The sequence below is a fragment of the Mustela nivalis genome (genome assembly GCF_964662115.1).
Source record: "Mustela nivalis genome assembly, chromosome: 11".
Classification (NCBI taxonomy): domain Eukaryota; kingdom Metazoa; phylum Chordata; class Mammalia; order Carnivora; family Mustelidae; genus Mustela; species Mustela nivalis.
This window is the reverse complement of record NC_139030.1, coordinates 114,042,968-114,187,146: the sequence shown is the minus strand read 5'-3', so window position 1 is coordinate 114,187,146 and position 144,179 is coordinate 114,042,968. Positions and strand designations below refer to the sequence as shown.

At 43.2% G+C, this 144,179-nt stretch overlaps 1 protein-coding gene across 1 annotated transcript; it reads left to right on the top strand.

Moving 5' to 3' along the window:
- The first annotated feature begins 77,529 nt into the window (after nt 1-77,529).
- On the top strand, nt 77,530-142,976 carry FAM171B (family with sequence similarity 171 member B). Its single transcript, XM_082691082.1, has 8 exons — nt 77,530-77,889; nt 116,036-116,269; nt 122,123-122,215; nt 124,480-124,638; nt 129,198-129,368; nt 133,230-133,346; nt 138,065-138,188; nt 138,437-142,976. The coding sequence occupies exons 1-8, from the start codon at nt 77,682-77,684 to the stop codon at nt 139,773-139,775; spliced, it is 2,445 nt and encodes an 814-aa protein (XP_082547208.1). The 5' UTR covers nt 77,530-77,681; the 3' UTR covers nt 139,776-142,976.
- Nucleotides 142,977-144,179: the final 1,203 nt, after the last annotated feature.

Below are 144,179 nucleotides of genomic sequence, written 5' to 3'. Positions count from 1 at the left end.
CCTGCACCGGCCCCAGACCCAGGTCCTAACCCTGTTCCTGCCCTTTCCCTTGCCCCTTCCTGTGCCCCTGCCTGGAAGGCCTCCACTTTCCCTGCCAGTGCCCCTGTTACTGCCCCAGACCCAGCTCCTGCCCTTGACCCTGCACCAGTCATTACCAAGGCACTTGCCTCAGTTCCTGCTCCTGCTCCTGCCCCTTCCCCTGCCCCTGCGCCTGCCCCTGCCCCTGTCCTTTCTCTTTTCCCTGCCAGGGCCACTGACCCTGCACTTGCCCCAGACCCAGGTCCTACCCCTGTTCTTGCCCCTGGCCCTGCCCCTGCCCCTGCATCTGCCCCTGCCCCTGCGCCTGCCAGGAAGGCCTCCAATTTCCCTGCCAGTGCCCCTGTTCCTGCCCCAGACCCAGGCCCTGTCCCTGTGTCTTCCCCTTCATCTGCGACCATCCTTTCGCCTGGCCCTGCCAGGAACACTCCCCCTTCCCCTAGCCCTCCCTAGGCCCCTGTTCCCGCCCCGGACCCAGCTCCTGCCCTTGACCTGGCCCAGGCCATCACCCCTGCCCTGGCCCCAGCTTCTGCCCGTGCCCATTCCCCTGCTCCTATCCCTTCTCCTTTCCCTGACAGGGTCAAGGCTCCTGCCCCTGCCCCTGCACCTGCCCCAGACCCAGGTCGTGCCCTTCCACCTACCCCAGACACAGGTCCTTCCCCTGTTCCTGCCCCTTGCCTTGCCCCTTCCCGCACCCCTGCCAGGACAGCCTCCCCTTCCCCTGCCTGTGCCCCTGTTCCTGCCCAATGCCCCGCTCTTGCCCTTGACCCTGCACCGGCCATCACCCCTGCACTTGCCTCAGCTCCTGCCGGTGCCCCTTCCCCTGCTCCTAACCCTTCTTTCCCTGACAGGGCCACTGCCCCTGCACCTGCCCCGGCTCGTGCCCCAGACCCAGGTCCTGCCCCTGCACCTGCCCCTACACCTGCCCCAGACCCAAATCCTAACCCTGTTCTTGCCCCTGCCCCTGCCCCTGCCCCTGTCCCTGCCCCTGCCCCTGCCAGGAAGGCCTCCACTTTCCCTGCCAGTGCCCCTGTTCCTGCCCCAGACCCAGCTCCTGCCCTTGACCCTGCACCAGTCATCACCAAGGCTCTTGCCTCAGTTCCTGCTCCTGCTCCTGCTGCTGCTCCTGCTCCTTCTCCTGCCCCTTCCCCTGCCCCTGGGCCTGCCCCTGCCCCTGTCCTTTCTCTTTTCCCTGCCAGGGCTACGGCTCCTGCACCTGCAACTGACCCAAACCCAGGTCCTATCCCTGGTCTTGCCCCTGGCCCTGCCCCTGCCCCTGCATCTGCCCCTGCCCCTGCACCTGTCCCTGCCAGGAAGGCCTCCACTGTCCCTGCCTGTGCCCCTGTTCCTGCCCAATGCCCCGCTCTTGCCCTTGACCCTGCACCGGCCATCACCCCTGCACTTGCCCCAGCTCCTGCCCGTGCCCCTTCCCCTGCTCCTAACCCTTCTTTCCCTGACAGGGTCACTGCCCCTGCACCTGCCCCGGCTCGTGCCCCAGACCCAGGTCCTGCCCCTGCACCTGCCCCTACACCTGCCCCAGACCCAAATCCTAACCCTGTTCTTGCCCCTGCCCCTGCCTGGAAGGCCTCCACTTTCCCTGCCAGTGCCCCTTTTCCTGCCCCAGACCCAGCTCCTGCCCTTGACCCTGCACCAGTCATCACCAAGGCACTTGCCTCAGTTCCTGCTCCTGCTGCTGCTCCTGCTCCTTCTCCTGCCCTTTCCCCTGCCCCTGCCCCTGTCCTTTCTCCTTTCCCTGCCAGGGCCATTGCCCCTGCACCTGCCCCAGACCCAGGTCCTACCCTTGGACTTGCCGCTGGCCCTGCCCCGGCCCCTGGCCCTGCCAAGATGGCCTCCACTTTCTCTGCCTGGACCCCTCTTCCTGCCCCAGACCCAGCTCCTGCCCATACTTCTTCCCCTTCAACTGCCGCCATCCCTTTTCCTGGCCCTGCCAGGACCACTGCCCTTTCCCCTGGCCCTGCCTAGGCCCCTGTTCCCGCCCCTGACCCAATCCTTCTCATTTGCTCCTGCTCCTTTCTCTGACCTTGCCTGGGCTCCTGTTCCTGCCTCTGACCCAGCTCCTGCTCTGGATCCTGCACCGGCCCCTACTGCTGACCCTGTCCCCGCCTCTAGCCCAACCCCTGGCCCTACACCTTCTCCTGCGGGACTCCCAGACCCGCATCCAGAGCCCACAACTCTGCGGGGAGATCTCCCCAGAAAAATGCCGTCAGTTCCATCCCCTGACCCCGACATCCCCCCAGAATGTTTCATCCCCCCTCCTTGTGCTCTTCCTCTCCTGTATGGAGTCACCGTTCTCATCGCCGTCCATCTCCTCTATGCTGTGTATTATTTATTTTAAATAAAAGTTCTTGTTTTCCCTGGAACACGTCATGAGCATCAAGAGCATTCCCAACGCTGTGCCACCACGCCCCAGAACATCGTTGCAGGCTATCTCCTTCCCCAAAGGAGGAGACCCTGAGCCCAAGCCCTCCTGACCATTGTTCCCCCCAGCCTGGCCCCTCGCAAGCCCTAAGCTGTTCCTGCACGTGTTCTGGAGGTTTCTGGAAGTGGAATCCCTCAATAGGTGCCTTTGTGTCTGCACCTATTTTCAAAGGGCCCTTGTTTGGGGTTTGGTTTGGTTTGGTTTGGTTTGGTTTGGTTTGGTTTTTGTTTCTTCTCTCTGTTTGACATAGAATTTCCCCTCTTGGTTGTTGAGACGCCCAATGGACTACAGAGGAGATGTCATCCTAGGGACCCCTTTAGGAATTCTGGGCACAATCTCGGGGCCAAGGCCCCTGTTCCTGCTGGGACACCACAGTCGGTCCCCAGACAGGACAAGGCTGTTTCCTCCTGTGGCCCACACAGAAACCAGGGAAATGCAGAAAGCTGGAAGACACACCGCGGAGGGCAAAAGCATCGCTCACAACCCTAGGCCAGAGAAAGGTCTTCCATGGGTCTGCTCCACTCCATGCTCCAAGTCACTGGGTCCCACAGGGACAGAGACTAGACACGTGCAAGTTCAAGGGGGAGGAGAGGCACACAGGCACTATGTGTCAGGAGATGCAGGAGCTCCCGGGGAAGGACTCAGGCAAAGGAAACCCTGGGGAGGCAGTGCTGGTCACCCTCAGACTGGCAGGTGTCTGGTCTGGGGACCAGCAGCCCTGGGGAGAACGTGAGAAAGCAGAGGTCCGATGCAGGGCCCCTGGAGAGAAGGTGGACAGGCACCCCTTTCTGAGACAACCGTGAGCGGCACCCATCCCAGGCCACAGGTCCACCTATCACCTAGTAGGGCTCAGCCTGGGACTCACCCCCAGAAACTCTGGCTCGATTGGCCACGGATGTGTTTTCAGTAGGATTGGGCACAGCAGTGGTGAGACAGCAGGGAATGGAACAGTGTTCATGCCCAAGGAGTTGGAGGGGATCCTCATCCCCGTCCTCCTGACACAATGTCCTGGGGCTCCTTTCTCAGTGTTGTCTGAGGCACAGGATCGAGGCAGCCCCTCTGAGACCCCACTCCTGCCACCCCGCTCCTGGGGACATTCATAATAGTTTAAGGAGGACGTAGAGAGGATCCAGGATGACAGAGGGCCAAGGGGAAGGAAGGTCAGCACTGGGAGGACAGATGGACCAGCCCCAAGCCACCATGCAGAGCCTAATCCTAACCCGAACCAGAACCCTAATACTAAGCCGAATCTGAACCGGAACCCGAACGCTAAACCATAACTCTAACACCGAACCTCAACGCGAACCCAAACCCTAACCTCAAAACCTAAACCTGAATCCGAACCTGAACCCTAACCCTAACCCAAATAGGAACGCCTAACCCTGACCAAGACCCAGACTGTGAGCCTGACCCTAAACCTAACCATACCATGAAGCTGACCCTGACCCTAACACTGACCCTGACCCTGACGTGAACCCGACCCTAACCCTGACCGTAACACAAATGACGCTGACCCTAAACCTAACCCTAACCCTGACCCTAAGACGGACCCTGACCCTAAGACGGACCCTGACCCTAAACCTAACCCTGATTCTAAACCTAACCCTAACCCCTACACTAGCCCTAACCCTGACCCTAACCCTGTCCTACCCTACCCTAACCCCAACCTAACACTAACCTCAATCCTAACCACAAGCCCTAACCCGGACCCTAACCCTAACCCTGAACCTAACCCTAACTCCTAACCCTGACCATGACCCTGACTGTGAGCCGGACCCTAACCCTAACCATACACTGAAGCTGACCGTGACCCTAACCAAAAAACAAACCCTGACCCTAACACTGACCCTGACCCTGACGGTGGGCCGGACATAACCCTGACCGTAACACTGATGACGCTGACCCTAAACCTAACCCTGACCCTGACCCTAACAAGGACCCTGACCCTAAACCTAAACCTGATTCTAAACCTAACACAAACCCCTACACTAGCCCTAACCCTGACCCTAAAACTGTCTAACCCTAACCTAACCCCAACCCTAACACTAACCCTAACCCTAACCCTAACCTAACCCCAACCCTAACACTAACCCTAACCCTAACCCTAACCCTAACCCTAACCCTATCCCTAACCCTAACCCCTAACCCTAACCCTAACCCTAACCCTAAACCCTAACCCTAACCCTAACCCTAACCCTAACCCTAAACCCTAACCCTAACCCTAACCCTAACCCTAACCCTAACCTTAAACCCTAACCCTAACCCTAACCCTAACCCTAACCCTAAACCCTAACCCTAACCCTAACCATAACCCTTACCCTAACCCTAAACCCTAACCCTAACCCTAACCCTAACCCTAAACCCTAACCCTAACCCTAACCCTAACCCTAACCCTAAACCCTAACCCTAACCCTAACCCTAACCCTAACCCTAACCCTAACCCCTAACCCTAACCCTAACCCTAACCCTAACCCTAACCCCTAACCCTAACCCTAACCCTAACCCTAACCCTAACCCTAACTCCTAACCCTGACCATGACCCTGACCGTGAGCCGGACCCTAACCCTAACCATACACTGAAGCTGACCGTGACCCTAACCAAAAAACAAACCCTGACCCTAACACTGACCCTGACCCTGACGGTGGGCCGGACATAACCCTGACCGTAACACTGATGACGCTGACCCTAAACCTAACCCTGACCCTGACCCTAACAAGGACCCTGACCCTAAACCTAAACCTGATTCTAAACCTAACACAAACCCCTACACTAGCCCTAACCCTGACCCTAACACTGTCTAACCCTAACCTAACCCCAACCCTAACACTAACCCTAAGCCTAACCCTAACCTAACCCCAACCCTAACACTAACCCTAACCCTAACCCCAAGCCCTAACCCTGACCCTAACCCTGACCCTGAACCTAACCCTAAACCAGACCTGACCCTATACTGGAACCTAACTAAACCCTGACTCTGACCCTAAGCTTGACCCTGACCGTGACCGTGACCCTGACCCTGACACTGACCCTAACACTAACCCTAAATCCTAACCCTAACTGTAACCCTAACCCTAACGCCTAACCCTGACCCGGACCCTGACTGTGAGCCTGAGCCTAACCCTAACCATACCCTGAAGCTGACCCTGACCGTAACTAAGAAACAAACCCTCTCCTTAAAACTGACCCTGACCCTGACGGTGAGCCTGACCCTAACCCTGTCGGTAACACCGATGACGCTGACCCTAAACCTAACGCTGACCCTGACCCTAACACGGACCCTGACCCTAAACCTAACCCTGATTCTAAACCTAACCCTAACACCTACACTCACCCTATCCCAGACCCTAACCCTGTCTAACCCTACCCTAACGCCACCCCTAACACTAACCCTAACCCTAACCCCAAGCCCTAACCCTGACCCTAAGCCTGACCCTGAACCTAAAACTAACCCTGACCCTAAGATGGAACCTACACTGAACCCTGACTCTGACCAAAAACCTAACCCTGGCCCTGACCAGAACACTGACCCTGACCATGACACTGTCCCTAAACCTAAGCCTGAGCCAAAACCTAACCCCGGTCCTAACCCTGACCCTGACCCTAACCCTAAAACGTACCATAACCCTGACCTTGGCCCTGACCCTAACACTAAACCTAACCTTAACCCTAACCCTAAAACTTACCCTAACCTTGAAACTGGCCCAGACGCTAACACTAACACTGACCCTCACACTTACCCTGACCGTAACACAGACCACGACTCTGACCCTAACCCTAACCCTAAACCTGACCCTGACCCTAACAAGGTCCCTGACCCTAAACCTAACGCTGATTCTAACCCTAACCCCATCCCCTAACCCTAACCCTAAGCCTGACCCTAAACCTGTCTAACCCTATCCTAACCACAATCTTAACACTAACCCTAACCCTAACCCCAAACCCTAACCCTGACCCTACTCTGACCCTGAACCTAACCCTAACCCTGACCTTACCCTAAACTGGCACCTAAACTGAACCCTGACTTTGACCCTTACCCTAACCCTGGCCCTGACCTGAACCCTGACCCTGACCCTGAACTTGAGCCCGTCCCTAAAGCTAACCCTGACCCTATCCCTAACCCTGGCCCTGACCCTGACCCTAACTCTGACCGTAACCCTAAAACTTACCCTGACCCTGACCCTGAGCCTGACTCTGAACCTGACCCTAACCCTAACCCTAACTTATAACCCTCACCCTAACCCAAAACCCTAACTCAACCCCGAACTTTCCCTGTCCTCCTTCCCACCCACCGACTCAAGCCAGGGCTCTATCCAAGGACAGGCTGGAACTCTGTCCCAGGGAACAACCAGGAAGACCAAGCAGAGGGAGAGAGAAGTGGAAGGGGCCCACTGATCTCCCTGCCCTGACTTGGCCTCCACTGATGACTCCAAGTCCTCTGGCCCAAGCCCTCATTGAGCAGGACCCTGGGATGGATTCTGAATTCCAGGCCAGCTGGGTGGGGGACATCCCCAGATGTCCAACCCGCCTGGCCTTGCACCCTGAGCCTTGCTTCCCAGGATAGGCACGGTTCCGGTGCTCAGCAGACTTTGGGGCCACAGAGTACTTGGCAGTGGTGAGGGAACATGGGGGACCAGTCAGGGACAGCGCCATGGTGGGTCCGCATCCACCACAAGGCTGGGTCATGGGACAGGTGCTGTGTGCAGGTCTCCTGGGCACACCTGGCCCTCTCGGAATGGAGGTCTGTGTGCCTGGTGCACCTTTCCTCCACCTACCCCTGGAGGATCGGCCAGGTTCAAGCATTTCCATGTCCAACCCTCAGGGACAGTTGGGAACCTGGGCTCAAGAGAGGCAGCGACTGGCCCAGGACAAAAATCGGGTACAGAGTCCAAGGAGCAGAGCTTCCCTCCAGTCCTGGGCAATTCCTGACCCTCCCATGAGGTTTGCTTTGAGGGTGAGAGCTCCTCAGATCCTTGGGGAGAGCTACCCACCCCATCCCATAAGGGGACATGACCTCGGGCATCCCCAGACAGCTAGAGGCATATGTGTTTGAGCGTACACACACACACACACACACACACACACACACACACACACATACACATACACCACTCTGCCCAGCTAGGGGTCAGAGGGGGAGACACCCTGGGAAAATGGTGGGTAACTAGGGGGAAAGAAGAAAGAGGTTGGAGACAGCTGGGCCATGGGGTCAGGGGCATCAGGACTCCTGGCAAGGGCCGAGATCCAAAGCATGGGGAGAGGAGACAGGACAGGCTGATGGTCAAGGGGTCCCCAAGGGGCCCAGGGGCTTTGCCAGGGCACTGGGTGGGGACAGGGTCTGGGGCCTGGTGTCCATCACCACCCTGGACTACTGGAAGTAGAAAGAGGTACCCCCCAGTGTGGACAGGGCTACAGCACCGAAGGCCTCCCCTTCCTCTTCTATCAGTGGGGCCATAGAGACAGGGTGTCCCTAGTCTCCCACAGGCTTGTAGAAGAGCCTGTTGGCCTTGAATCTCTCTCCCTGACCCACTGTGCTCCCAGTCTTGGGAAAATGCTTTGGACTCCCTCGAGGTCCTTCTGAGCAGAAGACAACCTGGGGGCTCGGGGGGCTGACCTTGTGGGCTTGAAGCATGTGGCAGAGCACTGGACCCCTGGTCTGGGGACCCAGGGCAGGACCCTCCTTGTTGCAGCCTCAGGGTCCCCACTGGGAAGAGGTTCCAGAGTCAGAGCTCTGCTCGGGGTGAGAAGGCTTTACTTAGCAAGGAACCAAGCACCAGCCCAGGAGAGGGAAACAGGGACAAGGGAGACTTTGGAGGTTTCTCCCCTCAGCCCTGGAGCCCCCAGATCCGGCTCCTGGGAGACACCCACGAACAGAGACAGACGCAGGCACAGAGACAAAGACAGAGACAGACACAGACACTGAACCCAGGAGAGAGGGAACCAGGAGAAGTCCCAGACTTTCCTCCATCGGCTGGGAAAGGACAGCCACACATTGTGTCCCCTTCTCAGTCCCACGGGCCATCCACCCTGGGAGGACGGATTCGGGAATGCCCGGGGTCCCCTGTGGGGGCTGGCCAGCACATGGGCGCAGACGAGGCCCTTGGACCTCCACCTAATGGGAGCCCCGGGAAGTCTGTGTCACCAAGGACAGAAGCCATGCACTGCAACCTTGCCACGGGGGATGGGACACAGGCAGGAGGACGGTGGCTTTGCCTGGATCCCAGAGCAGATCCAGGCCCCTCTGGGCCGTGTTCCATGCCCCCGCCCAGCCCCGGGCTCACCCGTGCCCGGCCAAGTGTGTGCACCAGCCTCCTGGGAGAGCGGGGATGGAACGTATGCAGGGGTCCTACCCCTGATGGCATCCCTAGCAGGAGAAGCCAGGACACCCCCAGTGTGCAGACGGGGAGACTGGGGAGGCCCTGAGAGCCACAGGGTATGTGCGGGCACACAGTCCTGGGCAGGAGGAGCAGGAGCCCCGTCTGAACCCAGCTCTGGGCCCTCCCAGCGGGGACAACTGCTGCACCCAGGCCTCCTGCTGCACACAGGCTGTGGGGAGGCTGTGTGGGGGTCACTGGATGGACAGGGCATGGGGTGGGGGGGGAGCCTTGAGCAGCTGGGGGAGGGGCGCCCTCAGGGAGCTCTGGTGGGAGCAGGAAGTCGGGTAAGGAGCCCCCAGGCAGTGGTGACCTCACTTCCCTGACGACACAGCCCAACGGAATTGGAACCCACGTATCCAGGCACCCACATTCCAGACAAAACCCCCCGGCCCAGCTCATTTCTGGGCAGATCCTGAAGGAAGCGACATGTTCTGCTGCTGCCTACCGAAGCCCAGAGGATGCAGGCAGAGGAGAGCTCGCCCGCCAAACACGTCCCCCCACTGGGCAGGTCGTGTCAGGTTTCCCCGACGACTCTGGCCCTTTGGCAAAAAGAATCAAAAGGTGACACCGGGAGGCTCAGAGTCAGACAGCCCCACACGACCCGTGTAGGCCTAGGTCTCCTCCCCGTGTGTCTGTGTGTGTGTGTGTGTGTGTGTGTGTGCGCGCGCGCGTGTGTGTAAAGAGAGCTCATGGGGGGTGGAGACGCCCCGAGCAGGAGCAGGCTGATGAGGGGTCAGATGCCTGGTGGGCAGGTCATGTTCACACCCCAGGTGAAGGCTGGCTAGGTGGGAAGGAGTGTGGGGGCTGCACCCTTCTGCCCAGGGTTGATCCTGAGACCCTGCAGGGACGGGTCACTGACCCAGGTGCGGGGCTGTGCACGCACAGGTCTGCGTGGGATCTGGGAGAAGCAGGGGCACTGGGCAGGAGCACAGTGGGTATGGCCGGGCAGGGCTCTGACGCCTCTTGCACACTCCCCGTCTCTGCCTTGGCAGGCCACGGATGAACTAGGAAGGAGGCGGGAAGACACGCACCCGTCCCCGACCCCGGAGTCCCCGGTCCTGGGAAGGCCCTCGCTACCTCCCAGACCACTGCCCGCGGTACTCCACTGCACTGCGGTCCTGGACACGGAGCCCACGGAGGCCAAGTCCGAGGGTGAGAAGGCTGGGGTGGGGTGCCTGTGGCTGTGTGGGGAGGAGTCGGTGCTGGGCCCCACAGGGAGAAGCCCCCACAGGCCGGTGTGGGGCCAGGAGCCTCGACTTGGCTCGGAGCACCCAGAGGGTGGACTGCAGTCGGGGAGACGTCCCGGGGAGGGTTCCTTCGTGGCTGCGGCTTCTGCGGGAGGCCCCGGGCTGGGCTCTGTCTCTGCAAAGCCACAGGGAGAGGCAGGCCCGCGGGTGACCTTCTCTCCTCTCCCAGCTTCTCCAGCCAAGGAGCTAGACCCACTCCCAACTTCAGCCACTCCGGAGGGGCACATGGTGTCTGGAGTCCCTTCGGCGGGAGACCGGGAGCCCACAAGTGCCGGGGCGCCTGCCCACGAAGATGCTGATGCTGTCCGGGGAGAGCTGGCTCCTGCTCCTGCCCCCACCCCTGCTCCTGCTGCTCCCCCTGCCCCTGCCCCTGCCCCTGCCAGAGCGACTCCCACTTCCCCTGCCCCTGCCTGTGCTCCTGTTCTGGCCCTTGACCCAGATCCTCCCTTGGTCCCACCCCTTCCCCGACCCCTCCGTGGGCCGCTGTTCCTGCCCCAGACCCAGCTCCTGCCCTTGACCTCGCCCAGGCCATCACCCCTGCCCTTGCCCCAGCTCCTGCCCCTGCCACTTCCCCCGCCCCTATCCCTTCACCTTTCCCTGCCAGGGCCACTGTCCAGGCACCTGCCCCTGCACCGACCCCAGACCCAGGTCCTAACCCTGTTCCTGCCCTTTCCCTTGCTCCTTCCTGTGCCCCTGCCTGGAAGGCCTCCACTTTCCCTGCCAGTGCCCCTGTTCCTGCCCCAGACCCAGCTCCTGCCCTTGACCCTGCACCAGTCATTACCAAGGCACTTGCCTCAGTTTCTGCTCCTGCTCCTGCCCCTTCCCCTGCCCCTGCGCCTGCCCCTGCCCCTGTCCTTTCTCTTTTCCCTGCCAGGGCCACTGCCCCTGCACTTGCCCCAGACCCAGGTCCTACCCCTGTTCTTGCCCCTGGCCTTGCCCCTGCCCCTGCATCTGCCCCTGCCCCTGTGCCTGCCAGGAAGGCCTCCACTTTCCCTGCCAGTGCCCCTGTTCCTGCCCCAGACCCAGGCCCTGTCCCTGCGTCTTCCCCTTCAACTGCCACCATCCCTTCCCCTGGCCCTGCCAGGAACACTCCCCCTTCCCCTAGCCCTGCCTAGGCCCCTGTTCCCGCCCCAGACCCAGCTCCTGCCCTTGACCTGGCCCAGGCCCTCACCCCTGCCCTTGCCCCAGCTCCTGCCCGTGCCCATTCCCCTGCTCCTATCACTTCTCCTTTCCCTGACAGGGCCAAGGCCCCTGCCCCTGCCCCTGCACCTGCCCCAGACCCAGGTCGTACCCTTCCACCTGACCCAGACACAGGTCCTTCGCCTGTTCCTGCCCCTTGCCTTGCCCCTTCCCGTGCCCCTGCCAGGACAGCCTCCCCTTCCCCTGCCTGTGCCCCTGTTCCTGCCCAATGCCCCGCTCTTGCCCTTGACCCTGCACCGGCCATCACCCCTGCACTTGCCCCAGCTCCTGCCCGTGCCCCTTCCCCTGCTCCTAACCCTTCTTTCCCTGACAGGGTCACTGCCCCTGCACCTGCCCCGGCTCGTGCCCCAGACCCAGGTCCTGCCCCTGCACCTGCCCCTACACCTGCCCCAGACCCAAATCCTAACCTTGTTCTTGCCCCTGCCCCTGCCAGGAAGGCCTCCACTTTCCCTGCCAGTGCCCCTGTTCCTGCCCCAGACCCAGCTCCTGCCCTTGACCCTGCACCAGTCATCACCAAGGCACTTGCCTCAGTTCCTGCTCCTGCTCCTACTCCTTCTCCTGCCCTTTCCACTGCCCCTGCCCCTGTCCTTTCTCCTTTCCCTGCCAGGGCCACTGCCCCTGCACCTGCCCCAGACACAGGTCCTACCCCTGGACTTGCCGCTGGCCCTGCCCCTGCCCCTGGCCCTGCCATGGTGGCCTCCACTTTCCCTGCCTGGACCCCTGTTCCTGCCCCAGACCCAGCTCCTGCCCCTGCTTCTTCCCCTTCAACTGCCGCCATCCCTTCCCCGGGCCTGCCAGGACCACTGCCCCTTCCCCTGGCCCTGCCTAGGCCCCTGTTCCCGCCTCTGACCCAGTCCTTCTCATTTGCTCCTGCTCCTTTCCCTGACCTTGCCTGGGCTCCTGTTCCTGCCTCTGACCCAGCTCCTGTTCTGGATCCTGCACCGGCCCCTACTGCTGACCCTGTCCCCGCCTCTAGCCCAACCCCTGGCCCTACACCTTCTCCTGCGGGACTCCCAGACCCGCATCCAGAGCCCACAACTCTGCGGGGAGATCTCCCCAGAAAAACACCGTCAGTTCCATCCCCTGACGCCGACATCCCCCCAGAATGTTTCATCCCCCCTCCTTGTGTTCTTCCTCTCCTGTATGGAGTCACCGTTCTCGTCGCCGTCCATCTCCTCTATGCTGTGTATTATTTATTTTAAATAAAAGTTCTTGTTTTCCCTTGAACACGTCATGAGCATCAAGAGCATTCCAACGCTGTGCCACCATGCCCCAGAACATCGTTGCAGGCTATCTCCTTCCCCAAAGGAGGAGACCCTGAGCCCAAGCCCTCCTGACCATTGTTCCCCCCAGCCTGGCCCCTCGCAAGCCCTAAGCTGTTCCTGCATGTGTTCTGGAGGTTTCTGGAAGTGGAATCCCTCAATAGGTGCCTTTGGGTCTGCACCTATTTTCAAAGGGCCCTTGTTTGGGGTTTGGTTTGGTTTGGTTTGGTTTGGTTTGGTTTTTGTTTCTTCTCTCTGTTTGACATAGAATTTCCCCTCTTGGTTGTTGAGACGCCCAATGGATTACAGAGGAGATGTCATCCTAGGGACCCCTTTAGGAATTCTAGGCACAATCTCGGGGCCAAGGCCCCTGTTCCTGCTGGGACACCACAGTCAGTCCCCAGACAGGACACAGCTGTTTCCTCCTGTGGCCCACACAGAAACCAGGGAAATGCAGAAAGCTGGAAGACACACCGCGGAGCGCAAAAGCATCGCTCAAAACCCTAGGCCAGAGAAAGGTCTCCCATGGGTCTGCTCCACTCCATGCTCCAAGTTACTGGGTCCCACAGGGACAGAGACTAGACACGTGCAAGTTCAAGGGGGAGGAGAGGCACACAGGGAGTATGAGTCAGGAGATGCAGGAGCTCCCGGGGAAGGACTCAGGCAAAGGAAACCCTGGGGAGGCAGTGCTGGTCACCCTCAGACTGGCAGGTGTCTGGTCTGGGGACCAGCAGCCCTGGGGAGAACGTGAGGAAGCAGAGGTCCGATGCAGGGCCCCTGGAGAGAAGGTGGACAGGCACCCCTTTCTGAGACAACCGTGAGCGGCACCCATCCCAGGCCACAGGTCCACCTATCACCTAGGAGGGCTCAGCCTGGGACTCACCCCCAGAAACTCTGGCTCGATTGGCCACAGATGTGTTTTCAGTAGGATTGGGCACAGCAGTGGTGAGACAGCAGGGAATGGAACAGTGTTCATGCCCAAGGAGTTGGAGGGGATCCTCATCCCTGTCCTCCTGACACAATGTCCTGGGGCTCCTTTCTCAGTGTTGTCTGGGGCACAGGATCGCGGCAGGCCCTCCTGAACCCCACTCCTGCCACCCCGCTCCTGGGGACATTCATAATAGTTTAAGGAGGACGTAGAGAGGATCCAGGATGACAGAGGGCCAAGGACAAGGAAGGTCAGCACTGGGAGGACCAATCCACCTGCACCAAGCTACCATCCAGGGCCTGAGCTGCGATTTCTTGAGACCCCACCTAAAATAATGGCTCCTGATGTGTGGACCTGTTTCTGCAGTTTCATTCCCAACCCCCCTACTTCATCTATTCGCTCTGTCGTTCATTCCCCGACTCCTTCCCTGTGTCCCTCTCTCCCCTCCCTGACTCCCTCCCATCACCCTTCTCCCCTCACTCTCATCCTCCCTCCCTCCCATCCCCCCCTCTCTCCCCTCCCCCTCCCCCTCCTCCCTTCCCCTGTTTTCCCCTCACTCCCATCCTCCCTCATGCCCCCCTCATTCAGCGGAGGACCTGGGGTCCCTGCTCTGTCCTGAGCACTGGGGCTTCATCAGTGCACCCCCCTCACCCATGGGGTCACATCCACTGTGGGAGGGGACAGGGTCGTCCTCGGGACTCGCAGTGGTGATGAGCACCAGGAATCCACTCCTGAAAACAGAGTCCCATTTCACCAATAAATTTTGGAAATACACATGCTTAGCATTTCCTCAAGAAAAATCTAGTCCTGAGAAATGATGAAAAGTAAATATCCTAGACTTCATGCAGTGTGAGTTCTACTGGCTCATACACACCAATTCCTAGAAGCCACAAGGAGTAACTCGTACAATGTTGACTTGGGGTTTGTGGCACAACTTTTCCGACCAAATGACAGCATTTCAGTCAACATCTCCAGGGCCTCTGAGTTTACCCAAAGGTCTCTGTGAGCCTCTGAGTCTTCCCATTGACCTCCGGGGAAGCTCGGTCCTGTTGCCTTCCTTGTCTCCTGCCTCTTCTGGGACACTTTCGTGAACTCCTACCCCTTGCCAGGGCCTCCCCCACCAGGACTCCCCTTGCCCTGTGGCCTGGCACCCAGATCCTGTGCTGGGTCCCTTGAGCCTGGTGCTTTGTGCAAGGCCTGGGTGCTCCCTTTGGGGTCACTTGGCATCTCCCATGCAGTGGCCTGCATCTTCCTGCACTGGGTCTCCTCTGACGAGTCTGTGAGGCCAGCCTATGCCCATGTCATGGGCATGGAAGCACGAGTCCAGAAGGTCCAGATGACCTGCTCCCAATCCCAGTGTGTGGAGCCTGGGCCAAGAATGGTCCCTGAGCAGGGGATGGCTTGGGCCTAAGGAGCCTAAGGGAAGACATAGTCCACTAAGCCACAGGAGAGTGAGCACCTTGGGGGCCTGGCGCTCAAACCAGCTGGAAGACCACACCCCACCCGCACTGGCTCTGTCCCCAGGGCTGGAGGTCATCGGGGTATCTACCCTCCCATGCTGCAGGCTGGCAGTGACTGGCAGGAGAGGAGCCACCATTGGAGTAAGAGAGAGCCCTCCGCAGAGAGGAGGGGGCCGGGGCTCTCCCAGCAGCAGGTGCACTGTGTTGGACTGAGGGGGCATCAGGAGACAGCAGTGTCTGCAGCTAGGGTCTCCACACAGACCCCCTCCTCAGGCTCCACAAGCTTGTCTGGATGGCCTTCATGCCCCAAACAAAGTCTGACTTAGGACCTCCCCTCAAGCTCCCACTCCCAATCCTTTGTATTCAGCTCAAGTGACAAGAAAGGGCCAATAGTTTAGGTGGTGTTGGGTGCAGAGACATGTGATTTTCTGGCCCACACTGTAACACTGCTGGCATTTTAAAGATCTCAGGGCTTTGATGCAAAAACGGTAGGATGCCTGGGACCATGGAAAGCTTTCTGAAACGTGCCTCTGTGCCTGCAGCCCTCCCAGCCCACCAGCTCTGCTTAAATCCCTCCAGGCCACAGACCCACAGTCTTGGGTCCTCAGAGAGACCTGACAATGTGTCTTCAAAATGGTGGGGCAACAGGACACACTGCAAATCCCCCTCCCAGAAAGTGAGGGTACTGCTGGATGAACTATCAGAAAACAGCCAGGTCAGGGTTCCAGGAAGACACCAGAGGCACAGGAGTAACTGAGGAGCATCTGAAGGAAGCCACCTCACTACTGGGAGAGTTGGTGGCAAGCGAGAAGTCACAGAGGACTCCAAAGGTTTGGACTTGGTGTTTCCCTCTCCTGAGATGGGGACACCTGTGGGAGGAGCAGGTGGCCAGCTGGTGGGGAGTGCAGGCGCCTGACATGGACAGATGGGGTAAGTGAGGCCCAAGCCCCCCGGGGGATGTTCCTGGCATCTGGACTGAACAGGTCTTCAAAGCTGCAGATCGGTTGGGATCATTTTCAGGCTGAGAAGGAAGATGAGGGGGACAGAGGGGACTGAGGAGGCTCGGCGTAGACAGGAAAGGGCTGAGCCACTCCTTTGGGGGAAAAGTGGATCAGCTCCAGGCTCATGGGGACAGGCCTTGAGGCCATTATGCTACAGGAAATAAGCCAGTCCCCAAAGGACTGATACTGAAGGACCCCACTTGTGAGGGACGGAGAGCACCAATTCATAGAGATGGAAGGAGCTAGTGGGTGCCAGGGCGGGGGAGGGGAGATGGAGGGTTAGGGTGAGGGTGAGTCGAGTTCAGTTTGGGGTGAGGACAAAGTTGTGGCAGTGGATGGAGGTGGCAGGTCCAGAAGAGCGAATGTACTTATTGTCACTGAGCTGACCCTGAAATGTGCTTAACAGAGTCGGTTACATGTCTGGTACGCCACAGTAGGAAAGAAGTGAGTCAGGAGTTCAGGGCCATCGTGAGTCCCAGGAGGGCCCTGGAGCAGGGATCCTGTATCTTAGTTCTCGCTCTCACGCTCTGACCCTTGTTGGTGACTGAGCTCACAGCAGGCACCCAGTGAATGCTTGCTAAGACACAGTGCAGGCAGATGGGGGCACAAGTGCAAAACCACGGGTGGGCACTGAGGATTCCCAACAGGACCTGCATCCAGACGGAGCCAGTGCTTGGGACACCTGGGTGGCTCAGTTGGTTAAGCCACTGCCTTCGGCTCAGGTCATGATCCCAGGGTCCTGGGATCGAGTCCCACATCGGGGTCGTTACTCAGTGGGGAGCCTGCTTTTCTCTCTGCCTCTGCCTGCCACTCTGCCTGCTTGTGCTCTCTCTCTCTCTCTCTCTTTCTTTGACAAATAAATAAATAAAATCTTAAAAAAAAAAAAAAAGAATAGATGGAGCCAGTGCCCATGTTTTACAAACACCAGCACAGAAACAGCCATTTAAAACCAAGGCAGGAACCACATATAACCCAGAGGGTTCCATTCTCCTGGAGTCTGAGCTAGCGGCCACAGCCAAGGCCTCTGGCAGTCAGGGGACTGGGGGTTTGGCAGGTGGCTTGGCACACCCTTGACCCTGAAGCCCCATGGGACTGGGAGGGAAGACCCAGCCAGGCCCATTCTGACTCTGCAGCGGCTGCAGGGCCACTCCCAGCCCCACCAAGATGTGTCTGTTTAGAACCAAGAAGGAAACCTTTTCTCTCGACTGTTCTTTTTAAAGATGATTGCTCAGCACTGACACAGAAAAGCATCTGACATAAAACTGGAGCTGTTCACAACTGCCAATGACCCAGAAGTAATCAAAATGTAGTGACCACAAAGAGAAAAACTTGTGTCCCCAGGCTGACCTCCCACATGCAAGTGCAGCCCCAGATGTTCAGGGGTCCTGGATATCTGGGCCTCACAGTCTCCCTCAAGGGGACAGAAGAAGGAAACTGCTCTGATGGCTCCACTGGCAGCATCCCCTGATGGAATTGGGGGCAGCCCCTCATGTGTTCCTGGTGTCCTGGTGATTCTTGGGCACAGCCATGTCTCTCAGCTTCTTCATGATGGGGGAGGGGGTGGTGGGTAACCCAGCAGCTGTGGATCCCACAGAACCTCTAGGGACAGCCCAGCATCCACGGGTCCCACAGGTCCTCCAGGGGACAGCACAGCAGTCACAGGTCCCACAGGTCCTCTAAGGGACAGCCCAGCAGTTATGGGAACCACAGGTCCTCCAGGGCACAGCCTAGCCACTGCACGTCCCACGGGTCTTCTGGGGGTGGCATCTTGGTGAGCTTGTGGTCCAGCAGGTACCTGCTCAGGTGACTCATGTCATGCCACATGGCCTCCATCCCATTAGCCAGGTTGACCCCCATCGCATGGCGACAGTCCAAGGTCAGTCAGTGAATCTCTACCACCAATACCCCAAAAAGACCCCCATGTAGTTAGTGAATGTTGCCCTGATCCCTTGCGATGTGGGCCTAGGACTACGGCTGGCACTCATAGCTGAAGTCCTTGCAGGCTGCCCAGTAGAAACTGGGGTACAGGGTGCCAAAGAAGGGGGACAGGATCTCCACACCATGTGGTCACAGAACTTCAGGTCTACGCCTGCACACCAAGCCGTCCAACTCGAGGAGGAAGTGCTGCTTGCAGAAGCAGCTGACCATCACCATGTGCTGCATGGACACATCCTGCCAGTGTGGGGCACCACAGACCTCGAGGACCACCCCCCTCCAGCCCTCCCTGGGGGAGGAGGGGCACAAGGGCCCAGCAACCAGCTGGCCGGTGAAGACATAGCAGGTGACCCTGTATCCCACCATGAGGACTACTATCTTTCAGCCATCCTAGAGGGGCACATGGGCCTAGTAGCCGGCTCTTCGGTGAAGATGTAGCGGGTGAACCTGTGTTGCACCATGAGAGGCTTCTCCAATGCCTCCAAGAACAGGTCCAGGAAGCTATAGGGACAGGGGACAGGGTGTAAGGAGGTTCACTGCCAGAGGCTGGCAGCAGGACCCCAGAGCTGGGGGCCGTGAACATGTACATCTTCCTCAAGGGGGCAGGCTCTGGGCTGTTTTAAGTGACAGTCACTCTCCCAGCCTGTTCTGAGTGAGTCTGCCCCTGGGGCCTCCCTGCCTCCTGCTCCCAGAGATGGGGGCCATCAGCACCCCATCTTACAAAGGGGACTCTAAGGCTTAGAAGGTTGGAAACCCATGCAGCCCTACATTTAAGTGGGGGAAAGCACACACACACCCAGGAGGCATGAGGCAGGTCATCAGGGGGCAAATTGAGTCTCAGCCAATGGGGAAACAAGCCAGATGTGAAGCAGGAGGAGAGAATGGTGCTCCTGGCAGAGGGACAGCATATGCAAAGGCTTGGATTCCAGCCTGAGGGACTTGTGGGAAACCACACTGTTGGTTGCCCACAGAAGGGAGGGTCCCAGCAGAAGAGGTGAGACTGGGGGATGGGGGAGAGGGGAGCAAACCACAGAGAGGCCCAAAGATTTTGTTGCAAAAGGATCATTCTGGTTACTGGAGGAGAATGGGCTCTGTACGGGCATGGACAGGGAGACCCTAATGCTGACGTCCTGGGACAAGTGGCATGACTGACTCAGATGCTGATTTCCAAACTTCAGGTCTCATGGAGCCAGAGCGAAGAAGGTGCAGATAAGTAAGCGCCTCCCACCTAAAGCCTGCACACCTGCTCCGATTCCTGGAAGAAGGAGAGACACATGCTTGTTTCCTAAATGGTCATTCACTTCCGTATTAAGCCGGCCAATGTCCTTGTCCTTTTTGGAAAAGCAATTAAAGTCTTCCAAACACTCAACTCCTTGGTTCCAAAGGCACCATGGGTCAAGTTTGGTTCCCCCAGCCCCAGACCCCTACCAGGAGGACCCTCCTGAGCCATCCTGACAGCACATTTCCAACCAACCTGGGGCAACGGGGCACAATGCTGAGTGGGGGTCCAGCTCCAGCAGTTGTCACCACCACTCTTGAGCCTGGGGAAACAGAGAGTCTTCAGTTCAACACTCTGTCCTGTAAAAACCAGCTGCAGTGCATGCAACTTATGGTTAGGGTTATGGTCTAGGGGCATGGCAGACCCTATCTGCTGGCACTGATGTGGGCTCCCCTCAGGGCTGAGTTGAGGGAATGCATGCAGCAGTGGGGGAGAACTGAGGTTTGTGGCCAGGGGGACTGTTGATGGTGGGGGTGGCTTTTGGGAGGCATGCAGGTTTCTTCCCCTCTGAGGGTTCTGCACAGCTCCAAATGGCATGGTTCCCTTCCATATGATGGGTACAGTCCTAGGGTTTCACTGAGGTGTCCTTAATCTGTGGGCCTTGGGGGTCATGGCTTTTGGGATGGAAGCCAGAAAACCCAAACTAGTGCTAGGGTTAGGGCCTATGGGCATGGCAGGTCTGATATGCTGATGCTGAGGCAGGATCCCCAGGGGGCTGAGTGGAGGGTGGTGCTGGGGGACTGCCAATAGTGGGGGTGTCCTCACAGCAGGTTGCAGGTTTCTCCCTCTCTGAGGGTTTTGTGAAGCTCCAAATGGCACTCTTAGCTCCTGGATTTCAAGCATAGTCCTCTGGTGTGGCTCAGAGGTCCCCAGTCTGGAGGGTTTGGGGACCAGGTCTCTGGAGATGGTATCCTGAAAACCCAATCTAAGTTAGGGTAAGGCCTAGGGGCATGACAAGTCCGACTTCCCATTGCTGAAGGGTGTGAGTGGAGGTCAGTGGTCAGACTGGGCTTCAGGCTTGGTTGTGTGGCCCTTGGGGCCACCAATTTTGAGGGTGTCCTCAGGGGTACATGCAGGTTTCTATTACTTTGAGGGTTCTGGGCAGCTTCAAAGGGCATGGTTTCTTCCTAGGTAGTAGGCAGACTCCAGGGATGTGGCTCAGGTGACCCCAATCTGGAGGCCTTGGGGACAAGGCTTCTAGGGATGGAAGCCTGAAAACACAACCTAGGGTTAGGGTTAGGACCTAGATACATGCCGGGCCTGATCTGTCCCCGCTGAAGCAGGGTCCTTGGGGGTCTCAGTGGAAGGCAGGGGTCAGATGGTGCAACAGGCTCCAGGTTTGTGGCCAAAGTGGCCACCAAAGGTGGGTTGTCTTCAGGGGGCATGCAGGTTTCTCTCTCGCTGAGAGTTCTGCTAAACTCCAAATGGCACAATTTCATCCTGGATGGCAGGCCGAGTCCTGGGGTGTGGCTCAGGGGCCCCCAATCTGGAGGCTTGGGGCCAGGCCTCTGGGGATTGAAGACTGAAAACCCAGCCTTGGGTTAGGTTTAGGTCCTAGGGGCATGTCAGGCCCAATCTGCCAGTGCTGAGGCGTGATCCACGGGTGGCTGAGTAGAGGGCAAGGTTCAGATGGTGTGTCAGGCTCTGGATTTGTGGCCGGGAGGGTGCCAACAGTGGGCCAGCTTTAGGGGTCATGCAGGATTCTTCAACTCTTAGGGTTCTGCATAGCTCCAAACAGCTTGGTTTCTTCCCAGATGTCAGACAGAATCCTGGGGTGTGTCTCAGAGGTCCCCAATCTGGAGGCATGGGGTTCACGCCCATCATTTCCTCCTGTTAGCTCCATTAGTCAAAATTTAGAAGCTTTGATAACTTCCCTTTTTTTGATTTGTCAACTCATTCCTCACTGCCATTCATCATTAAACTGTCATCTATCTTAGTTTTGTTTTGCATGTTGCCTTATCTTTAGAACTTTTCTTTATACATTTATTTCCAACCAGGCTGTTCTGTCTGTGATGGCCACAGTCTCCTGTAGTGGGGAAAAGGACATTCGTTCACTCTCCATGTAATCCTGTAATAAATCCAAAAACATTTGTACTGTATGTACTTCAAAAGCAAAGCCACTGGCAAGTCATCAATTGAGATGTGAGACAAGAACTAAGCCATTCCAGGAGGAGGAGTCAAGATGGCGAAGGAATAGCAGGCTGAGTTGACATCAGGTAGCAGGAGATCAGCTAGATAGTTTACCAAACCATTCTGAATACCTATAAATCCAACAGGAGATCGAAGAGAAGAGCAGCAATTCTAGAAACCCCATCACCTAATAGTAAAATTTACAAGTCTTAGTGACAAAGAGAAAATCCTGAAAGCATCTCAGGACAAGAAGTCTGTAACATACAGTGGTAAAAATATTAGATTGGCAGCAGACATATCCACAGAGACCTAGCGGGCTAGAAAGAACTGGCATGATATATTCAGAGCACTAAAGGAGAAAAACATGCAGCCAAGAATACTAGATTCATCTAGGCTATCATTGGAAATAAAAAGAGAGATAAAAAGCTCCAGGACAAAAACTGAAAGAATTTGTAAACACCAAGGCAGCTCTATATGAAATATTGAAAGGGTCCTCTAGGCAAAGAGAGAGTCTAAAAGTAGTAGACCAGAAAGGAACAGAGACAATAGTCACCTTACAGGCAATACAATGAAACTAAATTCATATCCCTCAATAGTTAACCTGAATGTAAATGGGCTAAATGCCCCAATCAAAAGACAGAGTTATCAAAATGGATTTAAAAAAAAATCAATATGCTGTCTACAAGAAACCAAAGTTCATAGAATCCCAAAGACACCTCCAGATTTAAAGTGAGGGGGTAAAAAACAATTTACCATGATGGACATCAAAATAAACCTGGGGTGGCAATCCTTATAATAGAGAAATTAGATTTTAAGCCAAAGACTATAATAAGAAATGAGGAAGGACACTATATCACAATCAAAGGGTCTGTCCAATGAGAGGATCTAACAATTTTAAATATCTATGCCCCTAACGTGGGAGCAGCCAACTGTATAAACCAATTAATAGCAAAATCAAAGAAAGACATCAACAAGAATACAATAATAGTAGAGGACTTTAACACTCCCCTCACTGAAATGGGCAGATCATCCAAGCAAAAGATCAACAAGGAAATAAAGGCCTTAAATGACACACTGGATCAGAGGGACATCACAGATATTCCACCCCAAAGCAACAGAATACATATTCTTCTCTAATACGCATGGCACATTCTCCAGGATAGATCACATCCTGGCTCACAAATGAGGTCTCAATTGGTACCAAAAGATTGGGATCATTCCTTGCATATTTTCAGACAACAATACTCTGAAGCTAGAACTCAATCAAAAGAGGAAATTTGGAAAGAACCCAAATATATGGAGACTAAAGAGCATACTTCTAAAGAATGAATGGGTCAACCTGGAAATTAAAGAAGAATTTAAAAAGTTCATGGAAACAAATGATAATGAAAACAAAGTGGTTCAAAATCTGTGGGACACAGCAAAGGCAGTCCTGAGAGGAAAATATGTAGCAATACAAGCCTTTCTCAAGAAACAATAAAGGTCTCAAATACACAACCTAACCCTGCACCTAAAGGAGCTGGAGATAGAACAACAAATAATGCCTAAACCAAGCAGGAGAAGAGAATAAAGATCAGAACAGAAATCAATGAAATAGAAACAAAACAAAACAAAAAAATAGAACAAATCAACAAAACTAGGAGCTAGATCTTTGAAAGAATTAATAAGATTGATAAACTCCTGGCCAGACTTATCAAAAAGAAAAGAGAAAGGACCCGAATTAATAAAATCATGAATGAAAGAGAAGAGATCACAACTAGTACCAAAGAAACACAAACAATTATAAGAACATATTATAAGCAAGTATATGCCAGCAAATTTGACAATCTGGAAGAAATAGATGCATTCCTAGAGACATATAAACTACCACAACTCAACCAGGATGAAATAGAAAACCTGAACAGACCCATAACTAGTGAGAAGATTGAAGCAGTCATCAAAAATCTCCCCAAAAAACGAAAGCCCAGTATCAGATGGATTCCCTGGGGAATTCTACCAAACTTTCAAAAAAGAAATATTACCTATTCTCCTGAAGCTGTTTCAAAAAATTGAAGCAGAAGGAAAATTTCCAGACTCTTTTTATGAAGCCAGCATTACCCTGATCCCCAAATCAGGCAAAAACCACACCAAAAAGGAGAATTACAGACCAATATCACTGATGAATATGGATGCTAAGATTCTCAACAAGATCCTAGCAAACAGGATCCAACAGCACAGTAAAAAGATTATCCACCATGATCAGGTGGGATTCATCCCTGGGCTACAAGGATGGTTCAACATTCGCAAGTCAATCAATGTGATACAACAAATTAATATGAGAAGAGAGAAGAACCACATGGTCCTCTCAATGGATGCAGAAAAAGCATTTGACAAAATCCAGCATCCGTTCCTGATTAAAACGCTTCAAAGTATAGGGATAGAGGGAACATTCCTGAACCTCATCAAATCTATGAAAGACCCACAGCAAAAATCATCCTCAATGGGAAAAAGCTTGCAGCCTTCCCATTGAGATCAGGAATACAACAAGGATGCCCACTCTCACCACTCTTGTTCAACATAGTATTAGAAGTCCTATGGGTGCCTGGGTGGCTCAGTGGGTTAAGCCGCTGCCTTTGGCTCGGGTCATGATCTCAGGGTCCTGGAATCGAGTTCCGCATCGGGCTCTCTGCTCATCAGGGAGCCTGTTTCCTCCTCTCTCTCTCTCTGCCTGCCTCTCTGCCTACTTGTGATTTCTCTCTGTCAAATAAATAAATAAAATCTTAAAAAAAAAAAAAAAAGAAGTCCTAGCAAGGGCAATCAGACAACAAAGAGAAATAAAAGATATCCAAATTGGCAATGAAGAAGTCAAACTCTCTCTCTTCACAGATGACATGATTCTTTATATGGAAAACCCAAAAGACTCCAGCCCCAAACTACTAGAACTCATACAGTAATTCAGCAGCGTGGTAGGATACAAAGTCAATGTACAGAAATCAGTGGCTTTCTTATACACTAACAATGAAAATACAGAAAGGGAATTTAGAGAATCGATTCCATTTACTATAGCACCAAGAACCATAGGATACCTGGGAATAAACCTAACCAAAGAGGTAAAGGAACTGTACTCAAGGAACTACAGAACACTCATGAAAGAAATTGAAGACACAAAAGATGGAAGACCATTCCATGCTCTTGGATCAGAAGAATAAACATTGTTAAAATGTCTATACTGCCTAGAGCAATCTATACTTTTAATGCCATTCCGATCAAAATTCCACTGGCATTTTTCAAAGAGCTGGAGCAAAAAATCCTAAAATTTGTAGGGAATCAGAAGAGACCCTGAATCGCTAAGGAAATGTTGAAAAACAAAAATAAAACTGGGGCATCATGTTACCTGATTTCAAGCTTTACTACAAATGTGTGATCACCAAGACAGCATGGTACTGGCATAAAAACAGACATATAGACCAGTGGAACAGAGTATAGAGCCCAGATATGGACCCTCAAATCTATAGTCAACTAATCTTTGACAAAATAGGAAAAAATATACAGTGGAAAAAAGACAGTCTCTTCAAAAAATGTTGCTGGGAAAATTGGACAGCTATGTGTAGAAGAATGAAACTTGACCGTTCTCTTACACCGTACACAAAGATAATCTTGAAATGGATAAAAGACCTCAACGTGAGACAGGAATCCATCAGAATCCTAGAGAAGAACATAGGCAGTAACCTCTTCAATATCAGCCACAGCAACTTTTTTCAAGATATGTCTCCAAAGGCAAAGGAAACAAAAGTGAAGATGAAATTTTGGAACTTCATCAAGATCAAAAGCTCTGCACAGCAAAGGAAGCAGTCAACAAAACAAAGAGGCAACCCACGTAATGGGAGAAGATATTTGCAAATGATAATACAGACAAAAGGTTGATATCCAGGATCTATAAAGAACTCCCCAAACTCAACACACACAAAACAGACAATCATATTAAAAAATGGGCAGAAGATATAAACAGACACTTCTCCAATGAAGACATAAAAATGACTATCAGACATATGAAAAAATGTTCATCATCACTAGCTATCAGGGAGATTCAAATTAAAACCACATTGAGATACCACCTTATACCAGTTAGAATGGCCAAAATTAGCAAGACAGGAAACAGCATGTGTTGGAGAGGATGTGGAGAAAGGGGAACCCTCTTCCACTGTTGGTGGGAATGCAAGTTGCTGCAGCCTCTTTGGAGAACAGTGTGGAGATTCCTCAAGAAATTAAAAATAGAGCTTCCCTATGACTCTGTAATTGAACTCTTCGGCATTTACCCCAAAGATACAGATGTAGTGAAAAGAAGGGCCATCTGTCCCCCAATGTTTATAGCAGCAATGGCCATGGTCACCAAACTGTGGAAAGAACCAAGATGCCCTTCAATGGATGAATGGATAAGGAAGATGTGGTCCATATACACTATGGAGTATTATGCCTCCATCAGAAAGGATGAATATCCAACTTTTGTAGCAACATGGACGGGACTGGAAGAGATGATGCTGAGTGAAATAAGTCAATCAGAGTCAATTACCATATGGTTTCAATTATTTGTGGAGCATAACAAACAACATGGAGGACAAGGGGAGATGGAGAGGAGAAGGGAGTTGAGGGAAATTGGAAGGGGAGGTGAACCATGAGAAACTATGAACTCTGAAAAACAGCCCGAGGGTTTTGAAGGGGCGGGGGTGTGGGAAGTTGGGGGAACAAGGTAGTGGGTATTAGGGAGGGCACGGATTGCATGGAGCACTGGGTGTGGTGCAAAAACAATGAATACTGTTATGCTGAAAAGAAATAAAAAATTTAAAAAAAATGTCTGCACTTTTATCCACTTTGAAGAAACTACTTAAAGAACTGAATTGTAGCAGGAAGTCACCCCAGTAACAGTGCATCAGATGACTGGTTTCACACTTGTTTTAAGATTGTTCTTGATCCAGTCAGCTTTGGCTACCCGCTTCTGAGGGACATATTTGTGTGACAGTCTGATATGGAAGTAGTAGTTGCAGATCATAAAAACTGTTTATTCATAGTGTCTAATAAAATGGCATCAGTACATATTACTAAATATTTCTTAATCGCAGTAGCAAGAAATTGCTGCTACTCATATTAATGATGGAAGTCTCAGTTCACATACATTTTATGCTCTGAATTTCTTCCTCTTGGCTTAAATTAAAAGAAAAAATTCCTTTTCATCTGATTTTTTTTTTTACTACTATCATTATCTGTTATGTAGATTAATATATAGCATTACTTTGGGGGTCATTGGATTGATTACTCTTAAATATATATTCAAAATGGATTTGTCAGAGTCTCACTACATTATATGACATTTTTAGTGAATTACAAGGAAATTAATTCTTAAGAAAAAAAATCTCTGTTTACATGACAATTCTAGGTATCTAGGACAGATAGGTGTCCATAAAGATTACGTTAGTTGTAAATCCTTTGGTTTGTATAGACTTCCAGGTGGAGCTGCTTTTGGATAAGCTCAAGAAAAAAGAACCAATTCGACGAGCTCTCTTTCTCCATAACCGGTCGCCAGGTCACTCTAAGAACATGACCGTATCCAGGCAGGGACAGATGCAGTGTGAGGAAATAATAGCATACCTGTGGTTAAGAGATACGTTTCTGCTTCATTATCTTTTAGTTTTTACTAATTCTTTTAATCTAAGTGATTTTCACTTTGTATAAAGTTTTTGGTATTAAATCAAAAAGGAAACACTGAAGAATACACTTGAGAAAATTTGGATTTAAAGTATCGAGACTGAGTAATGGATTTTTGCTGCTGGCAAACTGGATATTCCAAACAACTGTTCTACAAAAATGCTGCTGAATAAATTATAACAAACATATTTCTTAAATATTATATTCTCAAAATATAAATCTCCAGTGTCCAAAAAAAATAAGCACTCAGTTAAAAAAGAACATTGACAAAATTTGACTTGTTGTATGTGAATATGTGAGCCAGAGTGGCTGAGGAAAGGATAAGCAGTAATTGCCCCAGATGAAATAAATTTTAAACCTGCAAAAGCTTAAGAAGTTGGAATTATCAGTTGCAAAATATGAATTTTTATAAAATGTTTAAAGAAAGAATAAAACTTAAAAAAATACAGAAACATCAGTGAAGATTTAGAAGACAACATAATTAACAACCTCAATTTAACAGGCCTATATAGAATACAAAAATTGACCATATATGGGTCACAAAGGAAGTCTAAACAAATTTCAAAAAGTTGGAATCATAGAAAATACACTGATCATGGGATATTTTTAGAAAGCAATAACAAAAGATAAATTGGGAATTAGGAATTGTGATTTTAAATAACTTATGGATCAAAAAGATCATTATGGAAATTCACTTTAAAATAATGAAAATTCTGCTTATCAAAAGGTGTGGGATGTCACAGAAGCAGAAAATAAAGGAAATGTATAGCCTTAAATGCAATTTAATTTAAATGAAATATTAATCAAGAAATAATTGAAGGAAACCAAACCAAAAAATCTAACTCCACAAAATAAGGAATTTAAAAGGGACATAGCTACATGCAAAGAAGAGATTATGGTGATAGAATATTATAATAACCTGTGCTTAGACATAAAAAAAAAACTGAAATAAAACAAGTATATTCTTAGAAAATCATAACACAACTGCCAAAAGGAGAAATAGAAAACTTGTATAATCCATTTAAACTTATAAAACATTCTAAATATTAAGTTGACAGTTAAAAATCTTTACACAAAGGAAACACAAATCCCAGATGGTTTTATAGGTGATATCTACCAAACCACAAAGAGCGAGACATTCTAATATTAAGCTCTTTGAAGGAATAGAAGAATAGAAAACACATCCAACTTAATTCTATGAAGCCAGTATAATTGATACCCAGAATGGTGGAAGATAGTTCCAGCAAGAATTTCATGCCAGTCTTTCAGAAAGACATTGATGTAAAATTACTACATTAAATATAAGCACACTAAATGCTAACAGTTTATTTTAAAAAAATAAAACAACTAGGCCAATTTTGATTTGTTCTAGGGTGAGTTAACTTAAAAATATAGAAATGTAACTTAACACATGAATAGACTGAAGAAAAACAAATTTAATGTCTTAAATTTGGAAAAGCTTTTGATTAAATTAAATAACTTCATTATTTAAACAAGCTTCAAGTTGGAGGTTTTCCAAGATGGTGGAGGAGTAGGAGACCTGAATTTTGTCTGTTCCCGGGAATTCAGCTAGATTGCTGTGAAATCATTCTGAATACCTGTGACTTCAACCAGAGATCTAAGAAAAGAGTAGTTACAACTCTACAAGTAGAAAAACAACCACTTTCTGCAAGGTTGGAGGTGCATAGAAGTGATTCCAAGGTGATATATGGGAAGATGAAATGTGTGGGGGCACAGTGGGGGAGCCTCTGTAAACCAGCACCGGTAAGTGATATAGCAGTGGAGCCCCAAATCAAAACTTTTAAAAGTCTGCTCCAGTGAGAGACATCCCTACCTTAAAGGAGCTCAGGTGCTGAAGCAGGGCAGAATCTTAGATGGGACATCCTAGGCAGAATCCGCTGGACCCCTGGAATCACAGGAAGAACACAGGTGCCTGAATGCAGCAGACTTCGCAGGCATCAGAGGAGGGAAGCTGGCTGCAATCATCATGTCCAACAGTGGGGTTATGGGATTACCATAAACCATGAACTATAGCATGGTTGGGCAACCACTCTGTGAGCAGGGGCCCAGCAAGCAGCAGAACCCCAGAAGAGCCCCCTCCCTCCTTCAGGAAGAGCAGGAGGCATGGTACAAGTGGATACCACAGGAGTCTGCAGGGTTTGGAGACTCCAAACAGAGTCACATGCTTGAGACAGAAATGCTCAGTAACAGGCTAGATGAGCACGGAGTGTGGACAGAGATCACGGAGAGAGGAGTAATTGCCTACTTTTCCTGGAGGGTGCACTGAGTAGTTGGGGGTACAAGCTTTCAGCCCTGGAGCAGAGATTGGAAAGCTGCACTTTCATTTTCATACTCTAAAGTGAGGTGGAAAACCTTTGGGGAACTAAAGCCACATAGAGCAACCTGGAGCCACTTACTTAGCTTGGTTCCTTGGCAATGGTGGTGTACTTCTGTCCCAGGAAAAAACACCTGAGAATCAGAACAACATGTCCCTCCCCCAGAAGATCAGCAAAACATCCAGCTAAGAACAGGTTTACACAGATCACACAGAACTGCAAAACTCCAGCACTAAAAGAAAAGAGTTTATAGAATTCACTGTTTTTTTCCTCATGATGTTGTAGTCTTTCCATTTCCATTTTTTTCTCTTTCCTTTCCAACCAATGTCTTATTTTGTCAGGTTTTCCTTGTTTTTTTTTTTTTTTTTTTTTTTTTACATATAATGTATTATTTGTTTCAGGGGAACAAGTCTGTGAATCATCAGTCTTACACAATTCATAGTACTCACCATAGCATATAACCTCCCCAGTGTCCATCACCCAGATACCCCATCCCTCCCACCCACCTCCCCTTCAGCAACCCTCACTTTGTTTCCTGAGATTAAAAGTCTCTTATGGCTTGTCTCTGTCTCTGGTTTCTTCTTCTTTCATTTTTCCCTCCCTTCCTCTATGATCCTCTGTCTTCTTTCTCAAATTCCTCATATCACTGAGATCTTATAATAATTGTCTTTCTCTGAGTAACTTATTAGGCTTAACATAGCACATTCCAGTTCCATCTACATCATTGCAAATGGCAAGATTTTGTTTTTTAAGTCTTTTTTAAACTCTCATTTTTACATTTACATTCTATCCACTGTATTTAATTTTACTTTTGCATATATATAAGTTATTCCTTTTTTATAATCTTGGGATCTAGTTTTCTAACAAATGGACCAAAATACATATAGGATCCAGTGTATTATTCTGTTCTGTTCACCTGTTTGTTTATATTTTCTCTTTCTTTATTTTTTTTTAATTTTTTTTTTCAGTTCTGGGTCTCTTCTTATTTGATCAGTGTATATTTCTCTGGGACCATTGTTGCCATTTTAATATTTTGTTCTTCTTTTCATCTATTCTTCTCTGGACAGAATGACAAGAAGGAAAACCCACCAAAAGGAAGAAAGAAAGAAAGAAAGAAAGAAAGAAAGAAAGAAAGAAAGAAAGAAAGAAAGAAAGTGTACTGACTGCAGGGATCTAATCAGTATGGATATATAAGTAAGATGTTGGACCTGGAGTTCAGAATACCAATTATAAATATATTAGCTGGGCTTGAAAAAGCATAAAAAACACTAGAGAATCCCTTTCTGGAGAAATAAAATAACTAAAATCGAATAAAGTTAAATACAAAGGCCACTGAGATGCAATAAAAAAATGGAGGCTCTAACTATTAAGATAAATGAGACAAAAGAGAGAATTAGTGATGTAGAAGACAAAATGATGGAGAGTAAAGAAGCTGAGAGAAAGAGAGATAAACAACTATTGGATCACGAGAAGAGAATTTGAGAGATAAGTGATATCATAAAGTGAAACAATGTTAGAATAATTGGAATCCCAGAAGAAGAGGGAAGGAGAGAGAGGCATAAGGTATTTGGGAGTAAATTCTAGCTGAAAACTTGTCTAATCTGGGGAAGGAAACAGGCATTCAAGTCCAGGAGGCAAAATCAATAAAAATAGGTCAACACCTTGATATATAATGGTGAAACTTGCAAATCTCAGAGACAAATAGAAAATCCTGAAAGCAGCTCAGGACAACCTTAACCCCAACCTACGATGGTAGAAACATTAGATTGGTAGCAGACCTATCCAAAAGACCTGGCAGGCCAGAAAGGACTGGCATGATATATTCAGAATGCTAAATGAGAAAAAGATGCAGCCAAGAATACTTTATCCAGAAAGGATGTAATTCAAAATAGGAGAAAAAAAAAAAACTTCCAGGACTTTGTAATCACTAAACAAGCCCTTCAATAAATATTGAAAGGGGTCCTCTAAGTGAAGAGAGAGCCCAAAGTAACATCGACCAGAAAGGAACAGAGATAATATACAGAAACAGTGACTTTACAAGGAATACAATGGCTCTAAATTCCTATCTGTCAATAGTTACTCTGAATGTACATAGGCCAAATGCCCCCATCAAAAGACACAGGGTATCAGATTGGATAAATAAGCAACACCCATCCATATGTTGTCTGCAAAAGATGGATTTTAGACCCAAAGCACCTCCAGAATGATAGTGAGGGGGTGGAGAACCATTTATCATGCTAATGGACACCAAGAAAGCTAGGGTATCAATCTTTATATCGACAAATTAGATTTTGAACCAAGATTGTAATAAGAGATGAGAAAAACACTATATTATAATTAAAGGGTCTATCCAACAAGAGAATCTAAGAATTATAAATATTGATGTCCCTAACATGGGAGTAGCAAATTATATAAACCAATTAATAACAAAATTAAAGAAACACAATAATATTACAATAATAGTAGGGGATCTTAATACCCCACTCACTGCAAAGGAAAAATCATCTAATCAGAAGATCAACAAGGAAACAGGGGCTTTGAATGACACACACTGGACGAGGTGGACTTCACAGATATACTCAGAGCATTCCATCCTAAAGCAACAGAATACACATTCTCCTTGAGTACACATGGAACATTCTCCAGAAAATGGGGCACAACTGGTACCAAAAGATTGGGTTCATTCCCTGTGTATTTTCAAACCACAGTGCTTTGAAACTTGAACTCATTCACAAGCAGGGAATTTGGAAAGAATTCAAACAGAAGGAGGCTAAAGAGCATCTTATTAAAGAATGAATGGGTATACTAGGAAATTAAAGAAGAATTTTAAAAATTATGGAATTAAAAAAATGGAAGCAAATGAAAATGAAAACAAAAACTGTTCAAAATGAAACACAACAGTTCTAAATCTTTGTGATGCAGCAAAAGCAGTCGTAAGAGGCAAGTACATTGCAATACAAGCCTTTATCAAGAAACAAGAAAGGTCTCAAATATACACCCTAACCTTACACCTAAAGGAGCTGGAGAAAGAGCAGTACATTAAGCCTAAATCCAGCAGAAGAAGAGAATTGATAAAGGTTAGAGCAAAAATCAATGAAATAGAAACCAAAAGAATAGTAGAACAGATCCACAAAACTAGGAGCTGGTTCTTTGAAAGAATAAATAAGATCAATAAACCCTTGGCCAGACTTATCAAAATGAAAAGAGAAAGGACCCAAATAAAATCATGAATGAAGGAGGAGAGATCACAACCAACACCAAAGAAATAAAAGAATTATAAGAACATATCATGAGCAACCATATACCAACAAATTAGGCAATCTGAAAGAAATGGATGCATTTCCAGAAACATGTAAACGACCAAAACTGAAACAGAAAGAAATGGAAAACCTGAACAGATGCTTAGTCAGGAATGAAATTGAAGCAGTAATCAAAAATCTCCTCTGACAAACCAGAGTCCAGGACCAGATGGCTTCCTAGGGGAATTCTACCAAACATTTAAAGATAAATTAATACCTATTCTTCTGAAGCTTTTTCAAAAAATAGAAATGGAAGGAAAACAAACTCTTTCTGTGAGGCCAGCATTACCTTGATCCTTAAACCAGACCCCACCAAAAAGGAGAATTACAGACCAATATCCTTGATGAAAATGAGTACAAAAATTCTCACCAAGATACTAGCCAATAGGATCCAACAGCACATTAAAAGGATCATTCACCACAACCAAGTGGGATTTATTGCTGGACTGCATGGTGGTTTAGCATCCACAAATAAATCAACATGATACACTGCATAAATACAAGAAAGGACAAGAACCATAGGATTTTCTCAATAGATACACCTGATCAAAACTCTTCACAGTGTAGTGATAGAAAGAACATACCTCAATACCATAAAAGCCATATACAAAAAGCCCACAGAGAATATCATTCTCAATGGAGAAAAACTGACCACTTTTACCCTAAGGTCAGGAACATGGCAGAAAGGTCCACTTTCACCATTGTTGTTCAACATAGTACTAGAAGTCCAAGCCTCAACAATCAGACAATAAAAAGAAATGAAATAAAAGGCATTCAAATGGCACAGAAGAAGTCAAACTCTCAGTCTTTGCAGATAACATGATAGCCTATATGGAAAACCCAAAAGACTCCACTCCAAAACTGCTAGAACTCATATAGGAATTCAGCAAAGTGTCAGGATATAAAATCAATGCCCAGAAATCAGTTGCATGTCTATACACTAACAATGAGCCAGAAGAAAGTGAATTTAAGGAGTCAATCCCATTTACAGATAGACCAGAAACTGTAAGATACCTGAGAATAAACCTACCCAAAGAGGCAAAGGATCTGTACTCAGAAAAATATAGGACACTCATGAAAGAAATTGAGGAAGACAAAAAGAAATGGAAAAACGTTCCATGATTATGAAGTGGAAGAACAGATATTGTTAAAATGTCTATGCTATGCTACCTAGAGCGATCTATACATTCAGTGGAATTGCTATCAAAATATAATCAAGTTTTTTCACAGAGCTGGAATAATAATGCTAAAATTTGTATGGAACCAGAAAAGAGCCTGAGTAGCCAAAAGAATGTTGAAAAAGAAAACCAAAGCTGGTAGCATCATAATCCTGGACTTCAAGCTCTGTTACAAAGGTATAAGCATTAAGGCATTGTGGTACTGGCACAAAAACAGACACATAGATCAATGGAACAGAATAGAGAGCTCAGAAATGGACCTTCAACTCTATGGTCAACTAATCTTCAACCAAGCAGGAAAGAATGTCCAATGGAGAACGGACAGTCTCCAACAAATGGTGTTGGAAAAATTGAACAGCCTCATGCAGAAGAATGAAACTGGACCATTTCCTTACACCACACACAAAAATAGACTCAAAATGGATGAAAGACCTCAATGTGAGACAGGAATCCATCAAAATCCTGGAGAACACAGGTAGTGACCTCTGTGACCTTGGCCCAGCAATTTCTTGCTAGGCATGACTCCAAAGGCAAGAGAAACAAAGGCAAATATCAACTATTGGGACTTCATTAAGATAAAAAGCTTTTGCACAGCAAACGAACCAGTCAACAAATCCAAAAGACAACTGACGGAATGGGAGAAGATATTTGCAAATGTCTTATCAGATAAAGGGCTAGTGTCCAGAATTGATAAAGGACTTAGTCAAAATCAGCACCCAAAGAACAAATAATCTGATCAAGAAATGGGCAGAAAGGAACACTGGGTGTGGTGCAAAAACAATGAATACCCTTACGTTGAATATAAATTTTAAAAAAAATTCTAAAAAAAAAAAAAACTCAAAATGGATTAAAAACTTAAAAAAAAAGAAAGAAAGAAATGGGCAGAAAGGGGCGCCTGGTGGGGCTCAGTAGGTTAAAGCCTCTGCCTTTGGCTCAGGTCATGATCTCAGGGTCCTGGGATCAAGCCCCCCCATCGGGCCCTCTGCTCAGTGGGGAGCCTGCTTCCCTTCCTCTCTCTCTGCCTGTCTCTCTGCCTACTTGTGACCTCTCTCTCTCTGTCAAGTAATTAATTTTAAAAAATCTTTTGAAAAATGGACAGAAGCCATGAACTGACATTTCTGTAAAGAAGACATCCAAATGGCCAACCGACACATGAGAAAGTGCTTCATATCATTCGGCATCAGGGAAATACAAATCAAAACCACAGTTAAATACCACCTCACACCAGTCAGAATGGCTAGAATGAACAAGTCAGGAAATGACACGCTGGCGAGGATGCCAGAAAAGGGAACCCTCCTCCACTGTTGGTGGGAATGCAAGCTCTGGGAAACAGCATGGAGGTTCCTCAAGAAGTTGAAAATAGAGCTGTCCTGTGACGCAGCAATAGCTCTAGGAGGTATCTAGCCCAAAGATACAGATGTAGTGATCTGAAGAGCTACCAGCTCTCTGTCGTTTTATAGCAGCGGTGCTGTCCATAGCCAAACTGTGGAAAGAGCCCCAACGCTAATCAGCAGACGCATGGATAAAGATGTGGTATATATATACAACAGAATACTACTCAGGCATCAAAAAAAAAAAAAGAAAGAAAGAAAGAAAGAAAAGAAAAGAAAGAAATCTTGCCATTTGCAACCTAAGTGTATGCTAAGAGAAATAAGTCAATCAGAGAAGACAGTTATCATATGATCTCACTGATACGCAGAATTTAAGAAATAAAACAGAGGATCATAGGAGAAGGAGGGAAAAATAAAACAAGATGAAGTCAGAGAGGGAGACAAACCATAAGATAGTTTTAATCATAGGAAGCAAACAGGTTTTCTGGATGGGGGAGGGTAACTGGCTGGTGGACGTTAAGAAGGGGATATAAGATTCATGAATCACCAAACTCTACCTCCGAGACTAATAGTATACTCTGTGTTAATTAGTTTAGATTAAAAAAATGTAAAATAAAAAACAAAATTAAATAAAGGTCAAGTGGAAAGTATGAACAAATACCATCATCTTACATTCAGAGTATGCCAGCACCTGTTTATCGGTCACTGTGTGAGTTAATGGAATTCTTACTGCTGAGAGCAGTGTAAGTTATGAAGATGGGAAAATAATATGGAGTGATTTTCTAAAGCTCAGAAATCTACTTGCCACTATGTAGAATTATTTCTTTGTTTCTGTTTTTTTTTTTCTGTAACAGCAAAAAAAAAATTAAAAGCCCAAAACAATCCAAATAACCTTTGACAGGAGAATGAATAAATATATTATGAGTTTAATATATGATAAGATACTACTCAACAGTGAAAATTAACCTTACAGATTTCTCTAGATAGTTTGATGTCATAGATTGATGTTATCATTAATTAGAAGCTTTTCTGTTTCTAGGATGAACCCAAATTTAGAGACAAACTCACTCCAATTACTGTTTTTATGGAATATCGGCTAGATCACAGAACAGCTGCTGATACGAGTCTTACACCCAGTCTTAATAAGTTCACTCCAGCCAACACTTGCTGATGGTATTACACTATCTCCACTTATCACTAATTTTATATTTTAATTTTTTTAAGTTTTATATTTCATTTTTTTAATTATCATGTGGGATTGCTTTTTAAATGTTGAGTTTCTAGTCAAAGAAGCCAGGGGAAAGAATCGGAATTTTCAGGTCACAGATATTTGAAGCCACTCAGAATTTGCAGAGAAAGACAGGGTCATATTTCATACATGTTATGTAGTAAAATAGTTCAAGGAGAACAAAGTGCCAGTCTATTTACTGTTTTTGCTAAACAAGTTTTATGTCTATGTTTTCTTTAATTTACATTTTAATTATAAAAATAATGTATGTGTACACATATGCAACCTCTTACATCTATGTCATTAAATTAATTCACATATATTGTTGCTTCATTGCAGTTAAATTGACAGCTAAGATATGCATCGTGTAATTTTATTCTGTGTAGCTGCATATCCCTTGTGACTTGGAAGAGGAAACCTTTCATTATTTTCCCCCTTTAAATCATTCTCTCTCTCTCTCCCTTTGTCTTTTTTTTTTTTTTTTTTTTTTTGTCTGTCCCTGGGCTTGAAGCTTTTTGAATATTAATAGACCAAGAATGGCTTCCTCTTTTTCTTCTTTCTTCTTTAAAAAATTTTTAGATTCTTTCTTTCACATTTTGCCCAACCTCTTCTGCTGCTTCCCACTGTTTCTCTTTTTGCATTTTCCATACTGATCTAGCCTCCAGATCTGAAGGGAGAAAATTCAGGCTTTTTGCTTATTTCACCCATCCTGGATTGGTAAACTTCAGTGCTTTTAGTCCCTTTTCCTTCCTCTCCTTCCAAATAGCCATGCATATGCTGGACTCATTTTGTCCAGTTTCCATTCCCTTTGGTATGCCTGTTGGAATTGCTTCCACGTGCCCATAGCTTCTTATTCTTTTACACTCTGAGGCCATATTTCCATGATGTCGGCAGAGGCATAGTCTGCAACAAGAAATTCTAAAAGGGTGGGCGCCTGCGGGGCTCAGTGGATTAAGCCTCTGCCTTCAGCTCAGGTCAGGATCCCAGGGTCCTGGGATCGAGCCCCGCATCAGGCTCTCTGCTCGGCTGGGAGCCTGCTTCCTCCTCTCTCTCTGCCTGCTTGTGATCTCTGTCTGTCAAGTAAATAAATAAAATAAATCTTTAAAAAAAAAAAAGAAATTCTAAAAGGGAAACTTGTTTCTCCCAAGATAACTCAACTTAGCTAGCAGCAGCAGGTTCATGCTGATTCCTCATTTCTTTTCTTCTTCTTTTTTAAATCTTCATTTCTTGACTGTACTTTCTCTTCTACATGACACTTCATTCCAGAATCGTAACAACAAACATTTGAGATAGAACTAAAATGTTCCAGCTAATTTTATTATATGCTGTGATTGTTTTTCTTCCTTTTCATTCTTGACTAGCTACACTGATCTATTTAAAAATAAGCAGCCATGGGGCTCCTGGGCGGCTCAGTCATTTGAGCATCCGACTCTTGATTTCAGCTCAAGTCATGATCTCAGAGTCCTGGGATCGAGCCCTGTGTTGGGCTCTGTGCTCAGGGGGAAGTCTGCTTGAGGATTCTTTCTCTGTCTCTCCCTCGGCCCCTCCCCTCACTCCCGCATGTGCACACGCCTGGGCCTGCTCTCTCTGTCCCTAAAATAAATACATCTTTTTAAAAAAAGCAGCCATGATACTTTTTACTTCCAGGTATGCAAACAAGTTGATGAGTGTATCTAAATATATGTGTGTTTATGTATATTCACATATACCTACATATACATTGACTTATATTGATTTACAGTGCATATGTGTCCTACCTTGGTATTTTTTTCATGTAGAAACAATAAAATGCTTTTTTCTAGGTCCATATTCTGCTTGACTGTGGTAAAGACAATGTCTGCAAACCCAAATTAGAAGTTTCTGTAGATAGGTAAGTTTTGCTCGAAACAATGAACAGTATAACAAGAAATTTACATGGAAGAAGACACTTTTCTGTTCAAAACAATAGTATATTTTAATGTGAACTAGTTATAAAGGAGGATAATTCATAATTTTCTGGAATCGTAAGACTATCAATATTGAACTTTAAGGAAATAAGTACTGTTTTCACTACTTGCCTAGGTTGGCAAATCTATTTCCATGCAGGATGAATAGTGTTACAAAATAATATCTCTTTTTTTTGTCATATTTATTTATTTTAAATTTTTTCAATTTATTTATTTTCAGAAAAACTGTATTCATTATTTTTTCACCACACCCAGTGCTCCATGCAATCCGTGCCCTCTATAATACCCACCACCTGGTACCCCAACCTCCCACTTCAATCCCCTCAGATTGTTTTTCAGAGTCCATAGTCTCTGATGATCAGAGACAAAGTAATATCTCTTTTTTTTTTTAAGATTTTATTTATTTATTTGACAGACAGAGATCACAAGTAGGCAGAGAGGCAGGCAGAGAGAGAGGAGGAAGCAGAGAGCCCGATGTGGGGCTTGATCCCAGGACCCTGGGATCATGACCTGAGCCAAAGACAGAGGCTTTAACCCACTGAGCCACCCAGGCACCCCAAAGTAATATCTCTTAAAGATATGTTTCATTATAGATACCCAGTAAGCTATCAGAATCTTATTAATATTTTATGATATATGAATTTTAAAGAATATTTTGAGAATCATGACAGTGATTAATTCAGCTTTTAGAAGAAAAAAAATCAGGGAATTAATTAGTACCTACAAAGAGATACAAAATTACTTCAGCAACAGACATGACTGGTAGTGATGTATTAGTAGCATTAATTCTGTTTTTTCCTGAGAGAAGCATGGGATTTGCACTCAGTGTGCTATTTCCAGTTTTCTGTTGAGCTGTGAAATAGGCTTAAAATATCGCCAGACTCTGTTGAACATGTCAGTGCTATATATTTCCTTTGTTTCTTTGAACAACCCTGCTCTCCCCCTGCAGTTTTTTTTTTCCATTGTCTAGATTTGTATTAACTTGTAGTAATCAAAAGAAGATCTATACTGGGGACGTCAACCCCCAGTATTCTGAGCCAAACTGTCAAGGCTCAGAATCAAGGAGAAGGCGCCCATGAAACTGAGCTCTTGGTTTCCCTCCCTCCGCGGGCTGATTTCATCGGGGTTGTCCGCAATAGTGAAGTAAGCAAACTGCCTCTTTAAAAATCGAAATGCACTCATAGATCTCATTAACATTAATGAGTTACCCCTCTCTTTAGTGTAGTACAAGCTTAGGCATTCTACTTAAGGCTAAATTGCTAGGTAGTAGAGTGCCTGTCTTATATAATTCCTTTCAAGCCTGATACTTTTCATAATGCATTGATAGGACATTTTTAGAATTGCTAGCTAAGTGCCTGAAACAAGGTCAGATCCATCCATCAAATAATTTGTTAGGGGTAATAAGGTCCTCTAGGGATCTTTCAGAAACACCTTGACATTCGTATGTGGCAGTTGGACACAATTCTAGCTTCTCCCATACCCACCCCACCATTTACTCAAATGGATGGATATATTTTTTAAAATAAGAAACTTAGTTATACAACTGCGAGATGTTGTCTAGGAATTTTAGTGTGTTTTTTGGGGGGATCATTAATTTATTTTCCTTTCAATCCTTCCCCTGCTTCCCTGCTTTTTTTTTTTTTTTTTTTTTTTTTTTGGCTGTCAAAGGTATTTGCAAGACTTTCCTGTGTATTTAAGACAAAAGACCAAACCCACCAGGTTAGGTATGTGATCTTGGAAACCCAATGAAGGCTGGAACTCAATTAACATATTTTAACTAAATAGATTTTTTTTTCTTTTAAAGAAGAAAGCATATTTTTCTGTGGGGTTTTCCATAGACATTTTTTAAAGAAATGCTTCAGAATGTCTCTTTAAGTTGGTTTTGATTTAGAATGTAATGACTAGCAGAGTTTGTTTGATTTTGACTAAGATAATAATGGATTGTGCTATTACACTGTATTCAGTAAGCAGTGTTTACACTGCCTTCATTTTGCTAAATGGATTGAGAACATGGGTTAAACTAAGGACTAAAATTGTAACTCTGATATTTTCACCTAATGCTTTAATGAACCCTTAAAGCTCTTCTGACAGATACAAGACTGCCGTTACTAAGTGTGATAGAATTGTCTCATGAATTTGAAACTTATCGCCCTCCCAAACAGAATCAAAGAGCATCTTAGTTGGATCAGGCTCCCCTTCAGGTGGAGAAGGGAGCCCAAGAGCTTGAGAAAATGTGTCGCTCTCGCCAGCAAGAACGACCCGCAGACGTGATGAGTGGCAAACTTCTTTATTAGGGTTCTCCTACTACAGCAAGTTCTGGCAATATATTTATATAAGCAGTCCAGCCCGACTATCCAATCACTGCCCCGTGCACGCGGTCTCCTCATGGACCCTTATGTAACCACATAGGGCTCTATTGTTCTCAAGCAGTAATAATGTTTCTTTCTAGGCTCCTGGTGCTGTTCATGTATCAGCCACGAGTGCACCCATACCCTACCTAGCCAATCATTCTCACTTCCACAATCTTCAGGCATTTTCGTCTACGTGACTCCTTGCATCTGCTGGATGGCTCTCCACAAAAATGTACTCAGTAGGTCTGCTTCTGAAGTGCTCTAAAAAGTGAACAAACATATAGCTGGAGAACTCTTCGTATCAAGGTAAATGGGAGTATATTTCATCCTACTTTTTTCTTGCTACTTTTTCTGTAAAATTTAATTATAGTACAAAGACTTTGGTAGTTTGAAGACCTGTTTATCTTTCCTGTTAGATATTATTCAAAGGCACAGACTTGGCAACTAACAGTGAGTAATCCTTAGAGGTATAATGAACAGCACAGTGCATACATGGAATCATCAACCTTGCGGTGGCGCCTGGATGGCTGTCAGGTAAGTGTCCTACTGTTGGTTTTGGCTCAGGTCATGATCTCAGGGTCATGGGATCGAGCCCTGCATTGGGTTCCACACTACTCGTGGGGTCTGCTTCTCCTGCTCCCTCTGCCTCCGCCCCATTCTCTCTCTCTCTCAGATAAATAAGTAAATAAAAATCTTTAAAAAAATCTTAAAAAAATCTTTTGCTAAGAGATTAGATCTTTATTCCAACCATAAAATAGAAATTATTATTATGTGACATAATAGAGATGCTAACTATAGCTACAATGGCAATCATATTATAATTTATAAATGTATCAAATCAACATGTTTTAGGACTTAAATTTACACACTGTTAAATGTCAAATATATTCCAACAAAAGTTCCAATTCCTTCAGGTATAATTTCCATTAAAAGTCATTATTATTTCTAAATGTGTGGTCTCTTAGGAAGGAGGACCTGAACAAAGTACCCTGAGTTTAACTTTTACACATGTATTTAACAATGTTTCACTGACAAGTGAACATATATTTCCCTGTTCTCATTATCTCTAGCCTTCTCACTCACAGCTCACCCAGTGTAGATAATTTCAAGTTATTTCAAGTGGCCTGCTCCAGGCTTTATAAAGTGGGAGGGAGTTTGATGAAGTCCCCCCCAGAAGTTTTATTTTTGTGTATCATAAATGATCCTCAAGAAGCCTGCTTTCTCTTACCTTGTTATCTCAGTTCTTTTTTTTTTTTTTTTTTAATTTATTTGACACAGAGAGAGAGAGGGTGAGAGAGGGAATCCAAGCAGGGGGAGTGGGAGAGGGAGAAGCAGGCTCCCTGGTGAGAGGGATTCCCTACTGGGAACTTGATCCCAGGACTCTGGGATCCTGACCTGAGCTAAAGGTAGATGCTTAAGGACAGAGCCACCCAAGCACCCCCAGTTATTTTCTTTAAGAACAATGTTCCCCTGCAGGAATTCGGTTGATAATTGTTAGTGGAGTTGTGATGGGCATAGACATGGTCTGGCTCTAGCCCTACCTCTCAAGCCTTGTGTAAGCCGGGTTTTCTCGCTTTTTAAACCCATTCATTCTTCTTTCCTGATCCATTAACACAAGTTCATTGTTAATTTCCTGTCCCCAAATCAGTGTGCAGAATTGCTGTACTTTCACCGAATCAACAGATACTCACTTTTGCATTTTTATAATGTTAATATTAGGTATTATTATGAGTAGATAAAATTACATTCATAATTGTTAAGTAGGCTCCTTTATGATTGGCCCATGTATCGTAAATAAAAGAGATGCGATAGAAGATCAGATTTAATTATCTCGGTTACAGTGTTTTCAGTTTTATTTTAAGCTCAGAAAAACCCCATTTTGGAATAATTCCTTTTATATTTGGACATTGGAATTTGAATTCCACTGATTAGACACTGTTTTAATCAATATTGATCTCTCTTCCTCCCTCTTCAGCTCCTGACTGGTCTTTGTTTCAGTGTGCGCCAGCAATCAGAGATGGATACTTCCGTGAAATTCGATTTACAGATCCAAAGGTATGGAAACAACTTGTTTCAGTTTGTAATAAGGATTAAGGAAATGTTACTTGTCATAAACATATTATGTAATATGTTCTAAATGTTATGGAATAGAATAGGCTGAAACTTCAGTACTTGACTATATAATTTTTATTATTTTATTATTTTTTAATTTTATTTTAAAAATTTCACTTACAATGTTTCCAAGGCTGATTACTGTTTTTAAAAATAAAATAGTATTCATTGTTTTGTATAAATATATTAATGTCATAAATACTAAAAAACAGAAAATCTAGAAACATATAGAAAGAAAATAATAATCACCCATAGATACCCTTGTGAACATTTTGTTATATATCATATCATATCAATTTCTTTTACAGAATATGATTTTTTTTACTTGAACACATCTCTGTATGTTTAACTATTTTCCTTATGGGTGGACATTTAATTTGCCTACAATTTTTTTTAAGATGTTATTGATTCTGAGAGAGAGGGGGGCAGAGGGAGAGAAAGACTGCCCAGCAGACTGTGCAGAGCAAACGCGGCCTCCCTCTCCTGACCCTGAGATCGTGACCTGAGCTGAAATCCAGAGTTGGACACTTAAGCCACCCAGGCACCCCTGCCTCTAATTTTTTTTTCAAACTGTGATGAACATCTTTGTAGAAGATATGGTTTTCATTTTTTATTATGCCATTTTAAAAATCAATATTTCTATCCTAAGAATAATTTATTTTGAGTTTTGAGCTTGTAAAACAAAAATAAAAGAAGTAAAATTTGGTCATCTTGGAATTAAATGCCAATGAAAATCATTTTTAGTTAGTTTTTCCTTTCTTTGTTGCTTTTAATTTGTTCATTTGTTTCACTGCATTTGCCTCTGTATGTCTTTGATGATGATCATGCTTAGGTCAGGTCTAAATATATATATTTTTCTTTTTCAGCTCCATCTCTCTGACAAGGTAAGCCCAGTTGTTTCTTACAGAGCTGACTTCGTGGTCTTAGCCACTGTTGTGATAAGAAGGTCAGTATGAGGACTGAGTTGAGTGTCTTATTCTTGTGAGATTTAAACTGCCTTAAAATACAATTACTTTTTAAAAGTAACTGTGAGGCTCAGTAGCTTCTTGTAGGAAGGATCCTCCCAAATTTCCTGGTAGTTTTACCAGAGCTAGAGCTTCTGTAGAAGTAAGGTCCTAGGTGTATTCCAAAGCCCCAAATATTTGCTGGTATCCTCCAGAAATAAACCAGATGTGGCAACACCAGGCACAAAATACGTGTTGAACTTTGATGCAATGTCATTTACCAAGTCACCCGTTCCGTGAGATGCAGGTGTGTGTGCGTGTTCACATACACATACAGCTCCTTTTCTTTTAAATGTGTACATTTTTAATTAGTTCTGATTAGATTCATCTGGATACAGGGTACTTTTGAAAATGAACTGACCATATCGGTTTGTAATCATGGTAAGTTTTCTTTGGTCATCGTTTAGAGTTTCAAGTCCTGATCATATCTTTCTTCCAATTCCAGACTGTGGGCGTAAGGGGAACGCTGAGACTGAAGAAGATGCCCAGCCTCTTGTTCAGCACTTCTGTGAGGTCTGCAGTTGTTGGCTTTAACTGATGCATGGTAGGGAGCCTTTAAAGAGAACAGATAGGCTACTTATAAAAAGCAAGTCTGTTTAGGGGTGTCTGGGTGGCTCAGTGGGTTAAAGCCTCTGCCTCCAGCTCCAGTCATGATCTCAGGGTCCTGGGATCGAGCCCCGCATTGGACTCTCTGCTTGGTGGGGAGCCTGCTTCCTCCCCTCTCTCTGTCTGCCTCTCTGTCTGCTTGTGATCTCTGTCTGTCCAATAAATAAATAAAATCTTAAAGAAAAAAAAAGCGTGTTTAATGATTATGTAAACTGCATTTTTAAGAATGTATCTGAACTTTCTTTGAATTTTTTCCCTATTCAGAAGTTCCTTTTTTTAAGACAAATAGCCTCAAGTGGTTAAAGAATGCACTGTATACAAATTGTCTAAAATCAGTTACTTCACTTGAATAAAAGCAATAGGTCATTGTTCAGTATTTTCATATGGATTTTTTGCAGCTCTAACTAAAAATTGAAAGTGCCTATAGCAGATCATCCAAATTTTCTTCCTAAAGAAAGAAAATATCCTATGCCATCTTTCCTTTGAAAACTTTTTCATATTTTTCTCTTGTTATATATTTTCATCCTGACATATACTGCCGTATAGTAGAGATAAATGCTGAGTGGATCTCCTTTGCCTAGTAGTGATCCTGTTAAAATGTCAGAGTGACTATGGAACCTCTGCTGCTATTCAGATCTCTTGCTAAAGTTGGTGTAGGGGGACGATTATGGAATACACTTTTGCTAAAAGTATTTACATTTTCTTTTCCCCATTAGCTCAGAAACAACGGTCCAAGTTCATTCTGCAAGGCAGTGCTGAATCTTCAGTGGCCTTACACACGTGACCGTAGCCCGTTGTTACACAAGCTTCAGTACAGAGCTGGCGGGCTCACAGACTGCAGGTCAGACATGGAGACTGACCCTTTGAGAATTAAGGTAATGTGCTTAATAGCAACTTCTCATTATGATATTTAATGCTTTTCTTTCTAGATATATGGGAGGAATGTATGAAATAAGACATTTATTTATTTTTAATGATTTTACTTATTTATTCTAGAATGAGAAAGAGATGAGCAGACGGGAGGGGCAGAGGGAAAGGAAGACTCCATGCAAAGCATGGATCACGACGTAAGACCTGATCCCAGGACCCCGGATCGTGACCAGAGTGGAAGGTAGACAGGTAACCCACTGAGCCACCCGGGTGCCCAAAATAAAGTAAATGCTTTAGTAACACAAACCCACTCTACAAAAATATTTTACTTCATAACTAGTACACTAAAGATTAAATTGTTTATTTGTATAATGAGTAAGGATTAATTCCTTACTCTGCCAAGTCCTCATGAATCATTTACTTATGGAGAGACCCAGCTTGACTTTGGGTCCATTGCATTGTGGTTTATCCACATATGATATTGGGATGGGTGTTTTGTTGTTGAAATTTTTGTCTTTGGAAAAAGATCTAACATTTCACTTAACCTGGCTCTTTTGACTTCCATGACTTAGAAAAACTTCATTTTGTGGAGTTCTGTACTTTTGGACATCTTAGCACATGTATTTGGATAAGAAGCTATTACCCAATTTGGACTAAGGAAAGTTAAGAAAACAGAACAAAAAGCTCTTTTGAAATGATATATATACATGATTGACACATCACTGTTGCGCACTATGAAATTGCAGGCTGCTTTCCTGTGTTTTATCCGTGCCCCCTGTAGCTATGCAAGGGGAGAAGAAAATCATGGCTAAGCAGAGGTAACTTTCCACATACTAAGGACTCTCTATGCTTACGTTCTACCATATATTAAGTAGTAAATTTGTCCTAACACATTTTCAGTCACCGTGTTTAATCATATATAACAGTTTATAACAAAACATCAGTGCAAAATGTTTTCCACTGTTATATACCATCAGTTTCTCTGTAACCCTAGGTCTCAAATTCACAAACCAAAAAGAATGACACAGTTCCTGGCCAAGGGGACGCGAGCCATCTCCTCACCAAGCAGTATCTCACCCTCGGCGAGGGAGATGTTCACACTTCGGTAAGCGCCACTTCAACAACAAGCACGTTCGACATTAAAAAATATGTGATTATAGAACTGATGCCAGAGAAAATTTCAAAAATAGCGACAGCTGTGCTTGGAAGAACCACATATATTTTTACACTATTCACTCCTCTTACTGTCCTTGTTCCTAGTCAAATTAATGCCAGATTTTCTGCAAATGATCTATCTTTGTAGATTGCCAACAAAAGTATTTTGTATTCCAATTTATTTTTCTGGCTGTACTCTAACTGACCTCTTTCTTGACCTCATCCTAATCTTGGAGGCTTTAGTGCAATATTGGGAGAAAAACCCAGGAGGCCACAACAAAAATATATTACAAGAATAATTAGCATTATGTTATAAAATATTATGTTATATATATATTATATAATGTTATAAAATGGCTTATCATTTAAGTTTTTGAAATTTAATCAATCTGCTAACCATCCGCTAGTGGGGAATCCAGGACAGTGTTTGTATTCATTCGTAAGCACCTTACGCTCACATCACCACATTCCGTAGGTCAGTTTGCGTCACCCTCAACTCTCGGTGACGTCTGGCACTGTCGGTCCCTTGTGGCACCGCTCCTCGCTCACGTCCGAGACCCGGCTCTCGTGGCCCTCCCCCATCACCACTCGCTCCTTCTTACTCTTCACCTCCAGACCTTTCATTCTAAAGAGTGTTCCAGGGCCCACGACTCAGATCCCTTACTGCTCCAACACATTCATCCGTTAGATCTGTGCTGTCCAATCCACGGACACCAGACACATTTCAAGTAGCCACCTGTGGCTCCTACTTTGGGAGGCAGAGGTACCCCCGCACTGATGATTTCTCATCATCTCAAACCTCATACTGATGTTGTGGGAAGCTACCGTCAGACAGTGCTGTTCACTCTCAGGGCTGCAAACACCATCTCTGTGTGCATGACTTCAGTTTACGTGCCCAGCCGGATCCTGGCATTGAACGCCAGACTCCAGTATCCGACGGCCTGCTGGAACTCCTCTTAAATATTTAATAGCAATCTTAAATTTTTTCCCAAGAACGTACTGCTGAGTTTTCCCAACTCTGTTCTTCCTGCAGTGTTCCACGTTTGAGTAAGGCATTGTCCAGAATCTAGGAATTGTGGTTGACTCCTCTTTTTCTCTCAAACTTCACATCCTATATACTAGCCAGCGCTGTCAACATCTACTTTCCCATTGCCCTGAACCTGGGCCCGGCCCAGCAGCGAGACCCCTGTTACGGCCTCACCAAGGCCTGCCTCTCTTACTTGGATTATTGCCAGACTTCTAGCTGGACTCCATACTTGTCTCTCCCAGACCACAGTTTATTTGCCGAACAGGAGCCATAGTGATCTTTTTAAATGGAGAAGAGGGCCTGTTAATCCGTGTTCAGTGCCTTCCCATCTGAGTCAGAGAGGAAGCCTTTCAGCCCAGCAAGATCTAGGCCTTCCGAACTTGCCAACTGCGTTTCCTCTCCTGCCTCACTCCTCATGTCTTGGCCACCTTGGTTTTTCCTTGAGCAGCCGTGCCCAAACATGTTTCTACAACCAGGCTTTGAAAAATGTTCTCCAATCTGCCGGGAATGCTCTTTCTTCAGAAAAACCTGGGGCTTATCTTCCTGTCTCCTTCCAGTGTCCTTAACTGGCAGATTATGATAGGACTTCCCTCCCCAGCCATGTGAAATAGAAATTACTTTTAACTTCGACCCCACTTCTGATCCTGTACATTACCCTCCTACACAACTACATTTAAAAAAAAATTGAGATAAAACTTGCATGATGTAAAATTCACCATTTTAATGAATTTGAAGTATGTGATTGATTGATTTTTAGTATATTCATGACATCATGCAGCCACCACCATTATCTAATTCCAGAACATTCTCATTGCTTCAAAGAGAAATACTGTCCCCATTACAGAGTCACTACCCATTCCTCCAGAACTGTCGCCCGTCCCAGCAACCCCCAGCAACCTTTCTGTCTCTAAGGATCTGTCTGTTCTGGACACCTCATATAAATGAAATCGCATGATACATGGGCTTTTGTGTTTGGCTTCTTTGATCAGTTTAGGTTCACCATGTTATAGCATATAGTAGTACTTCAGTCATTCTTTGTGGCTGAATAATACTCCATTCTGTGGATATATGACATTTTGTCTATTCATTCGTTGACGAATATTGTTTGTTTCTACTTTTTGTTTACTTTGAATAGTGCTATTATGAGCATCACAGACAAGTTTTTGCAGGGACATGTTTCCAGTTCTCTTGGAAATAAACCTAGGAGTAGTTCTCTGTAGAACTCTGTTTAACTTTTGAGAAACTACCAAACTTTTCCAAAGTGGTTGCAACTTTTTTATTCTCAACCAGCAATTCAATTTGTCCATCTTTGCCATCACTGGCGCTTGCCTTAAAAAATTCTTTTTACTTTACTTTATGGTCATCCTTGTCAGTGTGAAGTGGTATCTCATTGTGGCTTTATTTGTACTTCCTTGATGACTAAGATGTTGAGCATCTTTTGAGTTATTGGTCTTCTTTTGAGAAATGTTTTTTCAAATCCTCTGCCCATTTTTGTTTGTTTATTTAAATTTATTTATTTTAAGGAGCAGAGGGAAGAGCAGTGGGAGAGGAAAAAAGAATCCCAAGCAGACTGACTTGACACTGAGCATGGAGCCCAACACAGGGCTCCATGCCGTGACCCCGAGATCATGACCTGAGCTGAGACGAAGAGTCAGTTACTCAACCAACTGAGCCACCCAGGTACCACATTTTGTCCATTTTTAAATGGGGGTGTTTGCCTTTGTTGTTAAGTCATAAGTTCTTTATGTATTCTGGACACTTCCTTTTTCAGAGCTATTATTGTGCATATTTTCTCTCATTTTGTAAATTGTCTTTTCACTTTCTTGATAGTATCCCTTTGATGCAAAAAAGTTTTCTAATTTGAAGACTTTCAGATTTGTCAAGTTTTTTTCTTCTTTTGTTACTTCTGCTTTTGCTGCCGTAGTTAGGAAACCATTGCCTAACCTGAGATCCTGAACATTTATGCCTAAGTTTTTTTGTTTTCTAAATTTTATATTTTTGAGTCTTATTTTGATCTATACATGTATCTTTAGACAAGTACCAAATTGTTTTGATTATTATAGCTCTGCAATAAGTTTTGAAATTGAGAAGTGAGTACTCGAACACTTTCTTCTTTTTCAAGATTGCTTTAGCTATGTGAGGCTCTTTACAATTCCATATGATCAGCTCGATCATTTCTACAGGAAATGTAGTTGGAATTTTAGCAGCAGTTTTCCTGGATCTGCAAGAATTTAGGAGTGTTGTCATCTTAATGATAGTAAGTTTTTCAATTCTACAGGAAATGTAGTTGGAATTTTAGCAGCAGTTTTCCTGGATCTGCAAGAATTTAGGAGTGTTGTCATCTTAATGATAGTAAGTTTTTCAATTCTTGAACATGAGATATCTTTTCATTTATTTAGGTCTCCCTCAGTTTCTTTAAAAAATATTTTGTACTTGTAAGTGTATGCAAGTCTTGCACTTTCTTGGTTAAATTACTTCCATGCATTTTGTTCTTTTGGGATGCTCTTTTAAATAGAATTGTTTTCTTAATTTCATCTTCAGAATTTTCATTATTGGTATATAGAAATCAGTCTCGCATTCTGTACTTTCCCCATACTTGTTTATTAGCTCTAATAGTTTTATTGTAGATTATTTAGTGTTTCTGTACATAAAATCCTGTCTTCCATGAACAGATAGTTTTTCTTCTTCCTTTCCAATTTGGGTACCTTTTATTTCATTTTTTTTCTTGCTTAATCATACTAGCTAGGGCCTTCTGGACAATTTGAACAAAAGTGTCATGAGTGGGCACTGTTGTCTCATTTCTGATCTTAGGGGAAAAGCATTTTTCTTTCACCATTAAGTGTGATATTAGTTACCAGTTCCTCAAAGATGCCCTTGCATGCGTCAGGGAAACTTGGTTATTCCTTGTCATCGACTAGAAGTGCTACTTACTGGGTAGCATTGTTGTAACTATGAATGTGGCTGGTCTAATGCAGTTTGACCAGCACATGCAAGGTGGTCATTATTTCCTATTCAGTTGCCTTCCAATTATTGATAAAAACACCGAATGTAGCAAATTCAGCACGGCACCATCAGCCATTTGATTTCTACGGGTCTGACATGGCACAGGTGTTCAAGATTCGTTCTGCTTCTTTTTCTTTTCCATAGGCATAGTAGGATCTGATTTTTATGTCTTACTATAATCATCACGCTCTGGGTTTACTTAAGAATATTAATTTCTAGAAGAATGTTGACTTCTAAAATCTTAGAATTTTCTAGAAGAACGTTGGTTTCTGGCCATAAAAATACATCTTTTAATATTATAGATCTTATCCTTATACAACAAATCACATTAAAATCAACCCCTTTATTTCTATTTTATTATTTTTTTAAAGTAGACTTCATGCCCAGTGTGGAGCCCAACACGGGACTTGACCTCACAACCCTGAGAGGAAGACCTGAGCTGAGGTCGAGTCAGACGCCTAACTGACTAAGCCACCCAGATGCCCCTAAAACTGACCCCTTTTAAGAAAAAGCATTCATAACTCCACTATTAGCCTATCATTTTAAACAGGATTCTTATAAGGCAAGAGTATCTGCATTATCTCTTCAGCCCTCACGTAAAACAACAAACACCTTTCTTTTAAGTAAAGAATTTGTTTCAGCAGGGTTGTGGAATTGCTGAGCGCCTGAAGCTTGCCTTCCAGGTTGGACGACTAGACAGCGGAAAGACTGCCATCCTGTATGTAAAGTCCCTGCTGTGGACTGAGACCTTCATGAATGTAAGTAGACAGATAACAGCATTCACCAGTCTATCCGTTTTCTCCAAGATGTGAAAAAGGCCTCACCTCAGAAATCATTTCATTGTTATTTCTGTACAGAAAGAAAACCAGAATCGTTCATACTCTCTGAAGTCATCTGCTTCTTTTAACATCATTGAATTTCCTTATAAGAACCTTCCAATTAGGGCGCCTGGGTGACTCATTCCTTAAGGCTCACGCCTTCAGCTCAGGTCATGATCTCAGGGTCCTGGGATCGAGTCCCACTCAGAATCCCTGCTCAGTAGGGAGCCTGCCTCTCCCTCTGCCCTCCCTGCTTGTGTGCATTCTCTCTCTCAAATAAATAAATAAAATCTTAAAAAAAAATTTTTTTTTAAACTTTCCAAGTGAGGGTATCTTCAACTCTACATCAGTAAGTCATTGACTTGGGGAAATGGAATAAATGTACTCAGTTCAATGCCGAAGATTTTTTTAAATTTTATTTTAAATAATGATACCTTAACTATTGTAGGAGTTACCTGATAGGCTTGTAACCAATTAAATATTATTTTACTCGCTCACCCCAGAATTATTAAAGGTAGATTTTTTTTTTCTTTAACATGCTATTACATGTTAATTTTTGTTTAATCCACAATCCATTTCCTTACATTTTAATTTGTATGTTTAGGTTCTATTTCAAATACTAAAAGCCACCCTATACTAAAAACTCTATGATCAGAAATGCCTCTTTTTTGTAATAGTTTAATTTCCTCTCATCATATGATGCTAAAAGCCACATGCAGTTGGGAACCATTTCCAGAGTACATGTATTCCACTGCATTAGTCTGACTATTTAAAATACAAAAAAAAAAAAAAAAAGAAAAAAAAGAAAAAAAAAAGAATTTAGGGGGCGCCTGAGTGGCTCAGTGGGTTAAAGCCTCTGCCTTCAGCTCAGGTCGTGATCCCAGGGTCTTGGGATCAAGCCCCGTATCTGGCTGTCTGCTCAGCAGATACTGCTTCCCTTCCTCTCTCTGCCTGCCTACTTGCGCCCTCTGTCTGTCAAAAAAAAAAAAAAAAAAAAAAAAAAAAAGAAGAAGAAAGAAAGAAAAGAAATTAAAATTAAAAGACTGTATTTCTTTAATAAACTTGCTTATTTGTAGTATGCTCTTAGAGCAAGAATTTTTAGTTGTGATTAATTTATTTTCTTCCTATATATGTGTTCTTCCTTATATTTCTAAAATCTTACTGAGAATGAGCTAAGGTCAAGAGGAATCTTTGCAAATTACAGGAACCTGCATCCACCCTTCCACCCCCACAAGAAAGCTTGGAACTGAAATTCTCAACGTGGCTTGCTGATTTCCTTCCAGAAATAGCATGATGCTACTCACAGGGATATTACCTTAGTTTCCACAGGTAGCATGTGTAAAACCAGTCTCAGCTACCAAAATAACTACAGAAGTTACTTTTATAAGCAGTTCAAGTTATTTTAAAACTTTTGTAGTTTTATTAACATAAATTACCTTTTTAGGATTTTTATATAAAAAACTGCAAGGTGGCACATTATAGTTTTATATGTCTTCGGGGTGATGATTCTTCTAGAGGAATATGTGATTTATTCACAGTTCCTCAAGGTGTGGGAATGACTCCTAATTATACCTATTTTTGTGCAATTACAGCATGTTATGCTTTAGAAATTGAGAGTTTAGTAGGTTTTTTTTTTAATATTTTAAGAGAGTTTAGTAGGTTTTTAACTGCTGTCCTCATTAGGCAATGATAAATATTTCCCTCAAATAACTGAATATTTTTCTGTTTTAAAAATAATTGAAATTTACCTGCCATGTCTTGTGTTCTAATTCCTTACACAAGTGGCTAAGCTAGAATGTATTCATAAAGCAGAGGAATGTGAGTTATATATGTTAGAACATGACAAGACCCTGTTTTTCACTTTAATGAATCTCACAATTAATAGGTTTGTAGGTTAGATTTTATTAGTAGCTTAAATGATCTTAGTCATATGCAATAAGTATTTTTACTACCAGTAAGTCTAAAGTTTTTTAAGAAAAAAATGCTTTTATCCTAGGGTCTGCCACCAAACAGTCATTAAGTTGACAACTTATACACTTGTTTTCTCACCTAATAGTGTCTTCCCTGAAAGTATGTGTTGGATAGAAATTCACTCTCTTAGAAAAATGTAACTGTTTGCTTTTGCATATTCTGTTCCTTTTATGGCTTCTATCTCAAGGTATAATCTTGTATGGGAGACTGAAGGTTATTGTTGTTACTGGAAGCATGATGTTTTAAGTTCCCTTTTATGAAATGTACTTTTAAGCAGTAGTATTTTCCTTCAAAAAATGAAAATGCATATCTCTACAAAGGTGTGATAGAAGAATGATTTGGAAGCTTATTCTTTGAGGAAAATGTTTGGGAAAATATTGGGATTCTTTTTACCCTGAAGCAGCATATGAATGTATTTGGTTAAATTTATCAGACAATAGTTCTATGAAAACTTTTGATTTCAAGAAACATGAGTGAGATACAGGGTACTTAAAGCATTTAAAATTAGTAAGAACTATGATTCTGTTGTTGATTTCTTATATAAGCATTTATTTCAGAATTGATATTTTGAGAAACATTTGTGTGAGGAATATTCTTTCTTTTCTTCCACCTTTACCATTCTCTTGTGATGAATTATTATTATTATTTTATTATGATGATGGTTATTATTATGATATAGGTCTTCATAATTCTAAAGTATAAAACAATTAAAACTTCAGTGCCACAATTTTACCTGTGTTTAGAAACTACTATTCATAGTAAATTCTCATCAATACTTCATATAACGAGAAAGATAAAGTATCAGTAAAAGAGACTGTATTTATACTGACTTCCTTCAGAGGGCCGTGAAAGACCTGTGATCGTTCAAGAGAGATTTAAGTGGCAAAAGTACAGTATATAATAGATCAGCTGCTTTTTATAAGGCAAACAAACTGTAAATTGATAGACACTTCTTTGTTGCAAAACACAGTGCCAACCTTGGAGAAGAAGAAGAATTTGAATTTTTGAAATGCATGTGTATGACCATCGCCTATCTTAATGTCACTTTGTATGTTCTCTTGGATAGTTTGTATATGTGGTAGTTTGGCAAATAAAAAATGTAAATTTCAGAAATTGAATATAGGATCAAAAATGACAAATAAAATAACTCAATACTCAGTGTTTTGGAGACTAGCTCTTTTAATTTGTTGATATGCTAGTTTGAACAATGAACCCCAGGCATATATGCTTGTATTTCATTGTAATTTCTTTTTTTTTTTTTTAAGATTTTATTTATTTATTTGACAGAGAGAGATGACAAGCAGGCAGAGAGGCAGGCAGAGAGAGAGAGAGGAGGAAACAGGCTCCCCGCTGAGCAGAGAGCCCGATGCAGGACTCGATCCCAGGACCCTGAGATCATGACCTGAGCCGAAGGCAGAGGCTTTAACCCACTGAGCCACCCAGGCGCCCTTTCATTGTAATTTCTGATCTGTAATTAGCTTCTTGGGAGAGGTAACATATCCTTGATTTTTGTTGTCATTGTTCTCAAGTGCAATATAACAATGTAACCAAACCTAGATAATTTTCAGAGTCATTGTTAGTTTAGTAAACCTAGTAAACAGAGATTTAAACTTAATAAAATTTTGGTTAGTAGGAAGGAGGGATTCTGCTATACAAATGCAGTTATTTACTCCTAAAAGATACATTGTACATTTTTAAAAATTTTTATTTATTTTTTAAATTTCTTTTCACTGTTCCAGAATTCATTGTTTATGCACCACACCCAGTGCTCCATGTAATACGTGCCCTCTATAATACCCACCACCAGTCTCACCTAACCTCCCATCCCCCTGCCCCTTCAAAACCCTTAGATTGTTTTTCAGAGTCCACAGTCTCTCATGATTCACCTCCCCTTCCAATTTACCCCAACTCCCTTCTCCTCTCCATCTCCCCATGTCTTCCGTGTTATTCCTCATGCTCCACAAATAAGTGAAACCATATGATAATTGACTCTCTCTGATTGACTTATTTCACTCAGCATAATCTCCTCCAGCCCCATCCATGTTGCTACAAAAGTTGGGTATTTGTCCTTTCTGATAGAGACATAATACTCCATAGTGTATATGGACCACATCTTCCTTATCCATTTGTCTGTTGAAGGGCATCTTGGTTCTTTCCATAGTCTGGTGACTTTAGCCATTGCTGCTATGAACATTGGGGTACAGATGGCCCTTCTTTTCACGACATCTGTATCTTTGGGGTAAATACCCAGGAGTGCAATTGCAGGGTCATAGGGAAGCTCTATTTTTAAATTCTTAAGGAATCTCCACAGTTTTACAAAGTGGCTACACCAACTTGCATTCCCAAGAACAGTGTAAGAGGATTCCCCTTTCTCCACATTCTCTCCAACACTTGTTGATTTTGGCCATTCTAACTGGTGTAAGGTGGTATCCCAAAGTGGTTTTGATTTGGATCTCCCTGATGGCTAATTAAGATCAACATTTTTTCATGTGTCTGCTAGCCATTTGTATGTCTTTGGAGAAGTGTCTGTTCATGTCTTCTGCTCACTTTTTAAAATGATTATCAGTTTTGCATGTGTTGAGTTTGCAGAGTTCTTTAAGATTTTATTTATTTATTTGACAGAGAGACAGAGATCACAAGGAGGCAGAGCAGCAGGCAGAGAGAGAGAGAGAGAGAAGGGGAAGCAGGCTTCCTCGTGAGCAGAGAGCCCAATTCAGGGCTTGATCCCAGGGTCCTGAGGTCATGACCTGAGCCAAAGGCAGAGGCTTAACCCACTGAACCACCCAAGTACACTGAGTTTGAGGAGTTCTTAATAGATCCTGTATATCAGCCCTTTGTCTGCATTGTCATGTGTGAATATCTTCTCCCATTCTGTGGGTTGCCTCTTAGTTTTGTTGACTGTTTCCTTTGCTGTGCAGAAGCTTTTGATCTTGATGAAGTCCCAGAAGTTCATTTTTGTTTTCATTTCCTTTGCCTTTGGAGACATGTCTTGAAAGAAGTTGCTGTGGCTGATACTGAAGTGGTTACTGCCTATGTTCTCCTCTAGGATTCTGATGGATTCCTGCCTCACATTGAGGTCTTTTATCCATTTCGAGTTTATCTTTGTGTATGGTGTAAGAGAATGGTCAGGTCTCATTCTTCAACACACAGCTGTTCAATTTTCCCAGCACCATTTTTTTGAAGAGACTTTTTTCCACTTTATATTTTTTCCTGCTTTGTTGAAGATTATTTGACCATAGAGTTGAGGGTCCATATCTGGGCTCTCTACTCTGTTCCACTGGTCTGTGTGCCTGTTTTTGAGCCAGTACCATGTTCTCTTGCTGATCACAGCTCTGTAGTAAACCTTGAAATCAAGCAATGTGATGCCTCCAGTTTTGTTTTTCTTTTTCAACATCCTTAGCAATTCGGAGTCTCTTCTGATTCCATACAAATTTTAGGATTGTTTGCTCCAGCTCTTTGAAAAATGCTGGTGAAAAAAAAAATTTTTTTAAAGATTTTTTTTTTTTTAATTTATCTGACAGAGATCACAAGTAGGCAGAGAGGCAAGCAGAGAGAGAGGAGGAAGCAGGCTCCCTGCAGAGCAGAGAGCCCGATGTGGGGCTTGATCCCAGGACCCTGGGATCATGACCCGAGCCGAAGGCAGAGGCTCAACCCACTGAGCCACCCAGGTGCCCCGCTGGTGAAAATTTGATTGGAATGATTTGAAAGTATAGATTGCTCTAGACAGTATAGACATTTTAACAATGTTTATTCTCTTGATCCATGAGCATGGAATGATCTTTCATCTTTTTTTTTTTGTCTTCTTCAATTTTTCATGAGTGTTCTGTAGTTCCTCAAGTTCAGATCCTTTACCTCTTTGGTTAGGTTTATTCCCAGGTATCTTATGGTTCTTGATGCTATAGTAAATGGAATCAATTCTCTGATTTCCCTTTCTGTATTTTCATTGTTAATGTATAAGAAATCAACTTATTTGTACATTGATTTTGTATCCTGTCACATGACTGAATTGCTGTATGAGTTCTACTAGTTTGGGGGTGGAGTCTTTTGAGTTTTCCATACAAAGTATCAGGTCATCTGCAAAGAGAGAGAGTTTGACTTTGTCTTTGCCAATTTGAATACATTTTACTTCTTTTTGTTGTCTGATTGTTTTTGTTAGGACCTCTAATACTGTAGTGAACAAGAGTGGTGAGAGTGGGCATCCTTGTTGTGTTCAAATCTCAACGGGAAGGCTATCAGCTTTTTCCCATTGAGGATGATATTTGCTGTGTGCTTTTCATAGATTTTATGAAGTTGAGGAATGTTCCTTCTATCCTTATACTTTGAAGCATTTTAATCAAAAATGGATACTGGATTTTGCCAAATCATCAATTGAGAGGACCATGTAGTTCTTCTCACTTCTCTTATTGATTTGTTCTACCACAATGATGGATTTGCGAATGTTGAACCATCCTTGTATCCCAGGGATGAATCCCACCTGGTTATGGGGGATAATCTTTTTAATGTGCTGTTGGATCCTATTATCTAGGATCTTTTTGAGAATATTAGCCTCCATATTTATCAGGAATATTGGTCTGAAATTCTCCTTTTTGGTGGGGTCTTTGCCGGGTTTGGGGATCAGAGTAATAATGTTGGCTTCATAAAAAGATTCTGGAAGTTTTCCTTCTGCTTCAATTTTTTTAAAACAGCTTCAGGAGAATAGGCATTATTTCTTCTTTGAAAGTTTGGTAGAATTCCCCAGGGAATTCGTCAGGTCCTGGGCTCTTGTTTTTTGGGAGGTTTTTGATCACTGCTTCAATCTCATTACTAGATATTGTTCTATTCAGGTTGTCAATTTCTTCCTGATTCAGTTTTGGAAGTTTATAGGTTTTCAGGAATGCATCCATTTCATCTAGGTTGCTTAACTTATTGGCATAGAACTGTTGATAATAATTTCTGATGATTGTTTCTATTTCCTTGGTGTTAGTTGTGATCTCTCCCTTTTCATTCATAATTTTATTGATTTGGGTCTTTTCTCTTTTCATTTGGATTAGTTTGGCCAATAGTTTATTGATTTTATTGATTCTTTCAAAAAAAAACAGCTTCTAGTTTCATTGATGCTTTCTACTGTATCTCGAGTTTCTATCTCCTTGATCTCTGCTCTAATCTTGATTATTGTCCTTCTTCTGTGCGGAATTGGCTTAATTTGTCGTTGATTCTCCAGTTCTTTAAGGTGTAAAGACAGCTGGTATATTCTGGATTTTTTTTTTTTTTTTTGAGGGAAGCTTGGATGGCTCTGTATTTCCTCCCTAGGACCGCCTTTGCTGTATCCCATAGGGTTTGGACCAAAGTGTCTTCATTCTCATTGGTTTCCATGAATTGTTTAGGTTCTTCTTTGATTTCCTGGCTGATCCAAACATTCTTAAGCAAAGTGGTCTTTAGCTTCCGGGTGTTTGAGGTCTTTCTGAACTTTTCCTTGTGATTGAGCTCCAGTTCCAAAGCATTGTGATCTGAGAATATGCAGGGAATAATCTCAGTCTTTTGGTATCGGTTGAATCCTGATTCTTGATCCAGTATGCGGTCTGTTCTGGAGAAGGTTCCATGTGCTCTCGAGAAGAATGAGTATTCTGTTGTTTTAGGGTGGAGTGTTCTGTATATATCTATGAGGTCCATCTGATCCAATGTGTCATTCAATGCTCTTGTTTCTTTACTGATTTTCTGCTTCGATGATCTGTTACTGAAAATGGCATGTTAAGATCCCCTATTATTAAAATATTCATATCAATATGACTATCTTGATTAACAGTTGTCTTATGAAGTTGGCTGCTCCCATATTGAGGACATAAATATTTACAATGTTAGATCTTCTTGGTGGATAGACCCTTTAAGAATGAGGTAGTGTCCTTCTGTATCTCTGACAACAGTCTTTAGATTAAAATCTAATTTATCTGATACGAGAATCGGTACCATGGCCTTCTTTTGAGGCCCATTGGCATGAAAGATACTTCTCCCTTCACTTTCAGTCTGGGTGTATCTTTAGGTTCAAAATGGGTCTCTTGTAGACAACATATGAATGGGTCCTATTGTTTTATCCAATCTTCAGCCCTATGCCATTTTATGGGCATATTTAGGCCATTCACATTGAGAGTGATTATTGAGAGATACGTTTTTATTTACATCGTGTTACCTGTAAAGACTCTGTTTCTATAGATTGTCTCCATAAATTTCTGTTCAGTGCTGTTCTTGGGATTTTTCTTCTTTTATAGGACCCCCCTTAATATTTCCTGCAGTGTTGGTTTCGTGGTTGCATAGTGTTTTTAGCCTTGCCGGTCTTGGAAGCTCTTTATCTCTCCATCCATTTTGAATGTCAGTCTTGCTGGATAAAGTATTCTTGGTTGCATGTTCTTCTCATTTAGTGCCTGAATACATCTTACCAGCCCTTCCTGGCTTGCCAGGTTTCTGTGGACAGGTCTGACGTTATTCTGATGGGCTTTCCTCTGTATGTAAGGAATTTCTTTCCCTAGTTGCTTTCAAGAGCTCCTGTCTAAAATTATGATTCATCATTTTCACAATCAGGAGTCTCGAGGTCTTTCTAGATTCTACAATCTTGGGTGGGAGACCTTTCTGCCTCTAGGACACAAATGCTGGTTCCATTTGCCGGATTGGGAACATTTTCATGGAGAATTTGTTCCACTATATCTTGTAGACTTTTTCTTTCTCCACCCCCTCAGGGATTCCAATAATTCTGATGTTGGAACATTTCATGGCATCATTTATTTCCCTAATTCTGTTTTCATGGCTTCTAAGCTGTTTGTTCCAGGCCTCCTCCTGATCCTTTTTCTCTATCAGTTTGTCCTCCAGATCACTAATTCTATCTTCTGCCTCAGTTACCCTAGCTTTTAGAGAACTAGGTTAGATTGGAACTCATTGAGAGCATTGTGAACCTCATGCCTGGTGGCTTTCACTCTGCCCTAATCAATTCCATTTTGTCATTAATAGTTTTCTCCAATGTAGCCATTATCTGGATAATTATTAGCCTGAATTCCCTTTCTGACATACTGTTTATGTCCATATCCAATAGCTTTGATGGAGAGGGCCCAGTCTCTGAATTCTTCCTCTATTGGGTGTTCTTCCCCTTAGTCATTTTGGTGAGACGTGGCTGAGGGGATGTGAAGCTGAATGTATCAACCATGAGGCAGGCACAGTGCACCCGGGAATGCTTCTGAGCAATCAGGAGTCCCCCACCAAAAAAAAAAAAAAAAAAAAGAAAGAAAGAAAAAGAAAAAAAGAGAGAGAGAGACATGAGATAAATAAATAAATGAATGAATGAATAAATAAATAATCAGTCCCAGCCTGAATGGGCCCCAAAGGTACAATTTATAAAGTATATAAACAAAAACACCTACAAAAGTAAATGACAAGAAAAAAAAAGAACCCAGTCAAAATGAACCCCAAGCGTAAGATGTAGATACTACCAGAACAAAAACAAATACAGAGAAACACTGACAGAAGAAAAACATGAGACGGTGGTTATAAATTCTCAGTGTGGGCGAGGAAGGTTATTTTGATTCTCCTTGGATGTATCTTGATATCTCTGTTAAAAGACTCAACTTTCCTGAGTTAAAGGGGGATTAAAACTGGTTTGTATATAGGGGTAGCCTTGATTGGGGAAAGAGGATTCCTTGAAGCTTATCTCTATATGAATATTTTTTAAAAAGTAAAATTAAGAAATTAAAAAAAATTAAAAAATAGATAAGCAAAAGAAAAACACAGGCATAAGTATCAAAAAAGTTCAAGTTAAAAAGTTATGAAATTTGTTGTACTGAACATCTCATTGTGATGGTAAATAGGTTAAAAATATTAAAAAATTGAAAAGAATGAGAATAGTGGGAACAAATTAAAAATAAAACAATCTAAGGGTTTTGAAGGGGCGGGGGGTGGGAGGTCGGGGTTCCAGGTGGTGGGTATTAGAGAGGGCACGGATTGCATGGAGCACTGGGTGTGGTGCAAAAATAATGAATACTGTTATGCTGAAAATAAAAAATAAATTTAAAAAAACTATATAAAAAAGAGTACACTTATCATTATGAGTGTTGAGTAATGTATAGAATCGTTATATCACTATATTGTACACCTGAAACTAATATAACATTGTATGTTAACTATATTGGAAAGTAAAATTAAAAACTTAATAAAATTTTAAAAAGCCATATTCTATTAAAAAAATAAAAAATAAAAGTTGTATCTATGAAGTAGTGGTGGTTGTCTTCTTGGGTTTTTGTTTGTTTGTTTGAGGGGTGGGGGCCGGCTTTCCGGGAGAGGGGTCTGCCACATGGGTTTTTAGGCAGTCTTGCTAGAGTTCAGTTCTCCTCCTCCCTCACAAGGGGCTGGGCTCTCAGGAAACCAGTTTTTCAGGCTTTTGTTCTCTGGAGGGTTTTTTTTTTTTCTCCCCTTGGCAGCTTTTGGCAGTTCTTTGGAGGTTTAGAGGGAAGCATACTGCACCCAGACCACCACCTCAGAGAGGAGACTCAGTCTGCTCCCCTCTGGGTGCTTCAGAGCACATGAATTCCCCCTCCCCGGCAGAACACATCCCCAGTCATGATCTCAGGGGTCACGTGGCCCCCGCTTATGCCCACTGTTACCAAAACCAGATGAAATCCAGAGTGCTGGCTTCCAGCGGCTGCCTCCACCGTGGCTGTCTGGGCCGGTTCCTCCATTCTACAGTTTATTTCAGGCTGGACATGACCTCTTCCCTACTAGTTTTGAAACACTTTAAATACCTTAAATTGACTTGGAACTATATATCAAATTAATTTGTTACCCAAAAAATGTAGTAATTTTCTTTGTTTAGCTTCTCTTATGATCACCCACATTGGGTGAGACATAAAATGTGTGTCTTCTAAAACTTGCCATTCGCTGACTTGATTGAGTTAGTGAGAACTGCTACAGTGTTCTACTTAGTTTCCAATGTGTCACTTGTGTCTGTTCAATAAACTTGAGCATATGGTGCCAGTTTTTTGTATATTTTCCTCTGTGATCATAGTTTTGTTTTTTAATCACATGAGCCAGCAATAATGGACTAAGAGGATGACCTCAAAGAGGTGCCTCTCTGAAAGTCTGAATTCTTTATGAGTGTTATTTATTTGAAAAAAGGTAACACGAAAAGAGCAAAAGGAACCTAAGGTTAAAATACACCAGTTACAAATTACAGAATCATAGACACTTTAAAATTTAAAAGGGTTTTCCATTTCCAATAATGGCAAGTAACTTCTATCAGATAAAAATGGTAAGTGATGAACAAAAGAAGGGAAAAAAGAAACTTTTTGAAAACACTGAAGTTAGTAAAAGCAGAAACTGGAGCAGATTCAACTCTTATTAAAGAGGAGAACCACCTCTTTCCTGGAAGTTACTTTCTGCTGCTGGATAGAACGCAAGCAGAAAAGGGCCTTCCTTTTCCTGGAATGATGGGACTGCCATCACGGATAAAAACTGAGGAAAGAAAGGAGCCACATTTTGGGAGGGAGGAATGTTTTGCCCTCAAATCCTTTTCTGACCCTGACCATGACCCTGCTCTAGTGAGACTCCAAGGGGCCCAAAAGGAAAACAGCAGATGGAAGGTTGGAAGAGCTGAGCAGGTGCTTCAGCCACTGCCTATGGTAGGAGAAATGAGATTGGAGAAATGGAGACTCGAGTGACTGGCGTTTGGAAACACCCAGTCTTTCCAGAAACCTTGGAGGAGCTATGCCTTGGGAATAAATACTACATTCCGAGGTGGACTGATTAGCCCTAGGATGAAGAACAATGCCACTGGTCCACTCTAACACAGTGTAAAACCAAGATTCCACAAACTTAAGGGGATCCACGTGTAATTCATTTGCTCCTTCAGGCAGTTACTTTGAGCGGAAGACCTCGTAGAAGGACTGCAACGTTCCATCCACAATGTCGTGCGTGTGTGTGGGTGTGTATGAAAAGGAAATGTTACCCATAGTTTGAAGGGGAAGAAAAAGAGTCAATAGGAACAGACCCACAAACAATTTAGCAGGTGTGACTTTAAGTAACAATTATAAATAAATATGTTAAAAACTCAAGAAAAACATGGAAATTTATGGGCATTTCAGAAGATATTGGAAATTAATAAAAGACTCAAGTAGACATTCTGTTATTAAAAAAATACAGTACCTGAAATCAGAAACTCATTGGAGGGGGATTAAAAGTAAACCAAGAAAAGGAAGAATTCATGAATTTAGAGAGCAATAGAATGCATCTAGACTGAAGCACTAAATGGGCAGTAGTGGTGTGGATTACAAAACAAATGGCCTCATGACTCTCGGTCAACTGCGGTGTAAAACAAAAGGAGTCAGAGAGGAGAGAGAAAATGGAGACAGACTAACTTGAAACCAAAAAGTTGCCAGATTTGGTAAAATGTAGCAACCATACAGTTGTGGAAGCTCAGTCAGTGAACTCTAAACACGACAATCACAAAAACACCATCTATGTGCATCACGGTCCAACAGCTAAAAACCGCAAGTTAGAAAGGGTTTACCTCACCCCTACATACTGGTAATGATGCCCACAGTTCATTTCTTGTCCAAATTCGTACTGGCTGGATGGGACCTAAAGCTTATATATTCAAATTTCTAGTCCCGTGTGCTTTCTGCTGTGCAAGACTGCCTAGATTCCTAGTGACCCTTTATATAAAACAGATTTGTTACTATCCAGTGGGTAGGCCAGGATGCCCGAATGTTCCTTGGTGCAATACCAGTACCTTTCCAAGTGATACTTTTATTCACTTTCCGAATGTTCTGAACAGCCTAGAGTTATATTGTTTCATTTCCTTTTGCACCCTGGTTCACTTCCCTTGTCAGCTTTATTTCCTAAAAAGTAACAAATACATAAATTGGTGTTGTTTTAATAAAAGGAGCATTTAGATTTTGAACTCGAACTTTATACAGCAATTTACCTTCATGTTATTAAAATTTTTTGTCTTAAGGTAATTAATTTTTAGTTCTTCTATACGATTTTTCAGATATTAAAGTATCGAAATGGAATCTTTAGGGATTACTTTTTAGCCAGTTTTGTATTCAGAAAATTAATTAATGACTACAAGGTTATTCACAAAAAGTACTGGATGATATATACTAGTAGTACTTAATTTGGAGAATGTGCTATCCACCTGAGTAATAGAAATGATTCTTGATCTTGTGTGAGATATGTGGTAAATTTCCTGTGGGAGACAAGAAAGTTGGTATCTTATAAATTTTCTCATTTTTGAACAGTGCAGTTAAAATTCTTTTTGAGGTTGTAAGTGACATAAGCACTTTCAGATTTTATCACCTAACTGGAAGACAAGTGAATGATTTTTAATCTCTCAATATACTTTAGTGAGGGAATGAGAGGGAAGACTTTATTAAAGAATAATGAATTTCCTACTTCTTAGTAATACTAGTGTTGACTTTAACTTAAATCTGTAATACTAAACCAAACCCAAGCATTTCACCACCATGTGGTATTAAATTACCGGCACAAATTGAGCCTCAGGGGTCTTTCTCCCACAGGTACTCAGTGTTTCCCAAGTAACAGAGATGACATAGTGGTAACTAAGTTCACCTTATTCCCACTGGACAGCTCTAGCCTCCCAAGAAAACCCTAAAGCAGCTGCAGTAGAGCAGTGGTTCAGTAACAGACCTGAGAAGGTCGTTTGCCCACCATACAGAGATGGTCTCTTCTGCTCCCCTCTAATACTCCAAATCAGTTCTTCACCTTACCCACTCCACATCCTTTCCTAGATCTAATCAGTCTTGGTCATTATGAGTCTCATTATTTTATCATGGCTTAGACAATAAAATAGTTTTAAATTAGTATATAGTCCTTTTGCCATGAAAGGTGATATGTTTACAGAATGCAGGATTAGGTCATGGACATCTTTTTAGGGGGTTGGGGGGAGCTGCATTAGGTCTACCCCAGTCCACCTCTGGCCCTCAAAGATTCACTTCAATCTCATATACAAAATACATTAACCCCATGCCAAAGTCCCCCAAACGTCGAACCATTACAGCATCAACTCAAAGTCCCAAAGTCCTCCTTAATTCCATTATTTTGAATGTTCTGAATCTTGTCATCTAAATCCTCTAAATTATGTATGAGTAAGGTCAGGGTGACGATCCATCCTGGGATACAATTTCTATATGTGAGTCTGTGAAATCAAAGAAACAACATTATCTTTTCCCGACATACCATGGTGGGGCAGACATATAACAACTATAAACATTCTGGTTTAAAAATAGGAAAAATGTAGAAGGAAAAAGAAAGGTCCCAAGCAACTTCAAAATCCAGCTGGGGAAACTCCATGCAGTTTCAAAATTTGTGGATAATTCTCCGTGGCTCATGGTCCCACCATCTGAGTTGTCCTAACCCCCTCCCCCCACCTCCACTATGAAATGTAGCACATGTTTGCAGCTGAGTGTTATCAGCTTATTTCCACTGGGAACATTTTATGGGCAGAGTATGCTTTTTCGTATTGTACTCTATCCCTTTTAGACCAAACCAACAGTGCTTCTGGTGACATAAAATTTGCAGGAACCTCGTGGATCTCCTGTGTACGTCAACAGATTCATTTTATCATACCGGACTCTACTCCACAGATCTTTCCTAAATAATCCCATCTCTATTTTTGGCTCCTTTTGAGATGTTTGAGGAGATAGATGAGTCACACATTTAACCTCTTCAAGGAAAATTTTGAGATATTAGCAAAAGTTTGTGTAGTCTCTGTGTTCTCTGTACAGCAAATTTTCTTGACAGTGAATCCCTTAATTTTAACATCTTTTGCAATCTAGATAAGTTGAGAATTTTGCAAATCATCAAGTCCTGGTTTCCTGAATTCTCTCTTTATAAATGTATACTTGCTTAATGAATTTATATAATTAAGGACGAGAAACACAAGAGTGGGGTTGGGGGGCTTGTGCATGGATGGTGACCTGAAATGCCACAGATGAAATTGCCACTCCTTGACATGCGGCCTGTAACCCAGGTATTGTGACTGTAGTCTCAATGACTTACAACGCCTGTCACCTGAGAAGGCCTCTAAACCTGAGTGTTAGTGACTGTTTGAATCACACGATCCAGTTTGGTTAATAATCATACATAGTCTTTATCCCCAGGAGTATGGGTAGCCCTATCCGGATAAATAATTCTTGTTCCAAAAAATACAAACATCAACCTTGTTCTATCCTCTTCACTAGTTGGTGGTCCCTTGGCTTTCAAGCGCAAATGAGATGGTTCATTATCGAAAGAAAACAGCAGTGTTGCAGGAATAGTCATAATCTAATGAATAGTTGATCATTGACATCTCAAAAATCATATTTCCAAAAATATGGTAAATAAGGTAAAAGTTCTTGCAACAACTTGTTTAAAAAGCATTCCGTCTTCTCCCTCACATCATTCGTTCTGGCTAATCCTTTGTCCTGGCTGTGTCATGGTGGGGTCTCTGCAGACACAGTGTACAGAGACTGTCTGTGAACATTCACTCCTTACACTGCTCCATGAACTCCCTGTTGGCTCAGCCACACTCAGCTCTGGCCTGGGGCCACTGGGGACATTACCTCCACCTTCCTCATATGTCCGTGTCCTGCTCTGGGGATAGCCCTGTGGGGAGTAACTACAGAGGTTGTTGCCTGTGTCCGGGCCATGCCTCCACTAGACACGGTAGTTTGGTACTGCTGGGAACACCAGTTGTAGTTATAAATGAGCAACTGATTATATTCCACTGGCCTCACCTTACTGATTGCCGTACTCGGAAGCACTGGTTTGGACCCCAGTCCCACTGTTCCCTGGCATTCCCTCAGGGTTTGCTTCTGTGCCAGTTCATCCATGAAACCCATAAAACCAAACCCTTTGGACATGACCTGTCTGGTTCAAAACCACCTTGTCTCTCCAACGGGGCGGGTGGATGCTGGTGATCGACCATACAACATACTACTAGCCGCATCGGGAGTCAGGTCCCCCACCCCCAAATGGGAGTACATCAGGTTATTATCTGGTTATTTCCATAAGGGGCAGAGTTTAGTACCCTAATGCTTTGCAGGTGTGGCTCCTGGAAGACATTTCCCATTAATTTTATGCAAAGTCTTTTCGGCTATGGCCAAGTCTAAGCATTCTACAGAGCAGTAAACAGCTGGGATGCCAGTGAGGCTATCTACTTACTTTATTCTTATTTTTCAAAACTGTTTTGGCTATATGGGATTCCATGCAACTCCATGTGAATTTTAGAATCAGTTTGTCAATTTCTGCAAAGAAGTCATCTCAGATTCTGGTAAGGATTGTGTTGATTCTGTAGTCAAGTTGGTTTTCTTTCTTTCTCTCTTTCTTTCTCTCTTTCTTTCTCTCTTTCTTTCTTTCTTTCTTTCTTTCTTTCTTTCTTTCTTTCTTTCTTTCTTTCTTTCTTTCTTTCTTTCTTTCTTTCTTTTGCTTTTTCTTTTAAAATAAGTTATAACTGGGGCACCTGGGCGGCTCATTTGGTTAAGCAACCGCCTTTGGCTCAGGTCATGGTCCCGGAGTCCCGGGATCGAGTCCCGCATCAGGCTCCCAGCTCCATGGAGAGTCTGCTTCTCCCTCTGACCTTCTCGCCTCTCATGCTCTCTCTCACTGTCTCTCAAATAAATAAATAAAAATATTTTTTAAAAAGTTATAACTGATATTTAACATTATGTTGGTTTCAGGTATACAACATAATGACTGAATACTTGTGTATGTTGCAAAATGATCATCACACCAACTCTAGGGAACATCTGTCAGCATGAATAGTTACTATGCATATATATATACATATATATATATGTATATATATATATTTTTTTTTTCATTTATTTGTTTAACAGACAGAGATCACAGTAGACAGAGAGGCAGGCAGGGAGAGAGGAGGAAGCAGGCTCCCTGCTGAGCAGAGAGCCCAATGTGGGGCTTGATCCCAGGACCCTGAGACCATGACCTGAGCCGAAGGCAGAGGCTTTAACCCACTGAGCCAACCAGGCGCCCCTTGGTTATAGTTTCTGACTGTCTTGGTTTTGAATAATGCTGATATGACTTACGTGTTCAAATATTTACATATATTTAATATTTCTCTCTTGGGAAGGCTTCCTGCCGAGCAGTGACCCTGATGCAGGGCTTGATCCCAGGACCCTGCGATCATGACCTGAGCTGAAGGCAGAGGCTTTAATCCACTGAGCCACCCAGGTACCCCCCTATGTATATATTTTGAAGGATTCTTAGCAACTTTTAAATAAGTCGTATAGTATTTCACTATAGTCACCATGCTGTACATTATATTCCCATAACTTATTTTATAACTGGAATTTATAACTTTTGACGCTTTTCACCCATTTCTCCCACCCTCCACCCCCTGCCTGTGGAGGTGTATCTGTAAGCTTGGATTGTTTTTATTCAATTCCACACATACATGAGCTCATATGATATTTCTTTCTTTGACTTATTTCATTTATCTTGACACCCTCAATGTCCATCCATATTGTCACTAACGGCAAGATTTCATTCTTTCTTAAGGTTAAATAGTATTCGTGTGTGTGTGTGTGTGTGTGTGTGTGTGTGTGTGTGTGTAACACATTTTCTTTGTCCACTCACCCCTGAAGAACACTTACATTGTTTCTGTATCTCAGCTATTAAAAAAATGCTGCACAGAATGGAAGAGTGCAGTTATCTTTTTGAATTAGTGTTTTCATTTTCTTTGGATAAATATTTAAAAGAAGAATTGTTGGATTGTAGGATAGTTCTACTTTTTAGTTTTTAGGACCCTCCACACTGTTTTCCACAGTGGCTGCACCAAGTTGCAACTCCACCAACAGTGCACAATGGTTCTGTTTTCTCCATATCCTGCCGACACTTGTTGCTTCTTGGTGTGAGGGAAGATCTCATTGAGGTTTTGTTTGCGTTTCCCTGATGATTTTTGATGTTGAGCCTCTTTTCATGTACCTGTTGGCCAAAGATGTGTCTTCTTTAGAAAGTGTCTATTCAGATCCTCTACCCATTTTTTAATCTTATTGTTTGGGTTTTTTGCTATTGACTTGTGTGTGTTCTTCAGTTATTTTGGATATTAAGGCCTTATCGGGTATTTTACTTACAAGTATTTTCTCCCATTCCATAGATTGCCTTTTCATTTTGCTGATGGTTTCCTTTCTTGTGCAGAAGCTTTCTAGTTGGATGTACTCACACTTCTTTATTTTTGCCTCTGTTGCCACTGTGGAGGTGCATGTCAAGGAGTTTATTACCTGTTTAGTTTCAGAAATTTAACAGTTTTAAGTTTTACATTCAAATCTTCAATCCATTCCTTTAGATTTTATTTGTTATTAATCTCTATACCCGATATGGGACTCAAAATTACAACCCTGAGATCAAGAGTCACATGTTCCACCAACTAGCCAGCCCATCACCCCTCATGTCATAATCTGTTTTGAGTTAATTTTTGTATATGGTGTCAAATAGTAGCCATTTCATTCTTTTGTATGTCATTCAGTTTTTCCAACACCATTTATTAAACAGACTGTCCTTTCTCCAGTGTATATTCTTGGCTCCCTCTTTGTCATAGGTTGACAATTTTTGTATGGTCTATTTCTGGGCTATTTTATTTGCCCATTTTAAAATTGGATTGTCTGTTTTCTCGCTATTGAGTTGTTGAAACTCCTTATGTATTTTGGACATTAACCCTTCATAAGATGTGTGGTTTACAAATATGTTCTCCTATTCGATGGGTTCCTCTTCACTCTAGTGATTGTTTCCTTTGCTGCACAGAAGCTTCTCAGTTTGATGTAGTCTCATTAGTTTTTTGCTTCTAATGCTGGTGTTTTGGTGTCATGTCCAAAAAGTCACTGACGAGAAGGATATCAAGAAATTGTCCCCCATGTTTCCTTCCAGTAGTTTTAAAGGTTTGGGTAGTACAGTTAAGTCTTTAACACATTTTGGATTTTATTTACTTATTTATTTGAGAAAGAGAGTATGAATGGTGGGGAGGGACAGAGGGAGCCGGAGAAGCACATTTCCACTGAGCAGGGAGACTAACTCGGGACTGGAGTCCAGGACCCTGAGATCATGACCTGAGCTAAATGCAGCTGCTTGATTGACTGAGTCACACATGTGCCCCATCTTTAACCCATTTTGAGTTGATTTTTGGTTTATAAACTGAGATAGGTTTTGATTTCATTATTCTGCTTGTGGCTCACTGGTTTTCCCTTAGCATTTGTTGAAGAAACTCTCCTTCTCATTGTGTGTTCTTGGCACCTTGTTAAAGATCAATTGACTATACATGTTTGGATTCATTTCTGGCTCTTCATTCTGTTCCATTTGTCTAATGTCTGTTTTTACACCAGTACCATGCTGTTCTGACTTCTATAGCTTTGTAGTGTATTTTGAAATCAGGTAGTGTAATCCAGGAGTTTTTTTTTTTTTTTTTTCTCAAGGTTGCTTTGGCTAATTCACATTATTTGGGGGTTCCATATGAATTATAGGATTATTTTTTCCATTTCTATGAAAAATGCCACTAGAATTTTGATAGATATTGTATTGAATCTATAGATGGCTATAGGGAGTATGGACATTTAACAATATTAACTTTTTCATCCATGAACAAGAGATCTCTACCCATCATTTTTGTGTCTTAATGTCTTTCACCAATGTTTTACAGTTCTCAGTGTACAGGTATTTCACTTCCTTGGTTAAATTTATTCCTAAGGGTTTGTGAGTTAGTTAGTTAGTTAGTTAGTTTGCTTTTGAGGCTATTGTAAATGGAAATGTTTTCTTAATTTCTTTTTTGATAGTGTATTATTAGTGTGTAGATATATAACTGATTTTGTTTGTTAGTTTTGTGTCCTACAACTTGACTAGATGTATTTGGTAGTTCTACCAGCTTTGGTGGAGCCCTTGGGATTCCCTATATATAAGACCATGTCATTTGCAAATGACTCTACTCCTCCTCTCTGGTTTAGACAGTTTTCGTTAATTTTTCTTGTCTAATAGCCGTGGCTAGAGCTTCTAGTACTGTATTTATTAAAAGTGGTAAGAGTGGGGGTACCTAGGTGGCTCAGTCGGTTAAGCCTCTGCCTTCTGCTCAGATCATGTTCTCAGGGTCCTGGGATCAAGCCCTGCATCAGGCTCTCTGCACAGTGGGGAGCCTGCTTCCTCCTCTCTCTCTGCCTGCCTCTCTGCCTATTTGTGATCTCTGTCTGTAAAATAAATAAATAAAATCTTAAAAAAAAAAGTAGTAAGAGTGGACATCTTTGTTTTGTTCCTAATCTTGCAGGAAAAGCTTTCAGCTTTACTATGGAGTATGATGTTAGCTGTGGGCTTGTCATATATGCCTCTACCATATTGAGGTATATTTCTTCAATATCTGATTTGTTGAGAGTTTGTTGTTGTTTTTTTTTTTTTTATCATGAAAGGTGTTAAATTTCATCAACTGCTTTTTCTGCATCTGTTGAGATGACCGTATGAGTTTTGCCCTGCATTTGTTAATGTGGTGTATCACACTGCCTGATTTGAGGATGTTGGTGGATGTTGGTGGAGGGAAGCCTGGTGCCTGAGTCCAGGAATCAGTCCTGGACCCTGGGTCCACTTGAGCCCCAGTCCATGGGTGCTGACCTTGTGCTGTGGTGGACCTAGAAACAAGGACCATAGGGGCCAGTCTGGCACTGGAGCAGGCCTGGAATTTGGGGCCAGAGGGACTGAACTGGAGCTGAGTCTGAAGGTGTTGGCCCGGTGCCCAGGGGCGAGCCTTGCACTAGTGCAAGCCTGGATTCTGGGAATGCAGGAGTGGATTCCTTCTTAATTCTTGATAGCATTCATGTTGTTCCCCTCCCCCCAAATTATTTGGCCTCCCTATAATTTCTTTTATCCAATCTTTCTTACTTACATCAAAAGAAATGCATTTTATATAGATTACACACACCTATGCAGTAACTCATTATTCATGATTCCATATTTCTGAGTTAGCCTTTTGCTGAAATGTATTTGTAACCCCCAAATCAGTGCTTTCATGGTTATTCATGGAAATGTGTGGAGCAGTGAAAAGTTGGGTGATATGACATTCCCTCCCCAGCTGCAGTCAACAGTACACATGTACGTGTGCTCTCCCTGCTTTCAGCTCCCACATGAAGCGTCCTTTTAGTCGTCTGCTTAGTGCCATTTTTTTTTCAGTTTTGTACTTTCTGTTCACTATTTTGTTGTATCAAATGGCCCCTGACTGCAGTGCCGAAGTACTCTGTCATGCTCTTAAGCCCAAGAAGGCTCTGATGTTCCTTACAGAAAAAGTACATGTGTGAGATAACCTTCTTTCAGGCATGAGTTACAGTATTGTTGGCTGTGAGCTCAACGTTAACAAACTAACAACACGTAATAAATAAGGTGACCTTAACAGAAACACAGGTAAAACTAGTTACGTATTAGTTAGTTGATGAAAATGTTGTGACCAGAGACTCATAGGAACATAACTCTGTATTCCTCTTAGGAGCTATGTTCAGCAGTTGTAAATTTAGTATTTGCAGGGGTGCCTGGCTGGCTCAGTGGGTTAAGCTTCTGCCTTCGGTTCAGGTCATGATCTCGGGGTCCTGGGATCGAGACCCGCATTGGACTCTCTGCTCAGTGGGGAGCCTTCTTCCTCCTCTCTATCTGCTGCCTCTCTGCCTATTTGTGATCTTTCTGTCAAATGAATAAATAATAATCTTTAAAAAATTTAGTATTTGCAGTCACTTCATAGAACATAACTACCAAGAAAAATGAGAATTAGCTACATATAACATGAAATTTTACATGCATTATAAAATATACATAAATAAAACAGACCATACCTAATATTAGCAAAAGAAGCTGTGTCTGACATTTACTTAACAATTTCTATAGCAAGAACCTAAGTATTTTTATGCATGATTTCATTTTGTTCCCTCCTCGAAGCTCTATTACTTTCCCCATTATACAGCTGAGTAGAAGGAGGCCTAGAATTCTGGGTAAATCACAAACCTATGAGTGGGAGACACCAGAGCAGTCTGACTTCAGGGCCTTCCTCCGTTAACCAACAGTTTTGCCTCTTAGCAGTGATTTATTGATTTGATTAAACAAGCCTCAACAACCAGTGTTAGGCATGGGGCTGGGAGTTGGAGACAGAGCTGGGAACACGAGGGCCTTGGTCCTGTGGCCTGTCCTGGTCTTGCATTATACTAGTGGGGATACAGGCCACTTCGAGTCCATTGTAAATAATAGAGTTCTGTTATTTGGAAAAGGGGAAATATGAGGTGATGCGAGAACTTGTAGGAGGGGCTCCAGTCAGATCTAGGACTGTCAGGAAGTGTGTTCTGAAGGAAGTAATATCTAAACTAGCCCTCATGGTCTGTGGAAGCCAGTTGGAGAGCTGAGGGCATAGAGTTCCTGGTGGAGGAAATCAATATGGGAGCATCCAGGGGCAACACAAAGAAGTCTCGCTCAAGGTCGTGAAAGAAATCCCTTTTCTCTCCTCTGGTTTTCTTCCTGTGTGTGGTGTGTTGTGGGCATTTATGTAGAAAATATCAAAAGATGATTCTGAGTCATTGCAGGATGGATTGTAAATGGCTTTGCAAGTCTGTTAGGGATTATGGACCTCATGTTAAGAGCGATTGGGAGGTCCTAGAAGATTTGGGGAAGAACTTTATACAGACACAAATACACATGTATGTACTAGTGTACTTCACTTTCTGATGGTACTGGCATCGGCCATTCCTCTGTAAAGCGCACTGACTGAGAGGTTAGCAGGGTACAGCTTCCTGCGTGTTTGCTTGGTTTGGCTCTCCCAGTTGGTTTGTGTGTATGCCAAGAGTCAGTTATGTTTGTGCCTAAACGTGTTTTTACCAGTTCTATGTATTTTAAGGAATGGATGAAATATAAATTTGAACAAAGCATATTTTTCTATGAAAACAGAGTTTAATACTAAATGGGTGAAAAGATTCTAAAATTTGGGAAAAATTCAAGTAGAAAGATTTGGAACTCAGATTGCTTGTCAAGAGTGTTTAAGAACTCTTTTCACTTAAACTACAAGTAGTAGAGGTGTATTATACTTGTGGTTTATGACTTTAAACCCGAGGATGTGGTTAGATACTTATAAACAGTCCTGGTCCTACATCAGAAGATGGGTAAATAAATGTACATTTGCTTGTTTTAAAGTAAAATAAGCAGTTTAAAACACATTTAAGATATATATATATATATATTTTTGTCTCTTGGCCAACTTCTTTTTATTCACTACTACCCCTGGTTGCATCAAATAATATGGCTTTTGTACATTGCACAGAAATTAGACATACTATATGAGTAATGGAGCATTTAAAAATCATCTAAAAACTATCTTGATAGACAAAGCTTATTTCTGCAAACAGTCCATAGTATTTTTATTTTATTTATTTGACAGACAGAGACCAGGAGTAGGCAGAGAGAGAAAAGGAAGCAGACTCCCCACTGAGTAGAGAGCCTGACGTGGGGCTCAATCCCAGGACTTTGGGATCATGACCCGAGCTGAAGGCAGAGGCTTTAACCCACTGAGCCACCAAGGCACCCCCATAGCATTTTTTTTAAACAGTTCATAGTATTGAAGAATTTGATGTTCACCCTCCATAAAATCAGTGGCTTTGCCGCTGGAAGATTAGTTTCTAACATATTAAAGCCTTGGCCACCATAAGACAAATGACAGAAATCCTGGCCACATTCCTTTTTCCTGATCTGCCAGTCAGGTTTTTGGAGCTGTTTCCATTTTCTCCTCTCCTCTCTCCAGGAGCAGAGGTAACTTGGAAGAAAATGCAACAAAAACAGCTTGATGAGACTAATAAAGGCTCTCCACATTCAGCCTCCTACTCAGTAGCTCCTGCTCACACAGGCAATGTGAAGCCAAGACGGAACATGGTGTTTAATGTCAGGGGTCTCACTCTGGCATCTATTCTCCAAAACTTATGTAGCTCGCATAGTTCCTTTTGGTCTAATAATCACTAAAAAAGCAATGCAAACTCATGTAAAAGTTTTCAATGGTGCAGAAAGATGAAGTCAGATATTACTAGCTCAGCCTTGGGCAAGACAGTAGCTAGTCTCTCTGATTCTCCGTGTTTCCCTTTGTTAAACAGGATAATGAAAGCTCTTCTACAGGATTGTTCTAAGAGTACGGTGAGATAATATATATAAAATGACTATGATTTGTATTATTACTATTATTATTTTCTTTGTGGTTATATAGGTACTATTTTCATGTCATTGAGCAAAGAATAAATTTCCCCTACTGAGAAGTTTGGTTTTTTCCAGGAAGTTGGAAACACTGGGGAGGACCGTGCAGAAAAATGGTGAGTGTTGGAGTGCTTGGGCGGTTTGTCGGTTAAAGGGCTGCCTTTGGCTCAGTGTTGTTCCCAGAGCCTGTAGGATCAAGCCCTGAGGTGGGCTCCCTGCCTGGTGGGGAGCCTGCTTCTCCCTCTCCCTCGGCCACTCCCCCTGCTTGTGCTGCTGCGCTCTCCCTTTGTCTCCCTGTCATATAAATAAATAAAATCTTTAAAAAGGAAAAGGAAAGTGGTGAGTGTGGAATGGGACGATCCAATCATTCAAATCAGCCAAGTCAACTACGGTAGGAAGTGATGTGATGTCACAGTCAGACCCCACTGACATCATGCTAGATGTCTGGGGCGTCCACAGGCACTCCAAATGCAGAGACCACAGCTGAACAAGCATGGCTTCTGGTCTCTGCTGCAGTCCGCACCACCAGTGAATCTTTAGGATGCTGGAAGTAGCCACCCAAGATCCCAGTCTGGTAATTTGGGTGTCTTTCTCCTTCTCCCTGCCCCGCCCCCCAAACAGTCAACTTTCTCTGTGCTTCTAGCCCGGTATACTGAATCTCCTAATCCTTTCCTCTCCTTTCCAGTGTCACAAGACTGGAGCAGCTCATCACCGCTTTTGGGAACACCTCTAAACTGACCTGCTGTCCTCTAACGGATCCTTCTGCAATTGTCTTCCATGCTGAGAGCAAAGTGGTCCTGCTGGGCCGACTGGTACCAAGTTGGGTCCCTGACTGGTTTCTTTCAGTACTTCACAATCCCTTGCAGCATAAATTTCAGTTTCCTTACAGGGCCACCCAAGCTCTTACAGGAGTTCATGTATAGGAAGGTTTAAACAGCACCCGGACACGGTGAACTCTACAGAAGCGTCTATTATTTAAAAAGAAGATTTTTTTTTTTAACATTTTATGTGTGTATTTGACAGAGAAACAATGAATGAGGGAGCACAAGGAGGGGGAGTGGGAGAGGGAGAAGCAGGCTTTCCCCTGGGCAGGGAGCTGGATGGGGGTTTGATCCTAGGACCCTGGAATCACGACCTGAGCCAAAGCAGATGCTTGAGGACAAAACCCAGGCGCCCTGCTATTATTATTTTTTTAGTGACCTCATTTTCATTCTCCTTTTCCATCTAAAACACTCTCAGCAGCCATTGCTCACAGTTTTCCAAGCATACAGTGTTTACTGCACACCTCTAGCCCCTGCACCCCACACACAGACACCCCTGCTCGGTTTTCAGACCACCTGGCCACACCGTCTATGCGAGGAACTCTTCGTCCTCGTATCCAGCCTCGCCTGGTGCTTCAGAGCGCGCTCCCCACTAGTCACCTTCTTGCACATTCTGTGCGACCTCAGCACATGGCCTGTGTTTCCAGGAGTAACCACCACACTGGATGCTAATTTGCTTTTGTATTTCTGGGCCCTAACAGGTAGGAGCTCCCAAAATGCAGGGACTGACCTTGCTTATTTGAAGCACCCACTGTCAGACCTAATCTCGTTTAGGAAATGTGGGTGTTTTTGACCAAATGAAAAGTGCACGCAGCCATCAGACAAAATGTAATTAAGACTATTTGAGAACGTAGAAATTCCCTTTTGAGCAGAGAGAGGCAGTGGAGTTAAAATCCGTAGAACCGCGTTGATTGTCGCCTGTCCTGGCGGTGGTGAACCACAGCCTGCAGGTTACTTTCCGGAGAGTAACCAGTGCACCACCTCCTCCGCTGCTTTGGGGTCAGGTGGTAGGAACTGTATCCACCTTTCCGCAAAATGTGCCGCGTCTCCGTAGGGCTGGAGGGTCTCTCGCCGACCAGCCCCCCCGAAAGCGTCTTCTTGCCCATTTCCCCGCGGAGGCCGCCACCCCGCGCCCCAGCACCGCGCGGACCGGGTGCCCCGCAGCCCCGCGGCGGGAGGCGGCGGGAGGCGGCGGGAGGCGGCGGGAGGCGGGAGGCCGCGGGGCCCCGGCTGCGGGCTCGCCCCGCCCTGCGCGTCACGTGCGCCGCGCTGCGGGCTCCCCCTCCTCCGCCGCCCCCGTCCCCGGCGCCGCCTCCCCGGCCTCCTCCTCCCCGCGAGGCGCGCGAGGCAGACGGCACGAGCCCGAGCCAGGAGCCCGCAGCCCGGGCGTCCGCCGCCGCCGCCGGGAGCCCCGCAATATGCCGCCGGGGCCCCGCGGCTCTCGGCCATGGCGAGGCTCCGCCGGCGCGTCCCCTGCGCCCTGCTGCTCGGCCTGGCCGCGCTGCTGCTGAAGGCGCGGCTGGTGCCCGCGGCCGCTCGCGCCGAGCTCGGCCGCTCCGACCTCAGCCTCATCCGGCAGCAGCAGCGGCAGCGCGAGGAGGCGGCGGAGGAGAGGCCGGAGGCGCCGGCGGTGCGCCCCACCGGGCCCGCGGCAGGTAGGTCCCGGCGCCCGGCCCGGCCCTGCCCTGCCCTGGCGTCGCCGCGGGGAGCTCGCGGGCCCCGTCGCCGCCCCCCGCGCCCCGCGCCCCGTCGCCGCCCCCCGCGCTCGCTCCCCAGCGCCCGACCCTCCGCCGCCTCCGCGGACCTGCCCGGACCCCGCCCGCGGCTCGGCGGCGCGCGCGCTTCGGGGACCCGCCCTGGGGGCGAGCCCTCGGGGCAGCGCGGGACCCGCAGTGGGCCGGGGAGGGGTCGCAGGGGCCGGGCGAGTGGCCGCCCGAGGCCTCGCGTCCTTCCCTCGCTCCTCGCCGAGCCCTTCCCCGCGCGCGTCTCCCCGGCCCCGCCGGCGTCTCGGCTCCCGGAGACCGAAGCCTCTCGCCGCGGACACCCACGCGCCTTCCCCGCAGCTCGCGCCGCCGCTGCGTTTACGTGTAGATCCGGGGAAGCTCGATTCCTTTTATTTTCCGTTTCTGGGTTTTCTTGTCAGCTCATTCCGTCGGGGTGATGAGACGGACTCAGCAAAACGGAACCGGAGCGGGGGCGCAGGGAGGGCGCAGAGGAGCGGCGGGCGGGGACGACGCGGTCCGTGGTGACGCCGAGGAGCCTGCGGTCGGTCCCCGGTTCGGCGCCGCTCGGGGAGGGCGAGTTGGCGGCTGGACCGCGCCCCGGTGCCCCCGTGCGACCCGGCGGGCGGAGGGACCGCGGGACGGTCGGTGCTCACGGCCTCTCCGCACCCCCGCCCCAGCGCCCTGCCGGCCGCGGGGCTCCCGCTGTTTACGGAGGGAAAACCCGCCCCTTGTTTTGGTAAGTGCGTTTAGCTTCCCGCAAAACCAGAGTGAATTCTATTTTAACGCTGGTTTTGCTTTAAAATCCTGCCTCGTGACATGCAAGACTATGAGAAGGAGACGCTGGGATCATCTCACTCTGTGCGCGTCGCCCGGGCAGTGCTCGGGCCTAAGGCTGCGGTTCCCGACTCGGTGGTTTAATGCATCGGAGCCGAGGACGGAGTCGCCGGAGTGTGAGGGAGCGTGTGCTGCCGACCTGAGTGTGCGGGAGCGTGCGTTGCCGACCCGGGTGTGCGGGAGCGTGCGTTGCCGACCAGAGACTGCGGGAGCGTGTGCTGCCGACCGGAGTGTGCGGGAGCGTGCGTTGCCGACCAGAGACTGCGGGAGCGTGTGCTGCCGACCGGAGTGTGCGGGAGCGTGCGTTGCCGACCCGGGTGTGCGGGAGCGGGTGTTGCCGACCGGCGTGTGCGGGAGTGTGTGCTACCGACCGGAGACTGCGGGAGCGTGTGCTGCCGACCGGAGTGTGCGGGAGCGTGCGTTGCCGACCTGGGTGTGCGGGAGCGTGCGTTGCCGACCAGAGACTGCGGGAGCGTGTGCTGCCGACTGGAGCGTGCGGGAGCATGTGTTGCCAACCAGAGTGTGCGGGAGCGTGTGTTGCCGACCAGAGACTGCGGGAGCGTGCGTTGCCGACCCGGGTGTGCGGGAGCGTGCGTTGCCGACCAGAGACTGCGGGAGCGGGTGTTGCCGACCAGAGTGTGCGGGAGCGTGTGCTGCCGACCGGAGACTGCGGGAGCGTGTGCTGCCGACCGGAGTGTGCGGGAGCGTTTGTTGCCGACCAGAGACTGCGGGAGCGTGCGTTGCCGACCCGGGTGTGCGGAAGCGTGCGTTGCCGACCAGAGACTGCGGGAGCGGGTGTTGCCGACCAGAGTGTGCGGGAGCGTGTGCTGCCGACCGGAGACTGCGGGAGCGTGTGCTGCCGACCGGAGTGTGCGGGAGCGTGTGCTGCCGACCAGAGACTGCGGGAGCGTGCGTTGCCGACCCGGGTGTGCGGGAGCGTGCGTTGCCGACCAGAGTGTGCGGGAACATGTGTTGCCAACACCCTCTAAACCAGTTACTAACACTCGAGTTCCCGAGAGGAACGCGGTGTGCGACGGTTTTCCCGGCGCTCTGGGACTCCGGTGCGACCAGCATGGCTCGAGGCTGCCCGAGACGCGCTGGCTGTGGAAATACGGAGACTAAAGATGGACAGCAACGGAGAGCCCGTCTGGTCCGAGAGGATTCCGGGCATCAATGACAAAACAGTTCTGAGAGTGGTGATGGGTTCTGTGCTTTGCAGTGTATTTTTAGTCTGATACATCTTTTTTTCAGAAATACTAGTTAAATGGGTTTTGACTAGGGTGGTGTATGTTGTGATGAAGGTTATGAAAAACTGCAACATAGGAAAACTTTTGTATCGAGCTGCAAATTAAAATGCTTATTTTCTGTTATTTGTGAAAATATTTTTGAAAACGGTTGTTGTTTGGGAAACTCGCAGTTGTTGTCTTATTTACATATTAGCTTAATCAAAATAAAGGAATTACTACCAAGCGGATCAAACTGGAGCCTGCAAAGTAATCGATTTTGACTCTTGCTTTCCCTCAAAAACTAACTTCACAAAGCCAGTGGCAAAGAAGAGAGCAACTCAGTTGATTGTGGTTTTAGTTACTGAAATATCGTGTCCTTTAACGAACTACAGCCAATAAACAATCGAGTTAAAATACTCCTCTGAGCACATTGTCACGGATTGAAGACCACTTCCCATTCCTACCTTGGCTCCTTGAGTGTCCTCTCTCCCAACTGAGGATCTTTTGGGAAACATTCCATAGGCTCACTGCTGCCCCCAGGCCTCTGGTTGGCTGCCCCTCTCTTTCACAGTAGAGTCCAGACACGGAAAATGGCCCACTGAGGCTTAGAGCCTCCTGGGGCACCCCTCCCCCTCCTGTCTCTCACTTCTCTGACCCTGCTCACTCCAGTACATCCACACTGGTCCCCTGTGTCTTCATTTTTGCCGGTGGGCCTGCGTGGGACCTTTGGCCTTGCCATTTTCTCCGCCTGGAATTCTGAAACTTCACTTTCCTCGGGTTTGCTCAGTGTCACTGTCACAAAGAAGCCTTTCCTGACCAGCTCAGTTAAATGGTCATCTTTATGCCCTTTTGTAATGCTGCTTCTCCCTGGTGCTTGCTACCCTCAGCCCTTCCTCTACGCCTGCCTCCTCCTGCTAGAATGTAAGAGGATACGGACTTTGTTCTGTTCACTACTATGTTAAATTATTCTGTATATTTCAAAGACCTGGAAGGGCATCCGCTGTAGGATAAATGTGTTCAACGAGTGAATGAATGAATGAACGAATGAATGAATGAATAAACAAATATGCTGGCATCAAGGATCTTTCTGATCCTTTCTGGGCGTTTGCTACTTCATCATCTTGTGAAATTCTGCACCAGAGTTTAGTGAGGGTTGTGTTAAAGGAACGTTGGGTAGACATATTTGTAAGTAGAGGGGATATGAAGTTTAGATGTGTAGTTTTACCGAATTTCAGTGTTTGTCCTGTTCCAACTCTGGAGAGCTGATCGATGCCAGCATGGAGTCTGCTCCTCACGCCTGTCCAGATTCTTCACCCAAGGGCAGTTACGATCCCCTTACGACCTGGGAGGTATCAGCAAACCTTTAAGTAGCTGTTACGGAGCTCGGGTTAGTTCTTTGACTCTGCCTGGCGCTTCTGATTCTTTGGACATATTACGTAAACAAGTATAGGATTTGTCACAAGCAAAACTTTGAAAACTAATATGGCATCTTTGGTGACTGGTACATGACTGAGCCTTGTCAGTCCACAGTAGAGAAACTGCACATTGACCTTTGTTCGTATTCTCTGGATGTTATTATTCTGAAAATGTATATCTTTGTATTCCTGAGAAATTAGGAAGTGAAGGTGAAGAGTTGAGTATGAGATTGAAATAATCAGGACGTAAAAAAGTGAATTTTTGTCTTCTCGTTAATTATAAAACACCGTTTTTGGAGCGCAGAGAGAGTAAAGGCATAGGCGGAGGTCTGTCAGGTCTGTTGTTCTCTCCAGTGCAGGCAGCCGCTTGCATTTCTCCATCCGCACCCGTGTTTGTTAGAAATAAAGATGGGAGGGCCCAGGGGAGAATTAATTTGGGGGTTGGTGCTAGCTGAGAAACCATACCCTATTCACTCTGATGGCCCGTTAGCCAGGAGGCTTGCTGGGGGTGGGGCCAGGGGAGCCCGAGAAAATCGTGAGCTCCATTTCAGATTCTCCACGTGAGGTGTCACAGGGCACCTCCACGCATCTTTCTAAATGTCTTCTGCACACAGAAGAAGCTTCTCGAGAGATACATTTTCATGGTATAAAATTTTTGATGGAACATTTCACTGATACATATTTTAGCCTTTTGATTTTGGAAAATGTCAGATATCTAGAAAGTAAACACAACAGCATTTGAGAAGCCCGTACTGGTCTCCCAGCCGTGATAGTGGCTGAATTCGGCCACCGTCGTTTCACACACCCATGCGCCCATCCCTCTGTGTGGGATTTTGTTGGGGGGGGGGGGTGGCCGGGGAATGCACATACATCGAAATGTCCGTATCTCAGGTGTACTATTTTATATTTTTGACAAATGGATAGGCTCATATGACCACCAACCCTATGAAGATAGAGAACCTTTGCATCCCTGTAGAAAGTTCCCTCCTGCTTCCTTCCCAGGCAATCCCTGTCCCTTACCAAGAGATGACACTGTTTTACTTTTATCGTGCATTAATTTTGTGCATTTTCTGGTGCCTCATAAAATAGGATCATATAGCATGTACTCTTTTGTGTCTGGCTTCTCTAGCTCCATCTAATTTCTGTAGGTTTTGTCCATATTCTTGTGTGTTCAGTAGTTTCCTTTTACTGCTGATCCGTAGCCCATCATAGGGATTACTCCAGTTTTGTTTATCGCTTCCTTCTGTTGATGGTGATTTGGGTCATTTCCAGCTTTGACTATTGTAAGTGAAGCCGGTACATTCCTGGACAAATCATTGGGTGTGCACGTCCTCATATCTCTTTAGTAAATGCCTAGGGAATTGCTGGGCCAAGTAGTATGCTTAGAAAGTTAAAACATTTTCCCCCAATTCTGTATAGCTGGAACCACACTTCATAACCTATAATTTAAAAATTATGAAATCCAATAGTATTACTGTATGCTTTCTTTTTTTAATTAGTCACCATACAATACCTCATTAGTTTTTGATGTACTGTTCCATGATTCACGGTTTATCACCCAGTGCTCCAGGAAATCCGTGCCCTCCTTAACAACCATCACTGGGCTCACCCTTCTCCCCTCTAAACCCTCAGTTGGGTTTGTATACCCCCCCGCTCTGATTCCCCACCCATTCTTTCCTTCCTTCTCCTAACTATACTTTCTATTAAACTCAAATAACTTGATTTAAAGAACCTGATTGAAATCTCCCATCCATGAAAACATTTATGTATTTATTTATTCCCCCCCCCATTTCAATGAACTTGAAAATCAATAAGAGAAATGGGATTAAAAATGGACTGTTCTACCTGAAGTACTCGTGCTTGGAAGGCCATAGTCCCAGATGGGGTAATCATGATTTCTTTCCAGGATTTTAGTAACCATAGGGGGCTATTTCTTGGTGTTGATTACTGGTTGAAAAACACATGCCATTGTGTTTGTTTTCGTGGTGGTTTTGTAATGTTTTTAATGTGACTGAACAGAAACATTTTTTTTTTTTGGAAACATAACTACCCCCCACAACCTCCAGTTGAGTTTATAAATTTTGACCTGGACACTCAGGTTTGTCTGACTAGGTTAGCTGCAGCGTTGCCATTGGTTGGCTTGGCTCAGTGTAGGTCTCTTAATTTCCTTTTGTCCAGATTGCCTTAGCTAGAACATGGAAACAATGTTTCCATCTACTATTGGTAAAAAGTATACTTTGTAGTATTTACCTGGGAAATTCCAAAACCTTGAAAACTGTGTGTTGTAATGCAGTACCTCATAAGCTTAAGAAACAGCCTCTGTTTGCTTTGAAGATTGTTTGGAGATGTCCCTTTAGCTCACCTTTTGTGTGAGCACAGCCCATATGCCTAGAACATACCCAATTGTCTGCTTTTTAAGTTCTCTTATGACTGTGTCCGTAGGACCAGGCAGTATTCTTAAGTACTTGGTGATGAGGTCTGTGACTAAAACGAGTGATTCTGAGTAGGGTATTTCATTTCATGTAGGGCAGAGTGTGTGAAGGAAACGTTAATCATTGTCTGTCCTTACTAACATAGCAAATCTGCTGCTGGAATCTGGAGAACCCAGACTGTAACTCACCCCAATGCTGTATCAAGCTTCTCCGAAACCTTTAGTTGATAATGCCTGTTAAGATATCTATGTTAAGGTTCTATGTCTTGCACAGAAATTAAGATTTTAAATGAACTTCATTTATATGGGAGTGAGATCTTGATTTCTATTTAATGTGCATTTTTCTGAAGGAGGTTTTTATATAATAATTAGGAAATAATTCAAAAGTAAATATTCATTAGTATTATCAGCTATTGTATTTAGTTCAGTTTTGTTTCTGTTCAGTAAAGAAATGTTATTTAAAAATGGTGTAGTGGGCGCCTGGGTGGCTCAGTGGGTTAAGCCGCTGCCTTCAGCTCAGGTCATGATCTCAGAGTCCTGGGATCGAGTCCCGCATTGGGCTCTCTGCTCAGCAGAGAGCCTGCTTCCCTCTCTCTCTCTCTGCCTGCCTCTCCATCTACTTGTGATTTCTCTCTGTCAAATAAATAAATAAAATCTTTAAAAAATAAATAAATAAAAATAAAAATGGTGTAGTTTTGGGGCACCTGGGTGGCTCGTGGGTTAAAGTCTCTGCCTTCTGCTCAAGTTGTGTGTCCTCAGTGGGGAGCCTGCTTCCTCCTCTCTCTCTGCCTGCCTCTCTGCCTACTTGTGATCTCTGTCTGTCAAGTAAATAAATAAAATCACTTAAAAAAAATAAAAACAGTGTAGTTTTAATGTACTTGTTGGCTCTGTGGACATGGAGAACACGTACGCAGGTAAGGCAATACCGATTCGTAGCTACGGCCCTCAATGCTAGTTAGTTTTAGGTGACCAGTTAGTTGGAAGCTGGTAGAAATGTCCAGTCTCAAGCCAGAGCTCATGTTGTGAGGACCCTGGCTTATTTCTGAGGAAGGTACTGGAGGGACATAGTACAATTCCACACCCTCTGACTGAATCCAGTGTCTGTGGTTTTGTTCCCAGGTAAGTCCTCCCCTGCTTTATTGTAGCAAACAGGATGGAGAGACAGATGATTTGTTTTTCCCAGTGGGTTAGCAATAACCAGGAGTTGTGTAGAAGTTGGAAGTGTCTTGGAGTTTCTGACTTACTGGATTTTGTGGCCCATTCCACCCTCGCTTACTCCCCTGGTTTTGGAAAGGGTAGAAATTAAGTTGTCAAAATATGCTCAGTATAGTTAAGTGGATTAAAACTTTGAACATGTTCTTTTGTGTTGTACGAGTAGAGTTTATAAATGCCTGGGTGGCTGAGACAACATTACCCAAGAGACCAGAAGAAGATCTAGTTACTGTAAAAATGAAAGCAGGGAGGCCCTACCTTTTATGTAAGGGGGAACATGTCACCAAAAGTAGTAGGAATAGTGGGATTTATTTAAATATTTGACTAAGAATAAACTGTGCATGAATCAGTGATAAGAGTATGTCATGAAACACAAATTATGATTAATTAAATTTGTATACCTAGAGTTAGGGAAAAATCTATCTACTTATTTATGTTTAAATGAATTGATATATTCCAAAGCTTTACATTTACAGACAGATACCTTCTTTTCATAAAATAAGTACTTCCCAAAATATAGTTTCTAATATATTTGTGCTAGTAGATTTTGGATTTTTAGCTGAAAAGCTATGATTTAATACTTACTAAATTAATCAGTTTAACACTTATTCATAATCATAAACAAGAAAATTTTTTAGTAATGTATGAAACAACTAATCTCATCTTCCAGTGTTATTTATAGTGGAACAGTATCTAATATCAATTAAAATATGTAATAATTAAAAGTACAAAATTTTTACTTTGCAGATTATAGTGAGCCTTCTTGGAACCCTATGCTCTTAGAACTAGAATGAGGTAGAAGTGACCTTTTCCTAAGTGCTTTGCCCAGCAGTGTTTGAAAAGTATCTAACATGAGCTCGAACACATCCATAGCTGAAAAGACATTGTGGTAGCCCCTGGCAGTTACAAAGTCTGATAAAGCTGAGTGTTAAGGACAATCTGATGTTTTCTCCGCACAGGAAATATGACTGGGATGAGTGAATGTTTTTATCATCTCAACTTCCCCTGTCAACTAATTAAGTTTGCGAATGAGAAAAATTGAAAGAGTGTGTGTTGTAAAATTCCTTCTGTACCATCGTGTTTCAAAGAGGGAAGGTCTTGTGAATTCATAAATCTTGGTTAAGTGTGGGGTGTGGAAGTGGAGGAGGTGAAGACTTCGGAGTCTGAAGAGAAAGGAAGGAGTCAGAAGTACCATAACTCACTGCGATAAGTCTGAGAGGGGGTCATGTCGGTAAGTTCACGGGAGCAGAGATCAGGCACAAGGCGTTACTGTGTGTATGAGGGAATAAGCAGCCAAGGGAGGGCTGTAGGGGGCTCTTGGAGAGCCTGAAATCAATGATGCAATCTGTAAGTGTCTAGTATTCAGAGTCTCTCTAAGATTTTCAGAGGCATCTTTGACTTCAGAAGTGTTAAGAAAACCTGCCCTTGTTAATTAGTCCTTTGTGAGAGGACCCTATCATAAGAGGAAGATAAAGGTAACATTCAGACTCAAATAGCAGTTTTGTATGTTCTTAACATGTGAAGTTTCTCTGTTACTGTGCACACGTGATGGGTGAAATCAGTAGGTGTGGCAGCAGCGTAACTCATCCTCCGGAAGGCTTTCACCCTTACGAGAGCTGGTGGCTTGGGATGCGTGTGCCTTGGTCCGTCCCTTCATCCCTTGGCTTCCGTCCCTGCTGTAGAAGAGCTACCAACACCCGACAGAGCTTGCTAAACCCCATGACTCTGGGTTTCTTTATATCAAGGCTTTGTTATATGATAAACTGGTGGGATACCTTATACCTGAAAAAACCCTCTGTTCAGAATTCATTGGCAGTCAACCCAGAAACTCTCTGTGTCTTGGCTTTTGGCCATTCCACAGAAGAATGGGGTCACTGAGATTAAGTTAATAATCTTAATAAGGGCTCTAATGATTTGGTGAGTCATCTAATCCTTTCAGGTCTGATTATAAGCCTCAATCAGTTTTAGCAGATGAGGACCTACTCGGGTTGTTATTAATTCCCCAAGAAGGCATTTATAAAAACCTAAGCCTTTCCCCACCAGTGAAATATGTATTAATCTTTGGTCTTTAAACAGTTTTGGGGTCAAAATAGTCATTTCAGCTTACAGTGATTGAGTCTGCCAGCAGATGAACTTGCTGCTTTCGTGCTCTCCTGGGCTTTCAAAATTAATGTTGTTCCTAAACTCATTGAAACCTATATGTTTTCTACTCACTATTTGATTCATGCCTTTCCCGACTTCACTAATAACTGAGTACATTGGAAAAATGAGATTCTACAATGAGTGCATAGCAAAGAATTTTGTCTTGAGGAACAACTTCACATAGCAGAATTTTTCTTTCCTTTGAAAATCCAAATGCAGAGATTTGTATTTCAACACATTTCAATGTTTCGAAGATAAATAAATGTGTTGCCACTTGGAAAATTGCAGCTTCAGAGAACAGCATGGGATACGGACATGGAGGCAAAAACGAAGGCGGCATCCCTGCCGGATGCAGGTCTTTCTGTGACCACTGTGCCCGCACACACGAGGGCGGCTCCTGGTCTAGAACTCGGGGCAGGGACTGTGTCTTCAAGCTGCCGGAAGACACGTCTAACAAAGGCACGTGAGAATAGGCCTGTTCTACTCCCCTTTCCTCCCTGTCGGCATGCCTCATCAATAACCTAATACCGAGTCTGTGGCTTTGCGTGATTGGCTGTGCAATGATTATGTTACTTTAAAAAAGCGATGGCTAAGTATTAATGTTAGAACCATAAAGAGCTTGATACTGTAATATGTAGGTAATTAAAATATCTTTATATTCTAAAACCTAAAAATAGAAAAGATAGTGTATTTTGTTTTCATCTGGTTTCACATTCCTGACTCTCTTACCACTCTTCCCTCTCAGGAGGATCTCATCCGTCTGCGCGGCTTAAATGCCATCCGTGTGCTGGGACTCCCCAGAGCTCACTCCTGAGTATGTCCACCAGTTATTTCACATCTTTGTGTGCTGTATCACATCCATTTCCGTGTAAGCATGTCTAAATCTGACCTGATGTTTCTCATACTCCTTCCAGAATAGAAAAATCTCCTCCTTTATTGCTTTTCTTTCCTTTAACTATAGTGCCCAGAATTTATATATCTTATAACTGGAAGTTTTTAGCTTTGACCGCCTTCTCCAAAGTTCCTTCCTTCCTGTTTTTTTTTTTTTTAAACATTTTATCTACTTATTTGACAGACAGAGATCACAAGCAGGCAGAGAGACAGAGAGAGGGGGAAGCAGGCTCCCAGCCGAGCAGAGAGCCCGATGCAGGGCTCGATCCCAGGACCCTGAGATGATGACCTGAGCTGAAGGCAGAGGCTTTAACCCACTGAGCCCCCCAGGCGCCCCCTTCCTGTTATTAAAGACAAACGGAGAAGGTTGAGGGGACTGTCCTGCATTTCCTCCACCTTTTCATCCAGTTAATCCCCAGATCCCAAGTTTGTGTCCATTCCAAACTCCATATCCCCCAGAGCAGCCTTGGGGATCATCTGCTCCCCACCCCATAGTGGTGGTTGTATTTTTAAATACAAATCTGATCGAGCTTCCCATGACATTGCGAACCAAATCAAAGGTCTTAACGTGACCGACAAGGCTTTGAGGGATTTACTATTCCAGTCTCTGCCCTGGCTCTCGGGGTCTGGAGTGACACCAGTTTTGCGCCTCAGGGACTCTGATACACACAGGGACTCGCCTGGCTGTTGCGTTCAAACTTCAGACGTTAGCTTAAATGCTCCTTCTTTTAAACGGGTTTTCTGGACTTTCCAGACTGAGCTAGGCTCCTGTGTTACGTGGTCTCATAAGTACCTCCTGCTTGCTCGAGGCGTGTAGTTGATTTGTAGCGAGACGCCACTCTGTGTTTCTGGGTTGTCTTCTCTACACTAGAAGTCAGATGAGGCCAGGTGCAGTCATTGTTTTGGTAGGGTTGTGTTCCTGTGTAAATATTTATTGAATAAGTGAATGACCCAATAGAGAGAAATATTCAATTGAATGCTTTCTCTCATTTACTTGCTTGAGTTGGCTTCTCTAAAGAGTGTATTTAGGAGAAGGGTGTTATAGAGGGAAAAGGCTGTAGCACTTTCAGAATGAAATGGCCAAAGTGTGTGTATTTGGGATCAAGAGAATGCCTAGTTTCATTTTTTTAAAAAATATTTTATTTATCTATTTGACAGAGACAGACAGGAGAGAGCAAACAGAAGCAGGCTTCCTGATGAGCAGGGAGCCCCGACATGGGGCCCGATCCTGGGACCTTGGAATCTTGACGTGAGTTAAAGGCAGACGCTTAATGAGTGAGCAGTCCTGTTGCCCCAAGAATGCCTGGTTTCCAAAGTATATCTGGGAAGAGGAATGTATTTACTCAGATTCAATACAACATGTGTTGGTTTATATATGGGAACAGAGATGATATACAGGATTCGTACAGTGACTGATTTCATCCGTCTTCTTCTTTCTTTTTTGAAACAAAACTCACTGGGTATCTACTGTTCGCCAGGCACTTCCTCATCACCGATTGCAGGGGACACCCAGTGGGGCTGTAGAGACAGAGACCGTAAATGATAGTAGCGTGTGGTGAGTGCTATGTTTTGAGTGTAGAGGATCCTGTGGAGACAGGGTTTGAGGAAAATCATTTGGCCTGTGTCCTGGAAGAAAGCTCTCTTAAAGTGAGTTGCAGAGGGATGTAAAAAAGCAAGAGAGGGACATTCTTTTCTTATTTTTGATCTGGATTTTTTTCTGTGGTAATGATATAATAATTCAATTCCCTTTTATCTTTGCTGTTCTCTGGAATTTGATTTCCTACTTCTATGGCTCATCATTTTGAGATTAAAAAAATTAATAATAATGTCGCTTCTTTCACAGTGCCCACAGACTTCTTAAAGACAGACTGATGATATGCCTGCCTCTCTTAAGGAAAGGAACTGAATCCAGAATTCAAGCATCAGCCTGTTTCTGTCAGTGTGGCTTTGCTGTGTGACCCCACAGTCAGTCCCTTGCACCTTGGCGTTGATACTCTACCATGAGGACAGCTGGGCTGTCTACCACCCTGGCCACATTGTGCTGTGCTCTTGATACGTCAGTCCTCAACATGAGCACAACAGACCACTTGTGTCTCCATGTCACCTAGGACCTCCTTCCCTCCCGTCGGTGCCAGCCCGGGGCCGTTTCTCAGATCTGTCCTGGCTCCTCTTCTTTCCCCTTCAGTGACCCTAACTTCCGTTTCCACAGCTCACCAAAAGAAGTGAGCGCTTAAACTCTATGTTGTTAATGATTGTGGCTGGCCGTCCGAACTGAGACTTTTTAAAAAATATAATTATGCAAAGCAGTTGCTTGTTTTTTTTTTTGCTAAATCTGAAAGTTTATGGCCCCTATTAGGTAGGAGTTTTATGTATCCATGAAGTTCTTCTCTGTTAAAGTTAAGCCAGAGATGAACTCCTCGCAAGAGGCCATTTAGCTGAAAATTGCTAAAGCAAGTGAAGGGGCATCACATCGACTCGAGCTAGCGACATCGATGTGTGTTTGTGGGAGTAAGTGAGGTTCGCTCTTGCCACCTGAAGCATTTTATCATGCAGTTTCTGAAATTTTTTTTAAACTCCTGAAATGTTGTAAATCCTCCAGGCTAGAGGGATCGAGACCCTGAAACAGCTGCTCGTGGGGAGAGCGTCTAGCTGCAGCCTCTCAGGCTGCCTGTGTGGTTCTGTCTCCGGGGCTCCCCTGCCCATGGTACCACGTGCCCCAGCACTTGAAATGTAAACCGTATTTACCTGGGAAAGCCAATATATACATCTGTTTCGCGGAAGACTTTGTGTTAACCCAGCAGATCTGCCCCCGCCCCCCACTGCGTCTCTTGCAGTCCCTGTGGAGAACCGGGCATCGCCGAGGACTCAGCCTCCTCCCTCTGACCTGTCGCTCGAAGAGTTAAGTGCCCACCACAGCGTCGTAGCGTCCACTCCTCCTGGTTTGTTCTCACGGCCACTTGGTCTGTCCAGGCCCCGCCTGGACTTTGGGTCTGTTACAGTAACTGAGTCGGTCTCGCTGTTTCTTTCCTCCGAGGCGGACCGGACCCAGCTGCGTGGGCCCCTTGCAGGGTCGCCTCCTTTTCTTAACTTTCATCATGTCATCCTTAGATCATCATTAAGATTTGGATCCTCTGCCAGACCTCTACGTCCCGGCAACTTTTATAGTAAATATTTTGAAATATACTGAAAAATTGAAGTGGTGTCGTGAATATTCACATGTCCTTCCCCGGGACGCAACAGTTGTCAAAGTTTTGTCATATTTGCTTCTCTCTTGTGATTCACTTTATTGCACACGTGGGTGCATCTGGTACCGTGGAACCAACTGGAACGTAGTCACAGGCTTCCGGACTTTCCTCCCTGAGAGCTCCTGTGCGCCTCTCTGAACATCTACGTAACTTTTGATGAACAAGTAATCATTCTTTTGAAATGGTGAAATAATTAACAACTTTTTAGTGAACTGTATAAACATTAATGAGGAAAAGATAGAGCTTCAGTAAAAATGATAGATTGTGTGGGGCGAATTCTTAAGAAGGGTTCACTTTGATTTGTTATATTTTTGCAAATAGCATCTTACTTACATTGCACGTACACCACAGTGTGGTAGGACAGTGCTTTGTATAAAGGTAACGTTTTAGTCAGTTATGGGACTCTCCAAAACGGGGGGTTCTGCTAGGCTTCCAGTTTATTTTGTTCCTTGGTCATTTCTTACCACTCAAGGTCAGTTGTTCACATGTCACTGCTGTGTGGTCACACAGAGAATGGCATGGTACCTCTCTTCCCCTTTCTTTTTGCTGCCCTCATGCATCCACGTTTGACGGTGGGAACGGTAAGATGTAACACCGAAGACTTCTCATCTGTGTGGACGGAGCCGGTGGCCTGTGAGCAGTAACACAGAGGGAGTTCCTGGTTTCCGTCGCCCCCAGGGTCCGGCCAGATCACTGTCTTCCTTTCCTCGTACGAGTTGATAAGTTCCCATTTTTGCCTCAGCAGGTTCTGGTTGGATTTCTGTTAACTAAAAAGCCAGAGCAGGCTCAAAATGGTATCTCCTGCACTAAGTCCTAACTCCAAGCAAATTTTGAATTTGTGGACATTTTCTCTCCCCAGGGGCCCTGCCCTCCCTCTGTCTTATCTGAAAGTCCCCCAAACCCCAGCTCCGCTCTACTTTGTCCATGAAGCTTTTCCAGTCCATAATTATTTCCTCTTACTAGGTCACTCACAGTCTCTGCTTGGCGATTCCCTACCTGATGGCTGGATTGGTAGGTCAGTCTGTTTCTGCTGTGCTTGTCTTTCTCTTGAGCTGCTGAATGTGTGCAGAGCAGAGACCTGTTCATTCACCCATTTCACACCCCAGAACGCCCAGCACACTGCACGTGCTCGAGGAAAGCATGTTGATTCGTCCCATGCCATGACTCTGCCTTTCGTTATTTATGTCTCTGCCCCTCATGCCTGTCACGGTGCTGTGTACAAGCTGGAACTCTACAATTCATGGTAATGAAAAGAATGTGTTTATCCTTAGACTTAGGAGTATGGGGCAAATGCTGAGGGTATTAAAATTATTTTGAAGATAATGAAAAATACTACATTATGCATTAAGACTGAGAACCATCAGTCTGATAGTAATACACTAGTATAGAGACACGTAAATGGCTCAGTGGTTAAGCCTCTGCCTTTGGCTTGGGTCACGATGCCAGGGTTCTGGGATCGAGCCCCACATTGGGCTCCTTCCTCAGCAGGGAGCCTGCTTCCCCCTCTGCTGGTCCCTCTGCTAATGTGTGTGCGCAACTGTGCGCGTGTCTCTCTCTCTCTCTCTTTCATCAAAGAAATCTTAAAAAAATCTTAAAAAAAAAGATAAACCAAAGTATAATGGTTAAGTTTGGACCACTGTTTAGAGTCCTTTCCTTTCCCTGCCCTATATCTTTGTTTCCTTCCATCTTTACTTTTATTTTTTGTCCCTCATTAGCACTTAGTTTTGTCACTTTGGGTCCACGATGATAACCTCCTGCTTCTCACACCTCCTTTTCCCTCACCTCACGGTGCTAATTTAGCTGCAGGATTGCAGAAAGAACCTTTTTATCTCCTCAAAATACTGCTCTAGGGCCTCTGAATTATAAAAAAACAAGCTTCTAAGTCTACATTGCAAACAAGTACATTTAATTAATGTCTTCAGTGATTATCAAAAGTCCTCTTTGTCACAGAAAGGATGCTACATCAGAGAAGTCATTAAATCTTTTTATTGGCACTTTAAAAACCCGGGTGACTAGCTGAGTACTAGGTCAGGACTGTACTGTTGGAGAGGAACAGCCTCGGTGAACTTGAGACCTAAAGGAAGGCTGGTGTGGCCGCCTTGGAGAGCGGGAGACGGGGCAGGGTTTAGGTTAGGGCAAAGGTCAGCTTCTGTGCCCTGACACGTTTGTTTCCGTGGTTGGTGGCTTTTCCAGGACAGGCGTCCCTCGAGGGCTGTGTGGTTTGGCGGTTAGAACATGGGCTTGGGGGTTTGGGCCACGGTAGTTCAGAAATCTGCTCTGCCTCCTTAGGTGTGCTCTTGGGAGTAAGTGTGCACAACTGTTGTTAGCTGTTCAAGTTGACACGTGTGAGACGCCTTGACTTAACCGAACTTACCAATTACGGTTATTGATAGATTATTTCTAATAAATTAAATATTTCAGAGGTATGAGTACTCTGTTTTGACTTATATTCTTGGTGGTATGTCCGTAAGAGTTGAGTAGGTACTCAGAAGGTAAAAATGCCAGTTTTACAACTTTCTAGCAAATGAAGCTGGATTTGTTTTCACTGGTTCTTCGTAAATCAGACTCTATAAGTACCTGTGTTTCTGTAATAAGAAATATTGAAGTGTATCATGGAATACAATTACTGTTTTTCTTTTAAAATCTAGAAGCTGCATTGTCTTTGGAATGTTACCTCAAGCAAGTGAAACATTCAAAAGCCAAAAATCAGAGTGAGGTTTTCACTACTCTGTTGATTCCTTTTGTTTTGCTGAGAAGACAAATTGGCTTTTAAGAAAGACTGAATTCAAACAGTGGTTTTTATTATTCTCTTTTCTGTCCAGAAAATCTGAACATGGGCTAGAATTATGTCAGCAGGCAAATGAGCCAACGGTCCGGCTCTGGTCTGTCGGGAAACGTTGTGTTCTAAGAGTCGTGTTTTCCTTTACGGAAGAAACCAGAAGGCTGTGTGGTTCTCTCCTTTGCTCGCCTTTGCATTGTGCTGTGAGGTATCATCTGTCCCTTAAAATGGTGTATCTTGGGACGCCTTCCTCAGAAAGAATTCTGCGGCAGAGCAGAGAGATCTTACTGTTTCCAGTGCATACTCAGAGGAGTAGTAAACCCTGTCTCTCATGATCACTCCACCTAGAGAGGCTCTTTCATACCCTAATGGAGACAGCTGATCGATTCACATATTGATTGGATCCAGAAGATTGCCTGCTGTGAAATTCCAACTGACTGAATTCTCAAATTGGTGTGCAGTTGCTCCTAACCAGTTCAGAATTTTCTTATGTTGAGGATATTCACAAAACAAATTTAAGCACTTTTCATTAAAAGACGAGAGGAAAGAATGGAACAGAATTATAAACTGCATGTTAAGAGAAAGGTGTTCAGAGACTATTTGCCATTCTTATTTCTCTAAGTAGGAAGCAGGAGAAAGTCATGGATTATAAAGGCCCAATAGAATTCAACAGGAACTTATTAAAAATCCCTAGTCATGTTAGAGATTGTGTCCAAATTCAAATAATAAACCAGATGAAGTTTAGAAAGTCGGCAGGACAAAAATAAATCAGAGCAGGTGGTTTGGGAGTTATTTTTTGTCCTCTTTGAATTGACTGAAAACAAAGGACTGAGCCATGTCAAAATGATCATTTCCCTCCTTACTCCCCAGCCCAGCAGATGGCAGGAGCCCAGTAGCCGCCCGGACTTGCGCTGGGTGCACAGTAGCAGCTTCCTGAACGGTTGGGTCCGTGGGTAAAGGTTTGCTTCCTGGTTGGTTTGGGGAAATCGATCGGCAGGTGGCAAAGGCTAACTAGACAGCTGTGTTCAAATTGACGGCTAGCTAAATGAGAGATTTGACTTCTATCACTCATTTTTTTAAATCACTTTTTTTTTTTCTAAATAAAGCAGCTTATGCTATTCCCACAGGCTTTATCATAAGAGAAAGAACTATAAAACGTTAGGAATGGTAATATCTTAGTCTATAAAGTCCAATAATTAAAAATTGAATATGATATACTAAGATTCTAAGATGGAAAATTATTCAAATAGTCAAATAAGGATGGGCATGTAGAATCCTCCGACTGAGTGTGGCAAAGGCTGGTGGTCATTTACTCTGCAGTCTCTGACTTTTTGCAAAGACTTTGAAGAGCAGGTTTTCTACTCTCAATATACCGATCATTGATAACTGGAGAGGACATAGACATATAAATATAATTCAAGGCAGGATGTTCTAATATGCCCATTAGAGTTTTACAGTGCTGTGGAAACAGGAGGTAAGGTGAGACAGACTTTCATTATTAAGGGTTGATTTTCTGATTGTTTATAGCTTAGTTACCTGCTTTTTGATCACCGCAGTTTTAGAACCTACATACCCGGGGTGGTTGGAAAGAAATCAAGGTATTTATTTATTTATTTGCCTATTGTGTCTAAAAGGAAGGTGAGCTGGTAGAACTTAGGGCAGGAAATAGAAACTTTTATAATTACTCCTGTCTTCACTATAGGAAAAAATTCCCCTACTTCTGTTTTTATTTAAAACATTTTTCATCTTAATTATGAAATATTTGAAAGAGACATATAGTCTATATATATATAAATATAATGGATTTCCAGGTAATCATCACTGAAGTTAACCTAATATTAGCTTTTTCCTGTATTTTCTTCAGATTTCTCTATCTCTCTATAAGGAACAACAACTAAAGATAATCAAATTCACTTTCACCCTTTTACCCACATCATGAAGAATTATTATTACATTATTATATATCTTGTAATAATTATTCTGAAGTGGGTGTCAATCTTTTTGTTTGAAAAACTGAAATAGATGTATGTACATATTAGACATATCCTCTGACAGTTTGCTTTTTTTCATTCAACAGCGAGTATGGGGGACTTGATACATTCACACTTCATTAATTGGGTTTAATTGATGCATAGTATTCCATAATACACTAAGGCACACTGATGTACAATTAGGTTTTATCTAGCAATTTGCTATTTGGCAGTGTACATGTGGTCCAACTAGCAGTTGTCTCCTTCTAGATGAGTCTAAGAATTCACAGAGTGTTCAGACAGAGAAGTGGGATCACCACGTGGTATGTACGGCTGCAGGATTTAGGTTTGAGCTGCTTGGCAACAGGGAGTTGCTGCAGGTTCTGAGCGAGGGAATAACAGGAAAATAACACTCAGGAAATAATAAAATGGCAGGCACTTCACTTTTGATATTATATGGAAACACTAGAAGCAAGGAGACCCCAAAGGATCTGTGGGAACACTTCTGTTGGGGCCAGACTATATTAGGATCAGTCCTCCCCTGAGATTTAATAACCCAGGTGAGAGGTGGTGGGCTCCTGGCTAAGATAGTACAGCAGATTTTTTTTTTGATTAAAATATTAATTGTGTACATTCATGACCACTGATGTCAAGCTTGGCCCCATGATTTGCAGTGACCCCAATTTAGTGAATATCGTATATCTTTTCCTACTGAAGTCAGAAGAAGCCATGTGGCCTTTGGCGGATGAAATCGGAGTGGAAGGGTCCATGGTACTTCCAAGCAGAAGCATTAAGAGCCACTGGGAGGTTCCGTATCTTCATGCCCTGCCTCCATGAATTCCTTAGAGGAGCTGCTTTTTTAACGTATCTAGTCTGTCCACGTAACTCTCAAAAGAAGCTGTACAATTTGCATTTTCCTGGCTACAGATAAGTGCTCAACACTTAAAAACTTTTTTCTTCTTCTTTTCTTCTTTGTGAGCTTTTTGGTATGTGTTGTCTGTTTTCTCTCTTCTTTTTTTTCTTATTGATTTGGGAGTTTTCATATCTTTTGAATAACAATCTTTGTAGTTTATATTTTTTGCAGATCCCATTTTCCAGTGTCTAGCTTGTCTTTTAACAATGTTTTTTAGGGTGCCTGGGTGGCTCAGTGGGTTAAGCCTCTGCCTTCAGCTCAGGTCATGATCTCAGGGTGCTGGGATCGAGCCCCACATCGGGCTCTCTGCTCGGCAGGAAGCCTGCTTCCTCCTCTCTCTATCCCTGCCTCTCTGCCTGCTTGTCATCTCTCTGTCTGTCAAATAAATAAATAAAACCTTAAAAACAAACAAAAAAGGACAATGTTTTTTAGACTCTTTTGTGGAAAGTTTTAAATATTTTGATGTAGCAAAATTTTTTTTTAAGATTTTATTTATTTATTTGACAGAGAGAAAGATCACAAGTAGGCAGAAAGGCAGGCAGAGAAAGAGGGGGAAGCAGGCTCCCTGCTGAGCAGAGAGCCCGATGTGGGGCTCGATCTCAGGACCCTGAGATCATGACCCGTGCCGAAGGCAGCAGCTTAACCCACTGAGCCACCCAGGCGCCCCGATGTAGCAAAATTTCTTAATCATCACATTTACGTGTGCAGCTTAAAAGTTCTTTCCCTAATCTGATGTAATTTGAAAAACCCTCTGTATTTAGTTCTAAAAGTTTTTCTGTTCATATTTAAGTGTTTAACCCATCTGGGATTTATTTTTGTGTAAGGAGTGGGGTATAGACAGAGGTGAAATGATTTAAATCTTTCAAAAGTCCTTCAAAACCCATACGTGCTACATTCTTCATCCTCCATGAGCTTCAAGATATATCACGGCATTTCGAAGGTGCCTATACGCTGACGCAAGGTGTTCAGTTATTTGAACTTGATGCATCATCTTTATTTAAGTATGTATTCTTTTCTCCTGAATGACTTTATGAAGTAGGATTGCTTTCAGAGCTTTTCAAATGAAAACGACCCTTGCATAGCACTGAGGTGATGGACACAGCAGGAGCAGGCTCAGAAGAATGTTAGTGACATTATTTTTTAATGCGGGCAGTACTGTGCTCAAGTCTGCTAATGAATGCCGAAACGGCATGCTGTGTATGGAGGGTGAAACTACCATTTGGAATCTGAAGCAAAAACCCAGTCTGGAGTCTAGTGCTTACTGATAGGGAGAGCCACGTGGTCCACGACAGTGTTTCTCAGCAGAGCTAGAAACGGAGTTCATGTGGAGTCCTTCTGGGCTAGTATTGAGCTGAGATTGGGGAACTTGCAGAGGTGGTGGCGGGATGACATGAGCCGTGGAAGCTGGCTTCTCTGAGGTTTTTGCTGGTTGGCGGTGGGTCCACTCCTGGTCGCCTGATGTGCGAGGTGGTCACGGATCGGCTCCCTTACGGGGGTGAGTTCAAAGAGACAAGCTGTCCGTGATTTGGTGGTTAAGGAGGTTCAAACCAGTTCCGTGGCTCTAAGGCTACAGAATGACACAGTAAGCACGGATTTATTTAATGTTTGTTCTGGTGCTTACCTATCACCATGGTTACTGAGCAGTGTGTCTTAGGAGTGGAATAGCTCTTTTACTCTTGCGTGTGTAATTCGTGTTTAGAGCTGACTGCTTCGAAAGTGAGGTGATGTGGTTTTTCTTCAGAGAAGCTTGAATTCAGATTTGGGAGTGGAAAACAGTGTATCTGGTTTGGTAATAAATTTGCCTCTGCCTCTGCTCAGCTTTGCTTGAGATAGGAAAAACAATCACATACAAGTTCATCTACTGTTCCAGAATCTTGCACAATGGCCGGTATCACATCTTGGATGCCTCTGTTTTCTGCTTGAGGAAGAGTAATATCTTCAATGGAGCACCACACTGTCTTCACTACTTCCTCACAATGGGATGTTGAGTAGTTTCCTTTTTGAATCCTGTTTTCCCATTTCTCAAATAGGAAGAAATAATTAAAATGGGTTTGTGAGACTTGAGATGAGTTAGTAGATATAAGCAACTTAGAACAATGTAAGTCCGTGGCATCAGTGTTAACCTCTCTTGCTTAGTGAACGTTTGGTGAACACATAAAATTTCATGTTTGAAATAGACTTACTTTTCCAACCAGTTCATTCCAGATCAGTTAAATGGAGGTTAAAATGGATGATTAAATTCTTTGCCTAACAGAAGTCATAAAAACAAAGTCTTTTTCCTAATTGGCAACTCACAAACATGGATCATTTATCAAAATTCGCTCCAAGACTTTTTAGTAAATATTAGTTATTCTGTTCCATTATGTTTCTATAATCTGTCTTTCATGTAAAATATATCTTATTGAGATTGTTTAGTTTTATAGGAATAGACAGCCTTCTTATAAACTTCTTTATGAGAAAAATTTCCAGAAAGGCCAAATTATACATGGTTAAATGTGTATAAAATATGGGCTAACTTTATGGGGGAGGTTTTGGTGAAGTCAGTGTTTCTTCAACAATTACCAGAAGAGACTTACTTTCAGAAGCTAAAAAAACACAACTGTGGAAATATTCATTGCCGAGTGCTGTTCAGCGCTGTGTGCGATTTCATTTCCTCCCCCAGCAAACCCAGTGGGGCGCGTCTCTCAGGGCTGCCTTGTTCTCATTTCATGGGGGATATTGAGGCCCAGCGTGGCCCGGTGGCTTGTCCCGATCGCATAAAAAGAGATGGAGCTGGGACTGAAACTCCGGCTGTTTGGCTTTTAAAACCGACTGTACTGTCCGGGGGGGGGGGGGCGGGGAATGACCCATGTGTACCCATAAAAATAAAACACAATTTTGAAATTAGCAACATAGTTACAGCAGTCTTTTTTTTTTTTTTCTTTTTTAAGATTGATTGAGAGAGCAGCATGCATGGTGGCGGGGGCAGTGGGGAAGGGAGAGAAACTCAAGCCGACTCCCTGCTGAGTCTGCAGCTCAACTCAGGGCTTGACCTCAAATCTCGAGATCATGACCTTGGGCTGAAAACAAGAGCCAGACGGTCAACTGCCTGAGCCTCCCAAGTGCCCCTACAACGGTCATTTTTATGTGGAGCTGGGAACATGCTGATGTCCTCAGCAATGTTTAGAAACTTAGATTATGGGAACCTTTGAGCTCACTGAAATCTCATGCATATTTATGGGTCCATGCATTTGTGTATCTGTAGTTGGGGGTTGTGGAGGTGAAGAGAAATCAGAGATCCATCAGATAGTCAAAAGGGTTAAGAAATCACTGGCTCTGGTGAAAGAGGGGAAGTCTCTTCAGTGGAGTTTTCTGCTAATGACTGGGATGGGCAGATTTGAAAATTTCTTTCCAGGACAGCAGATGAGTCTAGTACTAATGGGTGCTTTTGTTCACATGCCATTCTTCTTCTCTGCTCCTTTTCCCTTCCACTCGGTGCTCTCTCGTCTGTAGTTCCTGCCCTCTGCCGGCTTAGGACCTGGCATTTTGGCTCAGTCCACCTAGAATTTTCTCTGGTCTGCAGAGGCTCTGTTGTGAGAGGAGCTCTCTGGTGTCTGCTTAGCTTTCACCTCTGTCAGGAGCCATTCTGAAGCCTCCAGGTGTGGCTCGGTGTCCCTGCTCTGTGTTCCCGTAGCATTTGGTGTTTAGGAGCACTTGGGGCTCTCAGCTGAAATGGCCCTCAGCCCATCTGCAGCCTCGCACTAGATGAGGCTAGACTCCCGGCGCCCGGCCAAGATCTTGTTCTGTTTGCCTAACATCAGTGCTTCTCACCTTGATCGACAAGTGTCAGGTACTCAGTCACTGTTAAATAAAAGAATATGATTTCTGTTCTCTTCATCATTGAGGCTCAAAAATTCCCCATCATTTTAAGTTGGTCTCAATTTCAATATTGTATCAGTTGCCACCTGATGCTTTTGTACTGACCCTTCTTTATACTTCTGCTCTAATTCTGACTTCCTTTACTTGATCCTAAACTATTGCAATAGCTACCTTCAGTTTCTCACTGTCCAGGCCCCTTTCACAGGTGGCTCCCAGTGAGATGGTCCGCTCCTCACAAGAAGAGTCTTGTCACGTTGCGTCAACAGTGGAAGGTGGTCACCTTCCACTGTGCTCAGACCCCTCTCCTCTTCCTCAGCGACTGGCCTTCCCTTAACATTGCATTTATTTACTTTCTTTTTTTTTTTTTCCAACTCTGGTGCCCTTTCTCATCTGTTCCTCCTTCCTTACATGTTCGTACTCCAGCCCCATATTTTAAAATTTATTCCTTCCTTCAAGTTCAGCCTCAATTAATTCTTACTTGAAAACATTGTCATTTAGAATTCATATTTTCCTTTTCTGAATCCCATAATACTTTGTTCATAATTTTGTATGCCTTTCCTCCTGGGCTGTCAACTACTTCAGACTTGAAACCGGGTTGTATTAAATATAACAACAACACACATGAAAATTTAGCACAGTTTCTGCACATGCTCTCTCTGGACCTGGCGCTCTACCTGATGCCTGGTCAGTATTCAGTGAGTGTCTACTCATGTGAATTTAATTGCTATCTGAAGTTTTGAAAATACCGCAGTGCTATCTACAGACCTTTTTCATACAAAATGAACACTTATATGCATGGTCTTATCTGTTTTGTCTCTTAAGATCTTTCAATTTCATGTTACTTTTCCACCTCAAAAATAATGAATGGTCCGTTTTCCTTGCAGTTTCCCGGTCTGGCAACATATTAGTTATCTGCTAATACGAGCTGCATCTTGTACGTGTCGTGGAATTAATGCTGTGTTAATGCTTTCGGCTCTTGTAGCCCCTGAATTTCTATTTGCTGGTCGGTATTCCTTTCAGCTGTCTGTGGACAGGGAGCTGGCTTCGTGGTGCTACGGGAGCAGAGACGCACAGAGAAAGTGCTGGGACTCGCTCTGTCCACGTCTAGCCTTCTCGCAGCAGGGTGGGTCTCGTCCGCTATAATGAGATGCCGACCGACCCACGGTTGGTTTCAAACCCTTTCTAAAGACGTGCTGAAGCATGTGTCTGGAGGGTTCTAAATAAATTCCATTTTCTCTTTATTGGTTTAAACATACTTTGCATGTAGAAAGAACCAGAGAAGAAAGCCTCCGTAAGAGAAAATGGATGTTTCCTTAAATCCTTTCCACTTGATTTTACTGTGAGTTCACGAGTGCAGCCCCGAACAAGCAAGCGCACATGCGTTGGGCTCCTTGTGTTCTCTGTAAGGGTGCTGTCTCTGCACTCATTTTCTTCACAGGAGACGCTCTCACCCCTTCAAGAGGCAGGAAGAAAAAATAAAACAAAGCAACTAATAATGTTGGGAATAGAAGGTAAACTTAAAAGAAATTAGAATGGTTTTGAAACTTGACTGAACGTTGTTTTTCACGTTAACTCCCTGGGGAGGCAGGAGCAGTCATGCTGATGGAGTGACTGCCGTGAAATGAAATATGAATGCTCTCCTGTTTACAGGAGAAATTGGTAGCACCCTCCGGAAAGCATTTTAGGAATACAAATCAAGAAGCTTTAAACAGCTCATACTTTTTGACCTATTATTTCTCCTCCCAAGGAAATAGTGAAGAACTCAGAGGAACATTTATGTACATGGATTTTTAATTAAAGCATTGTTTGCAAATGTGAAACATAGAGATGACTAAGCATACACCAGTAGGAGAAAGTTAAATGAATAGTAGCCAATAGAATGTTCAGTAAGAAAAATGTAATTTCTAAAAAGGTTTAATTCCATGGATACATGGTCACAATAGAATCTTAAGTGAAGAATGCAGCTCATAATATTCTTTATTAGCTTCTTTTCTTTATTCTTTCCTACCTCTAAGTGCAAGCTCAGTGTAGTAAATCACATCGCACACTGGAGCCAGGGAACCGGTACCCCACTCCCCCGTGACCCAGCGGGTACAGTCAAGAGAACAGTCAGTCGTAATTTCGTGAGTGTCCTTTACACCTTACTTCACACTTACGTAACCACAGACGTGTTTATACACATATACACAATATAATCTTCATGTTGTAAATCTGGGTTTTTTTCAGTATGCTATTCAAACTACTGAATGAAATCCAAGGGACTTCTGAGAAATTGAATTAGGAAACAACTTTTATTCTCCTCTGCTTTTTCTGTATTTTCTAAATACAATATTAAAAAAAAAAAAAAAACTAATGAAAAAAAGCGAGTGAAGCCGAACACTTAAATTTGAGGCCACGGAGCTAAATATTATGTAAACAACAAATATTATTTAATAGTAAACAATAATTACAAAGAGATGCAGCCACCAAGGTCAGGTGTCTCTCACGTCCGCATCTAGTATTGTACATCTCCGATGGATTCCCCCATTCCCTGGTTGCCTGGGGTGCGTGTGCCTTCAGGGCTGTGCAGCAGAGGGCCAGTGAGCACACTGGGGACTGAATGGATGCGCCCACTGCCGTCCTCAGGAAGTCATTGAAATCCTTTTATATTAAAAGAAACGGAACGATTGAACTGAAGGAGATGGCATTAGGTCATACCCCTCTCCCTCTGGGATATGCTTATTTTTTACCCTAGGGCAGTGGTTCTGAACCTCGGCTGTGCATTAGACTCATCTGGGACCTTTTAAAAATGTGATTCCCTGGACCTCATCTGCAGTGATTGTGACTTAATTGGACTGGAGTGGGGGCTGGGAATATAGTGAAAGATCCCCAGATTGAGTTAATGTTCACGCAGGGCGGAGAACCACTGTCCTAGGCCAAGGGAGTTGAGTGTACCGGGAAAGGTAGCAAGAGTAACACATTATACAAACGGATGATCTTGAGGTTTTTTAAGAGGTTCATTTAATATTTTTCACTTATTTGTTCATTCAATTAGTCATGTGTTCAGAAGAGTTAAATAGATGCATATGTGTTTACAACATATGTGGTTTTCTTTTGTTTTTTTTTTGTTTGTTTTTTTAAATTTTTTTTTTAATTTATTTAACAGACAGAGATCACAAGTAGGCGGAGAGGCAGGCAGAGAGAGAGGGGGGGGGGAAGCAGGCTTCCCGCTGAGCAGAGAGCCTGATGCGGGACTCAATCCCAGGACCCTGAGATCATGACCTGAGCCGAAGGCAGAGGCTTAACCCACTGAGCCACCCAGGCGCCCCAACACATGTGCTTTTGAAAAACAGTTGTTTCCTGGAATATTTACAATAAGACAGTAATGTGAACAGGCAAACTCAGAATTCACACAGGACCATTTCTTACCATTGTTAGCCAGAGGAGTTTAACCCTATACTTCTGAGCTCGAGCACTTTACATGTGCTCTTCCCAATACCGGCTCTCTGCCCATTTGACTCTTTCATGAGCATTTTTGAAGGCAACTCACGTCTTTGTATTTCTCACAGTGACTGGCCCAGACCTTGCACATAGTAGGTACTTAATAAAATTGTGTAGCAAACAGATACAGAGGCTCCAAAACTTTCTTGGCTCATAGACCCTTTAGCATCTCAGGAATTCGTGAGAGTGTATGACCTAACAACTTAGTAGTCATTTGAAAACAATAATGCCTACTTGCTAATAACTAAATGGGTTGTAACTTGTTAGGACACAACTTCTCAGCCCTCAGAATGAGACTGAACTCTGCTGCCTCCATTTCCCCTTCGATAATCATTGTCAAGCAATATTTACTTTTTGTCGGAGCAATCACTGAACACCCACCTTCACAATGAGGTAATGCCATTGATTGAGGCCAGTACCTTGAATTAGGGACTCAACCCAGCTTTGGTGGTGGCCAACAGATGTTATCATTGTGCCTGCTTGAAATTTTACCCCAGTGAATTTATAGCCCCTTTGGTGGCTTTGAGCACAATGTGGGAACTGGGGCCCCAAATCTCAGGCTTCTGATGTTTTTCTGTTTTAGGTATTACAGAAGATTTGTTTACTAAATATTCCTCACTTCCATCATTTGCTTTAGGTATTCAACTGCTAAGCCTAGCCATACATTCCAAGAGAAGAGATTAGTCACACTATTTCTTTGCGGTATTAAGACACGGTAAAAATAGGTACTTAAGAAAAAGTGCTTAACTGGATTCAAGGTGCTGTACTAATAAATACTTTGCAGTACTGTATTCTTTGATTCTGAGTTGTCTTTAAAATTTGAATTTGTCTTATAAACAATGGTAAATAAAACATTTCTGCTGCAGGATAAATTGTAGGCTGTCCTGTTACATGGGCTGTAGAGATGCTGGTCTTTGGGAGGCGTTCGATAGTTCCCCGGGCAGGAGGTGGGGGTTGGGGCCCATCCCAGTTGGTACAGACAGGTGACCTACCGGAAAGGCCAGTCTAGAGAAACGAGCTAAAGTGGACTTCCGCAGTGAGTTCTCTTACTCCAGGTCCCCTGGCTTAAAATTGTGCAGCTCCAAATAGTACTCACACTCTACAGTCTTGTAGCTCGGAGATGTTACATCCTTTCTAGACACTTGGTGGGAAATATTTCTGGGGCATAATTTTGGGGGGATATTTTTGCTTTGGTATTCCAAATCCATTTTAGGATGTTATATAAATAGCAATAACTTGTCTCTCCTTTTGGCCTGGATGACACAGTCCTCTTTAGACCTCACAAATTATACTGACTGAGAATACTTGAGAACTGTGAAGGAGGCTGTAGAACTCTGTCCAAATGAAGGAACGCACTCGAATCATCCCCAACAGGGTGTTGTACCCTAGCTAGAGAGAGTGTGACTTATCTCTTCTCTTGGAATGCATGCCTAGGCTTAGCAGTTGAATACCTACAGGCAGTGACCTGATGATCAATGACCTCTAGCCCAGTTTTCATTGTTACGTTCAGGAGAGGGAAGAGTGATGGTTCTCTACAGCTCTTCTCGTTTCTCCCGTGTACCGTCATCCGTGCGTTTGAGACACCCAGGGGAAAACATGAACTAGTCAAAGATTCCTAATAGTTTTCCTTTTAATAGCATTTTACTAAGAAACGTAAGCCTTTGTGAAATAGAGTTCATAAAACCTTTATATTAAAAATGTTTCTTAGTTGTTTTTCCAAATGGGGCTTTTCCCCTTAGAGTAGTCTTTTTGTTTCCACCTCTATTATTTGTTTCCATTTTTATTTCCAACTTCAAGTTTTGTTTCTTGGTGCTATACTAGAGGACTATTCAACAAATTAGTTGAAGTTGAGTAATAATTGATATAATTGCTTTTCTTTTTTCTTTTTAAGATTTATTTGAGAGAGAAAAAGAGAGAGTATGAGCGGGGATAGGGGAGAGGCAGAGAGAGAACGAGAATCTTGAAGTAGACTCCCCCGGAGTGTGGAGCCCAATGCAGGGCTTGATCTCAAGACCCAGAGGGCATAGACTGAGCTGAGATCAAGAGGCAGGTGCTTAACCAGCTGAGTTGCTCGGGTACCCCGCAACTTTTTTCCTAAAGAAAAGCAACATGGTTGCTCCGATCTTGGTTCTTGAATGAATGAATCTGTTGAAAGAAGTAACTCGAGGAGGAAGTGGTAAAGGATCAAAACTCTCACTTAGCTTCAGGCATGTAACTTCCACGTCGTCTGTGGGCAGAAAGGGCCTGCCCGTGTCCTTGTCCTGCTCTACTTCGGGGCTCACCTGCCTCGTTTGACACATTTGCGTCTCCCCTCGCAGTCCTTAACTCCTGGGCTGGGGTTCTGTCTTACTGGAGTCAGAGTGAGTCACTCGGCCACGCATTCAGTGATTCATTCAAAACTCGGGACTGTTATTTGAGGATACAGGAGTTAATAAGACAAAAAAGTCCATGACCTCATAAAGCTAACATTCTAGTAGGGGAAACAGAAAATGAACATAATGAGGAAATCGTATAGCGAGTTAAGAAGGGATTACGGCAGCGTGGGGTGTGGGAAGAGTGTTGACACGACCGACTGCGTTGCTCAGTCCTTGCATGTGTCTAGTGGGGCCTGGACCCTAACCCTAGGAATGCGCCCCTTGGAATGTTCACTGTGTTACTGATGAATGTTACTGTATATGCCTGGGGCAATGGGGGGCCATGCCCTTCAGCCTGTCAAGCCTTTTCCTCTACCTTCGTCTGAGTTAGGCGCCCAGCACGTTTGTGGCAGCGGGACCGGTGCTTTTTCAAGCAAGTGAAAACCTGATCCTTCACTTTCCCTCTCTGGGCTCCAGGATCTTCTGTTGCTCCACATTAATGCCGCCATGCAGAGCATCGTTTGTAAATGGAAGTTAACTGAATTTGTGAGTGAGTGAAGGAGAAATTGTCATGATGATGAGGCAGGATGAAAAACTGGGAAGGAGAGATGAAAGTCAGGTTGGGAAATGACTCTGGAGTGAGCTTGGGCAATATGTTTTAGGAGCTAGAGTCAGACTGCTCTACTTCCGTCGAGGAAGAGAGCTTTTGGGTGGGCAAGAAGGAACTGAGTCCAAGAGCTAATGGCCCAGACCTCTCACTCGTCCCTGTTGAATCGTTTGCAGTGTGCTTATTTTTCCTTTTTAAGTAGGCTCCCCAGCGTGGAACCCAACGTGGGCTTGAAATCACAACCCTGAGATCAAGACCTGAGCTGATAGCAAGAGTGAGACACTTAACCCACTGAGACACCCAGGCATCCCTATGTGCTGATTATTAAGTTAGAAGACTCCTTTTAGGTTATCCCTGTCATTAGTTTTAGAGAATCCTACTCATTTAGCCTCTGGTCATAATGGAGAAAATGTGTATTTTATTTGCTTTGTAACATGTTTCACCTTTGGAGATAATGTCCTTATTTTATTTCTTTGGTTTCTTCTTTGACTTGACATATTCTCTGTCACATTAACTTACTGCAAATAAATTTGTTTCTGCTTCAAACAGGAACAGTTGTTTTTGTTGTTGTTGTTGTTGTTGTTAATTCTAGAGCCAGTAAGAATTTTGGATCCAATCTGGTACTTAAGCAATGAAAAGGCAGCTTTTCTATTTTAGTGAGCTTTGGTTGCTGTTCGTCTTTAGTTCAGCAGAGTCTTTTGTTCCTTTGGAAGGAGAAGGCTCTGTGTCCGTACTGGAAGTGCAGTAAAGATTGAACTGTCTCCGCCCTCTCCACTCCGCTTTATTGAATGTGAATAATATGGTTCTTTCTCCTTACCAGCTACTCTGTTGTCCTTGTTTTTTTTCTGTACTTCCAACCCTCCTTCTAATTGAAATAGGGAAATTGTGCTGGTACCCTAGGAGAAAGAGTTGTAAAACTGTGCTGGTATTGTTTTGTAATAGTAAAAGTAAAACTTTTAAATTTAATCTTTCCTATAATACAGTTGCATTCTATTTATTTAGCAAGTTTTGCTACTTATACATTATTCTGTAGTTAAAATTTCCAAGTTAAATATTGTTATGAAGAAGAAGAAAATGTATTAATTTCTGAAAGGAAAAGGAATCTTAATATTTATTTGTTGTTATTGTTGCAATAATATAATTCTCACTGATAACTGTGGATTAAACTCAAGATTGTACGCGATCCTGGGGCTGAAAAGCAGCTGTAACTTCAGGCGGCCTCTGGAAATCCTACAGTCAGTCCTTCCTCAGCCACTTGCGATTTTCCTGTCTCTCTCCCTTCACTTCTCTTCTTTCTCCTACTCTTCTTCCCACTTTTCTTCCTGACCCTTGTCGCATGCTTCTAGAATACATGTTCCGAACCCCTTCCTAGACTCTGGTAGGACACAGGGCCGATGTGGAATAACACTGGCTGTGAAGAAACTTACTCTCATAGAGAGTACAAGCAGAAAGCACGACATGGACCAGAACGCATCCTGTGCCGTCCGACTAGTAGGACAGGAGAGAAGGTTCCGTCTGACTGAAGTAAGGCCAAATTCATTTGCGCTACACTTTAAAGAATGGAGTAGGATTTTGATGGGTAGAGATGAAAAAAAAGGGGTAGATTTTCAGATGAAAGAAGTGAATTATGTAGCAGGAAAGTGGGTCAATCTCGAATAGTGACCTTTGACCCATTTACGTGACACTGCAGAGCAGGAATCAGCAAACTTTTTGTGGAAAAGTGCCAGATAGTAACTGTTTATCTTCTCAGGCCATATGGCTTCTGATGCAGCTGTCAGCTCTGTTGTTTTATAGCAAAAGCAGCCACAGGCCATACGTGAGTGCGTGCTGTGGCAGGGTGACGGTAAAACCTCATTTACAGCAATCCGTGGTGGGTCAGAACCGGCCGCAGGTGGTCAGTCCCCAAACAGACGGGTCTAGAAAGCAGGGTGGTAGCCAGATCTTAGATTTTGAATGCCAGACTAAAGAATTGGGAATTAATTTATATTCTCTTTAGTGAAACCATGATTGTTATGTCTCTACTAAAGGTTTTAAATACGCGGACATTTAAATTTGGGACCAGATTTTTCTTTTTACAAGATTTTTGTATGTTTACATTACAAGATATTTGTATAGCTAGCTCTAAGTTATGACTTCTGTGACTAGATGTCTTGTATAAAATGGCAAAGAATGAATAAAACCTGATTTGGGTCACAGCCAGAAGTTTGTCATCCTCTGGGTTCTCACCACAAAGTCTCCATCGTAATGGACCAAAAAGTCAGATTGTGGAAAACAGGAGAGAATGAATGGGTAGGTGCTCTGGTGATCGAAACTAAAGGTGTTGACATCCCCCTGTCCAAGAAATGATAGTGGGAATTGATTCCGAAGTAAATACTAAATTCACATTTTTTTGATATTTTAAAAACTATGTATCAAGGTATGATTGACATGTAGAAAGCTATATATACTTAATATACGCGCTCCGTAAGTTTGGAGTGTACCCGTGAAACCACCACCGCCATCGGGCCGAGGCGTGTGCGTCCCCTCGCAGCGTTTCCTGACACCCCTGTCACCCCCCCTGTCACCCCGCCTGTCACCCCCCCTGTCACCCCCTGTCACCCTCCCTGTCATCCCCTGTCACCCTCCCTGTCACTATTTCATCATCGTCATTGTCATCGACTCTCCTTGTGGTAAGAACACTTACAGATTTACCCTGCAGCAAACTTGAACTGTGTAGTGCAGTAGTATTCGCGATAGGCACCACGCGGCATGGTAGGTCGTCAGAACTTAGTTCTCTTACGTGACTGAAACTTGGCACAGTTGGGCCCTCACCCCCTCTCCGCTCAGTCGTGGCCATCACTGTTCCGCTCTCTGCTTCTATGGATTTGGTTATTCTGGATGCCACATAGAACATATAATCATAACACTATGTTTGTTTCTGGGTGAGGGTTAGTTCACTTAGCGCAATGTCCTCCAGTCTCTAAACTGTAGAAAACGGCGGGTTCCCTCCTTCTGACCCGGGATAGTCCAGTGTTTGTACACGCGTCTTCTTGATCTGTTCGTCCAATGTTGTGCGTTTAGGTAGTTCCAGTATCTAACACGTGGATACTTATTATAGGAATTGTTGTATACATAGATTTTAAATTAATCCTTAAAGCAAGATTGGGCCATCTTTATGTTTGTATTCCCAGTACCTGCTAGAGCAGATCTGGCCCAAAGTGGACGTCAATAAACATTTGATGGGTGTAGTAATGAAGGTGAATATTTCTTTAAAAAAAAAAAAAGATTTTATTTATTTATTCGAGAGCGAGAACATGCAAGCGGGGTGGGGGAGGGACAGTAGGAGTCGGAGAAGCAGAGCCGTGGGGCTCATTCCCAGGACCCTAAGATTGTGACCTGAGCTGAAGGCAGATGCTTAACTGACTGAGCCACCCAGGCGCCCATGGAGAAATTAGAATACTTCTAACCCTTCCCAACCATTTCATTCCACTATTATTTTTATGCTCTTCATTTTTAGTCTGGTTCTCATTAGAATACATAAACCTCAATAAAGTTTTAAAATCTTATTGTTAGAGTGTTGTATAGAACAATTTGATCTCTGATCTGTCTATAAAAGCTTTATAAACCTAGCATGTTTTAAGCATTATATTCCTAGAGAAAAAAGGTTGTTGTATGTTAAATAAAATGATTGCAGATGTTTGAAATATAATGGAAAAAAAAGTAGGCTAGTTTTTGTACTGGAGAAATCTGAAAATAAGGTGGCTTCTCTGTGGGTGCAGTTATAACCTACAGAATGGTAACAACATAAGAAGGTGATGTCGAGTGCTCTCAAAAAGTAGTGGGGTTATAATTTATCAGCCCACCCCACTTTAAGTTCTAGATGACAGCCAAACAAATGGCTAGCTTTACTTTTTTCTACACCCTTCCTAGGCTTTGAGTTACCTCTCTGTCCTATAGCAAAACCGTAATACAGTGTTTGTTCTAACGTGCTTTTTCAGGAGCCCTTCTGTGTAGATTAGTCTTTTGAATTTTAGTGATTCTCACTACTGAACAATGCTTTTAATCATGTGATAGTTAAAATTTCCCCCAGCAACCTCAGGACTGTGCTCATTGATGTGTATTTTGTTTTTGTTTCTCTCAACATTCAGATTATGTGTTTTCCGAGGGCTCAGTTGAAATCATTTGATATTGAACCATTTTTAAACTAATGGTGACATATTGAAAAGAAGATTATGTGGGCAAGACATAATGATTATAATTAAGTGACAGAGAAAATACCAAGTGCATGGAAAGCTGAACAGTGCAGTGGAGAAGGGTAGACAGATTACGGAGGCAAAAGCACCTGTGGTTGAAAATTATATATTTAATCACAGAATCTGCCCCATCTAAATGCCAAAGTATTTTTGCTGGAGGAGAGAACTAGTAAGGGGTATTGTTATGGAGATTCTATGTATGGGGAACTTCTGCTTGCTAGGCCTGTTTGCTGATCAGCTGTTGACATCATGGAAGTCAGAAATGTCCTATTTAAGTCACCAGCAGGCAAGTCTTTTATCACTTCTCCTTTTATTTGGAAGAAGAAGTCTCGTTTGTGTGCCTTTAATTGCAGTGAGCAGGCCTCCAGCTGAGACTTCGGGTTTTTGTTTTCCTTGGTGCTGGTTTTGCTCTTTATGCTGGGACCAGACAAACCAGGCAGAGGAGACTCAGAGGCTCAGCAAACCACCACTTCCTTCTCTGCACTGGCCAGAAGCAAATAAGGAAGCTTTGGAATATGCTGAAAACCGCATCTAAGGCCTTTCAGTGAGAGATGTGGGGAGTAGAGTGGATAGAACTTGGAGTCCAGTGAACCAGTCTGCGGATGCTGCTTCAACCCATCTTAATCTGTGCAATTTTAGCCATAGTGTCCTTGCCTTAAAGCGGGATAAGTCTCGCAGATTGCTATTAGGAAGACACTGGACAGCATGTATAAAGTTTCTGGCACTGGGCTAGGTGTATGTGTGTGTGTCACCAATAGCATACGTTTTTTTCCAGTTTGAGCTAGAGAGGACACTGCTGGTCAGGGTTACATCCTGTCCTGACGCTACAAGGTCTATCTACGGTGCACATATCCAAGGTCTGACCTTTGCCAGTCACTTTTTCCCTGAATTTGGTTTTCATTTTCTCATCAAATTTAGTCATTAACATAATGATTACATGTGGAAAATAAAATAATCCATTCCGAATTAGAAAATGTTTTAGAAAACATTTATTAATCAAACCCAGCTTCAGAATGTCAGGAGGCTTTAGTGTGTCTTATTTTGGCAACCGTATTTTTACAGGATGAAGCAGATGGAATACACAGTGTTTTAATGAATTTAGCTCAAGATCTTAGTGCACATTGGAATTTGTCTATTAATCAAGGGCTCTGAGAATTGCTGAAATTAATCTTTGGAGCAAATGAATTCATCAAAATTCCCATTCCTAAATATGCTGTTGAAGGAGCCATTGTAGGTATATTTCATAGGAATAAGACCGATTATCCAACTTGGAGAGAATCGTGTGCCCTTCTAGTTATGTGCCATCTCCTTCTCCTGTGTCGTACCCTATTTTTGGTACATAACATTATCCTTCCTTCTGTTCATCTTCTCTTAGAAAAGATTGAGTAGCGCTTAAATAACACATCCTGCGTTTGCACTTGTGCCGTTGCTTTGGAAGCAAGCGACCAGTCTGACTGTGGTTGCAAGGAATAAGGGTCGTTGGGGAAGGATCGTGGTTCAGCTCACAGACCGGGAAGGGCTGTAGGACCAGCCATGGGAGACTTGGGGAGGCTCGGTGAGCAGGCACTCGTGCATGTTCTAAGATGCGCCGGTGCCGGCGAGTGTTAGCCTCTGTGACTTCAGCCACATTGTGAGGTCCTGACAGCATCTTTCTGGTCCCAGTTAGTTGGATGTTTTGTGTCCGCGGCTCAGTCCGTTTCTTCTTAGGGGAGTAGGAGCTAGGAGGCCCGGGGGATTATTTTGAACAGGGCAGCTGCTTGTCCTCCACGGTGAATAGCTGACTGTACTGACGGGCCTATTCAGGGATGTTCGGTGCAGGTGGCCCTCATGTCACATAGAGTACAGCCTTTTATTTTTTTACCCCAGTTGTAGTTCCCACTTGAGTTTGAGGCCTTAGTTTAGTATGTGTTTTTTTCTTTGTAATTGATGTTATATAAGCATTTCTCAGTAATTGCAGCATCATGTTCCTTGAATTAACTTTAGTAATGTGATCCCAAGACTCCCTGTTATATGGTCTAAAGGTGGCTTTGGAATCACTCCTGGGAACGTTGAAGGCTGGCGAGGCCTCCTAATACATGTGAGCCTTCGGGGCAGTCCACATGACTTGTCTGAATCCTCTTTTTTCACTGGTAAAGTGGACTCGGTATCACATACGTTACAAAGGTATATGGAGATTTTTGTGATCATATATATGCGAGGCTTGCATTAGGAATGTATTTATCCCCAGTCCTTCATATTTTGATTTTAAATGTTACAAATATGATTTTTCTTTTTTTACTTTAGAGTAATGGGGTGAACTTATAAAATGATGGGAAAATAGTTAAATAATTTGAGGAACAGTAGGTGCCAAAGCCCAGGGCTTAGTTCACTTTTTAGTACCCGATACTCCCAAATTTATCTATTAAAAGTAATGATAGTAATGACTATTCACAAAGAATTTAACTTCCCACAAGGCTGCCTGTTATTAAAATGCTGAGAAAGCAGAGTGCCGGAGAAACCCCAGTGACCTCTGTTCTCCGTGTATATATTTGAATATACATGAGATTGTTGTCCTGGAAATGAACGACCTTTTAGACAGACTGCTGGAACCTCATTTTAAGGTATGACTGTCCAGTACAATTTGTTTTTCCCCATCTCTGCCCTCTAAACTGTGGCTAGAGTTGCTTTAAGAGCTAAGTCAGGTCAGTGGCTTAAGAGCACGAGCTTGGAGGAGAGAAGGTCCAAGTTTGTGTCCTGTTTTCTCCATCGGCTGGGGGTTGGCCATGAGTAATTAGAAAACAGTTACCAATATATATGATGACGAGAACAGTGATATTTCTGTAATAGGGTCTTGAAGAGTAAATGGAATGATGCACTTAAAAACTGACACAATGCCTGGCTCATTAATCCTCAACATAGTTTAGTTCTTGTGGTTATGATTACTATGTGTAGTATTACCGTGCTGTTATCATACATGAGAGGGGATATGCTCTGAGAGACGTTTGTGTTGGACTGTATGAGGAATAGTGTTTGGATAACGACTGCCGTTTTAGATTCTTGAAAGAACAGAGCTCTTTCCGAGCTGGCTAGGTTGCATCTTTCCTAGGACTGGGTGATTATTGCAGCAGTTCTATTTGTATTTAAAATGTCTTTGTTGGGGCTCCTGGGAGGCTTGGTGGGTTGAGCCTCTGCCTTCGGCTCAGGTCATGTTCCCAGAGTCCTAGGATCGAGTCCCGCATCGGGCTCTCTGCTTGGCAGAGAGGGTTAAATACATCTTTAAAAAATACTTCATGAGGATTAATTCTGTGGCAATGTGTTTACAAAGATGTATTTACTTATTTTAGAGAGAGAGAACACGTGTGCGGGTGTGGGGGACAGAGAGAGAGAGAATCTCTGGCCTAAGTAGGGTCCTCGGTGAGCAGGGACCCTGAGGTGAGGCTCCACCTCTGGACGCTGGGATCACGACCCGAGCAGGAAACGGAGTCAGACAGCTGACCGACTGAGCCAACCACGTGCTCCCTCTTGAGGGACTTTCACTGATGACTGTTTGTAAAATAGTCTCCAGTTATGCAGTAATGATTTTTATTATTAATAATGATATTAAGTGACAGCCGCACTGTCCTGAGCACATTATCTGTATGATTCCATTTTATTACCTCAAAGTAGTTACTATTCCCCTGATTTTACAGAGGAGCAAATGGACTTGAGAAGTAACTTCCCCCAGGTCACAATCTAGGGAGTGGCAGAGATTGACCTTGACTGACTCCAAAGCCCATTAATGGTGCTTCCAAGAGAAGGCATCTTTGGCAAAGGTGTTGTGATACAGGCTTTACAAAGGCATTTCCATGGTGATACAAGTTCTTTTTAACCAAGACATCAACGTTAGGAAATTCATGAACATATCGTCAAGATCTGTAAAGATGGGGGCTTAAGTTAGGAAACAAGTTAATTTTGATTTTCCTCAGTGTATTGTCTTACTGTGCTTTGTTATATATTTAACAGAAATACTTTTTGATATTTTAAGGATGTTGTTTTGATATTTTGTAATTTGAAACACATCCTTTGCTTTCCAGACAACAGAGCCAAATGAAGGAGCCAGCCATGTACTCAGTTTGGTGAGATTGCATTTCATTCCAGCAACTTGGGCTACATTTTCAGTTAGTTAATTGATAGCATTAGGATTAGGGAGGCCAAGTAAAAATGTGTTCTTCTGAAGAGAGAGCCAGTCTCTTCTCCTTATCCACTGCTTCCTTTTCCTTTGTTATTGGCAGAAGAAATTAGAATACTGTCTTATTAACAATAAATTCACATGTATCAGTTTTAGAAAGAATAATGAACTTGTTGGAATGTTTTTATACCTCTTTCTTTATACCTCACACATATGTATTTTCAGATTCTACCAGCAGTTTTGTGCTGTTATTCAGATATCTTGAACGACATTTTACAGTATAGCGTTGTATACGTTCCAGGGTCTAACCTCCTGCCCTTTCTGGTTTTTTTCTCCTCCAGTGTCTGTATTTATGCTGAAAGTCCAGGTGAATGACATCATCAGTCGACAGTACCTGAGTCCAGCGGTCGTAGAAGTGTTTGTAAACTACACAAAGACAAATTCCACAGTCACTAAGAGCAACGGAGCCGTGCTGATAAAAGTGCCCTACACACTGGGGCTCAGCTTAACCGTTGTTGCTTACAAAGATGGCTACGTGATGACATCTCTGCCGTGGAAGACTGGAAAAATGCCAAGTAAGCACGTGCAGTGTTGTGCCTTTACTAAATGTAAATGGGTTTTGGTTTGCTTGTTTTTTTCTTCTTTGGGACTCTTGTTCTGGTAAAATAAAAATGAGAAGCGCCTATGTGAAGTCCATACAGAGAGGTTGGAGTGAGTGCCAGTTTGGAGAAAACTTGCTTTTATTTAGTTTTCCTACAGAGGCTTGACACAAGAGCTCTGCTCAGGTACAAACCTGATCTGCAGGGGTCGTGGGAGGCTTGGCCTGCCCTGGTGGGTGAGCCAGAAGCAGTGTGGACCGGATGAGGAAAGGATGCTCTCCAAAGAGGAGACAGAAAGTCAGATTTATGTGCCGAACAATAAGGCGGTTAGCACAGATTCTCGAGTACCTTAACTGTAAGTGGTTTGGAAACTGAACTTACTTTAACAGCGTATGATGTGTAGGCCAAAAGCAGGGCTAAAATGCATTCAGGGAGCCTCGCTACCAACCTGTGGTTGTGTTCCTGGTGGTGGTAACAACAGCCTGTGGCTAGAGAGGGCGTGAAAAGAAGGGCAGGACCGGAGGCCGGCGGAGGACAGAATCGGTAATCACCGCACGATCACTTCACCGTACACACAGATCAAAACATCGCACACCTTAAACTTACACAGCATGAGAATTCCATCTCAGTAAATCGGAGGCGAAAAAATAAGAATTGATAGGACTTAGTGTGACTGATTGGATTTGGGGAAGTCCAGACCGTACCAGGTAGCAGAACGCAAGTCCTGCTGATTGCATGTGTGACACATTAGGTCGTCAGACGTCTTCTTTCTTTGAATTGTGATGGTTCTTATTAGAATCTACACACTTTATTTGCTTTCATGTTGGAAACATTTGAATTCTTGAACCATTGTTGAAGTTTAGAATGAGAAAGAAATGAAAAATTAATTAGATAAACCAAAATTCACGTAAAGGAAATATAAAAAATCGTGACTCAAATCTGAAGAAAAATATGTCTGAGGTGACTCCATGGCATTGTATGCTTTCGTTTTCTTTAAAGACAAATCAAGCACAATTATTCACTAAATGAAAGTTAGAAGAATAATGAAAGAAACCAAAAGTAAGATGGGAAAAAGAAAATAAAGAGGAAAGTAGATGAACGTTAATTTAAAAAAAAAAAAAAAAAAAAAAGAAGAGCTAATTGACAAAATGCTAGTTCCTTGAAATAAAATTACAAATGCATTGGCCTAACGTAAACAGGCAAGTGAAAAAGGAAAAAATATATAAAATCTTAAAGATCATAAAAATGTTCTAGATCAAATTTGATGGCCATAATCTTAAAAAGTCTAATAAACAATTTCATGATACTATAAATGATTTTGTTGATTTTAGATGAGGTAGACTAATAGCCATGGATAAAATGTTCCGAGTAAAAATAGCTTAATTCAAAGGCTATTTTAAAAAAGTACTCCAAATCAAAATTTTATAAAACCAGTGCAGCCTTAATTCAGGGATCTGACAAAAATAATGCAGACTAAATGCTCTCATATGTGCGCACTCTCTCTCTCTCTCACAAATACTCCTCTATAGATCAGTCTTATAACTCTAAATTAAAAAAAAATCCTTAACAGAATAGTAAAAAAGAATTTCACCATTATTTAAATACAGCTTTCTGTTAAGACCAAAGAAGACCATTTTTCTTCTTTGCAGGATTATAAGGATATCAAATGTGTCACTCTATTAATTTTACATATCATAACACATTAGAACTAGCAGATGATAACATCAAGAACTGTCTGAAATGCATTTTATAAGTTCACCATCTGTGCCTAACTAAGAACAAGCTCCATTAAAAACTAGGACCACAAAGATCTCAACATGGTAAATATTTCAAAATCATACTAACTATAAAAATAAGAGGTGATTCTACTACAATAAGAAAGTGGGGGCACCTGGGTGGCTCAGCAGGTTAAAGCCAATGCCTTCGGCTCAGGTCATGGTCTCAGGGTCCTGGGATCGAGCCCCGCATCGGGCTCTCTGCTCAGCGGGGAGCCTGCTTCCTCCTCTCTCTCTGCCTGCCTCTCTGCCTACTTGTGATCGCTCTGTCTCTGTTAAATAAATAAATAAAATCTTAAAAAAAAAAGAAAGTGAACACCGATGTCCATATTATTTTATATTATAGAAGTTTTTATCAGAGCAAAAATATATCAACAGACCAGAGAAGGAGACAAGCTATTAAAAGAAAGAATCAAAACATTTACTATTTCCAGTTATCATCATATCCCTGGGAAAATGACAAAGCGTGAATCTTAAAATGCTTAAAATTAATGGAATTAATGGAATTTGACAGAATTACTGAGTGTGGAATAAGCATTGGTATAAATCAGTATATATTCATATCTACCAGAAGTAGTCCACGTTTATGGAAAATAATGAAATCCCTCTCAGAACAACAAGGACAAACAATATATGCAGGGAAACCTAAAAAAAAGTGTTAAATAACCACGTGTTAGGGAAAATAAAACTACCAAATGTTACTGATAGACCTTAAAAAAAAAAAAAGCTGAAAACTAAAACCCTGGATAAATGGCAAAACATAATATTTCTTGTCTGAGTATTGTAAAGATTTCCATTCTTCCTGATTTATATATTTAATACAATTAAAAAAAATGGGGGTACCTGGGTGGCTCAGTGGGTTATTCCTCTGCCTTCGGCTCAGGTCATGATCCCAGGGTCCTGGGATCGAGCCCCGCATCGGGCTCTCTGCTCAGCGGGGACTCTGCTTCCTCCTCTCTCTCTGCCTGCCTCTCTGTCTGCTTGTGATCTCTGTCTGTCAAACAAATAAATAAAATCTTTTAAAAATTGGAAGAATAATCCTCAGAGAATAAATGTATAAAAATACCTGGAAATCATTTTAAAAGAATATTTATTGGAGGCAATTTGCCATTTCAAATAACTAAAACATCATATACCTACACAATTAAAACTCTGATACTGTGGTACAAATCAGACACTAGCATGCATAAGAAAATGTAATCTATGATAAGGTACCATTATAAATCAGTGAGACAGGGCCAAATATTCAGTAAGTAGTGTTAGGACGTTTTGGTTAACTATCTGGAATAAGTGAATTTGGATTCATATTCCAAATACATTGCTCATTGAGTTCAAATGTGGAAAATCAAATCCTATTAAATAGAAGAAAATTTTAAAAAAACTATCTGATTTTCTTTTTAATTACGATGGTCTGCTTAAAATTAAAAGTAATGAAAGAGGTCATAAAAAGTAGATATCGCGGGGCACCTGGGTGGCTCAGTGGGTTAAGCCGCTGCCTTCGGCTCAGGTCATGATCTCAGGGTCCTGGGATCGAGTCCCGCATCGGGCTCTCTGCTCAGCGGGGAGTCTGCTTCCTCCTCTCTCTGCCTGCCTCTCTGCCTACTTGTGATCTCTCTCTGTCAAATAAATAAATAAAATCTTTAAAAAAAAAAAAAAAAAGTAGATATCGCTATTTTTAAAAAAGGTACCATATCGCTCGGTGACTATAGTTAGTAATACCATATTGCATATTTGCAAGTTGCTAAGAGAGCAGATCTTCAAAGTTCTCATCACAGGGAAAGACGGAACTCTGCATGGTGGTGTGTTAACTCACTGTGGTCATCATTTTGCAATATATACAAATATTGAATCATGCTGTACAACTGAAGTTAATAAATTATATGCCATATATCTCAAGAAATAGAAAAATAAGAGACAATAAGAAGTAATATATTTTTTAAGGATTTGAGCAGGTGAGCGAGAGAGAGAGAGCACAAGAGGGGAAGGGGTAGAGACTCTCAAGCAGACTCTGTATTGAGCACAGAGCCCAATGTGGGATTCGATCTCACAACCCTGCGATCATGACCTGAGCCAAAACCAAGAATCGGACGCTTAACCGAAGGAGCCACCCAGGTGCCCCTAAGAGGAATATTCTGAATGTGCTAATAATTCATATAAATTAGTTAGAAAACACCAAGGCCCTGGCTAAATAAGTGGATAAAATTATGACCTGGCAATTTTCAAAATGAGAAGAACTAATGATTTGTCACAAAACATGGCAGATTGTTTTACCTTACTCATAGTCTCAGATTTGTACACCAAAGACACTCACACTTCTAAGATTCTTCACCCTAGAAGAGTTGGGAAAAGGGCTTTCCCAGGGTCGGCAGATGAGGTGTGAAGCGCGTTCTCAGACGCGGCTGGGGGCGCGGACGCCCACAGAACAGCTGACGAGTGTGTCCGAAGTCGTCCGAACCTGCATAACCTTTGCCCAGAATGCCAGTGCTCGGAATCTGCCCCGAAAACAGAGAGACAGGTAACTGAAGCTGGCAGGTATTCATACACAGGGGTGCTGATTCAAATATTATTTTTTGCAATAATAGGGAAAATAAAAACAATCTAAGTTTATACCAGTCTAGGGACTCAGTAAGTCTTGATACTTCAAGAAAGAAAGTATGTGACCTTGGAAATGTTAGAAAAAGTTTTTCCTGAGGGACAGAAATGCTTGTGATGTTACCTTAAGTGAAAAAGCAGGGTAAAAATACTCGGTATGCAATACTGTACTGTTTTTAAGAAAATCACAGGGAAAAATCCAGGAAGATTATACTGAACTGTCAGTAGTCGCTGTCTCTGTGGGATTGTGGTGGCCGTCACCTGCGTCTTCATTTCTCCACTTCGCCAGAGCGTCTGTTAGTCCCTTGTCTAGTGAGAGCCATTCTGTCAGGGAAAGGAAGTTGACCTGTAAGGGTCACTGAAGTCCGGAAGAGTCTCCTCAGGTTGTATGACCTTCAGCTGTCAGGGCTGCCTCCGTTTCACGCTAGCTGTGACGGAAAGACTAGTGCCCTACTGTACCATCTCCAGGTCCGAGCCACTCCCCTAACATTTTCTCCGATTTAATAAAGCCATTAATTAGTCTATTAATGTATTCTGAATTGAAATTACACGTCCATCGGGTAGTCTTTTCCTATTGTAGGAAAAAGGTATGTTTCATTTAATATCCATTCATATCTTTTTGTGTTTTATCCTTTTTTTCTATTCCCTTTACAGCTCTTTGAAATATCTTAAAACATGAAAAGTATTCCCATGCAAATCTGTTTTATCCTCACTGATTTGGGGATATTATGTTATTTCTGTTCATTTCAAATACTGGTACTGGGTAGGGGAGAGCTGTCAGACGAGAACTCAGAGTGAGTCTGTTCTTGCTTATAAAACTGTCTTTTGTCCCTGCTTCTCCGGACCTTTCAGGTCCTCTGCACGTGTCCCATCAGTTACGGAGGGCGTCTGTGCCCACAGGCAGCCTGGCCCCTCCTGCATCAAGGCCTGTAGTTGCCTGCGGATCATTTGTTCCATCACGTGTTCAGCTGCTCCCCTGCTCCGCCAGCTCAGAGTCTGGCAAACCGTGCTGTGCGGTGAGGAGCGCCGTGCCCTGGTGCAGGGAGTCTGGGAGGCAGACGAGCAGAGGATGTGGTCTCGCTCAGAGACCCTTGCAGGTGGAGCCAGGATTTTGTAAACCATTAGAAAGAAATAACAAGTAACCATTATGTAGAGAAAATAGCAGAGGATTTTCAGGGTTATTCAAGCATCTGGCCTGACCATATCTATCTGGGGGTTGAGAACATCATTAGTCACCTTGGTGTGAACTACTGGCAATAGGATTAGTAAAATGAAATAGTGGCGCCCGACCTTCCCTCACTTTATGTGTCCTCTGATTTCTCCCTCATCATTCTTTATATTTATGTCTCTTTCCGCAGTTCCCCAACCCCCCACCTCCACTTTTTAGGGACTGCTGGGACAGACTTATTTACCTAGTTCCCCCCCATTTAGTAAAATATTGTAATTGTGCTGTATTTCACAGTATATTCATCAGTTACACTTTCGCTGTTCCCGCAAAGCCAAGCGAATATATGGCTGTTTGAAGACACCGTTTTAATTACTGGAAAATTAGCTGGTAAGTTCCACACTTCTCAGCTCGTAAGTAAAAATGTCAAGTAATAACAGTCACTTTAATTAGGTAATTGCACTGCACTAGTGCATCGGTGTGGGTTATCACTTGGAAAAACCCTGCCTTGCCCAGGAATGATTGCTCTAAGTGGGTCTGAACTGATTCCTGGGTCGCTGTCCGACTGCGGGACACGGTGCATGGGACTCGCTCTTCACCATTTTCACAGCCCCCCCACCTCCACCCCTGCCCGCGTAGGAACATCGGACTTCTGGAAATGTTGCAGAGAGAGTCTCAGCCGCTTTCCCAATCGTGTCTCTCTCTGGCTTTTACACGGGTCAGTGAAACTGGGAAAACTTTAGGATTCTCTAGTTTGTGGCACGTTCATCCCTGCTTCTGGCTTGAAACCTGCTGCCTGAGCAGGGAAGGGCCTGAGACCAGATACGTCCTTTCCTCAGCAGAGGGGATTCACCCCACCTGAAGCCTTACTTTAGGTCGGGTTCAGTTTCGCTCTACCAGCCACGGCAGAGACAGAACCATGTATGAAACGAATTAGCGTGAACGTCCATGTGCTGCTCCTTTGCATTTTACCAAGCGACAGTGAACGCTCATTTGTCTGGAAAATACTGGCTACGTCTTGGTGCATCTCCATGAGAACCCGGAGCTCTCCTGAGGTCTCTGATATTTCCTTTTAGTGCCTCTTTTCCCTAAGAAGTGAGCCGTTGATAGGGCTAGTGAGGAAGGGGTGGATGTTTGTGCAGATGTTAAATCCTTCCTTGGAGAATACCCATCCTCACTTCTCAGCATCCAAAAAATGTATGTTTTTTCTTCCAGGATTTGATCAGAAAGGTGTATGGTTTGTACAACAAAAATGTGTTAGGTTTGCGGGAGAAATTGGAAACTTCAGGAATGTACAAAACCCTAGAGGAGCTCAGCCAATTTTACTTAGTGTACATGTTTTCAACCATAAGAAATTTGGGGCTTCAACATAATAAAGTCACATATATTTTTTTTTAAGTTTTTAACTTTGTAATTGGAAATAACTTCCAATTCAGAAATAATTTCAAAATATAGAAAAGTTGGAAGAATAAGAACCAAGTAACTGCTGTATACCTTCTACTCAGGTTAATCTACTGATAACACTGTTCCGTTTGCTTTACTGTGTGTAATTGTGCTCTGGGTTTGCCTTTTGTTTTTGTTTGTTTGTTTGTTTGTTTGTTTGTTTTTTCCTGACCCATTTGAAGGTAAGTTACAAGTATCATGGCCCTTTACCTCTAAATTTTTAAGCTTGCAATTCCTAAGAATAGGGTTATTAAGTGGCCATAACACAGTTCAGCAAAATTATTTTAATAGGGTAACTTACCTTCCAAATTCCCATCTCGTCCACTGACACATTTTTTTTTTTCTCACTCCATTTTAGGCTCAGGTATTACGTTCAGTTTTCATGTCTCAATTAGCCTCTGCTACTGTGAAATTCATGACACATATTTTTAAAAAGTAAGGTGTAAATAGAATCTGTTAATCATTTGTGTTTAACTATTAAATTTAATGATTTAACCAAATAAGAATATAATAAATGTGTTGTTTTTATTTCCCATATTTCCAGGTATTATTTTTCTAGCTTCATATGTAAACTATACACTGATTTTGAGAACTGTATTACATTTTATTTATCATGTATTGTCATGGAACTCTTTAGAAACTGGTACTTTCAAAATTCTAATAATTTAACTGATTGCTTCTGTCTTTATCAGTGGCCTTAAAGTCAAAGCAATAGTTGATGTTTTTGATAAGTTTTAATGATTTAAGAGTTGATCCTTGGATTGTTAAAAATGCATTAATTACAGAAGTATCAATATTCTGAGTTCTCACTCCCTAAGTTATATTAAAGAATAGTCTGTTCACAGTTAGTGATGTGGGATGACATTTATGAACTGGATGCCTAACATTTTGATCAGCTCCAGCCCACTTTGGATGCGCCAGTACCTCTACTCCTGTTACAGAAATGAAACCCAGGTGATATGTATGGACTAAAATGGTATGTGGTTCCCTGGAGTGAACCCAAAAAAAGGGTGAAGAAATTCTGGACAGAAGAATCAAGCAGTTTCTAGGGTACAGGTGCCTTGTGTGATCTAAAGAAATTGGGATTTCTTGTTTATTTCAGTTTTGAATTTAAAATAATAATTATGAGATGTTAAAGTGTCCTGAGGGATGAGGCTCTGCTTGATGTGCATTTGTTTTGTGTGTTTGTTAATGAGGTTTCCCTTTTCCAGATGCCAAATCTCAGCCAAGTGTTCAGTTTCCAAAAGCCTTAATTCAGCTACCAGACGACCATCACGCTAGCAATGTGACAGGTTATCTCACAGTTCTACAGCAGTTTTTGAAGGTGGACAACTTCCTCTATACAACTGGAATTACTCTGCATAAGTCAGGTATCATCTAATTTTTACATAGTCATATTTTATATAACTTTGCAAGTTAAGAAATATATTTAAAAGCAAAAATTTGATTTAAGCTTACACATATTTTATAATTTGGCCTTCTATCCAATCTTATCAAATTAATTATCAGTAATTGTTAGACATAAAGTTTATGGTTTAGAGTAAGCAATTAATAGTTTTTCTTATCAAATATTCTTGGTATTTCCTATGAGTAAAATTATAAATAAATATTTTAAAAATATATTCTGTTGACCTTTGAACAATGCAGGGATTGTCCCCTCCCCCACGTTAAAAGTTGTATAACTTTTGATTCTCCAAAAACTTAACTACTAGGAGCCTAGTGTTGACCAGAAGCCTTCCGGGTAACCCTCCATTAAAACATATTTTGTGTGTGTGTTATATACTGTAATCTTACAATAAGGTAGAGAAAGGAAACTGTTAGGAAAATCACAAGAGAAAATACATTTATAATACTGTATTTATCAAAAACAGTCCATATATGTGGGCTGCTCTGTTCTCAAGCCCACGTTGCTCAAGGGTCAGCCGTATCCCACTCGGCAGCACATATGCACGCGTGGCTGTCGTCACCTGAAAGGTAAGAGGATGAGGGAATTTTACATTCCATTTAATACAGCCATGAATAAACCCCCTAAAAATCTCCTTCCCCTGCACCTCCACATGCGTGCCACCAGTTCTGCCACTTACTGCCACATGGAACCGACTCATGACTTTCTAAAAATCACCTCCGACAATCTGTATTTCTGATGACCTCAGTTGTGTCAGATTCTGGTCCACTTCATTTGGGGGAACAACCAGAAATCAGAGGAACGGACATGTGGATGTTTTTGCTCTTTGTTTTGTCTTGCCTGCTGTCGTACTCCTCCAGCGAGATGACCCTCACTGTTCTCTTACGGGCCTGTGTTTCCTCCCGTGCACACCTGCGGCTCTGCCTGAGGGCGTCCCCTAGTCCAGCAAGCTGGGCGGCCCTCATGCGGGCCAGCTCTCGACGGATAGACAAGAGTACAGACGGCACACATCTGCTCCTTAGTGGCTCCTTCCTTCTTCTCCGGACTCTCCGTCTCCTCAGTGACGGGTACTTCCTTCCAAACTGTCACCTTAGCGTCAGCTTCCTGAAGAAGCCAATCTAAGACACCTGCCAAAGTTGTTCGGATGCAAGTTAGAGGCTGCTCAAAACAAAAGCCTTTGCAGGAGTGAGAGCAGTCTGCCATTTCCCAGACGAAGCTCGTGGTGCACGGGAGAGTGTTTGTGGATGGGACTCGCGAGGTTCAGGGAGGAGGAGACGCGGTACACACTCCCCCCAGCCTCCCTCTACCACCTGCTTGTGAGATGATGCACTTACTGTTTCAGTTATCCTGAGAATGCCGCTAACACTTTAGCTCTAGAGCAGGGCTGGCGAATGGGAAGGTTTTGCTCTATCGGACATGGTAGCTACTAGCTGCAGGTGCCTGTTATGCTCCTGATGTATGACTAGTGCACCGGAGAACTACACTGATTTCCTTTAAATTTGAGTTACCACATGTTGCTGGTGGCTACATTATTGGGTTGCTTAGTTCTAGAGTTTTAGGGGTAAGGAACTGTTTATTTGTTTTTTGGGTTTTTTTAATTAATTTATTTATTTTCAGAAAAACAGTATTCATTATTTTTTCACCACACCCAGTGCTCCATGCAATCCGTGCCCTCTCCAATACCCACCACTTGGTACCCTGACCTCCCACCACCCGGCCACTTCAAACCCCTCAGATTGTTTCTCAGAGTCCATAGTCTCTCATGGTTCACCTCCCCTTCCAATTTCCCCCAAATCCCTTCTCCTGTCTAACTCCCCATGTCTTCTTCCATGTTATTCCTTATGCTCCACAAATAAGTGAAACCATATGATAGTTGACTCTCTCTGCTTGACTTATTTCACTCAGCATAATCTCTTCCGGCCCCGTCCATGCTGCTACAAAAGTTGGGTATTCGTCCTTTCTGATGGAGGCATCATACTCCATAGTTATATGGACCACATCTTCCTTATCAATTCTTCCGTTGAAGGGCATCTTGGTTCTTTCCACAGTTTGGCAACCGTGGCCATTGCTGCTATAAACATTGGGGTATAGATGGCCCTTCTTTTCACGACATCTGTATCTTTGGGGTCAATACCCAGGAGTGCAATTGCAGGGTCATAGGGAAGCTCTATTTTTAATTTCTTGAGGAATCTCCACACTGTTCTCCAAAGAGGCTGCACCAACTTGCATTCCCACCAACAGTGGAAGAGGGTTCCCCTTTCTCCACATCCCCTCCAACACATGCTGTTTCCTGTCTTGTTAATTTTGGCCATTCTAACTGGTGTAAGGTGATATCTCAATGTGGTTTTAATTTGAATCTCCCTGAGGGCTAGTGATGATGAACATTTTTTCATGTGTCTGATCTTTAAGTTGCCTCCTTCTCATTGTCTTTTAGTCCTTGCCCCTGTGCGATTTTCTTTTCCTTCTTTGAATTGGCCTTATCCCAAGTGGTGGTGCTGGGTCTGATCTCATCAGCTTCACCAGCATTTAGTATGCAAAGCCACTGACTGCATAGAACTGGGGGGCGGGGACAGAGTTAAAAGCAGTCACCTCAGAAAGCCAGTGGGTTTTATCAAATAGTTTGATAAATGATTATAATTACTAACAGATTACATGGTAATTTCTTTGGGCTTACATTGGATTTTGACTTGTGTAACTAGTCTAACTAGTATATAAAATATGTATGGCATTATTTTGCTCATCTTATGATTAGTGTTTTAGGAAGTTTACAAAGGCTAACTCTCTTACATCTAATGGAAGTTTTTCGTGAAGCCAATAGTTGCTCTGTCTGATAACTGAAGGTGCTCACCGGGTGTGGCAGATAGTGAGGATCCCTCTCCACGGACTCGGGCCTGCTGCTGCTTCTGCCCCTCTGCCTGTCAGCCTTCTTCCTTTCTTGCACAAACCAAGATCACTTCTGATTTGGGGGCTTTCACCTTCTGGTCTTTGCATGTATGGCCCCTTCGCATTTGGCCACAGCTCACACATCCCCTCCTCAGAGAGGCAGCTTTTATGACCTTGCACTTACCTTGTCTTTCCAGATTTTCTTCAAAGACCTGGTAAGGTATCTTCTACCACACACTTACATTCCAGTGGGGACAGGAATGACAATGGGCAAAGAAATGCAAAAAAGCCTTTTTGATAGTAATGAGGATGGTGAAAAAAATATTGCAAGCCAGTGTAAGAGCTCATGCACCCACTGCATTTCTGGAACAAGATGAGCATGTGGTGTTTCTGGGGCCCTGTTATAAATATTTGCTAAATGAATGAACAAAACTTTAGCTTTTAAGCTGAAGGTTCAAGTCTATCCATGAAGAGCAAATAATATGTAATGAATATACTTTAGTCAACTCTTCCTAATGTATTAGTAAATGTACTTGGGAAATCTAAAATTATCTAATTCTTTGTAGAAAATTTACATTGTATTATAACATCATTAACCATATTACTTTATTCATTATATCTATTCTGGTGTCTATTATTACTTTAACATTGCTAATATTTAAAAAAGAAAACAAATGCATTTTCTACTCTTCCCCTCAGTGATAGAGAAATGTGGGTAGCTCCTGATATTTAAGGCATATTATAAACTATATGTATAATCATACTTTAAAACCTTAGGCAAAACACTGCAACCAATTCTGTTCATCTCCTTTTCCCTACTTTTGAAGCTTTGAAATCTAAGTCATATTTTAATACTAATATTTAGTCTAAGTTTATATTCTTTCAATTATGTTATTAGTCAAATGTATATTAAAGCTTATTACCTTTATCAGCTAACAGTATTGCTGGCTTTCTTTCATGTTTGTCAAACCTATCAAAATTTGCATTTTGAGGGGTGCCTGGGTGGCTCAGTGGGTAAAGCCTCTGCCTTAGGCTCAGGTCATGATCTCAGGGTCCTGGGATCGAGCCCCGTCTGGCTCTCTGCTCAGCGGGGAGCCTGCTTCTCCCCACCCCTGCCTGCCTCTCTGCCTACTTGTGATCTCTGTCAAATAAATAAATAAAATGTTAAAAAAATATTTGCATTTGAGTCAGGATGTTTTTGACACAAGGTGATTTTAAGGAGTATAACCAACTCTGTTGTCCTCGTACTTGAAGCAGATGGTTTTGGGAGGAGAAGGGTCCAAGTTTTAGACCCATATCTGCATTGATGCTGTGATATGATAGAACCTTTATTTGGGTAGGACACTAGTGAGATGTATTTTTGTTGTTTCATAGATTTTTAAAACGCTGAATTAGATTCCAGTGACCTTAAAATCACAAGACTCTGGAAGAATTAGGTCTCTAGGCTCATAATGATTTGTCAAGTTATATAGCTATATCTGTGTTTATATTTTAAATTCTCTAATAACGATCCAGTACTATTGGTATTAACATGGATAACGGTAGGTGAATAAAGGAATCAAATATTTTAGTCCCCTATTTTATTAATTTGTAACTACAACCGGTATTTTACATATGATCTTAATAAACTGTCTTTTTTAGGTTTTGAAAGTGTTGAATTGACTCCTCTTGCTGCAATATGTGTGAAAATATATTCTGGAGGGAAAGAATTAAAAGTGGATGGTTCTATTCAAGTTTCTCTCCCCCTTCTACATACAAATGATCTAAGTGCAGGGGATCATATACCTGCCTGGACATTCGATATGAGCACAGGTATGTGAGCTGGGTGAAAATATTTTTGAATGTTTGAATATTTGATCTTAGAAAAAATGTTTCTATATTACTATTAATTGTTTTTAGCTTTACTGAGGTATAATTGGCACATTTTTATGTTTACTACAGAATAATTAAGTTGTCTTGTTTGAAACATTGAAATACATCATTTATATTTGAATGTTTTATCTTTAGTAGAGCAGATGTTACTGTTATAAGCACTTTAAAATGACTAAAATTGGCCCCACTGCGATTAGTTTAATACAAATGTGGGGAAAATGATGCAAATATATTACATTTAAAAAATAGCATTATGTATTCACATTCCCTTGCCCTTTTCTTTTTTTTTTTTAAACTCTATGCCCAACATGGGGCTTAAACTCAACAAGCCCAAGATCAAGAGTCATGTCCTTCGGCACCTGGTGGCTCAGTGGGCTCAGCAGCGAGTCCCACGTGGGGCTCCCAGCTCGGCACGGAGTCTGCTTCTCCCTCCCCCACCTCACGGTCTCTCTCTCTCTCAATAAAAAGGGGGGGAAAAGGATCGTGTGCTCTACTGACTAAGCCAGCAAGGTGCCCCTCCAAGGCCTCTCTTATATCCCCCAAGATCTTGAATAGAAAAGTAGAAATACACTTTTGAAAAATTATTCCTACTCTTATAGACTTTTGTTTTGCTAGGCAATATGAACTTGTATTTAAAAGGTTGGTTAAGGCAATTTAGAAATGTATGTTTACTTCATGAAAATAAATAACATTGTGTTATTAAGATATAGAATGATTATTTTCAGAAAAAAATCCCAAAACAGAAAACTCAGATACCAATTTTGGTCCCTGAGTTTAGCCTCCTAAATAGATGCATGTTTTCCTCCTCTGCTTCCCTTGGTTTTGTTCTTGTGTTTCTATGTAAATAAGATGGGAGTCTTTTAAGTTGCAAAACAAACAAAACAAAAGAAGGGATATGATGCGCAATTGTTTTGTGAGAGTCCGGTACAGAGCCTGGACACTCTCACAGGAATTCTCTTGTCTGTTTCTCCTGTGTTAACACCGTTGTGTGGTAAGATTTGCCTTCAGAGTGGCAAGAAGGGTGTAGGAGCTCGGACCTTATGCCCAAAGTCTAATGAAAAGAAAGATTTTTTTGTTTTAATCCGAGTACCAGTTGCACAAACTCTTGGATTCACTGCGATTGTAGAGTGGAGTTTCCGTGCCCGTTGCAGAACCAACATTTGTGGTCTGCACATACAAGGTACAGATTTATTAAAAAAAAAAAAAAAAAAGTACAGATATTTTAGGCTTAAGGTTGTGTGTTTGAGCCGTGTACTAATCATGTGGATTGAAAATAGGGAGCCATCAACCTTCAAAGGAGACTTAAAATAAGATTTCACTGCAATTAGAAGGGTAGTTGGCAAAACAAAACAACAACATAAATGTCACCATAAAAAATAAGCAATAATAAATACATGTTTTTAATAAGAAATGGAAACTAATAAGTACACAAGACAGTTGTAAGGGAACGCAGTCTCGTCTCCGCGCAATTCTGCGCTCACTACCTCACGTCTGGTCTCCAAGTGTTGGGGGTGGGGGCGGGGAGAGGGTTGTTCTTCTCACACGAAGCAGTTCTCGGCCAGCTGGATGCCCTAAAATTCTATTCAATTTAGACACTATCTACCTGGCGTGAGATCAGATCCCACGGGTTAGGACTCTGTCCCATAAGACTGTCCCCTGGCCCCGACCTCAGAGGCCAAGTGCAGGTCTGGTGTGTCACCCATGCTTCCGACCAGCCCGCGGAGAGCGGGAGACGCCCGTGGCCATCTCCGCACCTGCAGAGCTGCCCACAGAACTCCGTTAACCCAAGAGCTCCTGCAGCTGCTACTCGGGAAAAATCTTTCTTTTCAGTAGACTTTAACCGGGGGGGCTCACAGGAAAAGTTCACATCCTGGATTACCAGTTTATTATAAAGGGTGTTCTCTCCTCTGCGTGCAGCACCCTGCCACCACCTCGATGTGTTTGCCGACGTCCCTTCGGAACCTGCAGTTCAGGGGTGTTTCGTGGTGTGGGCGTGCTGCGTGGTCATTGACCCGCGGTGGCAGTGCCTCCTCTCTGGCCCGTCTTCCCACTCCGAAGATGGAGCTGCAGCGGTGCAGCTCCAGCCCTCTGACCACAGCGTGGGTTTCCCTGGCAGCCAGCCCTGCACGGGCCTTTCCAGAATATCACCTTATTGACATAGAGTCAGGGGTGGTTGAAAGTGGGTGGTCAGGAACAGAAGAAGCACTCTTTCCACCTTTATCACATCGGAAACTGTGCCAGGACGGGACGGAGACCAGATCAAGTCTGTTGTCATCGTTGGCTTGAAAGCGCTAAGCCCTGGAGTCTGGTCCATTGAAAAGCTGTCGAATTTGAACAAATCACTTATTTGGGCCTGGATTTCCTACTTTGTTGAAAAAAGCGCTGTTTTAAAGCATTTCAAAGGATATCTGTGTTGAGTTCTGATTTCTGATTGTTTATCCCCATAAAGGCCTTTGTCTCTAATGTGCTTTCCAGTAACAAAACTTTTGAATTCAAATATCAGATAAGTAATGCCTAATTTTAATGTGACTATTTAAAAAACATAGTAATTTGGTCCATTTCCATCAAGTTGGTCTACGTTATTAAAAACACTGTTTTAGGGGCACCTGGGTGGCTTAGTTCATTACACGGCTGCCTCTAGCTCAGGTCATGATCCCAAGGTCCTGGGATGAAACCCCACATGGGGCTCCCTGCTCAGTGAAAGGCCTGCTTCTCCCTCTCCCTCTGCCTGCTGCTCTGCCTGCTTGTACACACACGGTCTCTCTCTCTCTCTGTCAAAAAAATAATAAAATCTAAAAAAAAAACCAAAAAACAAAAAAAACTTTTACATGTTGTAGGTCTATCATTACAGTGGATTAACAAACCAAGTACAAATATACAATGAATTTATAAAAAGTTCTGTTATACTCAACTTTATAAAAGGTCTTCAGAGAAAGAGCTTTACTGAATTATTTGTCTTATGGATGGCATTTTATAGATCAGATAGCATTTTATTTATTTATTTATTTTTCCTTTTTTAAGTAGGCTCCACACTGGCCCAGTACAGGGCTTGAACTCACAACCCTGAGATCCAGACCTGAGCTGAGACCAAGAGTAGGAAGCTTATCTGACCCGGTCACCCAGGTGCCCCAGATCAGATAGCATTTTAAAAATATTCTTAAAGATCTGGTTCTAAAAGAGTCATGCCAACAGTACTAGACCAACACAGTATCTAATAAAAAAAATGAATAAGGCCAAAAACCATACATAAGTATTTAATCAGAACCCAGGACAGGTGGCAATAACCACCTACTGACAAATTTGGATTTCACTACTCACATCCTTCCCGTATCGCAGCACGCACAATTTGAACATTATTTGGGCTCATGATTTCCCTAAATATGTGTGCTTTCTACTGTATATGTCACTGTAATATGCACTATAAATATATTTTCAAGATTTTACTTCTTTATTCAGGAAGAGAGAGGACACATGCAAATGGGGTAGGAGAGGGAAGAGGAGGAAGAGGTCGAATCCCACGTAGACGCCACACTGAGTGCAGAGCCCGCATGGGGCTTGGTCTCATGAACCTGAGATCATATCCTGAGCAGAAACCAAGAGTCGGATGCTCGACTGACTGACCTTCCCAGGCGCCCCCCTCTGAACTGGATTATGATACAATATACATTATCCATGATAATATATTGCCAGAGTTTTCATAATCTTTGAAAGTCCTGCAAAGTGTTCTCTACATTACTGTCAGCAAATTCCCATCAGCATTAAAGTCATAAACTAACTGGTATTTTTTACTTGCCTTTTTAGGTGCTTGGATAAATCATGGCCGGGGGACAGTCAAGGCGTATAATAATCACTTAATTTGGACATATGACGCACCACATTTGGGCTACTGGATAGCAGCTCCACTTCCAGGAACTAGAGGTATTGTAAAAATAAAAGCAATTTGAAAAAGATTCAGATAGTGAAACTGGAATTGGTATTGCTAGGTCTTGACTTTATTCTGAACATTGCCACTTACCGACTGTATAATGCTGGAAAAAGCTTCTAGTCTCTTGATCTCAACTTTAATATTTTTCATATGTTGTAAGAAAAGATGGAGCTCAATGAACTGTAAGGTCCTTTATGGCTCTGATGTCTGATGAGTATGTGAGGTATAAAGTTTGTTCAAATCAAATGCTTACTTTTCAAGAATAAATTCTACCACATCAGTTAGAGCCTTGAGTGGTGAGCAACAGGGTCAGATCTGGGATCGTCCATAGAGTGTATCAGGATATAGGGTCCCAGGAAAGGCTAAAGAACTAGCTTCTAAAAGGCAGAAGTCCTAGGGAAGCCCATCAGCAGGCCTGTTTCATGGTCTTGGCATGACTGCTGCTGCATATGTCACTGACCCTGGTCCTCTGCAATCCTTTCCTCACACCGTTCCTTCTTTCCAGGGATGAAGAATTTGCTCGGCCCAGACTTGGGTCGAGAGCTCACTCCTGGGGCAAGGGCTGTTGAAAAATAGTGTCCCCATACTGTGTCAAAGATAATACATGTGATATCCCAGATGAAGGTTGGCCTGACAGAGGAACTGAAGGTGGACAAAAGCTCGGACTTGTCCCCTAGCAATGGTGTGTTCATGTTCTAGGACAAATGGGCATTTTATTTTTCCTAGATTTAACATGCTATCAGACTATCTGTGATTTGTAGTAAGGAAATCACACATGCATCTTGGGTTGTATAAATCTGAAAAGACTGAAACATCGCATGTTTGATCCATTAAGTCTTACTGAAGTCTTCTAACCTGTGGTCACGTAGACCGGTTGCACCGCGGGCCTGCTCCCACTTCGTGGGCCGCGGCGGTGCTTCTTGGCTGTCCAGGTAGCCAGCTTTGCTAAGTCAACTTTCCAGCCTTCCGCATCTGCTTGCTCTTTTTTCTTGTTCTGCTTTTCTCCTTTAACCTGTGGGTTGGTTGATTTATAAAAACAAAACAAGGCAAAATTTCAGTGTCATTTTCATGAGGTTTTGGGTGCAGTGCGAAGGTTGAATGCATATGTCATTTCTTTAACTTTCGTCCTGTGTCTGAGAATTCTGGTTGGTTGAAGGTCTTGGCTCCCAGCGGAGAGGCAGCGGGCTCATTGCTAGTCGGGAACAGACCCACCGCAGACCCGATGCAGGGTGTGGCTGACATTTTACATACATTTCTCTGCAGCATTCGACACCTAACTTTGCTAGGGCTGTCTAGTAATAATTTGAAGGCTCTGTTCTTTCTGCAAGTGTCTTTTTTAATAGTTTAATTTTTTTCATTTTATATTGACAACCTTTGACTTCTAAACCACGCAAGGTGACAACCCTTTTTTTTCCCCATCCAACCAAAATTTAGTGTTCCAGTAGAAGAAATATGTGCCATTAACCATTACGATCAAGGGGGATGTTCTCCTATTTTTATTTGAACTTTAGTGCTTACGAGATTATGCAAAACCCAGAGGGTGGTTCCTTTTGTTCTTCATGAGGCAAAATATCCTGCAGTCTTGCCAGCTGTCTGACCTGAGTTCATTCTAGATCTGCAACTATAATGAAATCTTGATGAAAAAGAACAATTAATATTTAATACTTCAACTCGACTAAATCCAAGCTATTTAATTTCTAATAAAAATAATCTAAGGAACACTTGAGTTTTATAGAGACATGTGCTTTGCAGGGAAAAGATACCTGAAAACAATTTATATAATTATGAATTACAAAAGTCAAGTAATTTTCTAGAGTAGGTGGAAGTTTTGTTTTAGCTTATATGTTGGAAAAGACTTTGTGTGAATCAGAGCACTAACACAGAAGTGTGGGTTTCCCGTTTAGCTTGAATTAGATAGCTTCTAGTGATAGCTCCACAAGTCCAACAGCAAGCATCACAGTCAGAGGAGCACTGTGCTAGAAACACAGATAGCTTGACTGTAGCTCTGGCTTTGCCAGTAAATATCTGGCTGAGCATGAAATAGATACTTACCATCTTAATATCAGTTTTCTTATTTCTAAATTGCAGGAGTTGGGTTTGATGATCCTTCACCCCCCCAAATTTGAGATTATAAAATCACATTTTTTTTAAATCAAAGTTGGTCCTCTGATGGACCAGTGTCTGGTGTTCTGGAGCTACTTTACTTAAAATTTTGTTAATAACAAACTAAATCTCTTTAAAAAAAAAATCAAATAGAACTCTAGGATTTCTTGGAAAATAAGTGCAAGAAATTCAAATCAAGTTATTTTTCATAGATTGCTATAGTCGAGTTTAATAAACAAGTACTTAAGGACTGTTTTTAAATATGCATCTTCAAATGTATTTAAGTGAAAATATAATTCTCTGGCTTTCTCTTTTTAGGTGGGTGTGCGCACGCGCACACACACACACACACGCATACTTTTTGCTGTTGTTGTACATATAAAATCTGGGGGAAATGCAACAGTATCCACCTCATATTCCCAGAAGTGTGTTCCACTGCAACCCTGTGCAGTTTCCGCTGTGGAAACGTATGTTCATACACCCTTTGAAGCTGAACGTCACTCAGTTATCAGATTGACTCCGTTGCAGCTCTGGATCCTGTATAAGAATGTGCAGACAGAACTGTTACTCTTATTTCTTTTCTGGTTGAAGAATCTTCATATTGTGCAGTGCTAGACTCGATTGTCTGTCAGATATGATAAGCACTTTACTACCACTTAGCATTAGTACAGGAAATGGCGGCCAGTACTGCGGTGCCTGTTCTTGTATGACCTTGAAGCTTCTTTCGACAGCAGGTGTCATAGAACTAGCACTTTCTGATGGCTTCTCATGTGCTTGCACTAAGTGCTTTAAGAAGTGTTTACTTTTAATCCTTGTAACAACCCTCATAGGTGAGATCTGACAGACACAAACTAAGATACAAACTCATGAAACTTGGCCAAGAAATAAACGAGAATGTCACAAAGAAATAAGTGGTGGTGTTGGGGTGTAGAGGTACATCCAGGTCCCTCGCACTCGAATGAATTCCCGTGCACTTGTTTAAGGAGTAAAAGGGTCCTGTAGTGACGGGGGTGGGGGTGTCTGAAAGTGAAGGTCGCAAGAGCTGCCTTCTTCCCTGTAACTAGTACTTTTACGCTTCATCCGTATCAGGCTGAGGACGTGGAGTCTCCTGCCTGCAGGGGTGGGGATTTCTGTTCCTCCAGCGAACGCGTGAGCTGAAAGAAAGGTATATATTTAAAGAAAATTAAATTTTAGTAAGTTTCTCTTAAAAAAGAAATAGACTAGGATTTTTTTTTTTAGATTTTTTTTTTTTATGTATTTATTTGACAGAGAGAAATCACAAGTAGATGGAGAGGCAGGCAGAGAGAGAGAGAGGGAAGCAGGCTCCCCGCCGAGCAGAGAGCCCGATGCGGGACTCGATCCCAGGACCCCGACATCATGACCTGAGCTGAAGGCAGCGGCTTAACCCACTGAGCCACCCAGGCGCCCCTAGACTAGGATTCTAATTGAGGACACTAGTTCCAAAGTTTGTATGAATAACCACAATACTTATTCTCCGAAACCGTTACTACTACCATTATTATTTCTTCCGTTTTATCAAATTAGATGGTGCAAAAGTTAAAGGACCCAAAGACTTCATGATCCTCAGTCTTTTCTCATACCCTGGGTGAAGCTAAAAGCCTCATTCTGGACATTTCCCATGGTAGAGTTTGCTAGGAAACCAGTTGTCTCACCACTCTTAACGTCCTGAATACATAGCAGACTCTAGTTGATAATGACCAGTAGACACGTTATGTCACTGTGAACCATGCAGTCTCAGTGACATTACCATGGTTTACCTCGACATCAGCTGCATTTATTTGCACGCAGAATCTTCATAGCCTCCAACTGGCCCTCCGAGCGCTTTCATCCACTGTGACCGCAGAGAAGCTGAGACAGCCGCAGTGTTTCTGTGTGTCCTCACGTAGGAAGGTCCTGGGCCATGTGTGCCTCTGGGTGGCATCTTCATCTAGAGGCCAGGCTGAAAGAGTGGCAACTTTGAATTCTTCAAGTCCCCAATTTTTGGATTCTTTCTAAAAAACTTTTCATACCTACTTCCTTCAGCAAATTCTTTTTTGGATTTATCTTTAAAATTTCTTTTTAAATTGAACATAGCTAATAAGTCTTACTACCAAAACTCTTTCCCAAAACCTCTGGGCACAGAAATATCCTCTCCTAGTTCATCCACCGAAGATTTTGCTGCCCTACAGCGTGGGTCCATTTTACCGCCTCCCGAAGCAGGTTTCCTCGCTGCCTGGCCTGGACGCCGCTGTCACGGCTGTTGAGCGTGGCTTGATGCGATTCAACATTTGTTCTCATTCCAGAACATAGGTTGAAAGAAGGGCTGCACTTCGGGATACACTGTTCATGTAAGAGGGTCTCAGCAAGAGGGCAGGACCATATCATGCAGCCCCGTTTACGGTGTCCGCGTTTCACTGAGCAGAACAAGTCAACCCATGAAGCCCAAAGTGTAGGGAACATGTGCTCTGCCCACTGGGAAGCCTGCCCATGAGACAGGAGCAACCAAACAGCACTGTGTACCCAGACTTACTCGATGTGCACGTACCCAGAGTAGGACATGGTTGAAAATTTTATCTAAAACAATATATTTTCTCTGTTTCACATTTAGGTTCAGGTATACACGGAAGCGCAAGGGACATAAGCGCCTACCACACAGTGTTTCTCACAGCCATATTAGGAGGAACAATAGTCATTGTCATTGGATTTTTTGCTGTACTTCTTTGCTATTGCAGGTAAGAAAAATACTATTTATAAATACAGAAAATTGCCATAATATCATGTCAGTGTGTTCTGGGTATTACAAAGTTCCTTTGTAAAAATAAGTAGGTTGATCTTTACAATATGTAGATTAAAATAAAAGTGGATATACTCCAACAGTAGCATTGTATATATTAATACCATATCATGGAATAGTTTTTTTTTTTTATGACTCTTCTAAATCATAAGTTTTAAACACTTTTTGCCATCTCCTCTACTCTAGGGATAAATGTGGTACTCCGCAGAAAAGAGAAAGAAATATCACTAAACTTGAAGTCCTCAAGAGAGACCAGACAACTTCAACAACACACATAAATCACATCAGTTCAGTCAAAGTTTCATTAAAAGCTGAGGACAAGTCACAGTTATTTAATGCCAAAAACTCCTCATATAGCCCTCAGAAAAAGGAGCCAGCAAAGGCAGAAGCAGAAGAAAGAGTTTCCATGGTAAAAACTCGGGACAATTTTAAAATCTACAATGAAGATATTCCATTTCTATCAGCCAATCAAAACAACTACTCAAGAAACCCAACACAGTCTTTGGAGCCCAATGTAGGGTCCAAACAACCTAAACATATTAACAGCAATCTGTCTTCATCTCTAGGTGATGCACAAGAAAAGAGATACCGCCCAGGTCATGAAGAGGCATATGGACATTCCCACATTCCTGAACAGCTTATGCATATCTACAGTCAGCCGATGGCCATCCTTCAGACATCTGACCTCTTCTCCCCTCCAGAGCAGTTACATGCTAAGTCAGCTACTTTGCCAAGAAAGGGACAGTTAGTCTACGGTCAGTTGATGGAACCAGTAAGTAGAGAGAACTTCACACAGACACTACCCAAAATGCCAGTGCATTCTCATGAACAGCCCCCGGATGCCAGGGAAGAGAATATCCCCCTTGAAGGTCAGCAGAGCTTGCCGTCCCAGACTTCAGATTGGAGCCGATACTCAAACAGCTTACTAGAGTCGGTTTCTGTTCCGGGAACGCTAAACGAGGCTGTTGTAATGACTCCCTTTTCCTCAGAGCTTCAGGGAATTTCAGAACAGACGCTCCTGGAGCTGTCCAAGGGAAAGCCTTCCCCCCACCCCAGAGCATGGTTCGTGTCTCTTGATGGAAAACCAGTCGCACAAGTGAGACACTCCTTTATAGACCTGAAAAAGGGCAAGAGAACCCAGAGCAATGACACCAGCTTGGACTCTGGGGTGGACATGAATGAGCACCTCTCAAGCAGAAGACTCGAGAGGGAGAAAACGTTCATCAAAAGCATGCACCAGCCGAAGATCCTCTACTTAGAAGACTTAGACCTGAGCAGCAGTGAGAGCGGAACCACCGTCTGCTCCCCCGAGGACCCAGCTCTGAGGCACATCCTGGATGGGGGGGGTGCAGCAATCCTGGAGCACCCCGGGGAAGAGTCTCCGGGAAGAAGAAGCGCTGTTGAAGGCTTTGAGGCCAGTCTATCCCCTACCAAGAAAAGGGGCAGACCACCTCTCGCCAAAAAAGATAGCAAGACTACTATCTGGAAGAAGCGAGAGGAACGCCCACTGATTCCCATGAACTGACGCCGAGGACATTGTGAGTGTGCTGGCTCGTATTTGTTCTTGCTCCTTGCAAGCCGCTGTCTGAACTTTTGAAGAAGTTGGAACTGAGCAGTCATGGTCCCTGGACGTGTCTCAAGCAGAGTAAATAGTAAAATGGCAATTCACTAATGAAAGAGAAAGATACCAAGAAATGCTTTTTCTGACCTATTCTTTTCATTTACTTTTGAGTCATGAATTTGAAGTATCTGAGAGCTCAAAATGTGAAGTAGCTTCAAGACGTTAATTCTCTGAAAACCCTGCTCAGTCAGCCAATGTAGCCCTCTCTCAGAAAAACAGTGAAGTGCGCACTCCGAAAGTCGCTTTCAGAAAAGTTGCCTCTGCTTTCATGCCCGCCCTGTAAACATTTAGAAATGAAACTATTGGACATCGTAGTCTTGTGACATAAGACTGTTATGTTCTCCTCTGCCTGTAGATGAAAATAATGATAAATGTTCTCGATGTTCCTCTAGAATTTAAAGGCCAAACAATATTTCCCTTTTTGCAATAAAATGCATGTGCACTGTACCAACCCCAAAATAAATCTTGCTCATGTAAGATAGGCAAGAAGCTAAGTGGTTGTTAGAGAGGGAAAAAGCAGCTCTTTGGTTGTTTTTGGATATTACTTCACAGACTAAATGATGAGGTGTTAACTTGTTATTTAGAAATCTGAAAAAAGAATGCTCTGATACTTCCATTTTTATTTTAAATTTTCTTTTCTCCCTACTTCTAGAGTGAAATGATTGAAACTGTCAAGGAAAACTTTAGCAATGTTAAACAAAAACAAAACCCCATACTTTAAGAATCAATGATACATGTAAGCTAAAATCAGTTTTAAGATATTTTTCTGTCCCCCACAATTCATTCATTTTAAACTTGAATTTAAAATTAATATTCAGATGTTCATTTTAAACTTGATTTTAAAAATATTTAAGTATTCATAAGCAGCTTTCAGTTTATTAACAAAATATGTGAAACTAAAGGAAATAAACATTTATTTTTTAAATGTTCATAAGCAGGAAAAGAAATTCTATTTCTCCTAGACTCAAAAATACCTTCAGAATATTACGTGTATATCCAGATGCTTTTCTCTTGACATTTGTAAAAGATATTTTAGAAAATGTTTCGATTTAATGGAGAAGTAAAAGGTTTTTTTAAAATCACTTTTAGCATTTGCAACATGTTTTTCTAGTTTTGGAAGTAATATATTCATGTTCTTTTCATCATCGCAAAGAATTAAGTATGAACACATTCAACAGCTGTTTTTAATTATAATTGTCTTCAACTCTAAATTATCATTCATATGTCCTAAAAATAAAGCTCTTTGTTAATTAAAATCAATTCATCCCATGTTTTCTCCAAATTTCCATGAAGGCGAATGTCTGAAGCAGCTCCCCCTTCTCTCAGGGGCAAAAGTCAGACTAGATTACTGTATTTCTCATCTGCTTCTCTCCAACACAGGAGCAACAGAGAGGCCCAGGGCACATAAACAATTTGAAAGAAGCAAAATTAGCCTAATATATTAGTTATAGTCAAACTACAGATGGATAGTCAATGAAAGACAACTGCTTTTTTCCCCCCAAGATAGTTGACTTCAGCCATTTTTTCCCTCTAATTACTTCAGTTTTTCCTATAACACCAAACCTGTTGGATAGTACTCTTTCTGTGTTAACCCAAAGAACTTAAAAACGTAGGCAAAAGTTTGCCATGTTTTACCCAATCCATAGGAGAGAGAGATATTTGGGGTAATACCTAGGGTTAGTTTCTGGAGTCGGAGGTTTCCTATTGGTCTACAGGAAGACGCATCCAAGTGGCATAGACGGAAATGACTCGGAAGAGGTTACAGTTAGTGCTCTGCTGAAGTGCCTTTGACATAGACGTGCTTGTTGGGAGGATACACTAACATCTTTCTCTGATGTGCATTTTCTTTCTGTTAGCCAAATTAAACAGATGTGCAGTTTTGTTAATCAAAAAATATAGACCTAGTGTTTCATGTTGGAACAACGATTTTTGCATGCAAGTAACATTTCTCTTGTGTTTTTTTGAATCCAGTTTACATTGATAAGCTATGTTGGAATGAAGTTAGAAACTATATAGTAAACTGTTGCACTTCAATATTTTAAGCTTATATTTTCCCTACCTTTAAATAAAAATGTTTCATCTTTTAGCTTGGTGATGGAATACATATGTTGATATAAGGGTATATTATTCAAGTATGCCATTTACTCATTCTTACGTAAAGGAAATGAGATGTATCCCCAGGGGCTTTTATAGAAATATTTTTTTTTGGGTTTCAGAATAAAAATATTTTTTTTATACACTGCACATTCTGTTCTCAATGGGGAAGTATAGGCAGTTTACCTTTTCTAATGATAAGTGTGCGACTTCTCATTTGTGAGTAGTTCACAGATTTCCTGTTAAAAAGCTGAAGCCATCTACTTTTTCTTAACCCAAGTAATAATTACCCTACAATATTCACAACTTTCTTAAATTTTTAAATTGAAAACCAACAGTTTTTTGCAATGTAACTCTTACAGATTTTGATCACGAATTGTTAACCTTTGTGGACCCTTTGTATATCTACTTTGGACATATCTTAAAAGCAAAATTATCCCTCAATGAACTGATGGATTCGTTTACTAAAGCACAGCTATATGTATTTTTGAATACATATGATCTTGAGACTTTATAAAATGAATTTTTATGGCATTTATGCAGTTGTACAGGGTTTACACCCTTTTCTAATACGCAGAATCACGAAGGTCACAAGTGTTGCGGAACGAAAGCGCCACTTTGCGCCGGCGATCATTTTCAGATCACTTTCTGTGTTTGAGTCCTCTGATATCAGTACATACAGAGTTGTAGGAATCTGTGGGTCAAATAATGTCCGCCAAAACTTCCCAAAAGGTGAAGCGCAGAGTTTGTATTCATTTATAGCGAATGAGTTACTCATTTAGCTGTGTGCTGGCGTTGTAAAGAACGTGACCATGTTCCTTTCCGTCTCAGACCTTAAGCTGACACATTGCCCTTGTTTCTGAGTATTTCTATCTTTTGTATTTCAACAGAGGAATCTCACAGTTCACTGTATTTAATGCCATTGTTACTATATTTACTGCTGAAAACTGTAACAAACTGAAGATTTGTAAAATGTTAAACATAACTCATTAAAGACAATAAATCTAAAAAGTACTTGATGCATTTTTTTTTTAATTTGCCTATTTTAGAGAGGGGAGGGCCTAGGGAGAAGTAGGGAGAATCCCAGGCGGATTCCGTGTTGATCACAGAGTCTGACTCAGGTCTCAGTCCCACGACTCTAGGATCACAACACGAGCAGAAGCCAGGAGCTGGATGTTCAACTCTACCACCCAGCGTCCCCTGGACGTATTCTTTAATTCTGGGTAAACAACAAAACATTCCTCCCTAAACTGTCATTTCATCTAGTAAATATTCAGTTATTACTTTTTCCACTCTTAGACTCCCTGTGTCAAAATAAAAATAGTTGAATACTCTTTGTTTTTATAATGAACTTGATTTCTCTTTATATTTCATGTTCTCCAAATTTCACATTTTTACTATGAAAGCCGAGTATAGCCAAATTATTTTTCCATTCATTGAGAAGACTTGTTAAGATATGTCATAAAATATAAAATAAAATTGCAGCATGCAAAATACGTAAGTGAGAAAATGATACAGTATCCCTGCCTCCTCCACTTAAAATTATTTGGACTTTAAACATAATATAATCACACAAAGGCTGTTCACACTTAGGGTGTTATATGTCCTTCAAGAGCCCCTCTGCTCACCTAGCTGAACCGTACTCAAGTTCAGGGAGTCTACATTTTGGGGTGTTGGAATATCTTTAATTTACTTAAAAATAATAAATAAATTTTATTTTAAGTAGGTTCCATGCCCAGTGTGGACCCAACAAGGGACTTCAACTCACAACATGAAGTTCAAGACCCAAGTTGAGATCAAGAGTTAGACATTTAACTGACTAAGCCATTTTTTTTTTTTCAGGGGAAAGTAATTTCCATATATATGAAATCCAAGATGTTGGGAAAGACTGTCCAGGGAAAACAACAGAAAAAGCTTAAAATGAGTGTTGGTTTTTTTTTTTAATTTTTTATTTTTTATAAACCTATATTTTTATCCCCAGGGATACAGGTCTGTGAATCACCAGGTTTACACACTTCACAGCACTCACCAAAGCACATACCCTCCCCAATGTCCATTTTATTTTTATTTTTAAGTAATCTCAACACCCAATGTGGACCTTGACCTTAAAACTCTGAGGTCAAGTGCTGTATGCTGTGCTGACTGAGCCAGCCAGGCACCCCGGACTATCTTTTAAAGTCATTATCTCGGCTGCTATGTTTTCAGACATTTTGT

Coding starts and splice junctions, on each gene's coding strand:
- FAM171B (XM_082691082.1), top strand. CDS start 77,682: ATGGCGAGGCTCCGCCGGCGCGTCCCCTGCGCCCTGCTGCTCGGCCTG. Junction 116,270..122,122: donor GAAGACTGGAAAAATGCCAA/GTAAGCACGTGC, acceptor TGTATTTCACAG/TATATTCATCAGTTACACTT. Junction 133,347..138,064: donor TCCACTTCCAGGAACTAGAG/GTATTGTAAAAA, acceptor TTTCACATTTAG/GTTCAGGTATACACGGAAGC.